Below are 114,513 nucleotides of genomic sequence, written 5' to 3' on the forward strand. Positions count from 1 at the left end.
GTGTACAGGGTCCAACTGCCACCACGAGGAAGGAAAGTCGCTCTGCATCGAGACAGGCTGGCCCCCTAGCGGGGCACATCCACCCCATCACCACAAGAGCCTGGGGCACGGGAACCCTGGACTCAGCCCAGACTACCCCAAACCCTTCCCAATGGGCCCAGCCTTTCGCCGCCCTTCACAGGCTCTTAGTGTCCCTGGCCCGCCTCCTTCCCGTCCCCTGCCCTTGGTCCCAGCGTCCCCTCAACCCCTTTTCCTTCTCCCCAGCGCCCGGCAGCCGCAGAGGAACCGCAGGCCCCTGACCACCTGAGAGACTTTGTTTGCCCCGAGGCGAGGGACTTTGTGGGGAGGGTAGTGTAACGGACTGAGGGAATGTTATGTTATAAATGTTATGTTCGGATGTAAGTGACGTCTCACGAGCTGGTAGCTGTGAGGCGTGTCTGTGATTGGACAGCGAGTGATGTTGTTGTGTGTGTGTTGTTGTGTTACGACTCGTTCGGAGCAGAGCTATGACCGGAGCAGACGTGAAGCTGGTTTGGAGGTTTTCACGGCGTTTTGCGGGGTTTTGGCGTAGGCTACGGCCAACAGTAGCTTGTTCTATGTTCTCTGAATAAACACCCTATAAGTCATCTACGTCTCGTAGCGTTCCTGACCCAGGGTCGCTACAATATGAACCCGCATAAATACGCCCCCGGGCGCCGTCATAACTATGCCAAACCTGTAGTCGGCAGTGTGCTTGAAGGATAAAGACATGCAAACCAATCAGAATTCTCAAGACTCGAGACATCCGAGGAGTATCCTCATGTCAAGGAGGAAATAACTCGGGCGCACCTGACAACGAAAATGAAGGCAGTCGTGACTGGACTTAGGAGCCAGTGTTGCCAGGTCCATGGTTTTCCCGGAATTGGGCTACTTTTGAAGTGTTGCCGCGGGTTGAATTTGTTGTCTGCTGGTTCGGGTAGACCTATTTTGCATGCAAATTACATGAATATCTTTAAATAAAAATCCATATTTTAAATGAAATAATTTATTTATACACAAATCCTACCAAACTGACTCCAGATCAGCGTACACACATGGACATTGGACACGTCCACATACACACACTTTAAAAGCAGTGTATATGGTTTGGCACGGGCATATTTTGAGTTCTGATATTGGGCTGGTACACACATACCTGGCAACCCTGGTAGGAGCGGCCAAACTAACTGTAAACATCGGACGCTCACATGACGTGAAGCATTTTTAGTCGCATACTGTGACGTTTGACAACCTAAAACTCCGTTTGACCTAGTTCACACGCAAACACAAAAACGGAGATTTCAGAAATCTCCACTTTGGCCGGAGTTTTTAGAAATGATCGTTTTCCGTGATAAAACCTCCGTTTTTGTGTAAATGAAAGGCCAAAACGCATGAAAATATATGCGTTTTCCCATCGTGTAAACGGAGCCTGAAAGAAGTGGTGTAGTGTTTTATTTTTAATGAAATAAAAAACAAGCTGCAATACATCGTCAAAGGAATAAAGTAGACTTATATTTCTTTAGAAGTAGTGGGCTACTGCTATTTAATTGGGTAAAATAAGAAAATAAGACCACATCACATTTTTTATCATTTCAATACAAGCTGTGGCGTTTGAATATATTTTCTGAACATTCAAATAATATATTCTTTTATGTTTTGGTATCTCAAACCAGTGGCGCAGCTGTCAGAACAACTGAACAGACTAAGAAAACTATAACATTATCTTATTATCATTTTGCTGTTGAAATAAAAAAAATTACAAAAATTGGTAAGAACACCAATAGTTTAAATTAATTGAGAACATTTGTAATGTTGTCCAGGAATTTGTAAACATGCGGGACTTTTATTTTAAAGTGCAGAATAGTTAACAGGATATTGCACAATCAAGAGTGTTACGATCTCAGACACTTAGGAAGTAGGACCCAATTGCACGACCCGGGAGACAGAGATAAAGTATTTGTAAGTACTTTATTTTTCGGTTCTGCAGTGAACAAAATGAAAGCGCTCACGTAGTGAGGGATCAAAAACTTTTCAAGAGCCCAACATAACCCGACCTGATCATGGCAAAAGACCAGACGAACTGACAAGGAACACTGGGAGACAGGGGAATTTAAGCACATGGTAACAAGACACAGGTGGGACCAATCATGGGCGGGGCTGACACTGATGAGCATAGGAGACAGGTGTGATGACAGGTGAAAACAATCAGGAAGCCTGGAATGAGAGAAAGCGAACATAAATGACATGAACCTCTCTAGCATATCTGTCGGTGCACAACAGTACCCCCCCCTCTAGGGCCAACTCCTGATGGCCCAGGCTGATTGTAAAAGTCGTGGATAAGAGTCTTGTCTACGATAAATGAAGCAGCTATCCAGCTTCTAGCCTCAGGACCGTAACCCTTCCAGTCTACCAGGAATTGCTTGCCCCTCGACCTATTACGGACCTCCAGTAGCTTACGGACGTTGTAAAGGACACGCCCTTCAAAGATCTGGGACGGTGGAGGGGGGTAGGAGGCGGGAAGAAGTGCTCTCACACACCGGCTTGATTTTACTAACGTGAAACGTTGGGTGCACTCTCAAGGTCCTGGGGAGTTGCAAGCGTACCGACGCCGGGTTGATGACTCTGGACACTGGAAACGGACCCACAAATCTCGGAGCCAGGTTCTTTGAGGCGACATGGAGTGGTAAGTCTTTGGTAGAGAGCCAAACCTTTTGGCCTGGACTGTAGGAGGGAGCGACCCTGCGATGAACGTCCGCAACAGCCTTCATCCGAGCTGAACTTCGGAGAAGAGACTGGCGAGCACCAGCCCAAACTCTGCGACAACGTCTGATCATGGCATGTGCCGATGAAACCATCACCTCTTCCTCGTTGTTAGGGAAAAGTGGAGGCTGGAAACCATTGACACAATGGAATGGAGAGAGACCCGTGGCCGCCGTAGGAAGGGTATTGTGGGCAACCTCGACCCATGTGAGGTAGTCACTCCAGGTGGTCTGGTTCTGGGAGACGAGACAACGTAGCGTAGTCTCTAGTTCTTGGTTCAGACGCTCCGACTGTCCATTTGACTGAGGGTGATATCCTGATGACAGGCTGACGGTGGCACCTATGAGTCGACAAAACTCTTTCCAGAAGGCGGAAATGAATTGTGGACCCCTGTCGGAAACAATGTCATTAGGGAATCCATGGATCCTGAATACGTGATTCATCATGACCTCTGCGGTGACTTTGGCAGAGGAAGCTTGGTCAATGGGATGAAGTGAGCCATCTTTGAAAATCGATCAACCACTGTTAGAACCGTAGTCTTGCCTCTGGATGAGGAAATCCTGTCACAAAATCCATCGAAATGTGTGACCAAGGACGATGGGGAATCGGCAGCGGCTGGAGCAAGCCCATCTTAACTTGAGATGAGGTCTTATTACACGCACACACGGACAAGCCGCTACATACTCGGCCACATTTTTCTTCATGGATGGCCACCAGAAACGTTGTTGAATCCTGAACATTGTTCTTGTTACTCCCGGATGGCACGAAAGCACAGATGAGTGAGCCCAGTGGATGACCTTGGGTGAAGAGCCTCAGGAACAAACAGCAGATTGTTGGGACACTCGCTAGGCGCTGGATTCATGACATTTGCCTCTTTAACGTCTGACTCCACTTGCCAGGAAAAGGCTCCGATCACCCGGTTAAGTGGAAGGATGGTCTTGGGCTCTACCGCAAGTGGTTCGGGATCGTAAAACGAGACAAAGCATCGGGTTTTTGATTCTGAGACTCGGGACGAAAAGAGAGTGTGAAGTTGAATCTACTAAAGAAAAGTGTCCACCTGGCCTGACGGGAGTTGAGACGCTTAGCCTTTCTTATATATTCTAGATTCTTGTGATCTGTCCAAACTAAAAACGGTTGCTCTGCACCCTCTAGCCAGTGTCTCCATTCCTCGAGGGCAGCTTTTACAGCTAACAATTCCTTGTTTCCCACGTCATAATTCCGCTCTGCCGTTGTCAACTTCGGCGACAGGTAAGCACATGGATGCATCTTGTTGTCTTCTGCAGAACGTTGAGACAGTACTCCTCCAATTCCCTCATTGGAAGCATCCACCTCGACCATAAACTGGCGCTGGGGATCTGGAATGGTGAGTATGGGAGCTGAGGTGAATCTATCTCTGAGAAGTTTGAAAGCAAGATCCGCCTGACGGGTCCACTTGAAGGAACCTTAGGAGAAGTCAGAACATGCAGAGGAGCAGCAACAGAACTGAAATTCCTAATAAACTTCCTATAGAAGTTAGCAAATCCTAGGAACTGCTGAACCTTTTTCCTGGAGTCTGGTGTGGGCCACTGGGATACTGCACTGACTTTCGCAGGATCCATTTGGATATGATTAGGTGAGACTATGTATCCTAAGAAAGACACCTCTTCTGTGTGGAACTCGCACTTCTCTGCCTTGACATATAGCTGATTATCCAGTAGTTTCTGCAAAACTTGGCGGACATGGTTAACATGAGATTTAGCGTCTGGGGAGAAAATCAGTATGTCATCCAGATACACAAACACTGAAATATTCAAGAATTCCCACAAAACCTCATTCACAAAAGCTTGAAAAACAGCCGGTGCATTGCACAGTCCAAAAGGCATTACCAAGTACTCATAGTGACCATTGGTAGTGTTGAATCCAGTCTTCCACTCATCCCCTTGTTTTATTCTAACCAAGTGATATGCATTTCTTAAATCCAACTTGGTGAATATCTTGGCCGTTTGAAGCAGTTCAAAAGCAGATGACATGAGTGGCAGAGGATAGCGGTTCTTCACCGTAATGTCATTTAGTGGACTGTAGTCTATGCAAGGTCTCAGAGACCCGTCTTTCTTTTCCACAAAGAATCCGCTCCGGCTGGAGACGATGAAGGACGGATAATCCCTGATTTGAGTGAAGAGGAGATGTATTCATCCATTGCTGTTCTCTCAGGTCTCGAAATCGAGTAAAGTCTCCCCTTGGGAATGGGGGCTCGGTAAGAGATCAATGGGACAGTCAAAATCTCGGTGAGGAGGTAGCGACAAGGCTTTAGACTTGTTAAACGCTTCTTTTAAATCATGGTAACAGGAAGGTACCTTGTGTAGATCAGGATAGTCAGGGTGATCTATAATGATCCTACTAGAGTCTGTTGGTGCATTAACAGGTTGCAGTTTACACCTGCCCTTACAATCCTCTCCCCATTCCTTAACTTTCCCTGACGGCCAGTCTATGTGAGGATTGTGGATCTTCAGCCAAGGAAACCCCAAAATAATCGGGTGCTGAGTCGACTCAAATATGAAATTGCATGCTCTCGGTATGGTCCTTATTTATAGTAATCCGTATGGGCTCAGTGCAATGGGTAACTGTGAACAACAAGCGGCCGTCTAAGGCACTGGCACTAACAGGATGAGATAGCGGGACAGTTTTTATTTTTAGCTGTTTGACTAGGCCCCAGTCTATAAGGCTTTCGTCAGCCCCTGAGTCTATTAACACACCCTGGTCAATGGTCTGATTGTTAATACAAATGTCTACCTGAGTAACAGGTCGAGGAGGGAAGTCTGCAGGAAACTTGCTCACCAGCGCCCTCCTTTTGACTGGTGAGCACGATCTTTTCCCGGGCATGAAGCGAGTTGATGACCCGGCTGGCCGCAGTAGAAACAGCAACCCTCCCGTGACGGGCGCTGCCTCTCCTCCAGAGAAAGCCTGGTTCTTCCAAGCTGCATGGGTTCACCGGAGTCATTCGGAAGTGTAGTCCTCTGATGGTCCGGTAACATGAGCTGAAAATCCTCCGCTGGCGGCGCGACCCTCCGAGGCGAATTCTGGAAGCTGGGAATAACATCTCGGTTGCGTCGACGCTCCTCTCTCTTTCGAAGACGGTTATCGATCCGGATGGCCAAAGCGATGAGGATTCCAGATCCCGGGTGTCTCCAGTGGAGCCAGCTGGTCCTTTATCGGTTCCGAAAGTCCTGTCATGAAGGCGTCACGAAGAGCCGGAACATTCCATCCGCTGTCCGCTGCTGCTGTACGAAACTCGATGGCATAGTCAACCACCTGACGGTTGAGCTGACGTATTTGAAACAGTCTTCTGCTGGCCTCCGTAGCAGGCGATGAGTGGCTTAAAATGCGCCTCATAGTCTCTATGAAATCGGCCAATGAGTAACATAGTTCGGTGTCTCTAGACCATTCTGCAGTAGCCCAGGCTGCAGCTCTTCCCGTTAAATGAGACACAATAAACGCCACTTTACCATGCTCAGATAAAAAGCTGCTGGGTTGTGTTGAAAATGCAGATCACACTGTACCAGAAAGGCTCTGCAATTCGAAGAGTCTCCGGAAAATCTCTCCGGAAGAGCCAGCCGTAACGGGAGGAAACAGCCTGACCTGGGTCGTCAGCTGGAGTATTGACAGGCAAATTCTCAGCTGTGGATGACGTCACCGGAGGAGCAGTCTGTTGATGAGTGAAAAAATTATTCATTTGGGCAACCAGTTGTTGCATCTGTGTAGATAATTCTTCCTGAACCCGCCTGGCGTCCTCTCAGCTCTTGTATTTTCCGGCTGACTTTGTCCAGTTTTTCCTCGTGATGAAAAATCGTCACGCCCTGTACCGACAGAGCGGCGTGATGCGTTCTTGGGTCGGCTGGGTCCATAATGTGGTCAGTTCGTTCTGTTACGATCTCAGACACTTAGGAAGTAGGACCCAATTGCACGACCCGGGAGACAGAGATAAAGTATTTGTAAGTACTTTATTTTTCGGTTCTGCAGTGAACAAAAATGAAAGCGCTCACGTAGTGAGGATCAAAACTTTCAAGAGCCCAACATAACCCGACCTGATCATGGCAAAAGACCAGACGAACTGACAAGGAACACTGGGAGACAGGGGAATTTAAGCACATGGTAACAAGACACAGGTGGGACCAATCAGGGGCGGGGCTGACACTGATGAGCATAGGAGACAGGTGTGATGACAGGTGAAAACAATCAGGAAGCCTGGAATGAGAGAAAGCGAACATAAATGACATGAACCTCTCTAGCATATCTGTCGGTGCACAACAAAGAGGTCCTCAACTGACCTTAGTTGATTGAAAATGTTTTAGATCTCTTAAATATTGATAAAGTAATTTATACTTTTCCACTTGATGTCAAGTTAACTTGCTAACAAGAACAAAAACTAAGATTATTTATTACATGTTTAATCGTTTAATAGTTTAAAGTTAAGGCAGGGTTGGCAATGATGAGAAATTAGCAAGAGTAAATTAGATTTTAAAAGTTATTTAACCCCAAAATACAATCTAGCAAAGAAGTCTCCAAGTCTTCGATCCTGACAAACACAGCGTTGCAGAGTTACAACACTGAATGAATGACAAAAATGTATAAATAATATGTAGTAGGCATGGACCACATCCAGAATTCTACATTCCATGGAACAGAATTGGGAGGAAGAGAGGAGAGGAGGCGGTGCGGGGACACCAGGAGGGCCATGGCAGGAGGCAGGGCCACGAAGGCAGGGTCACGGAAACAGGAGGCCGACCCATTAGCCAGCCAGGAGGCATTGCGAGAGAGGCTTTACCAATGAGGCCAGGCCCCTGAGGCAGGAGGCAGGGCCATTTGGAAGGAGACCAGGTCCAGGCCATTGTCTGGATTCAGGAAGCAGTTGAAAGGAGTCAGGACCCACACTGGGTATGATGTCACATGAGAATTTTCTCCAGGCACAATGGCTGTACAACAGAGGGGCCAGTCTGAGACAATTCACACCAGGAGAGAAGGTACGTGTATTGCGTTCTTCTTCCAGCTCAACTCCTTGACAAGGGGCAAGGGCTCTCTGTGGTCACACGGTGGAGGATGTCGACTATGAGGTAGTGCGTTCTGACAGCGGCGGAACTACACAGATCCACCACCTCAACCTTTCTTTACGACACTGGATTTACCCAAGGGCGACTGGCAGATTCCTCTGTCGCCAGAGTCCAGGGGAAAGACCTTTTCCACTCCGTATGGGTTATACCAATTCACCACACTTCCCTTTGGGTTATTCGAGGCCCCAACCACTTTTCTTTTTTTTTTACATTTATATTGCCCCAACCACTTTTCAACGCCTCATGAACTGGGTGCTGCGTCCGCAGGCTGCATATGCGGCTGACTACTTGGATGATATGATCATCCACAGCACCACATGTGCATCGAGTGGGCGCGGTGCTGGAGTCCCTGAGGCAGGCGTGGCTTACCACCAACCCAGAGAAGTGTGCAGTTGGACGGATGGAGGTACGGTATCTGGGCTACCACTTGGGCGCCGGACAGGTGGACAAGACCACCGATATCGCAGCCTGCCGGTGGCCCCAGACAAACAAAGAGGTGAGGCGTTTTTTGGAGCTGGCAGAATTCTACATTCAGGCGGTGGGGGTATGTGGTGGTGGAATGTGGTTAGGCTCAGCTACAGAGGGGAGTGGGGGAGTGTGCTCATCGAATGGTACCAGGTGGAAGCCTAATTGGCCTCAGCTGTGAGTAATTGTGTTTTGCTCCCCAATATTAATTGGGCCAATGTTCGTCTAGGGAACACAACCATGTCCATATTCCATGTCACAACAGGGACACTGTCCAACATTGTACCAGGCATCTTACCTAATACCTCATCAGGCACTGACATACAGGCCATGCCTTGCACCCCAGTAGTGTCTTATTCAATTTCTGTTTACCGACACTGAACACACACACACACGCACGCCATGACCTCTTTGAAACAGTTACCTTAAATCACCTCTACAGACACTAGTCTGTTCAATCTGATGATAGAATACAAAGATGTTGTGGCAGTGATTGAATACGTTTTATTTGTCGATGTAAGGAGACGTTTTCATGTATGGTCACATTGTTTATTTATTGAATATTTGAATGAACACATTTCTATGTGTATTACCAACTGTGTCCAGTAGGTGACAGTGGCGCGCTGTGGTTTCGACATGGTGAGCAGTGTCTCCTCGTCACTTGAGAAGACGCTGAATGGAGAAACCGAGCGGTTGCCTGTCTGATTTTTTCCTGTTTTCTCAGGTCAGTAAACTTGTAAAGTACACCCAAATATAACCTTTGAATTGTGTACCGGTTAACGGTTCACTCCAATCAGTAAAGTCTAAATCACGTATACACCACAGTGACTCGCAATAAATAGGCGCAACAAATAAGGGTTTAATGAATATTTTATTTCACAAAATCAGAAGCAACACTTGATTAAAATTGTTTAATTACTTAGTTTCAAATTATTCTTTTTTATATTGTGTGTGCATATGATGTATACTACTGCTGCATGTTCACAACATTGACGAAAGACTGGTTCATTTTGAAGTGAGAGATTACACAGGAGATGAACTTTAACCCTTGTGTTGCCTTTGGGTCATTTTGACCCGATTCAATGTTTCACCCTCCTGTTACCTTTATATTTACTAACATATTTTACCCTTTGGGTTCAATTTGACGCCAGCAATTAAAAGCTCCAGAAAATTATTAGAATTAATATTGTTTTCCAAGTTTAAGTGTGAGGCACTTTGTTTGTTTGTTGACTACCGAAAGAACACCGACATTAAACATTGAATGGGGTCAAATTAATCCTAGGGCGGGGGGAGGGTGTAATATTGATTCGGGTCAAAATGACCCTAAGGCAATACAAGGGTTAAAAAACATTTGTGGAACAAACCATCTGACAAAATGCAGCACAGACAAAAGACAGCATGAAGGCTCATCCTAACTTTAATAATATTCAAATGCACTTCTCACCCCTCACTTTAACTCTCACCCTTACAGCTCCAAAGGGAATTCGGGAACAACATGAAGGAGACAGACCACAACATATAGTACACACTTGCAGTGGGGAAGGATGAGCAGAACACCATGACAACTCCTGAAAATAACAAAAAAAATAGAAGTTAAGAGTAAAAACGCTGAAGAAATGACAAACTCCACAACAGCAGGTCTTGGCATTAAAAAAGCCCTTGTTACCAAAACTACCTACATTGCTAGATGGCTCTACCACATGCATCTATGCTCAATGATGTACCTGATATCTGATTTGCTGCAGCATTTCTAATATGGATTATACTGTCATATGCAATCATTACTCTTAGCTCTTGTCCCAGAGAGATGTGAATCCTACTGGATTAATTGTTTAATGGCTTTACCTCCAGCAAAGACTGCTTTCTTCCAGGCCTGGGACTCCAGTACTCTGTCATGGGGGTAGAAGTTCTGGCTGATCATAAAGGGGATCATGACCACTGCAATGATACGCAGCAAGGCCAGATTTCCCCCTGACAGCAGTGAGGCACTGGCCAGGATGGCTGAGGAGTAGACGCAGGGCAGTCCACGATACACGAATGGGATCCCTACGGACCCAACAAGAACACATCCTTAGTCGGTCCTTTAAATAATCAAACAGCATAAAGTAACTATACATTTTGGAACTTACCACTTGAAAAGAAACACAGACGGACAAACACAGACAGGATGTAACACACACATAGGATGTTGTCCAGCAGGTCAGATGTCCTTAGGAGCAATGCGGTGGCAATCCCAAAGGTCGTGAAGTCAGAAAAATCATCGAGCTTCGCACCTGGACATGAAAAAAGAAAAAAGAAAATACCAAATTTGGCTCAGATGAAGTGATTCTGGCCATGGCTGAAATTACACAGTTCAGGAACAACAATATTAGCAATTTCAGGTATGCAGAGAAGCCAAAGCAACGGGAGGAAATAGACAATGTGAGCGTGATCCTGTGGAATTAGGCTGTTCAATAAGAAAGTGATTTTTTATTTAACAAAACAACATCCACATGCAAAGTCATGCAGGACACAAACTCCCCTGAAATGTGCAGCTAACACACCAGCCAAATGTGACCTTTCACACTGGAAGCTTTTAAAACAGGTATTTGTGCCTCTCCGTTAAATATTTACATTGCTGTGATCTTTTGAAAACAAGCCACATCTTATGTTCTGTGTATCTGCATTGGATGACAATAGAAAAAACATGCCATTCACACTAGAAACCTGAAAATGGTGTAATGTGTGCAGTCCTTATAAATATTGGAAAAGCTAAAAAGATGCTATTTGACAAAGCTCAAATTAAATTATATTGGATATGTTACGGTTGGCGTTTTGCAGGACCCAAGGTGCAGACATGCTTAATGTTAAGGTCAAGGAATGGATTTTATTCAGAGTTCACTGGTGGTTTGGCAGAACCCGGGTGAACACAGGTGTAATGGCGTGAGCGGCGGCGGCTGGGCTGCAGTACAGGCACATACATCCTGGGCACAAGGAACTAAGATTAATCATAAATACAAGGTAAATCCCAAAAGTATTCTTTGTTGTCAAAAAGAACTGAGAGTGACCGAGAGTCACACTACCACTGAGCCGACAAAATAATCTGGCAAGGAGTGAGAAGAAAGCCGGTATTTCACTGGACGGGTCTGATGAACCGGATTGCAGGCAGGTGTTGGAGATGAGCCCAGGTGACTGTTGAAGAGAGCCACAACCACGCTACACGTACACACATACACACACACACACACACACACACACACAGAACATACAGGTAATACCAGTTTGTTTACATGCATTCGAATAACTGGCTTAGTCGGACTGAAATCGAATTATCCGTTTCATGTAAACACCTTTGTTCGACTATGTGCGGTCCGACTACGATCCGATTAACACCCCTGGATAACTCGATCCGATCCGGTTGATAAGATAGATAGATAGATATATACTTTATTAATCCCCAAGGGGAAATTTGTCGTCACAGTAGCAGCACCAATAAACTAAACACACGAGAATAAAATATAAAATATAAAAAACAGGGATGAAAGATAAAGATGTATACAAGTAAAATATAAAATACAAAATGAAGTATATATATATGTATATAAAATGAAACATATATGTATATACACACACACAAACAAATATAATACAATGACTGAGTATACAAAGTAAAATATAAAATAAAATAAAATATATATGTATATATATTAGGGCTGTCAGCGTTAACGCGTTAATCTATGCGATTAATTTGGCCGCGTTAACGCACTAAAATATTTTAACGCAATTAACGCATTTTTTTTTTAAAACCGCGGCAGTACGGTTTGACACTGTTTCCGTTTTTAAAACAATCATTTCTCCGCGAAAATAAGGAGCAGAAATCAGTTTAACTCGTGGATGAATCAGTCAGGTTTCCTCCTGCTCCTCCTTCCTCCCGTCTCCCCCTCTGATACACAGAGGAACGAAGGGGCGACGTGTCGGGTGACGCGGCGCGGAAAGAACGCGACACACGAAACCTTCAACGTGATTGGTCAAACCAATGAACACCAAGTAAATCACAAAGGACCTCCCACCTCACAGGTAAGGCTCATTTAGCAGCCTGTCAGTCAGACAACCAGAGGACACGGCGCGAGGACAATGAGGCTCATTTCAGAGCTGAGATTGTTCTGGAATGTTTGATGTATAACACGTGGGGGTGTGTCACATGCAAAAGACTTTAAACGGTGAATTTAATTTATTTTGTAAAATGTATAAAATGAGCCCAGCCTCCAGAGGGTTAACGTGACATATTTGAATGTCAGTCAGTCACCAAGGCCACTGGTTCTGCTGCTGTTCAGTGTTAAAGATGACAGGACCAATGGGGTCTCAATATATATTTTTTTTTTTACTAATCTGATGTTTCACTGAAGAAACAATTTATCATCCACGATATTAAATACCTCGCTGGCACTGTATATGTAGGAGCCTCTTTGAAAACACAGCTCTGTGTGAAGTTTTGTCTTTAAAAAGAAGGGAAACACTTTTAACCCTTATGTTGCCTTCGGGTCATTTTGACCCGATTAAATATTTAACCCTCCCCCGCCTTTGGGTCATTTTGACCCCATTCAATGTTTCACCCTCCTGTTACCTTTATATTTACTAACATATTTTACCCTTTGGGTTCAATTTGACGCCAGCAATTAAAACCTCCAGAAAATTATTAGAATTAATATTGTTTTCCAAGTTTAAGTGTGTGGCACTTTATGTTTGTTTGTTGACTACCGAAAGAACACCGACATTAAACATTGAATGGGGTCAAATTAACCCGAAGGCGGCAGGAGGGTGTAATATTGATTCGGGTCAAAATGACCCGAAGGCAACACAAGGGTTAAACGGTGTGAAGTTTTGTCTTTAAAAAGAATGAACTTTGAATTAATTAATCGCAATTTCAAAATGTGCGATTAATTAGTTAAATTTTTTTCATCGATTGACAGCCCTAATATATATACAACATATATGCATACACAATACAATACTAATGACTGCAGTGTAAAATTAAATTAAATATAAAAATATTACATATAGACAGAGTGTGCAAAATGCAAAGTGTGTATGTGTGTAGTGTAAATGAAATGTGTGTGTATGTGTGTAGTGTAAATAAATGAAATGTGTGAAGTGCAGATCAACAAAGTGTAAATATTAAGTTATTATTACAGTTATTGCACTAGGATCTGGCAAGAGGTGATCTGTTGTAGAGCCTCATAGCTGTCGGCAGGAATGTTCTCCTGTTTCTGTCCTTGTGGCAGCGGAGCGTGAGGAGACGTCTGGAGAAAGTCCTCCTCTGTCCCTGTAGGAGGTGGTGGAGAGGGTGGTCCGGGTTGTCCAATATGGACACCAGTTTCTTCAACGTCCTCCTCTCCACCACCTGTTCCAGGTGCTCCAGCTGGCAGCCGATGATGGAGCCAGCCTTCCTAACCAGTTTGTTAAGACGGCTGGTGTCACCGGCTCCGATGCTGCTCTCCCAGCAGACAATGGCAAAGTGCAGCACACTGGCCACAACCGACTGGTAGAATAACTCCAGCATCTTGCTGCACACGTTGAAGGATCCAAGCTTTCTCACGAAAAAGAGTCGACTCATCCCTTCTTGTACACAGCGTTGATGTTGGCCTTCCAGTTCAGTCGGCTGTCGATGGAGACGCCCAGGTACTTGTACTCCTCCACCATGTCCACGTCCACTCCCAGGACACTCAGAGGTGGAGGAGCTGTCGCTCCTCCTGAAGTCCACCACCATCTCTCTGGTCTTGGCCACGTTCAGCGAAGGTGATTTCATCGCCCACTTTACAAAGTCGCTCACCACTGCCCTGTACTCCTCCTCCCGTCCATCCCTAATACACCCGACCACTGCAGAGTCATCAGAGTACTTCTGCAGATGGCATGACTCCGTGTTGTACTGGAAGTCACTGGTGTACAGGGTGAAGAGGAAGGGAGACAGAACAGTTCCCTGTGGGGCTCCAACATCACTGACCTCCAGACAGCACACGGCCCATTCTGACAAACTGTGGTCTGCCTGTGAGGTAGTCAGTGATCCAGGAGATGGTGGACGCGTCCACACCGGCCACCCGCAGCTTCTCACTCAGCAGCAGTGGTTGGATGGTGTTGAATGCACTGGAGAAGTCAAAGAAAGTGACTCTCACAGAGACACCGGTTCCTTCCAGGTGCGACTGAGCACGTTGCAGCAGGTAGATGATGGCGGCGTCCACTCCCACATGAGGCTGGTAAGCAAGTATAATTCGACTATCGTGGCATGTAACGGTGAATTAGATTAGGAACTGGACTTTGCGTCTTTGCGCATGCTTGAGATCCCGCCGCCCTCCTCCCCCCCATGTCGTGACCTAGAAGTCGAAAGAGACGATAAGTTGTCACTGCCGGGAGCCTGGCCGGCAGAAAACAAACACACAACGCCAATAGCGCCATTTGCATTCGCTGTACTCCTAATTAACATCATGCAAGAATAGTAGAGGGATGTAGCTTCGCCTTGCTCTCTGTTCGCCATCTTTCTCGAAATGTTGATGTTGTTGCTGTTGGTTGTTGTGAAGAGGTCAAGCGGAAATGGCTGTATCACCACGAGTTGTAATAAAAACAGCGCCGCCTATCGTATCGGATATGACATGCTTCGCCAATGATTCGAATTACTCACTGCCATGTATATTGGGATAATAGCAGATGACCCAAAAGATAGCATAGTCCAACTAAAGCAAGATTAGAATTATACCATCATGTAAACGCATGATACATTGTAAGACTATCCAGAGTATTCAGTCTTTTCTTCTGCTGGTTCTTGTTGTTCGTGACTTTGAGCGGACTGATTGCAAAGTCCAGACAAAGGACTGTAAAGCGAGGCGTGCCAACACCTGAGTCAAGGTTAATGTTTGATAACAGCTCCTGACAACAACGCTGCACTAACCCAGTGCAGAGCAGGCACCGAGTAGCCTGGCAACGGCTCCATCTGCCGAATCCAGAAGGTAGCCAATCAGAACCAGCCAACAGGCAGCATGATGGTGCCTGAAGAAAAACAAATGGACTTTTGATGAAAAGGATTTTACTTCATGTTTCAAGGTCCCATTTTAGTAATAACAGTGGCAATGAGGGGCTAAAACATAATGGAAACAGAATCCTAAGAAATTAGTTTTTTACTCTCAGCAATGTTATTTTATCTAATCTCTTAAATACACTCTGTAAAATAAATATATATTATAAAATACGTATATATTTGTTGTGTTTTATGTATCGCTTGTTGGACCTGCGGGGCCACCCTAATAACCAAATGTTGTTTTAAAAACCCTAACTTAATTCTTAATTTGTATTAACAGTCTTTTTTTTGTTTGTTTCTTACTGAAAATATTTGTTCTTGTTCTTTGGTTATCCTGCAATTGAGGCTGACTAATATTTTTGATAGTAAAATCCAATAATGTAAACTCACCCATTTAGACTGCTCAGAATGGAGGATATGCCCATGACCATGTTAGCAACAGACAGAGCATTGGCTGCATTTTTACGTGCAAACTCCTTGATCTGGAGTCGCGTGGTGTCATCACGGAGACCTTAGACCACACAACAAAAGCAGTTAGTAATTGTCTGTGTGCTAAAGCTAAAAGCTAAATCCCTACTATCATCTGGTGACCACATGGTCTGACCTTTTCATGAAGGTGTCTAAGTTGGGGATAGTTAACATTTTAGATGTGGTATAAAGATATAGCGACAACCTCTCCTTGTTTTTAATAACACACAGTATATTCTACAATTCTACAGTTCTTAATGATATGGCTCCTCCCCCACTTGGTGAATTTATTAAACAAAACACAGAGTAGCAGACAAACCAGATCTGTGGAGAGGCGACTGCGTCATCCCATTTAGGAGGAGTTCTTTTCGTCAGTCTGCATTTTCAGTGAAAGCAGGACAGCTCTGGAATGCCCTGCCTCTGAATATACGCACGAGCAGAACTTTTTACTCTTTTAAACACGGCCTGAAGAACTGGCTTTTTACCAGTCAGATGTGTGAGCATGAATTGTGTCTCCCTCCTCAGTGATTGTGTAAATACTTAGTCTTTTTTTTAATGATTTTATGATGAGGCCAGTATTTTATTGTAACCTGTATGTTTATTGCTTTTTTATTATGTTACTGTGTTAACCTCTCTCTCCTTTAGTGAAGGTTGTAACATCTGGCCACAGGGACCACAGCTGAAATTTAGCGTTAGCTAACGTTAACACATTTACCCATGGGTTGATTAATGTGTCACAGTAAATATAATTAGGGAGGCACACATGACATGCAGCTCCATGTGCAAAGCCAGTGAGGTTGCAGCTCTCACTGCCAAGCGTTGCTCTAACCACTTAAGACTTGGTCACAAATAAAAAGGGGATAAAGGCCGAGACAGTCAAGTTCAAGCAAGTCTCCGATTCTGGATTGCTGCCTAATGACTGCAAAGCATGATGGGAAGGCCCTGGTTATGCAATTATTAGCTATGTTACAGTAACTGGTAAAAACTTAAAAAACTAAATGAAAACAAGGAAAACAATTCTGAGCGGGGAAAATCTGGCTTGAAATATAGACTGTTTACATTTTCACTGAGTTAACTGTGTTTTATGATAATGACATAAAGTCAAGGAGAAAAGACAATAATATTTTAATTAAGTGTAAATACTATACACCAGTCATTTAACATGTATTCCTGTACATTCTATTGGATGTGGCTTATGATTCTGTAATGTGATTCCACAGTATATATGTAAACGAGTGAATATCAACAATAAAACATGCTATCACTATAAACTATACTCAAACTGTGTGGACTATGTAATGTACCAGCATATATCTTTACTGTAAAGATTTGAACTACTAACATCAAGTGATGGTGTTAATGTCTATACCCCTACATCATGTATAATAATTACTAGGGCTGTCAGCGTTAACGCGTTAATCTATGCGATTAATTTGGCCGCGTTAACGCACTAAAATATTTTAACGCAATTAACGCAACTTTGTTTACTTCCGGTGTTCGTTGAAGTTTTTACACTCCTCTGAGTGTCAAATCGCGGCAGTGCGGTTTAACACTGTTTCCGTTTTTAAAACAATTATTTCTCCGCGAAAATAGGGAGCAGAAATCAGTTTAAACTCGTGGATGAATCAGTCGGGTTTCCTCCTGCTCCTCCTTCCTCCCGTCTGACACACAGAGGAACGGAGGGGCGACGTGTCGGGTGTCGGGTCACACGAAACCTTCACCGTGATTTGTCAATCCGTTTGTCTGTCAACATTTAGCAAAAAAAACAACCAATGAACACTCAGTAAATCACAAAGGACCTCCCACCTCACAGGTGCGGCTCATTAGCAACCTGTCAGTCAGAAGCCAGAGAACACGGCGGAGGACAATGTGCTTCATTATATATAGAGCTGAGATTGTTCTGGAATGGTTGATGTAGAACACGTGGGCATGTGTCACATGAAAACGCCTTTAAAAGGTTAATTTAAATTTGTTTGTAAAATGTATAAAATGCCCCCAGCCTCCAGAGGGTTAACGTGACATATGTGAATGTCAGTCAGTTACCAAGGCCACTGGTTCTGCTGCTGTTCAATGTTAAAGATGACAGGACCAATGGGGTCTCAAATATACTTCTTTTTTTTTTACTAATCTGGATGTTTCACTGAAGAAACAATTTATCATCCACAATATTAAATACCTCGCTGCACTTTATAAGTAGGAGCCTCTTTGAAAACACAGCTCTGTGTGAAGTTTTGTCTTTAAAAAGAAGAAAAACAACTTTTAATCGCGATTAATGAATTTCAAAATGTGCGATTAATTAGTTAATTTTTTTAAATCGATTGACAGCCCTAATAATTACACATAACTTCCTCATATATATACTTCATGCTAGATGTATTCGATGTTTTTGTTTTATTTGTTTTTACAAAAATGATATTTGGTCGAAGCATCTTTAAAGTTCCTTTAGCACATGTGTGGTTGTTGTCCTGCTTAATTAGATCTAGCAGACCTACATGTAGGCTTGACCTCCGTCACCCCTGTAAATAATAATCCAACTATGAGGGGAAATGTAGAAAACAGTACCTACCAGAGAAGGGAGACAGCAGGATCATGATTGTGTCTGGCTCACAGCTATAAAATAAATAATGAAAAAGGTGATTATTTATATTAGCATTATGACATTAAAGTATACATTGTTTAAGCATGATAGATACATTTACAGTATATGAACATACAACATGAAAACAAGGTACACAATCATGCCACAATAAGTCCCCAATAGGATTTTGGGTTATCATTGCCTATGCACTTGGCTATACCGTTACCAGTTGTACATCTTTATTATTTTCTCAATTGCATCCCATGAAGTTTATTAGCTGGACATAGGGCTAAATAATTCTAATTTTTTTTGCACTTCTGCTTTTATGACATTATTGCTTCATATAGAGCGTATTCACTCACGTGACCACAACAAACTCTGGCGGCCATGTTGGGGTCCCACCACGGCATTGGTTTGCTTGTTTGTATGCGCTCTTCCCTTATAAATGACCATTATATCCTGAAGGAGACACGATTTCAGTTCAAAGCGGTGTGCCTTGTGATTATGGTACTGTGCCTCATTGTTGGATGTGGGACTAATGATTCAGAATATGGGTTTATCAGCTCAACAAGACAGGCTATTACTTCAACTTGTCATGCATCTACTTCGGCTTCACTCGGTGTATGAGCGTTAGGACTATTCTGTTGCTACATCGGGTTGTGGGCACGTTTCCATTGACACACTCTCATGGTGCGTTCACACCGGACGCGTCGAAAAAATTCTCGACGCGTCTGACGCAGCAGGCTCGACGCGCGTCGAAAAAAGGGTGTTCACACCAGACGCGTCGGACGCGGAGTAATAAATGGATCGAGGAACGACAGGACCGCAGAGTACTTCCACTTTTTAGTGGACTGAGCTGCACTCCCACTGCGCTTCTCGCTGCTCTCTCTCTTCTTCTCTCTTTGATACGTGTCTCTTGAGACTTTTCCACCTACGGCGGCAGATCTCCTCTGCCATGAAACACATATGCCGGCGGTTGGTTGATAGTAAAGTACAACAAATAGCGAGAATAAAAGCAAATACATACATTCAAAATTTACCAGGTAGTCCCACGGCTTCTCCGACCTTGTTCCACGCTTTATCTTTATAGCTCCGGTTTCGGTAAGCATAAAGAGTTGTATCGTAAAGTTCGGGGTGCCCACAGACGGCGATAATAATCTTGTCCTCCATTTTTTCAACCGGCAGGACGATGACGAGCGGAGCTGCTCAACGCTGATTGGCTGACGCAACTATGACTCACGCGTCTTTGGTGCCAAAGTTGGGAAATTTGAACTCGCAGGTCAACGAGCTGCGTCTGTTCGCTGTGTTCGCTGAGTTCGCCCCGCGACAAACCCTCTGTTCGTGCTGCTTCAAACGCGTCTGACGCGCTGCTCGCTGGAAAATACGCAGCTACGCAGCTTCGACGCAGTTTTGCATTGATTTAACATGTAATCTCGACGCGCGTCAACATTTTGACGCGTCCAGTGTGAACACACCACACTCTCAAGTTTTGAAGACAGGCAAGCGTGAGATTTCCATTAGCACCCGATACAGCGTTGGGCGCGCCGGCATCGAGCCGAAAAGAGTTGTTGACGGGACGGGCGGGGGGGGGGGGGGGTGCTAGTGACTATTTCTACTCCGAGAAAAGTTGTTGCGTGAGACTTGAGAGCCCTGCACTCTCGTCAATAATCTCTTTTTGCTTTTTAGCGAAAATCAATGTCTTTCACTTTCGCAAAAGGAACTGTGGATGGAAACTTGGGAGGAAGCCATGAACATGGCAACTCCGTCGGGCCTAGTCTGCCTTTACTCTGATTCATTTCAAGGTAAAATAAAACACTGGCTCCATGGGAACAGCATCAGCACGGCCAGCCAAACAGTCACTGCTGGTCCTGAATGAGCGCTGGAAGCGGCTTCATCCAGACACTCGTCCTGGAGGCGGAGCTGTGCGACTACGGATCATATGAACCCAGACACGGGGCGCTTGATGTTCCGATATTTGTGGTATTTCCACAACAAGTATAACGCAGAAATAGTTGTTAATGTCCCATGGTCGATAGCGGAAATGAAAACTGTTTTACAGGAATGTGACCGGGCTATGTGCTGGTCACGAGGGGTAAACTAGCGAATTGACCACAAAGTGTTGGGCGAGTAAAATCAGGTAAAAAACGTTGCAAATATTCAATTCCAACCGCTGAAATCTTTCTTTGGTAATGCAGAAGGACATGAGGTTGCTGGGCTCTCGCATAATCAAACAGCGGACACGATAGCCAGGTCAACTTCTTCTGACATTTAATAAGTGGGATCCAAAGATGGCGCGATTGAGATTCTGACGTCACGTGAATACGCTCTATATTGTATATCCTTCTAGTTTGTATTGATGCCCAGTCAATCTTCCCTCAATATTAGTTAACGGTGAAGATATTTACAGCCGTCCAACCCCCCAGCATGATTAGGCTGGAGAGCGCCCGCAACTGCGTCACAATGAAGCGATCAACTCATGCAATGCAGTCTTATATGTTGTTGTAAAAATATCTATATAACCCTATTGATGATGGACATACAGGTATTAAATACACATGTTTATTGTATCATCTTACCTGAAAGGACCTCCAAAGAACACAAAGTGTAGATAACTCCAATGACGGAGACGTTAAACACACATACGCGTGTTGCCTTTCCTTTTCTCTGTCACACGGTTGATCTGTGTACATTCACTGTCTTTGGAATTGTGCTTTACTCTTGCAAGTATGGATGAGTTAAGGGTGTGGTTGGAGTTTTACGAGGATGGTAATCATTTATATCAGTCGTAACAAGACTGGCATTTTAGGAATTTCACCTAAACATGCGTGAGGGTTCCAAACCAGGGGTGCACAAATTCACACAGCACACAAGAGAGGCACCTGCACTAGACGACACCATGCCCACCCCCCTTAGGTCCAGCGGCTCCTACAAAAGCAGGGAACACAATTAACCAGGCCTAACTTAGTTTTGCGCACTTCTGCTTTCCCTGTCCCTCATAACAAAAGTGGCAAGGTGGGCCCTGATGTATCCTTGGCACGAGGCCCAGGAAATAACTGGAAGAACATGTCTGACTTGCTGGCAGGCAGACTTTGCTCTCTGATTTCAGCGCCGTAGTTATGGGTAAACGTTACAGTAAGAAAAGCAACATTGCTGCCAACAGTAAAGAAAGTACCTCAACTGAGTAAAACATAGACACCATGGTTTCAAATGTTCCGTCTGTCGACATGGCTGGTCTTTGTGAGGTGCCCACCTCTCTGGTATGTGCACAAATATGATCGAGGACTGGTCTGGTGGTTCACCAGGAGGGCCATGGCAGGAGGCAGTGCCACGGAGGCAGGAGGCCGGCCTACCTGTGGTGTTCCGCAAGCGTCGGTCCTCGGCACCCTCCTATTCATTATGTACATGCTTCCCCTCGGTTATGTAAACATATGATCTAGGACTGGTCTGGTGATTCACCCAACAAATTTGATTTCAGGCTATGCATGAAGTAAAATTCACTTAAACAGGAGGCCATCGTTGGTATTACACCTGTTTGTTTATTTTCTTTATTGGAGGCTGGAGTAATATTCAAATGTGATAATTCCCTGGTGCGCAGCTTAATTTTGCAGAGTGCAGAGTGCCATTTGTCCAAGATTTAAAAGCAGTTAATGCTTCGGTGCACGCACGAGGACCTCACATTTATAATCCACACTCATTCCTCCAGACACAACACATTTAAAGAAACCAGTCCGCACAGAGCCAAACAGCCATTATGACCCGTAAAGAAGAAAACTCACAAGATTAAAAATAGCACATGAATTTTGTTTTTAATTAAGAAACACCAAAGGAAGGGGGAGCGTCTTTTAAACATTGGAAATGGAGCAGTCAGGTCGTCCTGACAATATTTAATATGGTACACTTTCATTCAAGTTATCTTCTCTTTGCATTGAGCTTACAGTATATATATATATATATATATATATATATATATGAAATCCAGTTTAAGAGCAGATACATATTGAGAAAAAGGCCCCCAACACACCATCATTCTCTGCTTCAGTGTCCTCAACCTGGACCTGAACCGTTGCTCGATTCAATCCACATATTTATATCAGAACAAACATGATGACAACTTTCTGCGTGGATATATAATAAATTTGCTGCATTGGGAGGCTAAGACTTTTTTTCATTGAGTGAATAATAACAACTATTTAACATTTTGACCAGGCATTTCAAGGTTTTATATATCAACCTTTCATGGAACCTCTGGGGGGGCCGTATCAAACTCAAACATGAGGGGGAAACAGGGAGAAGTGGGAGGCATTACACAATAACCGGAGGAAAGAAAAATAGCAAGATGTGATTGCTCTAAAAACAGCAGAATCAAGCCTTGAAACAAAAGCGATGAAAAAGAGAAGAAAAGGAAAAAAACATAAAATAAATAAATACAAATGACTAAGAGAAAGAATAGTGCTCATTTTAATCGCATAAAAGATATTAATAGAACTATTTTAAACGATCGCGCTGATGTGGTATTGTGGTGTGGTTGAAACTAAAGGCAGGCGAGCATGCTTTATCCGAGCTACACTACTGGTCACAACACCTGCAGGAGACTTTCAATGCATTCCCCCCCCCCCCCCCCCCCACACACACTATCAAACACTATCCCAACTGTGTCCTTCTGCTGTTTGCTGCTGAGAAAACCACAGACCCTTCAGAGTTTTGTAGCTCATTGCATTGTTGCTAAAGCTACTAAACCTGAAAATTAAGAAACATATTGAGCCTGTTCTGAATTGACCCTTCTGAGGATATGGTTAATGGCTCTCGCACACGCCTCCCTATTGTGGCTTAAAGTAGAGTGACCTGTGAGAAATGGAAGGGGCTGAGGCATCCATAACCAGCAAAAGTACTATCTTTCACTCATATCTGTCTGGCAGATAGTTTTACACATAAAACAACATCTTCAACAATCACACATAAACAACTACACTCTTTTATGAGATCTACTCAATCAAATATGGCTGTAGAGGCAACAAATCATGCCATATTCTTATACAATCAACCTTGAATGCCATGCATAGCAACACACGTGACTCTGGTGTATACTGTTAGGTTTAACATTTCTTAATCCATGTAACAGACCGGCAACCATTTGACTGTGTGCTGTATAATAATGTCTGATATTAGCACCACGGTTTCTTTCTTTGTCGTAAAAAAAGAACAAATACAGACACGGAAGATTTGACAGCGCTGTGAATGACTAAGCAAAGCAAAAAAAAAATCAGAGTTAAAGCAGTAATTAACATTCGTGATTACTAATTTGTTTTGGACGACCTGAGTTGTGTACTGAAGCTGCATGTGACCATGTGCGCTCATCTCTCAATAATTTGTAAAAGACTGTAACTGCATGCTCGCGTGCGCAAAAAAAAGAAGTTCCTCTACAGAAGTGAAGAAAGAAGGCCTAAACATCTTCAAGTATTAGAAATAGTTAGGCCTATAAAAAGCCCTGGACACACAGTATGAGAGCCCAGAATAACTTCTAGGAAAGTTAAAGAGCAGTTATGGTTAGTTTGCATGTTTTCCCCCCACAAATATAATATATATGTTTATATATATATATATATATATATATATATATATTCATATGTATATAAATACAAATTCAGTGCTGTAAAAACATCTCCAACTTCATAGGATCTGACCCACCGTAGAAGGCCTAATATGTTTTACTCTTACTCTTTTCATGGCTAAAACTACTGCTGGAAGTTTGTAAACTGTACTGGTTCTCCGGTGTTAATAGTCCTTCATTGAGAATACAACGCTGAGGAAGAGAAGACTTGTTAATATTGTTTAATTTTTTTCTCTCTTTTTTGGTTTTACTGGACACAGAGAAACATATCCTGTTGTGTCGTCTTGGCATGTTTTGGTAGCAGCAAAGCACCAAGTGTCTCTGTGTGAGTCTGCTGTGTGAGTATGACATCACTCCATAGTCTCTGTATGTGTACGTGTTTGTTGGTGTGTGTGTGTGTGTGTTTTCATGTGTGCTGCATTCTATTTAGAGCACGGCAGCACGTTCATGCCGTGGGCTCCGTGGGTTTGCAGATCGATGGCCTGGGCTAGCTGCTGTCCCGGCCTGGCGTTCATCATTGCCAAGTTCCTCACGCAGCCCGTCATTCCAGACAAAAACTTCCCTCCTGTCATGGCAGCCATGTCTGGGGCGCCACCTGACACATGAGAAGACACAAGCATATGCATTAGGTTAGGAAGTTATTACTTGAGACATTAAACTCACCAAAGCACCTATTTTACACCTTGGTTGTTGACGAAGACGAGAGACAAAATGAAGATAATGTTATGAAAATAGAAAACGGTATCTGTTATCTACTTATTGTAAGTCGCTTTGATAAAAGCTTCTGCTATATGACATGTAATGTAATGTAATGTGACTAGCGTTAGCTCGCTAACTTTGTTAGTAATTCTACAGCAGTAGTTTTCATGATGAAAGCTAGCTTCACCAGTGTTTTCAGTTAAATACGCTTGCCGAAACATTTCTTTTTTTTACAAACTGTAAACTGAAAAGTATAAAGCGTTGTGTTTTTTAAATTTAAATTAAGTTTGCGCAGCCATCGACCACAGAGCCCAACATCGGGATTTTGTATCAAGAGTGCCAGATGTCTCAATGTTAACTAATTAATATAATCTATTACTATTCAACTTTTAATATAAACTAAAACACATTATCACAGCCTTTTAACACAATAAATGATTATTTTTGGGCTTCTATGCTTTCAGTTCACTCACCAAGGTATACACTGCCTTTGGTGTTGACCATGATGCTTCTGCCTTTAGACTGTCCATATAGCGCGGTTCCTCCATCAATCTGGATGTATCCATCTTTTCCAGTTCTGCAAAAAAGGAGAAAGATTAGGCGACAAATATGTCTCAATATAAGCACTGGCCATGCACAGACATATAAAAAAAATGTAAAAAGCAGTTGATAAATTAATAATGGCTGAAATAGTATATATCAAATATATATATATATATATATACAGTATATATATATATATAAGTATATATAAATATATATGTATATATATACATATACATGTATGTATATAAAAACTTACCTGACTGCTGTGACCTTATGCCATCTACCATCATTGATGGTCCTCCGGGACAAAATCTTTGCCTCTCCGCTGCCCAACTGGTAACTGGATATCATACCAATCATCAGCATTAGTACATTATGAAGCACTAATACTAATAAAAGTCATCGAAGTGTCAACAGCACTACAGGGTCACCTGAAAACAAGATGTCCATTCTGCAGACCGAGGCTAATGAAGTCCTTGCCTTTGCCATGTTCTCCAAGTTCCTGGAAATAAATGTGTTTTGTCAACAGAGGGAGAGAATGCTGTAGGATGGACGACTGTGAACCACTGAAGTGCTGCAGTAATTTCAGCAACAACTGTCGTAATAGCAAACATGAGGCAATGCAGACGGATTGCTCCCGACTGTATTTGTTGAAGTCTGACAGAAAATCCCTTTATGCAAAAAGCAAGAATAGTAAGGATCCTCTTGTTGTTTTAAATGTTTTATTCGAAATGACGGGATTCTCCAGTAGGATCTCAAAACTGTTATACACATTTGAATGTCAAGCACATGTTATGAAACATGCAACAACAACAAAAAAGGTGTGTCATGTGTTTGAGTGGATACCTTTTTACTAGCATGCACCTTTCGCAAATTGCGTGCGCCATTGGTCTCCTGAGGGAAATGGAGGGTGAGTTAGAGAAGCAACATGCATTTATTTAGTGGTGTGAGATAGAGCTTGGCCCGCAGTCAACATGCCCAACGATGTCACAGCCTCAGTGGGACAAGTATGCATTAAACTGTGAAATGAAAAAGAATGGAGTATTGTGCAAGAGATGTATTATTGTTGACACGCAAGTTAAACAATAATTATGAAATCTTTAATAATGAGGTAATGGTGATGATTAAGAGTGCTTAAGTAGAGTAGTACGGGTGAGGATTAAAATGTAAGAGGGAAGGTGTAAGTATCCGTTTTAAAATGTGGATTAAACCTTGCCTCAGTAAGATTAGAAAGTCTGAAGGCACGCCCAGGACTCACCACTCCCTGCCACAAGATCAGGCCCTCAGAGGAGCCTGTGTTGATCTCCAGTTCGATCGTCTCTGGCGAGTGTTGGCCGCTGAAACAGAAAAGAAAAATAACTATATTTTTTACCCATAATTGTTTCATCAACTCCTAATAATACATCAGATTAATCCTTCTTATATATCTTCTTATATACAGGCTTTGGGTTTAAAAATCTCAAACTTTTTTTAAAATAATGTATAATGTATTTGATCAGGCAGCATATCCGAAACCAGCCAAAACATCTTGAGAGAGGTTTCTTTGGGCAGTTGATGATTGCATTGGGAACATTTATATTGGATATAAAAAGTGATTTATCAAAGTGTTTTATGAAACTTATTTTCGTCTAAATATTCATGGAATCATGCATGACTGGTATTTCTTTTTGTATTATAAGTGTTATAACAGTAAATAAAATAATAAACTATAGTTACCTTCTTGGGAAAACAGATTTAGGAAGGGCAATGTATCCATCATCGCTGAAATGAGCCGCATACTGATAGGGTGAATCTAGAAAAAAATACAGTAAATACAAATCAAAATGATATTCAAATAATAGTAAAGCTGCTGTGGACTTTCATTCACAGTTATAGGGCCCTCCAGTGGCAAAAGCATGAAAGAAACCCAAAGGCTTGGTTACATACAACATTAAGACAAAGAAGAGGTATCCTGAAATCACAAAGACATTTATTGTATTTGTTTGTAGTGTTTCAAGCGAGACCATATAACAATTAAAATAAAGAAATAACACATTCGTTCTCTTGTTGTTGAATTCATAAGAAATAAAACAATAAAACCTTTATGCTTAGTAGCTTGGTGGCTTATGACATTACTGCATTTGTTGGCTTACTGTCACAATAGGTTCATTTCAAGAGATCATTTCAATAAACTTAGTTAGCCACCCTAAGCACATATCAAGTTGTAACAGCAAAACATCAGTGTATAAAGATGATACATTGCTTACAACTTTTCCATTGTAAGAACATCATGTGTTTTCTTCTCTCAAAGGCTACATTGCCAGGCACTTTATGTGCCCCAAATTCATATGCAAATACTGCAATTTCAAAAACAAAAATAACAAAAACCTTCAGCACGACCACACCAGGCTCAATGATGCAAACCGATGACAGTCCTCACCAACACATGGGCAAATCAGTTTCCATTCCTCACACCCTGCACCATCTCTGAGCTTTCAGAGAGCAAACTGAACTCACCACGGTCCATGCACCAATACCTACGTACGAAATGTATCGCACCCAAACCGCATCACACTGCTTTCAACAAACGTGGTCGAGTTGTTAGTCACAGCATAAATGTGTGGAAGAGATTTAATGTTCTGACAGACGGATTAAGTGAGAAGAACAAGTACTGTTGTTTTATTCTTGTACAGACGGGCATTCTTGAGGTGGACGGACAGGACACAACATGTAATGTTATGAGTAGCCATCTTACAGGCATTGACATGTCATTAAGGAAAAAGAAAAACAAGGGGAATTCCACATTTCCATCTGGGTCCAAAAACAGGCAGCATGATCCAGTTGATCCCCCAACAACAGTTTACCATCCTGTTACCTTTTATTACAGATGCAGAATTTCCCTCTCCCAACCTTACAGAAGGCATCAGAGCCTCAGTTGAGTGCAGGGGCATGTTTGGAATGCACGAACATGTGTTAGGCAATAGACAGTTTGGGTTGAGCTTGGAGGGGACGGGGGGCCCCTCGAGCTCAGATGGGCCCCTGTTAGTCACAGTCGTGTCAGGCAGACTGAATATTAAGATACTGTACCATTTGCCTCGCTACTTTCCAAATTCCTCAGGGCCTCGGGGAAGCTGGAGACCTGGCCTGTGTGTGCAGGATATATAGCTATGAGAGTGCAGGGGTAAGACATACGTGATTACTGAGGGTTAACCCTCCCAGCATGCAGTGCAATGCTGGGGGTGAGCTGTCTGATGTTAGAAGGGCTTCATACTGTGGAGAATGTGAGTCCTGTGTGCTCATTAGTAGTCGTTCTGCTTTGATGACGAATATTTGTGTCCATAGGTTGGAGGTGTAAGCAGTAATGTGATAACGGGACAAATGCTTTGAACATTTGGAGTTTTGTTTTTGAAAACTGCTTTTGCTACTGCATAAGAATAAATTGTGCTAATGCTATTAGTGGCTTTGGCTTGGATACAATATTTGGTACGGTTGCGTAGCTAGTCGATACTTACTTTCTCCACAGTTTAGACCTGTGTGGCCGGCCGCACACACACACTGGCCATTGACACAGCTGCCGCCATTTTGGCATTGAAGGTTGCTCTGGCACGCGTCTTTCACCACCTCACAGCGCTCACCTGTGGGGTCACACACCAGTTATGGGTAAGGAGTGAAAGGTCGGGAGTCAGGTTTACACCAAAGGCCGGGCGAGTTCATAGGCTCTGGAGAGAATACATTATAAATGCTAATTGTTTTTTGGGATTTATCCACTTAAAATATCCAGATATTTTTCAAGGAGCAGATCTGTTGAAATGTATTCATAGTTGGATTTTCTTGAAGCCAATGAGCATAGTTCATAGTTAAAGTCACCTTTGACAAAATACAGCTCGATAAAACATCTTCTATTTTTATATAATGAAGTAGAAAATTGTCAGAAAACACAAATGTGATGCAGGACTTCTGGGCAGATAAGATGCATGCTTGGCCTTTTCCAGTGTTAAGAAGACTGAGTGTGAACACTAACCTTCGAATCCGTCCTCACAGAGGCACTGGTACTCATATTCAACATTCGACATGCAGTGACCACCGTTCAGGCAGGGCCGGTGGTCACAGGGGCTGTTGTCCACACACTGGCGGATAGATCTGCTTTCTGTGAAGCTGTAGGACAGATCCACCTTTTTGTTGTTGATGGAAACCTAAGCACGCAGCGCAGACCAGTTTAAGCAACCAAATACAGAACAATATCAATTACATTTAATTCATTTTTTCATAACAGAGAGATCTCACCTCTCCGATACATCCCTCAAACAGTTCGCTGACATTGGCCGGCTTAGGCAGGATGTCCATGTTGGGAACTCCTCCCAGGTACATGGGGGTGTGGATATTAAGGCCCTGGGATTTTCCGGGAGACGTTTTCTTCACCACTGGGCCTTGATCAACCTTCAGGTGGCCGGCCTTCTTGTTTTGCTCGACCACAACTCTGTGCCACTGGCCCAGAGTGACTGGCTCTGGACTTAGAAGGATCGCTTGGCCTGAAAATCAAAAGAGGCCCAGATAGATCTTGAATGTCTTTACCTTTTTTTGAACTCTTTGCATCTCAATTTGAGTCTCTCTAACTACACAAAAAATGTTCCTAATGATAATTTACAAAAGCATTTAGGACAAATAAATCAATACCTGAATGAAAATACCAAAGATATGCGTTAAAACTTTACCTGTGCCCAGTTCATATCTGAACTCTACATGTCCCTCCACCATGGAGATGGCTACAAAGTCCTCCACCTGTATTTTCTTCCCTCCACAGAAGAACATGAGGCCATCTCTTTCCAGGGGCTTGAACTCCAGCTCAACACGCAGGTCATCATGAACATTGGTCAGGGGAGGATAGGCTATGTATGACTCCTCGCCATCAAACAGTGGAGTGGTCACCAATTCCCCTAGTGAAAGTGAACAAGAAGGAAAATACATAATAGAGAATTTCTTCTAGGAAAAATATCAATATCAATTTTGCATAATTCACTAAAATACGTGGGACATTTTTTGGGAGATGATAGTAACTCCCTGTTTTACCATCCATGCATTTGTTTCCAGACTTGCCAAGATGGCAGCGGCAGTCATAGCCCAGGCCATTTTGGCGGTTGATGCAAGTGGCGTCTGGTCCACAAGCCTCTGTTAGAATTTAGGTCACAGAGACATACAACTTGTTATTTCTTAAATATTGGTGCACACGGATAGAGTTGATAGAAACAAGCTATTTGTTTGTATGTTGGTGGTCGTGTGGAGCTTCTCATGTACCTGAGTGACAATGCAGGGATGAGTGGTGCTGGCAGTTGCTGCCTGTGAATCCTCTGGGGCAACCGCACTTATACAAGCTGGCTTCTGAGTCCTCACACCTCCCTCCATTCTGAATAATGACATGGAAGAAATAAACTGGATGCAATGGAATTAAACACAGCCAAAAAGCTACAAATACATCAAGTGGATGGATGTAACTGACCTGGCATGGGTGGTCTTTGCACGTGGGGCAGTTTGTGACCCCAGTAGAGCTGTGGTCGAGGTCTTTGAAAATGACCTCCTCACCCTGGATGACCAGCTGACGGATACAGCCTGCAGAGTAGCAACATTAAATAAGGACTTCACGCCAAGAGGACTTTTTCCTCCATAAAATGTTTCCTTTCATGGTGTAAACAGAGTGACGTCTTACCAACAAAACCAGTCTTAATCCCAGCTGTTTTGGCGAGGACTGTGTAGTTGGGATAACCACCCACATGCAACTCCTCATTCAGATCCAGGCCCTGGAACTTGCCCTGAGGACCGAATACATACATTTATGAAACATATCAACTTGAATGAATAAATCAAATGGTCATATGTGAAAGTGGGAGTTACATAAACATTGACAGAAGTACCTGTGAGCTGCCGTTGATGGGCTCCCCTCCATCTACTATGATATAGCCCAAAGTGTGGTTGCGATACAACTCAACTGTGTGAAATTCTCCCAGTTTGACAGGGTTGGTGTCGCGTATGCTGGCCATACCTGAGCCCACGTCAAACCTAAGACAGCATCAGAATCATTGTAACAAGGTCATCCTGCTGTCTTTCTGTCTATTAGCAGAATTTTTAAAATCAGTATAAAGTTTATAAACTGACCTGAACTCTAGACGGCCGCCCACAAGTCCCAGAGAGATAAAGTCTGCTCCCGTGGTCCTCCTCTGGCCATTGTAGAGGATCATACCTGCACCACAAAAAAAGAAAGAGTAAGAATAAGTACACACTTAATCCTAAATGTGTCCCCTACAATAATAGCAATCTAAATAGTTCAATAGATCTAGTTTTCTAATTCAAACAAGTGGAATCTTCCAGTTTGTTCAATAATTTTCTTGAGTCAGAGGTGGAACATTTCCGTGTTTCAGCTTTGTCTCAAGAGTCATTCATATGGAAGAGAAATTCTTTGAAAACTGGATGCTGGATGGTAAGCAGCATGCTACGGCGGGGCAAGTTTAAAGCCAACCAAAGCCAGGTTATAACCTGTCATCATATCTGGGCATCACTCGGCTGACAAGTGCAACTAGTCACATGATACTAGCAGTCCTCTTTTTTCTGTCAGCACATGCTGGGAACACATGCTTTATGTGAGCCACAGACGCTCACAGGGAAGTGGGAACATGCCCTTTCACACATCTATGTACTCTCTGAAAGTCCTGAAAATGAGTGATCAAGTCGAATGCATAAATGTGCAACACAAAGTTAATAGTTCAAGTGTTCACACATACATCAATATTCTGATGTTTGTAGCACACATTTATACATTTAAGGAGCAGAGCGTGTTCAAATAGCTTCCGCAATACATTTGTGGCCTGTTTGTTACCCGATGGGTGGGATGTGGTGAGACAGTAAAAATCCAAAGAGTGACACATTAGTTTAATCTATTCAGTCTAAAGAAGAACACATTTTCCTTTCATTTTTGAAAATTTTTCCTGTTGCTTTTATTCATTTTGCTGTCCTGTCCCCACACATCTTGCACCAACTGGGAATAGGATAAAAGAAGCCTTTTCTCTTTTTTTGCAAAGGCACTTTTATTGTTGCTGTCACTATTTTCAGAACTGTAGACATTTTTCAAACAAAGAACAACTCAAGAAGTGTGTATGTAGAGTTGCATTTAACAATTCTAGCATACAATAACTGTGTTTTAAGCAGCAGTGCTGCTCTGTAGGCAGTGTGGAAGCTGATAATGTTGACTGGGGTGTAAAAGTAGATTTGTAACAAAACTATTATGAAGCCTATGGAGTTTTATGAAAGCCAAAATGAAAACATGCACCAATCTCTTTCACAGCCCCAAAATCATCTCTGCGCTGTATGCATAATATGAGAGAAGGATGGAGCCAAAAGCAGTGCTGCCAACATCAGTCTGTAGTTCCTGTTGTTCTCAAGCCCTGAGACTCACCAGCGTACAATATGAGACCTTCCCACCACGTTGGTGAGGGGGAGAAGGAAGGGACAGAAGACGCATTGAAATTATACATGAAGAAATATGACAAACATAGTACACAACATAGGACAAAAAGCTGAAAACATTACCAAACTGAAAGATACAACAAGAGAAACGTCTAAATTGATAAACTATTACATTTAACTGGGAAGCAAATGTATGGTTGCATTTCCTTACCATCAACATTGTCAGGTCTAAAGTTGATCTTAATGCTGAAAGCCTTGTAGGCATGTTTGATGGTGGGCAGGGTGAGGTACGACAAAGGTTCCTGGGCAAAGTATGGTATCACTCTCTCTGGAAAAAAAAGCATATCATCTATTTTTAGAGACAGAAAACAATGCAGTTCATACTCAACATTTTTCCTTTTCATTTATTTATTGACATTCCTTCCCACGGTACTCTCTCTACACCCGGACTAACCGTGAACTTGAAGTGTAGTAAAGGCTTCCACTCTTCCTTGTTTGTTGGAGGCGGTGCAGACGTATATCCCAGAATCCTCATGGCTGACACGAGGAACCGTCAGCGCGTTGAGCTCCTGGAAACACTTAGGAGGAAGCTCTTCTTCCAACTAGATACAGAAACAGACACAATCAGCATTATAAATAATATTAGCGTCAACAAAAAGTCTATTCTACTGTATGGAGTCTATAGACATTATAGAGTATTTAAATGAGTTCAGAAACAATGACTCTTGAAATATGAAGCTGCCTGAATTAAAGAGGTATCTTGGTTACCTTGGACCATTTGATCTCAGGTGAAGGGTATCCTGAAGCCACACAGGGCAAGACCGCATCAGACCCCACGGTGACCTCCTTGGTTTCAGGCAGCGCAGCAATTTGAGGAATGGCTGTGCGAACAGTCAAAGGTTTTAATGAGTGGTGCCAGCGTAATGCATCAGTGTGTATGTGCAAGTGCATGAATTGAATGTGTGTCATGGAAGTAAAGAGAATGTGTTTAAGTTCATTTTCTCCTCTTGTGCACTCACACTGGACGTTAAGCACCACATGCGACTGGACCGAGCCTACGTCGTTGGTGGCCGTGCAGCGGTACTGCCCGGCGTCGGCCTCCGTCACCCTCTCGATCCTCAGCATGCCGTCCTTCACCATGATATGAGCAGGCAGAGACCCACCGACTTTACTCCACTTAACTGTGGGCTCTGGGTCGCCAACAGCCTGGCACTCAAACTCCACAGAGTTCCCTATCATCACAGTCTGCACCGAGGTGCGCACGTTGATCATGACCTTTGGCAGGGCTACGGAAAAGATAAGAACAGCAACAGGTTATGTTTTGATGCTACACGGTGTATACTCGTATATTGGCAGGGAATGTAGCAGACCTTGGATAGTCAACCTGGCCATGTCCTGGGCCTGACCGTACACACTGTTGGCTCTGCAGATATAAACGCCTTCGTTGCTCTGCTCCAGGTTCTCAATCCTGCAGAGAGAGATTAAATAACACACATTAAACACTTAACACAATATCTTAGGCCCCCTATTCTTAAAGACCGAAAGGAATTTAAATGTTTTGGCCCATTTAAGGATAAGCCTGGTGATATATGTGTTGCTTATTGTCAACAATACCCATGAAAATACCAAAGCCTGATATAGCTTATTCCTCTAGCAATTGTTGTCCAAAGCATTTTTAAAATCCTTAATGAGCCACACTATTGCACATGTTCCCTTATTAACCCTCCTGTTACCTTTCGGGTCAATCTGACCACATTCAATGTTTAATGTCGGTGTTCCTTGGGGTCACTTTGACCCCAGGCTGTTTTTCACTGTGTCAAACATATAAGAAATATCAACTTTTTTATATATTTAAAGGGCTATTTAGGTAGTCAACAAACAAACATAAAGTACCTCACACTTAAACTTGGGAAACAATATTAATTCTAATAATGTTCTGGAGGTTTTAATTGCTGGGGGGCAAATTGACCCCGAGGGTAAAATATGTTAGTAAATGTAAAGGTAACAGGAGGGTTAAGATGAATATTTGGTTGTGTAGTTTTATTTTGAGTCAATCCTAGATACAGTTCATCTTCCTGCTGCTTTAAATATTTGCTAGAGCACCAAATACAAGGCTTTTACTCCTGTTTAATATAGGTTTGTGACTCTTTTTTTATAGAAGCTTTACAGCTTCAGAAGGAACCAACAGGCTCAGTGCTGAAATCCACAGAGAGGCTTGGGAAGTATTATCCTTTAAGTACATATTATGTATAAATTGTACTTAATGTTGTTTCTTAATGGGGGAATCATGCAAAACTGGCAGATTGGTCATTCAACATCATACGTATTGATACACTCAGAGCTGGTTTAAACAAACAGACAGCGATATGAGTGGATGAGTCACCTGAGCACCCCATCCTTGACGTGGTGGTTCGGAGGCAGGGCTCCACCTTCCTTCAGCCACTCAATTTTGGTCTCTATACCACCCGCTGATGAACAGGTGAACTCCACAGCGCTGCCTTGGGCCTTTACTTCAACTTGGGGTGACACACGCACTGCCAAGGGGGCTGCAGATGGGAAGGAAAGAAATATGATTTAGTTATTGAGTTCTCTGTAGGAGAGATGTATATGTGGTGCACAATGTGTTGAGCAATTCACTATCTAAAACATGATAAAAACTTGTCAAATCATTATATTATCAATCAACTTACATCTGACTGTGACTTTAGCGATCACCTCGCTGTTGGCTACTTTGTTGGAGACCACGCACTTATAGCTCCCAGCATCCTCAGCGGTAGCCAGGTTGATCTGAAGATCTCCTCCGCTGACCTGGGCCCTCGGGGGCAGGTTTCCGTCCAGCTTGGTCCAAGTGTAGGTCAGGGGAGGAGTGCCATGCGCAAGGCACTGCAACCTGATCACCTCCCCGACCCGCACAGCCACATCGTCAGGCACAGAAGTGGCATAAGGAGGCGCTAGAGAGAAAAAAGGTTTACTAGGCCTCTATGTTTTCTCAAGAAATATACATTACACAATGAGACATTGTATACCCACTGTATATGCCACAACATGAATAAATGAATAATAAATGACAGCAAACAACCACTCACTCTCCACATCGAGCATGATGGTGACTTCACTGGTGCCCATGTTGTTGGTTGCAGAGCAGATGTATTCTCCGGAGTCTTGGCGGCCCACTGTGGGCAGCACCAGGCTATTGTTCTCCAGGTTGTGTCTCCAAGGTAGTGGAGACCGCAGCTTGGACCAGGTGATCGTCGGGGGTGGGAGACCTACAATAGCAGATTTCAGAGTCAAAACAGAAGTTATATGCTCTGCAATTTTGTTGTTGCGAAGAATTACATTTTTTTATTCTTATGGTATTCGTTACAATAAAAAAAGGTGGGGCAGGTATTTTGTTTTTAGACGTCTTTGGTTTTGGAGATGCAACATGAAAAGGTTCCACAGAAAGACAAGAGAAAAAGGCGTCAAGTGAATTCCAGCTGTATAAATGACCATCATTACCGTGGGCCTCACAGCGCAGCGTTGCAATCTGCCCTTCCACCACAACCATCAGCGGCTCAGGAACTGAAGCCCTGGGGACTGTGGGCACTTGGGAGCCTCCCTCTACAATGACCTCCACCTTGGTGTCAGTGGTGCCCTCGTTGTTGCGAGCTGTGCAAACATAAGTGCCCCTGTCTTCTGGACGTGCCACTAGTATCTGTACAAGCAAAAACGAGATATCTCACCAAACATAATTACACAAGTTCAGAACGTAAAGCTGATATCAAACATTGATTTGAAGCATTAAAGCTACTATGAGGGATTTAATTGTGTGTTGATTTTGGCGGTCCCTGTGGACTAAAGTGTTAGTACACCGGAGTCCCTTTAGAAAAGCTCTCATTTTACAGCAGCATCTGATTTGTCCGCACCTCCCTCACACCGCAGTGTGAGGAACCGATGAGAAACATAGAAAATAACTCAACTATATAGCTGGCCTTCTTGCACATGATGTCCGTCTACTTATGTAGGTCACATAGAGAAGGCATTAACGTGAGACTGTTTCATGAACACTTAAAAGTTCCTCATACTAACTTCAAATAGCAACACAGAAGTGTTGGATAACAAACAGTTTGTGTTGGATGCATCACCTGCATGACTGCATTGGACTCCATGGGCACGGGGCTGCTCAGCATGGTCTTGCGGTTGCTGTCCAGTCTGTGCCATGAGACTGAAGGGCGGGGCTCTCCTGATGCCTGGCATTCCAGGTTAATCGGTTCTCCCACCCTGACATGTATGGGTCCAACAGGGGTGACAGTGGCCACAGGAGACACTGAGGGCACAGATACAAAATAATGCAACTCTGTATCCGATCAGCCACTAGAGGGAACCCTTCACTGAGAGCTCTATGGGTGTGAGAAGACTGAACTCTGGCTTACCTTTGACAATCAAAGACACAATGGTGTGAGTGATGCCGAACGGGTTACTCGCCACACAACGGTAGGCACCATGATCCATAGGGCGGGCATTGGTAATGGTAATAACAGAACCATCAGGGCCAACTTTAACATTATCTGTAGAGCAGTGTAGCAAAACATTAAATATGCTATATAATATAATGTTAAATGGTACCTGACTCATTCTGAGCCTGATTCACAAATGTTCTTCAGTTGCACTTCGTGTGATCCACTGTTTTTATCTCTTTTCATTCCTCCAGTTGTATGGAAGAGCAAAACTATATCGCTGGAGTAGCCTGGACAGTAGTTCCCAATCTTGTGTCTAAATCACCCCTTGAAGATATTCAAAATTAGCAGAATAAAATGTCAGAAAAAACTAAGCTGCAGAAAGAAAGCATGTCATCAAATCTTACAGGGCTAAATAACATGCACTATTTTATTACTGGAAGAAATGTCAATGCAAGTCTACAGAAAAGGGATTTGAGAAAAAAAGAGTTCTGAATTATTCAATAAATGAAGTAACAGAGGAATAATTAATGGGTGGGTTGTATATGCAAATTGGTGGCAAAATAATAACATCATAAAATCAGAACTCATGAAGCAGGTTTACTCCTCAGTGTGTGTGGTTGTTACCTGGCAGCGGCTGGTTGTTGGCCAGTTTCCACTGCAGTCTGACAGGCTGGGCTCCGCTGTACACCCGACACCTGAAGCTGGCCGACTCCCCCACACGCACTGCAGAACTGTGGGGCTCTATGGCGATGATTGGACTCTGAAGACCTGCAGCAGAAAGCAGCGTTTTGGGCTCCCGACATTCTATTCGAACATTGCTGTTTACAATCACACTTCATAAATCACAGAAACCTGAAGTAACAAATAACTATTCTATGGTCTTCAACGGCAGCAGTGAAATAACTCAAACGTCACTGAAGTCCAAGGAGGAGTGGATGAGGATGAGATCATGGGACAGTAGTGAGGAAAATCACTCAGTGTGAGGTCACGCTGGGCTACACTGGAAAGTACATTCATGAAATGAGGCAGTGTAGTGTGACACCCTGCCATGTAATGCCCAGCCCTTTATGTATTATTCCCAGCCTCTAACTGATGCTGCCATCTGTAATTAACATTAAATGTATCCTAATCCCTGTCAAGGTTAATCAACAGGCTCTTTGTTTTTATTCCGTTGAAATACTAAATATTCCACCTGTACGAGGCCTGAAGTGTTGAGCAATTTACGTGAAGATGATGAAGTGACAGACACCGACACAGAGGCTTGTTGGACATGAGATCCTGGGTTTCCAGAGTTGCCCTTCACCCGACAGATATACTCCCCTGAGTCCTCTGGAGTGGCTGACAGGATACGCAGCTGACTGCCCAGAACCTGCAAACAGTAGACAAGGAATCAAGTCACTTCAGTTCAGCTTACAGGAAAACTCATCAATTTACTTCTGACAAATTAACACTACTACCACCTCTATTACTACTAGCACTACCACTACTACTACTACTACCACTACTACCACTACCACTACTACTGCCACTACTACTACTACCACTACTACCACTACCACTGCTACTACTACTGCTACTGCTACTGCTGCACCACTGCCACTGCTACCACTACCACTGCTACCACTGCTGCACTGCTACTACTGCCACTGCTACTGCTGCTACTACTGCACTACTACTGCTGCCACTGCTGCACTACCACTGCTACTACTGCACTCTGCTACTGCACCACTGCCACTACTACATGCTCACTACTGCTGCTACTACCACCTCTACTACTACTACCACCTCTACTACTACTACTACCACCTCTACTACTACTACTACTACTACTACTACTACTACTACCACCTCTACTACTACTACTACTACCACCTCTACTACTACTACTACTACTACCACCTCTACTACTACTACTACCTCTACTACTACTACCACCTCTACTACTACTACTACTACTTCTACTTCTACTACTACTACCACTATATAATACACATATTTCCTTTGTTGACAATACAACATTAATATGGCATTTAATGGGGGCACAATGATGCCTTTTTCCTTTTGCATTTTTGTGTGATTACCTGGTGGTTAGAGGAGAGTCGTCCACTGGCTTTGGTCCACAAGACTTGAGGGGGAGGATTTCCACGGGCAAAACAGTTGAGCTCCAGATTCTGACCCTCCTGGACATCAGCTATAGCTGGCTGGATGCTGACCACTGAGAGGCTATGGTCTCCTGCACAAACACAGGCGCTATTGACTGTTTATCTTTTCTTGGTTGTTCAAGTGGATGCAAGGGCTCGTGTTACATGTACTTGTATACCTTTCTGTTTTACATTCAATGTGCTTTGTAATTAGTATTGGTGAAAATGAGATGATTACAAGGAAACTACTATTTGTGTTCCTGTGTTTCTCCGAGGCTGTGTGTGTGTGTGTTTGGGGGGGGGGGCGGGGGGGCTTAGGGTGTTAGTATAGGATGAAAGGGTGGAGGGGGATGGTTATGGGTTTGGTTCTCTTTTCCTACCAGGTCAACTCACCTTTGAGCACAGACACTTTAATGGGAGCACTATTTGAGCCAATGCTGTTGCTACCAACACACATGTATGTGCCCGAGTCGGACATCTGGATGTTGGGGATGAGCAGAGTACCAATGTCGGTGCGGTCTATGCGAGCCTGGAGAAGACACACCAATATGTGACGAGATTAGACACCTATCTCAACTACACCATGATATACAGCACTGTGAATTACAATAATATGATTTTACGATTATTTACATCATTAAAAACATGTCATGTCAGATGCAAAGCAATCACTTACTTGTCTCATGTCGCTTTAAACAACACACATAGGACATTGCTGACATTACTAGCTAATAGCAACACAAAAGCACTACGAAGTCGATCTTTAAGACAAGACAAGAGCTGTTATTGCTACACTTAAGTCTCAGGAAATGGATCTTTGATTCAGGATTTATATGACACTATACTTTGAACATGAAACTGTGCACAAAGTACTGTTAATATTTCTACAATGATTGGTGGGGTATTAATTTGTTAAGAGGAGACCATCCAGGCAACTTTTTTGTATTTTTTCAGATAAGAAAAAAAACATACACAATACACATTTAGGGGGTTATTTTACTCCACTAATTGCATTTCAAGTTTAAATTGTATTTCAATATTTAAATTAGATCACGTGTCATTTGCATATTTCATCAAAACATCTAAAAAGACTTGTAATCAACTGGGGAAGATTCATGGTACTATCTATCAGGTAAATGTTTTACCTCCTTCACCTGGAGTGTCTCCACATTATAATCAGTGACAACACAATTTACTACACTAGTGTCAATATTCTAAAACTATATGATTGATTAATGACTGATGAAAAAGGTATGGAGAGTTAGAATTGACAATTTGTGAAACATTGATTTGAGACGGTGGTTACTTTATAAAGCAGTTAACTGAGAAATCTTAGAATAATCTCGAGCCAGTGCCTCGGTAATCAAAATATCCACCATCAAAATCGAGTCAGGACCAAAACTCTTCTTTAATTACAACACTCAAGTTTAAGGACTCTCCAGACTTTCTGGTTTACCAGCCATTGACAACTTGACTTGTTTGTACACTGCTCCACATGGCTGTCAGAGGTCCAGCAAGGCTGAAAATGAGCTTTCATGAAGTTTGGAAACAAGTGTGGAATCAGGAGGGGAGGGTCCAGGGAGGGATTACTGTATCCGGGGGGTGTTGGGGCATCCACGGATAAAGCTGCTTAGCTCCGGCTCATTCAACCGTGAGGGAGGCTAAACCGAGCAGTGGCTGAGGCGGGCCCACACTCAATGTGTGTCTGAACCCATTGAGGAGTTTTCAAAGCAAGCCGTTTGCTAGAGCATAGAGAATTTCTGCGTGGTCGCACGGCAGAGCCCGGCTCTCCCTGGGAAAGGCTGACACAACGCAGAGGCTCTCTGAGGCAGCACTAAACAGGCCCCGAAGCCCTCATCGGGACGAGGAGGGCTATGCAGAAACCAGACCAACACAATACCCCCTTGCGTTGGGGGGCAGCGGGATGCGTTTGGCACGGAGCAAAATATGTCTGAAATACCTACAAGTAGCTCCTGTATACTTAGTCCTGTTAATACACCCAATGGAATGATGATGGTCAACTGAGCGCTGAGAGCCAAAACAAGTCAGGGATGGGATGATGTGACAGCACAAAACAAAAAAGGACTATGAAACACTTTTGTTAATAAACATAACACGACATAAAAACATGTAGTGCATGCAAATACACTAACAAGTCAACCAGATGCAGCTGGTTGAGTTTAGTGTATTTGGAATTAGCTCTAAAGGGACTTAGTGAGCAGCTGTAGTACATTAGCAGGGCTACGAAGTGTGAATCAAGGACACATTTGATCATGCACTTGCACTTGACAAAGTGTGAGGACGAGGTCAGTAGAGGACAATGGCTTAGAACTATGAGACAGGACGGACATCGGACAGATGGACAGACCTGCAGCTCCTCAATACGTCTTTGTAACACATCGAGACTGTTGCTTTTAAATTGATGGAAACCAAGAGAGGGAATAGCCTGAGTAAACGTCAGAACAGGGTGGGATCAAAACAAAAAAGGGGGAGGAGACAAACAGAGGGAAAAAATCAGGGTAAATGGTCAAAATGCTGAAACAGTCATAACAACTGACAGTGTGATGAAAAAATACCATCGGCACAGGACACACCTCGAAGTGCAAGATAGCGATACAGCTCGGCAGAATGTAAATGCAGTAATTATTCCACGTTAAAATGATCATCAAGGCACTGAGACAGCAGGTGGTATCTCACCTGTGGAGGGATTTGCCCTCCATTTTTCAGCCAGGTGAGCTTCGGGGTGGGTACTCCTGTTGCTCTGCAGTACAACCTCAAGTTGTCTCCTTCATGAGCTTCGATATTTTGGGGACTGACTTGGACTTGAGGCTGGGTGCCGAGGCCAGTTGGGTTAGATTCTGACCAAAAAATGAATAATTAATCAAAAATGCAAAAAAATACCCACCACAGCCACCCCGCTTATTATGCGTGACAGTTCATTACGTTCAGTTGTTCTCAAAAGAGAGAAGGCTCCCCACTTTGTAAGTGTATAAACATGTGTAATAAACATGTAATAAACATTCACTCGAATACAAAGCATACTTTGGACAAAGAGGGAAGCCCGTGCTGTGTGCTCCCCGTGAGTGTTCAGGGCCTTGCAGGTGTACTCTCCCTCGTCAGCTGGGTCCACTGCTGTGAATGTTAGAACGCCACCTCGTACAACAGCTCTCGGGCTCATTCTGTTCCCCGGACCTCCTGCAACGTTCACACAGTTACACTCTGTCACTGAAGCCCGCAGGTCGAAGAAAATAAAATGGCCTTTCCACTCAATGGACTTTAAATATAGCTCGACAAGCTCTGCACCAAGCACTGCAAAAGTAGGGAACTAACTGGTCATACCGATCCATTCAATGGCTGCGGTTGGGTTCCCGCTCACTGTGCAGCGAAACTCTGCCCGCCGGCCCTGCTGGACAGTCAGCACGGAGGGAGTGACAGTGGCCACGGGCTGGGCTTCCTCTGAAGCGACAGGAGGAGAAACACTCGTCAAACACAGCGCAAACTGGAGAGTACAACTTTCCAGGGGTAGCTGGAGAAATAAAGCGAGATAATGTGAATCGCTCTACTGGTGTGAAGGGGAAGGGAGAATATGAAACCTTGTCAGGAGTCTACAACCATTGCGTGGGCATCCATCAAGCTGTGGGAATGCGTTTGATGATCATGACTTGATCAAACTCGGGCCCGTGCCCCCACCCTCGGCAGTCTAGAGCCTCAGAGCAGACCAAACGGATGGGAGGTGGCAGGCAGGCATTGGCATGGCCTCAGGGCTTTCTGCTGTCTGCACCAGTTTGCCTGGCTGCTAGACTTTGAATTAAATCCCGAATGATCCCAGGGCGACAGGGCAAAAGAAAGGTCTCTTTTAGTCGGGAGGGATGAGTACGAGGCCATCTAAGCAGGCTGAAAACCTCTGGGACTCTCTCACCTTGGTGACATCAATACTACAGGGCGCAGAGACGTGTCATTGTTCTCTGTGGGACACAGGGCAGACATGACTGCCTGAAGTCTACAATGAACAGACGAGTAACATGAGAATGAAAATGATTTGAATGTGGGTATACTAGTATTTGTAAACGGGTTTGGTTGCACGTTTTGTAAAGCTCTAGGATTAAATAAGTGCGTTGATTCAGTCTGGTTAAAAAAACACATCATTTCTCACTTCACCACCTCTAGTGCTCTCCATCGGACAGTTTTGTCCGGATAGAGCAGTCCAGATCTCGAGTTGTCGGTTTGGCTCCGCCCCAATAAAAGCGAGGTGGATGGAAATGTATTATTAAATATTACATTTAAACAAGAACATGAAGAGTTTGCAGCCGTCTAGCTGCTCTGTGAGGACGAACTAGACAGCACTACTGTGAGGGTAACGACAAAGCTTAGATACGGATGTTTAGCTGGTGTAATGTTTAGCATGTTCACCAGTTGGTTGAGCATGTTAGCAAAAAAATCTTGACCAGATGATGGCACTAAATGAAAAATATCACTAAATGGAATATTACTTTTAATTACGAAGGGGACATGAATGCGTGTTAATTACAAATATTGGGCTCGAGCAAATATCAGGGGATCCTCAAAATAAATTAGATTTAGCTTCTTGGGATCGCAAATGTATGTAGAAAAGATACTCCGAGATACTACTAGAGGTGAGGAATAAAAATATGATTTTATACTTTTAATTAATTCAATCTTTAACTTCTGAATTAAATATGCTGTATAGTTTGATTTACATCTATTAATATCACATTAACTGTGTTATTTTAAATCCACTTCCATCAGTGTGACGCACTGAAACCTCTCACACTGGACTCTGCTACCCACATTCAGCTATAATGCAATAAGGTTGGGATAGGATGTATTAAGCACAGTATGATGTTTGAAGCCAAGATAACGGCTAATTCCAGGTATAGCACGTTTCCTGAGGAGGAAAAGAAAAAAGCGAAGTGCGAAGAGAAAGAAGAAAAAGGGACTTATCTTGTCACTGAATGTGGAGACGTTGTAAGTAAGCGTCTAGCTTGTGATAATGTAATAACAGACAAATTACACTCCGAAAAAGACATTTGAGTCAAATGTCCTTTTTAGAGTTTAAACTTGCTGATTTATTGCAGTAAGCAATAAGTGATTTCTTCATTTTGCTTTCAAGATTTTTTAAATATATCATTAAAATTCCTAATAAATAAGATTCCTTATGTTTGATATTTTTTTTGTTCATTTTAGAGGGACATTGTCCAACATTATCCACAAGTTAAGATATCTCTTCAGGAATGTTACTGGTTTGTCATTCACACTACCAGCTTTAAAATGTATTTGGAAAAATATATTTTCTATGTTTTGGCCTATAATTACTGTAAAACACTGACAGTGATTGTTTTTTAAATGATGGCTACTTGACTTGACATTCATGAGGAGTTGCCCTTAGAATGCAGATGCACTTTTAGCTGAAGTAATGACCCTCGATGAACCCAGAGAGCAAGGTAGGAGCCAGTAATGCTCATGTACAATCCAAGCTTTGACTCTTTAACATGAAAGGAACTTAGAATATAATAATATATACTTATATACTGAAAACATATATCCATCTTTCGCTTGTAATTCAACTTAAGACGATTGCTAACAAACAGTATAAGACAGCACAGAGGCTCTGGCCACTCATGTTTGTTGAGAGTTTCTAAAGATGCTGCTTGGTGGATTGTACATGGGCGCTAACTGGCCACCAGTATATCCATGCTGAGGATGATGAGTGCATGCAAGACACAGAGAGGGAGAGGCCGGTCCCTCCAGGGAGCCCGGCAGAAAGGAAACCATGCCCATGCGGACTTACGCTTTCCATGTCCTTCAAACATTTCATAGGCTGTGTAAAACATCTGAGTCTGTGAGGCCTCTGGAGTTGTGGGAGGAAGGGAGGGGAGGAGGGGGGATGGACAGGTAAACTGATAGGTCAGGCTTCTGGGTTAACAGGAAATGTACCTCTCCCAGAGACACCTATCTCCAAATGTGGGCTGTGTCTGGTTTCGTCTAATTAGTTCCAAAAACAACACACACATCATGGAAAACATGCACAAAAAAAGAAATCGTGAAATTGAATTAAACTTCCACCAACTTGACATCAAGCACCAACGGTACTTTTACCATTTGGAATTGTTTTGATCATGACGGTGCCAATTAGTTTATTCAATGTGTAAACACTTACCCGGTGTATATTTATTGAGAAAATGAAGATCACCGTGAATTGAAGTATGTTGGTTAGAATGTCCATTTGCTTGTAACAAGTTCACGCTTATCTCACACTTTACACCAACCAAAGACAAAAATGCTCCAAAATGCTGTGAATTCAAAATCAAGATACACAAACACACACATAGAGGCACAAAGATCATGACTATGAGAACTGTGCAGCAGCACAAGGAGAGATGGAGTTATGCAGCGTGTAGCCACACATGAGACATGCAGGTTAGTAGCAAAAAGCAGTTTAAAACATTGGGACACTAGTTCTATTCCAGCTGTTAAAAAGCCAACAAACAGCCTGTGGTTATTCTGACTTGATCAAGGTAATATATGTAAGTGATACACATCCATGAATTGGCAAATCACTGAGATCAATTGTCATTATTTTAATCAATTTGCTCTTTTATACAAAATATTTTCACAGTTAAGATAAATACATTACAATGTGACATGTGTGCAGTACATCAGATGGGTATTCTTTAAAAAGAAATGTAAAAAAAAACTCTTTACAGAAGCACCTTTGGGTATATTACCAATCATATATCATTTGAATAATGAATGAACAAATGAAGCTAATGCAGTCATTGTAAAGTAATGAAGATCAAACGATGAAAAAAGATTTTAAATGTGACCTGTAAGTGTAAGATATTCTCAGAGATATACAGTTTATATAAAAATATGTTCTTATAAAAACACTTGAAATTGCTTAAATGTAAACACACATCATGCAAGGTAATTGCATTCACATAGCAAATTCTAACATTTCTGATGTATTTGATTTCATGGAAACATTTCAGGATAACACATTTCAGTCAATCAAAAAAAGAAAATGCGCCAGCAACATTGACTGGATGTAAATTGAAATACCATAATATACATTTGGAGATGATTTTTGACAAAATTAGGATTACAGAATTTCCTTTTTTCGATAAGAAATATTTTACGTACTAAATCTGCCAAGTAACAATCGATACAAACAAGACCGACTTGTGAAGAAACTAAAGGAATGAAGGAGTGATATTACAGCAGTATAACAGCATGAATCCAACCACAGGTTCAACCAACTGCATGGCTAATAGCACCATGTTGTTCATTCAGCATTTCCGGAAGGAATACTGCGTATTAAAGTAGAACAATACAAAGTAATCAGGGGTAGTGGGTTCTTCCTACTTCTCTTCCAGATACACTAAAGTCCTGTTTGAATGGCAGTCACCGAGTCACTATGCACCACTGGTGGCATCCACATTCCTCCTCATCACTATACACTCCAGCTCAGGCAGGGAGTGGCCCCAGGAGCCCAAAGTTTAAGACACCAGAATCCAGCACCCTGCTAGTGAAACCTCGAAGAGCAGAAACCAGCAATGGTACCAGTGACCACGGAGCAACCAAACCACCACCAATTCATTCAACCCATGTGAAAAAAAAGACAGAAAAAATCTGCAGTAGCCTTAGTAGAGTGTTGGAGGAAAGCATTACCCACAAATCACTGAGCTGAAAGAGTGCTCATTAAAATTAAGTGTAATGGATGTGTAATTATTTCGAGAGCCCATTAGTTGAATCTGAAACTGCATACTTGACCCCTTAAAATTGGTATACTACAGTTTAAGTGTTACCAAACCCACAAGCTGTATTTCTTCATATATACTGATCAGAGACATACAAAGCAGCAAGTTAAATAAAAGGCAGCAAGAATAGCTTGGCAGTATGATAATAAGACACAGCATTTATGTTGGTATCTGAGAGCAGAAGGCGAAAGCATTGGGAGTTAGAACGGCAAGCGTATTATGCTGTTAACCCAAAGCTGAGTGTTTGTAGTGCATGATGACAGATGCGGTAAAACAGAGACGCATGCACCATCGCAAGCCTGAGGGGAGTTTGGGAGTTTGAGGTGAGGGAAACGACGGGAGCCAGAGCTGGTAGGGTAGCTGGGGGGTGATGAGTAATGGAATGCGGTGCCGAGGATCACGAACCTGGCACGTAGAGGATGGCATTGCCCTCGTCCATGGCAAACATGTTGGAGCCGGTGCAAACGTACGCGCCTGCATCCTCGGACTGGACGTTTTGAATGGTCAGGATGCCGTTGAAGTCCATGGCCCGGTTGGGCAGCTTCCCGTTACCCATCCGTGTCCACACCAGGGTGTAGGCTGGGGACTGTGAAGGCGCGCGCAGCAAAACACACGAATCACAAGATGCGTGCGATCTCAAACATGGGACCGAACGCTCTTGTTGTTTTGCGAACTTTTTTAAAGAAAAGACTAAATGTTCTGTTGTATATGTGCTTACAGCGTGGTGGCCACATGTGCTTTTTATCATATATACACTGAAGTGAAATGAACCGCATTTATCGATTATTTTAATAATTTAAAATATAATAGATGAGTAAAATGTTAAAATAACAGTTTGACATTATATTTTTCCATTCGCTTTCTGGCTGAAAAGATGAAGAGAGTACCTCTCTCAAGTCTGTATGCTAAACATGAAGCTAGAGCCAGGAGACCGTTAGCTTACCAGCACCCACAACGCTCCTAATTAACTCCCTATGTCTTGTTTATTTGATTTGTACAAAAATAAAAGTGTAAACACAACAACTTGTGATTTTACAGGTAAGGTCATGGAGTCTTTTCTCACCACGAAGAAGCCGGGCAACCAGCAGTGGGTTTCAATGAAAGGCCTTTAACTAAGCTAAGCTAAGCAGCTGCCGGCTCCAGCTTCATATTTAACAGACAGATAGGAGTGTACGTGATGAATCTAACTCTCTGCAAGAAAGTAAATACGAGTATTTCCCAAAATGTTGAACTATTCCATACTACGATTATTATCCAGGGTTACCTTGCTCTTCGCAGTGCAGATAAAGTTGATGGTAGACCCAACCCTGACAGTCTGGGCTTTGGGCTCCTCGATTGTAACCTCAATGGCTTTGGATGGGACACCTGGTGAAATGCAAAAAGATAATTAGTTTATACTGAATGGTTATAAATACAATTAGTGTATTACAAAACACACAATAAAAGAAAACTGATCAACACCTCCAGGTGACCCTGTGAACATCTAAACTTATAATTACATCTTTGCACTTTTAGTTATTTCTGCTGCCTTTTCTTCATCGACTGCAGCCATTCTGTCCAAATGTAAAAATTAAGCTCCTAATCCAACCCAGTCTGCTCAGCATTAGATGCAAGTCATTTATCACAGTACCGTATTACAAGAAACAATTTCAAATTAACTAGAAAAGCAATAAGAAAAACCTTCTTTTGCCAGCTCTGTTACGCTCTTATACCAACGATCTTACACTAGCACCTTATAAACTTTAAATATGCAGCCTGCACCACAGTGCAGTCAACTAAAATAAAGAATGAGGTCTCACATAATCCGTGCATAAGCAAACCCATGTGTTGAACCACAGATGGTATGTATTAAGCGTGCTGCACTCAGCAACATGAGGGAAACATCTATTTGCTCGTGTTGCAGCGAGACCAAACACACTTGTGACAACGATCTCAGCGCGGCTCCTGTTGGTGCTGCGCTGGTCTCTGCAGGTACAGATATAGACTCCGGCATCTCTCGGCTGGACGTTGGGGAAGTACAGCTCCGCTCCTGCACACACAGATGATCCACAGGTTTTGTATTCAAACATACATTTGTCTATCAATAATAAAAAACATTATTTTAGATTAAAACCAAAATAAAGAGTGCATAAATCACACTTTAATGACATTTTTGGGATTTCTTGGCTCTACAGAAAATGCTTGTTTATCCATCCGGCGCTTGTTGTGGCCATGTGGTTGAAGTGTTTGCCCTACCTTGTCTGCGTCTGTCAGCAGTGCTGGAGATAGATCGGCCATCCTCTCTAGACCAGTAGAAATAGTGCGGGGGAGAGCCGGACACCTGACACCGGAGAGTGACAGAGCCACCATGGGACGACTGGACCTTCTCTGGGTAAACCTTCACCACTAGTGAGGCTGCAGCTGAAAAGTGCAAAGGTCATGACAAATTAATCAGGAATACTTTCTAAAACATCAGCTGAATGGCATAAAAGTGGGATTTCATAAAGCAAGCTTTGGCATTAAGCTAGACTTTTTATGTTGGTCTCACAAAGTAGAACTAGATGGAACCCATCTAATGACTTCTTCAGGTGTTTTCAGCCGAATCTGGTCAGGGGCAAGTTTAAAGGAATAGTACGCATGAATGAAAATATACACTTATTACTACTAAACTCTCTTATATCTATTTTTGTTTTCATTTAACTATGGTTAATATTTCAAGTTCTAATATTGTATTTTCACTTGGGAACATAAATACAATCTTGAATCTTTTTCCCACAGCGTTTAATGAGACTGTGGTGGTTGGACCTCTGACACAATAAGGAGGTCTGGGGGCGTGGTCTGGACGTCCCTATTAAGTTCGATCTGGTGCACTTTGAGAGCAGTTTGAATTGGGAACAGGGGGCTCCGTCTCTTCTCTGTCTTACTTCTACTTAAGTGAACTGTAGCCTTACCATCGTATGGACGACACTTTCGTCTCTCCTGAGGGTTGCCAACGTATCCAGGAGCACAACTGATGATGGTAAAAAAATATATCGAAAACAGCACTTGACTTCAGTGAACAATAATGTTTTATGCAGCTTAAGATTTGAAAGAAATACCCATTATGGGAAATTAGAGTTTAGAGTATTCAGAGTATTTACTCGGTAAATGCAATTTATCAAAACAAACTATATGAAATGATTTCAGTAACTGTTCTGACCCACATCAACACAACATGTAGGGTGATCTTACCGTTCACAGTACTGGCCAGTGTATCCAGGCTGACAGGCAGTACACTGGTAGCCTCCATTTCCAAGGCTCTCACAGGTGGGGGAGAACCTGTGACATGAGTTACACACAAGATGAACTGTTGAGCAGAAAGTCCGTAGGATAGAAAAAAAATTCAGAATCACAATTTCAGTCGGAAAATGAATATATAATATTTCTTGTTAGTTGGCAAGAACTAAGTCAATAATGGAAAAGCAACTCCAGAATTTACAAGACAGGAGAATTTGCTGTATAAACCAGAGCAAGTGAGCCGTACACAGAGTCTTGAGCTATTAATGGAGGTGGAATGTGAAGACTTGGTCGATGTACCAGTACTCACTGGTTGTCTGGGTCATTATGAGGGCATGCGCAGGGCTGGCAGTCCTCTGGAGTGCCAACAGTGGGGTCACCGAAGAAGCCAGACGCACACTGCTCACAGAGCTCACCCTGAGTGTTATGCAGGCAGCTCTGAAAAGGGAAATATACCTTGTGTATAGATCTGCCCATCTTGACAGGACGCTTTAATCTAACATGACAAATATCAGCCATGCGCTAATCTAGTGTGTCGTACCGCGCAGATGCCAGTTTCGGGGTGGCAGGAGTCAGAGTGGCCATTGCATTCACAGAGCTCACAATGGCCCAGGTATAAACCTCCTCCAGTGCGAGTGTACCCAGGTGCACAGTCCTTCAAGAAACATAATGTGTTTCAGACAATTAGACAACAATATGCATTTGAATGAAGGACAATGTTTCTGTATCGCTTATAGTGAAGTCAGCCATTCAGATTTTCACCTGGCAAGACAGTCCCTTGTATCCAGGTGGGCAGCGGCACTGCTCCACCTCCACGGCCTGAGCCAAGCCGCTGTAGTTAGGCACTGAGACTTCCATGCTGATATCAAAGATACTGGAGGACCGCATCTCAGTGGAGTAGGATGCTCGAATCAGGATGTCATCCAGATCCGCCAACACCATCATCAGGTGCTCTCGGGTGGCGGGCATGCCGTCAGGACGACGCCAGTTTTCCTGCGAGATAAAATGGAAGCCGTGGCTTTTCTCATGCAGTAAGAGCACATGTGTTATTTAATTGTATGTATTTTAATCCGAAATCAAAAACAGTCATTGTTGATTAAACAAAATAATGTGATGGAAGACGCCAAAAGGCATTTACAGACATGGATCACTTCAACAGGCCAGATGCTTGCCGATGTACAAGTATTGTGATGGGCCACTCACCTCTTTGAAGACAATCTCAAACTGGTTGATCTCCCTGCTGCCCAGCTGCCTTCTCTGCCAGGGCTGACGAGCTACCAGAGTGATGTCGTTACCCTACAGCAACAACACCGAGCGGTCAGTAAAAGCTGGACACGCTTGTAACCATGGGAGAAAACAGTGAATCAGCATGACGGCGTCTACTCACAATAATTTGGACGTCGCCATCATCAAGTAGTGTTCCTCTTGGACCGGCCACATAGGAGATGGAGTATTTAATCTTGCCGCCGTAAGAACCCACCTAGGACAAGGTTAGCAAGGGAGAGGCTTCAGATCTTTTGCCAGGTCAAACTATGCTGCAATTGCCTTGATGAAACAGAAACATCAAATGGAGCTCAAATGAATGCCAGGTGGCTTGTCAGAGCAACACCGATTGTACAGTAACGTCAAATCCGATGTCCTCGAAGGATGTGAAGGAGCAATCGTCTTTGGACATGTGAAAGTTGTGGTAACCGTCACGGGGCATATTATTCGGCCTATGAAAGTGATTGATTGTAAATGTCGGCCATGGCTCTGGAGGGGAGTTTATTTAATTCTTAGAAAAATGACCGTAATGATGTCATATTCATAGCAGCCTTAGATCCTCAGGTGGGGCCCTTCTGGCTGTTCCACAGTCCAGGCTGAAAACTAAAGGTGACGGTGGTTTTGCCGTCAGGGCCCCTCGGCTGTGGAACAACCGGCCTGACAAGATAAGGCTTGCAGAATCAGTCAACTCTTTTAAATCACTTCTTGGAACACATTTTTAGAGACTGGCTTTTATGTAATGTGGCAGGCTCTAATGAAATATGCTATCCAGGTGCACTATGGGAAGAGTAGAATTCAAGCTTTTTGGAGCTTGACCCATTCTAGAGACTCATGGTCAGGATATCCTGGCTTCTGCTGCTTCAACTTTAGCTGTTTCTTTTCTATTGTTCACTTCTGAGTCCCTCAACTTTATACAAGTGCAATACTAAATCACCGGAGTGTCCCGTTAAAGACACAGAAGACAATTATATAACTTCTAGTATTTGTATTTTTAACCCTACATTTAATACATGTTAAATTGAAGACAGGCAAGCAGGTGAAACCCAAGAGTAGTAAGGGATATTTTAAGTTTCTTTTTCTAATTGTATGTAAAACATGCAGTGTGAGTGGAGTATGAACAACCGTCATGGTAACATGGCACACGCCTCTCTAAGGCCCTGATCAACCTCTGTGAGCTGTTTGTAATTGTTTCAATGAGAGTGAGCGGCAACAGTTGAATAAAGTTCAACTCAGAACAGAAAAGCCCCCGGCGTCATCAGCAGTGTTTTCTCATTGTAGTGACTTTCTTGGATACTGCACTGTAATGTACTATGTCTTTTTTACGAAAGATATCCAAGTTTAAGTGCACTATTGACTATTTGGTAGGTTGCAGTTCATGGTTTGTGTTAGAACTCATTCAGTAGTTGCCCGTGCTGTTTGATCAGAGCCTTACTGTACTATAGTGGAGGAAGGTCGACTGGACATGTGAGCGACTGGATAGAAGGGAGTATGAGGATGGGGGCTGAAGGGCATGGGAAAGGCTGGAGGATACTACGGGTGCTGTTTTTTCTGTGACCTCTCGGGGTTGACCTATGGTCAAGACGGGATGTCCCCCAAAATTCTCACAGTTACCTTTTCCCCTGTGAATTGCTCTGGGAGCTGCCAGTAGAGCAGATCGTCCTGGTGTAAGCTGAAACCTTTGTAGACCAGAGAGTACTGAGAGGCAGAGGAGGAAGGAAAGGCAGAACAGAATAAGGCACAGAAGGAGAGAGTCAGGAAGACTCAAATAATAAGCAGACAGAGGAGTAGTACGAGCAAAGTAAAGAGCATGCTGAAGAGTAAAGCACGATAAGAATATTGGGACAAATATGTGAAATTCAGCTGAACTCTCAAGAACATGTTCTTAAGTATGCATGCTATTAAAGGCTCCACTGACAGTTTGATAACAGCATAAAAGTCACACTGTGCCTTCTATGACGACTGAAACACCTGTCAACGATTTGAAAATGAACCTGTGCCTCAGTAAGAGGCTGTTGTAACGCAGACATCCCATAATGACAGAGCCTTGTAAAACCAAAGATCTCCTCAAGTGGACAATTACAGTGACAGCACTGAGAGAGAGCTACGCGTTTTACAATGGAGAATACCACTGTTAAGTTGTAATAGTTTATTTTGATAACATCTGCAGAGGTCTTATGGTTTAAATTAATACATATAGAAAGATATTATAATAGACAATATTAAGGAGAATATTGTTATTAATGTATTATGAAGACATAGGTATGTTGTTTACTCTAAATGTAAATAAAAATAATGTATATGTGGTGTATGAGAGACTGTATGTTATATAGATTAGATTGACGGATTGGAATTTGATTTGAATTATTTACAACAAGACTTTTTTTTTTTTGACTTTGTGACTTGACGGGACTTTTCTTGACAAAAAGGAACCGGAAGTGAGAAGTCGAACCGACGCCAAGAGAGAGGATTATGCAACAGCGTGAGCTCGTTCTCTCTTCTCTCTTCTCTTGTAGCTCGGGGCTGTGCTGCTGCTGGGCTGGGGCCAAGAGGAGCCGCCGCCGCCGAGGAAGAGAGAGGAATGTTTGATTTCTTTTTTCTTTTCCATTAAATGTTGATAACTTAATCCATGCGTGTCCGGAAGCCTGTTTCTCCACCATCTGCGTAGTGCCCCAGTTTTGAGAATACCTTACAATTCCCAGCCAAGCACTGGAACTATACATGTAATACACGGTGTAAATTATACATTTTTTGGTAAACTAAATTCATATAATTTTTGTATTATATCTGTTGAGTGCTGTTGCGAGTTTTTGAGCTAAACATTAACTGCCTGGACAAACGGAGGACAGTTGGTTTACTTTGAAAAAGCTTTACTATCAGAGACAGCATTACAGAGACGAGACATGAAATCCATCACATGCCACGGTCTACCTTGTTGCTGCCCCCAGAAGCACGAGCAAAAGTTTTGCTCACTGAGTTCTTGCTCTGTTCGATCTACAGCAGGGCCAGCCACCCAAAGACAAATACCAGAAGTCAAGAATATTACCAAGATACAAAAAGACTGCGAAACATCTTGCAATCTCTGACAGTGTACCTGCAGATGGCGAGAGCGGCCTGGGGAGGGAGGCTGGGGTCTGGTTGGTCTAACTGAAGAGGACATACCATACGGAGAAGAAGGGGGGCTCAGGTTACGCAAAGACCACCGAGAGGAGGAGGAGGAGGAGGAAGTTGGGATCCGAGAGGAAGAAGAAGAAGAAGAAGAGGAAGAGGAGGAATATTTAGCGGAGGAGGGAAAGAATCGAGAGGAACCAGCTTGTCCATTGGAGAAGTTAGAGAAGAGCGCCCAGACCTCATCATCCAGCTGTCTGACACCACCCTGGAGAGGCGGAAAGTGGAGTACCGGACATACAGAAGATAAGTAACCACGGTAATAGCCAATACAACGGAGACAGGATTTAGAATTAAGCTCTCCCACCAGGTACATTTACATCGATCAATGTAAGAAATTAAAATCATGCTTTTTAGTCAATGATGTGCTTGACAAACATCATTTGGGCCCTGCTGAAGGAATAGTTCCAAACAGCCGAATCACACGGATGAAAACACACGAATCACCAACGTCTTGCACTGGAGTAACTTTCCTGAGACTTTGCATACCAGCTCAGACCTCTTTGAGTTTCACACACATGCGAATGCACTCATAGAGTCTGACAACATGCTCCTGCTCAGTGATCCCTCATGAAAACAAGGTGATGCGTCATGCTGCTACTACATCGATGTACGGAGGGGATTTATTTTTCATAGATGGCCACAAAGTCTCAGTGTGTTTAACAGAAACACTGTGCATCAGTTATTCCCATTAGACATGTGAGTGCCGCCTTCATTATCACATTCTATGGTGCAGTTCATACCAAATACCTGGCTAGCTATTTTGGCTTTGTGGATGCCATTCGGATCCAGATAAAAGCACTCTTCTTTCGTTCTCCTCTCGTGACTGAGTCACTCTATTGATGTGAATAAAGTAAGCTCTTTGATCACTTTCCTTATCACTGAGCTGATGGTATTTGGGAGTGTTATGGCAGTGTTATTCCAGCAAAGTTAATCAGTAGGAAGTTCTTTAATGGATCATTAATCATCAATCCGTTTACATTGCTCATGTGATGTAGAGCAGAACACAATTTCTGTGTGCAGTATGCACTGTGTTGTGAGTGGTCCAATCTAAAGGAGACACTTAGTGGTCACCTTCAGCTGCAAACTGCATACGTTGCTATAAAACACAATCCTTCTGATACGCTTCAATAAGCACAGGAGTGATTACATCCTCAAAATGAATATGCACCACATAAAAAGGACAATGTATGGCATTCAGTCTTTCACACAACATCAACAGTTATTTTTAAACATGCCAAACGTGTGTGCACTACTACAGTCACAACATGACAGCCAACGACTGACATTACTGTACCTGCTCTGCTCGCTTTGTGCGAGCAAAAGAGGAATGTTTCTAGAGAGAGTGCAGGGGCAAACACAAAGAAACCATTAAGTTAAAAAGATGAAACAAAATGTAGCAACAGAGGCAAAGCAGCTCCACAGAGACTGAAAAGGCAATCTGTTTGAAGAGAAGTTAGCTTGAAATGAAAGATTGGCTGAAGTTTTAGGAAAGAAGACGCCAGCAATAGAATAAGAGCGGTCTACAAGTTTCTGACGAGTGCTGCTCAGCCCCTTCTATCCAGCATTCAGGAGTTCATAGTCTGGTTTGGGCCACTGATTAAGCTGCTGTATGTGCTCTTTGATACTGACCTTGTCTCCCTGGTAGACCTCTGGAAACTGCCAATAATGAGGCTCCTGTCCCAGGTAATCAAAGTTGGTGTAGGACAGCTGAGTGACATCAGAGTAAACCTCCACCGTGAAACCAGTGGAGATTCGGTTGGTGCGTTGGCGGTTCACCAGAGCGAATCCCTGGAAGTTTCCTGGAGAAAAGACTAAGGACACCTGCAAGAGCGCATACGTACAGTTAGATGCAGTTAAAATAAAATACTATGAATAACAAGTGACGTTATAAGTTTCAGTATTTCTTGATACTCTATCTGTTGACTATACTGGTCGATCGCAGCACTTAAACTGTTTTGCTTCCCAACCCATCAAGCGGTCTTTTCTAGTTGCCTGTGTCTAAATGTGGCCTTATGTATTTCACATGTCAACATGAGACAACATGTCAAGATGTAGGCTATCCTTGCAGTTACTCAAGAGAGGCTAGATCTGCAGAAATAATCACGTAGTTGGGAGAAATCAGTCAACCTCTGTGGCAAACATCGCCAATGGATGTGATTTCACTGGTTTAGAGCCACTTAAAGATGGTGTGATGAGGGCAACTTTAAACCGACTTAATGAATTTAGATCACACACATATTTTCGCTATGAAATAAATATTTAACACACTTAATATGATCTTTGCTGCCGCTAGTTGCTTCATTCAGAACACACTGTATATTTAAGTTGGTTGTTCAGAGGTATACACCATTGCACTGTTGCCATGTCTTTGTGTGCCTTACCAGGTCTCTGTAGTAGGTAGAGCTGGAGCACTGCTGAGTGACGCCCATACAGAAACATGACAGGCAGCCGTCTTTGTCTTCCTGGCTGAGGTGGAAGGTTCCAGATTTGCAGCTGGAGCAAGACGGGCCCTCGACGTTCAACTGCAATACATTAATAAATAATGAGATACACGGGGAAATCAGTCCATTCTAGTCTGCGTTGGAGGTGGGAACAAAGATATAAATGATAATCGTTTGATCACCTTGCAGCGGCACGCACCACCATTGCAACCGTCACTTCCTTTTTGGTCACAGTTATAGCAGTGACCTGAACGGGACAGTAGACCAGGTGGTTACAATGTGTACATGTTCTTGATTGAAAGAAACATTGTTAAATACAGATGAATGAAATGAGTGTCCTATTTGTCACTTTTTTAAAAGATAAAGAACAATCCAGAAGATGGAACAACATCCGTCATGTTTCTGATTTAAAAGACAGTATGTACCGTTGACTTCATTGTTGCCAACACTACATCCCTGTCCAAGCAGTGGGTTGCCAGTGTATCCTGCTGCACATCTGAAACAAAAATAGAAAATGTTTTTGAGTAAATATTTCCAGACAGGTAGAATACAAGTCTCAACCCAACGAACAATGAGGCAGGAAGCTGGGAAGTCGGCAATAGGTGATACATTTGATGAATCGCGTCTTTGGGGGAGTCTTCTTGACCAAAGACAGACCTCAACCACCAACAAAGGAATGAGTCATTCAGACAAAGGACGTACAAACTATTCTGTTATTCCATCCACTAAGTACTCATACCTGCACTAAGCACGAGTTTTATAGACACACCCAGCTTTTGCACTGAACATAAACAGTTTTCCCAGAGATAAAGGTCATGAAATATTGCTTGGAGATGGATGAAGCACAGCCACAGCTAAAAAGTTCAACATGTCTCAGATGTTGATTCCATCTCTCATGAGAGTGATGCAGCTGAAACTAAGGAACACCTTTGTATAGGAACAGAAAACGTAAAAGAGAAAATATCACCACATTTCCAAAAAGCTTCACAACTATAGAACTGGTAACAGAACAAAGCAGAGGTGAGTACAGACAGCCTTGACATAAAGAGAGGTAGAAGAGGACGCTGAGCTGCTAATGAGTAAAGTTAATTCTGATATTGGGGCATAGCAAAGCAATATGCCTTCAATCCAAGCAAACAACGCCACTGCCACCAGAGCAAAGACTCATCCAACCCCAATCTGTGCACGTTGCCCTGAAAGCAGCTGCTGTCAGTCTTACCTCACCTGTCCTCTGGCAGGTCCGCCGGTCAACAGTCAACAAGAGGACTTCCATGCTATGAACTGGCTTTGGGAAACTATACAAACTAACTCGAAGACGGACAGTAGTTTCGAAGGAATGGTTAACCCAGTCCCTCCAGTCAGTCTTGTTTTATAGATTTAAAGATAAGGATTAATGTCATTATATTGGCGAATACAAAATACATAAAAATCGATATATTGTCATGGGAAAATGACATGTGTTCATCACTAAAGGCTATTGAGAACGGACATACAGCTCATGATAAATACAAAAATACAAACAATTTAGTTTAACATCACATGAAAAAAATATATATTTTTGTTTCAAACAATTTAAACTTTAATTCCCCCAAAAATGTGTCAAACGATCTTGAAAACGGTGTCTATTCATTCATTAAATTTCTCTCAATGCTGATGATATGGTTTTCAGCTATCCATGCTTTGGTCCCAACAACTGCTGGAAAGATAGCCACATATCATTTACTGTGGATGATAATGGTCCCCAGAAGATGAATCCAGTTGTTTTAACCCTTGTGTTGCCTTCGGGTCATTTTGACCCGATTCAATATTTAACCCTCCTGTCGCCTTCGGGTCAATTTGACCCGATTCAATGTTTAATGTCGGTGTTCTTTCGGGAGTCAACAAACAAACATAAAGTACCTCACACTTAAACTTGGAAAACAATATTAATTCTAATAATTTTCTGGAGATTTTAATAGCTGGGGTGATATTGACCTCAAGGGTAAAATATGTTAGTAAATATAAAGGTAACAGGAGGGTTAAACATTGAATCGGGTCATCTTGACCCGAAGGCGACAGGTGGGTGAAACATTTAATCGGGTCAAATTGACCCGAAGGCAACACAAGGGTTAAGGTGCCTTCCTCCTTTCTTCTAGTGCCACAATTGGGCAAAACTATCATCAGGTATATGAGGAATTTCGTATTGCTTTGGCTGAACCTATGGCCTTCAAAACTACAGCCCCCATCAGTTCATAATGTTGACTTTTCACCAAGATGCCTCATAATCTAACTGGCGTTGCGATGGTGAGCTGCTGTTTAATCCACCAGAAAGAGTCTACCGTCATGCTAGCAGCTCTGTGATGCTATTCGCCAGCACAGCTGTGCTAACATACTGACAATGCTAACATGCTGTTGTAAGCAGGTATATCGTTTGCCATATTTACCATTTAGAAAAAGTACAAAGTACAGCTGAGGCTGATGGGACATAGTTTTACCATTGAATTGGTCATAAGCCAAGTATTGATTGAATGCTCTTTGACCTGCTGGGCGTGCTAAGTGAAAAGCCAGGGAATCACCAAAACCATTGGAATTTGTCCTCTGGGGACCATACGTGTCTCTTAGAATTTGTTTGGGCAATGCATTAGTGGGGAAGGCCTCATTACTGCTCTATGAATGAATAACAAATACATATGTTTGGGTTGCTCCTCCAACCTTTTCAGAATTATGCATATTATTATTATTGCAGCATGTAACACCACCAGCTGGATGTTAGATTGTTAGTCTTTGTTTCTAATGTACTGGTTCTTTACCTTTGACATATTATATTTTAACCAATTTTCTGAAGAATTCCCTAAAAGTGAACTTGTTGGGGATCAGAGAGTGACATGGAGGTGGAAGGCTTTTTGGGGATATAAACAAATTAGAAACACCAATAAAACATACCCACAGGAATGCAGGAAACAAGATTGATGGGGACGGGGTGTAAAATGTGAGGTAGTCTGGCCATAACACAATGGACACATGTATACACAAAGAGGTACTACTGCTAAGCTAACTCTTCATAGCATAGCACAGCAACTGTTCTGATTGTAATAAAACACACCGTAAAAGTAATAAGTATAATCATTTCAGGATGGCATCAAATATTTAAAAAGTCTCTCTAAAACAAAACAATGGCGGACAATTAGTCCCTTCATTAAGTTACATTGACGTGTAATACATAAATACCAGGATCAGAGAATAGAGAGAAACACAAAAGACAAATTAAAATAAAAAAACTTTTTAAAAAACGATTCCCTAATCATCAGGGATAATTTTGATAGGAATGGCCAGCCTTCCCACAACAACATGAAGAGAACCGTCCAGATTCTTTTTCCGCTTTGCAGACTTGTGATCTCCTTGTAAGAGCCGCAGTAGCTCCAAAATACCAGATTGAGTAGTTCTCTGCTCTTTCTTCTGCTGTTTTTTTTTAGTTACTTTCTTCACAACAGACACCTTGGTTTTAGGGGGACTTGATTTTCTTTTCGCTGTTGTTTTAGACTTCTTCTTTGCAGTAGTAGCCTTGCGTCCAGCAGTAGTCGTTGTCCTTTTAGCTGTTGTTTTAGATTTCTTTGCAGTGGCAACCCTCGTAGGTTTTGTGGTTGAGACCGTGTTCTTCGCAGAATTCTTTTTTGACAAATTCTTTGAATTGCCTTCTGAAGGCTTTCCACTCTCCTGAACCTTCTTTGTAATTGGCGCGTCTGATCTAAACGCCTTCTTATGTCCAATGGCAGGTAAAGATTCCTTTTTATTGGCTTGGCCAGGCTTTGATGGCCTTAGTTTGTAAGATGGTGGCACCAGTTGAAATGTTGTAATTGTTTCTTCAACTTGCTTTAGTTTCTTTGGCTGAGAGACACGTTTCACTGTCCCAGCAGACGTCCTGCCTTCAGGCCTTTTTGTTTTAGGCTTCACTGTAGCTTTAGAATTAGATTTTGAAGTCGTCTTCGGTTTACTTAGGTTGGTCCTAAACTTCATTGTTGACCTTGTTGAGACTGGACTTTTGGATGTGTCTGTAGTCTTTACTGGTGTAGTGGTGGTTGCTAATTTGAGTTTTCTCGCTTTGCGAGACGCAGAAGTGGCTTTGTTTGCGAGGCCTGGGGCAGGTATGCTTCTGGGCACTGTGGCTCTGCTGGTGAATGGCATTTCTGTGGGTATAACTCTAGTGAGTGAGGGCAGAGCCCTCTTTTCTTGTGGCGAACGGGAGACGTGTCTCCCACGTTTCATTTTGTTCATCTCCTGAGCGAGGGCAGTGAAGCCGTCAATCAGGATCTCCAGCCTTCCCTCCAGTCTGCCTAGACGGGTGTCCATGTCTGTGTAGCTGTTCTCCAGCTCGCTAACCTTCTTGTTCTTCTCCCCAGCTGACTGGATAGTGATGAGCTCCTTCAGCTGGGAGCTGAGATGAATCTGTTGGTCCTCCATATTGTGCATGCTCTCCTTCATGTCTAGCGTGTTTCTTTCCAGCATGGTCAGGCGTTGGTTGAAGGTGTTCAGGTGAATCCGGAGGAGGTGCTGGAAGTTGGAGTTTCTGATCTCTGGGTTGGGGGTGAAGCGTGGTGGGAGTCTAGTCGCTGATCGGTTGGGGGTGACTGAAACACTGCCCACCACATGTGCTGTAGTGGAATGAGTGGTGCGATGGTGAGCTGCTGCAGACAATAAAGTCCAAGGAGGGAATATGGTTGTTGTTGTGGCCTCGTCATCAGCTCCACTGCCATACGATACCGTCTCTTTCTCCCAGCTGTAATTTAATACCGCTTCAACTCCACATACCACAGGTAGGAGGCCCTCTATATGCTTCTCCGGGAAGGGGTCCCCACAACTGTCTGCAGACGGCATCTCTTCTCTTAATGTCAAAACAGTAGAATCAGGTATGATGCAGTCAGAGACGTTCAAAGAGTAAATTATTTCTAAGTTGCATCTTACACCCAAGTCACCTCGTCATCTTTGCCCTCGGCGCAGCAAAGATTGATTAGCCAGATAGGAGTCCTCATAAATGCCACTTTTACATTTATGTCGTTGATTATATATTGTCTGTGCACAGACAGAAATCACTTGAGCCAACACCTTGAAATTTTCGTTACCAGCAAAGCGGAAAGCAGAAAGCCCCCTCGAGAATGGAGGTAAAGCAAAGAAAAGAAGAAAGAAAGAGAAGGCTCTAAAGTAGACTACAATTAAGGTTTCCTCAGCATATACATTCCTCTTTTGGAAAATGTCTTATCCACAAACACTAAAATATGAGTGGTGACATAATCAGTACCACCAAAAGCCCCATAACCTATAACAAAGATATATTATTCTACCACAGCAGGGATGACCTTACATTTTGCAAACCAGCAGATCTAGAAAAACAGCACACAGTACAAAACATCCTGAATGGGTGGCACCAATTTGTATCTCCCATCCCTGGACTGACACTCAATCACAACTGCTGGGGGAAAAAACAAAAAAAGAAACAAGAGAGATGCAAACCACACACATGCGTATATCCCTTTCCTGCAAATCAAACCACTGGGTGCTACTGCCTTGCTGCCTGCTGGCCCAGTAACCCAAAACACTGTCCAGACGACCGTGAGAGGAAGACAGATTGGAAAAGGAAAAGCAGAAAATGAAGGAGGGGGGCCTACCTTTCACAGCGTCTGCCAGAGTATCCGGGGGCACAGTTGTCACAGGTTGGCTTGCCATCAGACTCCAGATGACAGGTGGGGGAGAATCTGTGCCAACAGAGGGCCACGCATACCATGAAAATGCTCTTTTTGGCAGCATTCATGTTATTTCATTTACAGTGTGACCTATGTTTACGAAGGGGGCCTTTTCGTAGTTTCAGCACGGGCGTGGCACACTGGTTACTTTCCCTCCATCGTTCAACAGAATAATGAACAGTAATCTACACAGACTGAATGAACCTGACACAAGTACAGAAGACATGAACTCACTGGTTGTTGGAAGCCGTTCCAGGACAGGGGCAGGGCTGGCAGGCCTGAGCACCGTCCGTAACCGGGTTTCCATAGAAACCAGTCTGACAGCGCTCACACCTTGGCCCGGCGGTGTTGTGGAGACATTGCTATTGGTCAGGACACACACAAAAAAAGGTTAGATCCATGGAACAGTTCCAGAATATACAGAGCTCACGCCTCTCTCCACATGTTGGGATCAGCCAAGAAACCATGAATGCATTCCGCTGCAAAGATAAAAACCAACGTGGGCAAAGAACTGGCAGAGGAGAAGAAGAGTTGCATTAAACCTACCAGACACCTGCCGGTCTCCGTGTCACAGCCGCTGGCGTGACCATTGCAGTTGCACCGCTCGCAGGTGCCCAGGTAAAGGCCAGAGCTGGTCCGAGTGTAACCTTCATCACACTCCTGCAACGACATGGAAAAACACCTCAGGTGAGAGACAAGTGACGACAAAGAGGAATACGTCTTTGTTCCACTGCAGCTGGGAGACAGACTGCAATCATCATCAAAAACTGGAATGAAAAAAAGATGAAATTTGCTTTTATTAATAAATTTAGGCAAATCTGGGATTGCCTCAACTTTCTCTCTTTATTTTGCCTTCAACTAAATCTCAGTCTTCTCAACCTTAGATGTCATGCACTCCTCCCCTGCTTTTTGTATTTTTGTATTTTTAGTAGTACTTATTGTGTTTGTATGTTTTTTAGTGCTGTGAAAAATAACGCGTTAACTCAGTTAATCCAATTACAGGTTTAACTAGTTATTTTTTTTAAACGCATTTAACGCATGCGCAGAATGAGCTTCCAATCCGTCTGTTGTTGGTCGTTGGGACGAAAAAAAAGTCACTTGCAAAATGAGCTTCCAATACACCACTTCAATCTGAACTCTGTCCGCTCTCATGCAGACGGTCTGTTCATCGATAATGATCCTTCCGCAGGTTCACCTACGGAAACCTTGTTACGACTTTTACTTCCTGTAGATCAGGGTCTCAACACGTCGATCGCGACCTGCCAGTCGATCGCGGCGTAGTGTCGGTAGATCGCATGACATTAAAGAGATTGGCCCGCACCCTGACATGTTCTCTATAGCACGTCTTTGTTCTTTTATTAAACTAAACGTCTGTTGTTGATCGTATCTCCACAGCAGCATGTCATCTCTGTCTCTACGCGTTGCGTTAACACTTATCGATCTCCGTCTGGCGCGCCACAGAGCTCCGTGCGCGCGCATCGGGACCGAGCAAAAAAAAAGTCACTTGTCAATCTGTCCACCTTTAGATTGTATCATGGTGGAGATAATGGTTGACAAACAAGAGAAAAATGCTCTGTTTAACCCTAACCCTGTTACCTTTACATTTACTAACATATTTTACCCTCGGGGTCAATTTGACCCCAGCAATTAAAACCTCCAGAAAATTATTAGAATTAATATTGTTTCCCAAGTTTAAGTGTGAGGTACTTTATGTTTGTTTGTTGACTACCTAAATAGCCCTTTAAATAAATAAAAAAGTTGATATTTCTGATATGTTTGACACAGTGAAAAACAGCCTGGGGTCAAATTGACCCCAAAGAACACCGACATTAAACATTGAATGGGGTCAAATTGACCCGAAAGGTAACAGGAGGGTTAAACATTCTGTTTAGGATGAAGATTTATTAATGTTCCATATGGAAGAAAACTGCTAAATAACTGCTGAGTTGCAGCACCATTGTATAGAAGAATGTATAAATGTATATATCCGTCTTTTGTCATAAATCTCTATGTTCTCACAAAATATACCGAGAATATCGGTAATATGTGATTAATCATGATTAATCCACAAAAACCTGTGATTAACCCGATTAAAAATTTTAATCGTTTCACAGCCCTAATGTTTTTATGTTCACTGTATGCACCCATACACCAGAACAAATTCCAGGTAGGTGAAAACCTACTTGGCAATAAATACAATTCTGATTCTGATTCTGATGAGATGGCTTTTTAATTGTAATCCTACTATAAATAGATCACGTGATGAAAGAAAAGCCATCTCCATGACAACTGAGCAGACTCCTACTGCTGATGAAAACTGTGAGATTCAGTCAGATTAATGAAAGCTCTAAAAAAGCTAGAAAGTGAACCGTTGGTTGCGATTTCCTTTTAGTTTTTACTCAACTTCTTCTCTGAAATCTCCTTGTGTACCTGACAAGAAGGTCCTCTGTATCCCTGAGGGCAGGCGCACTCTTCCACCTCCAGAGCACGATCATGACCAGTAGAGTGAGGAACAGCGACGTCCATCTTGATGTTTGAGATACTATTTAACACCAAAAAGCATGCAATTATCAATACACGTAATGTTCCATGAAGGTGCATTTGTGCTTTTGGAATAATCTTGGGGAATGTGAATGAGCTGTGCCGTGACAGAGGACGCTCCACCCTTACCTGCTCTCAGCCATGTTGTCTGCATAGGTGGCCCTGATCATGAAAACAGTGACGTCAGCCAGGGCCATCAGGAGGTGCTCACGAGTACACGGCTGCCCATCAGAGCGACGCCATCCAGACTAGCATCCAGAAGGTTGGAGAAAAAAGAAAAGAGAAAGTTGAGTCCACTAAGGATTCACATTTATCGAAACGAAACTCCCCCGTGAACAATTAAACACACCTCCCTGAAGATCACTGTCACAGTTTGTGGGACCCGTGGAAGAGGCTTGGTCTGAGAGTGGTGCTCCAGGAAGATGCCGTTGCCTTGGAGAACCACATCTGGCTGGCCGTCAATCACCAGTGAGCGCTGAAACGGTTCAAAGCGCACCGTGTAGCGGAGCTCGCCGCCATAGGCCGTCACCTAGGAGCAACATGGTGAAAAGACAACATTGAATGGTGGAAAGGTATTTCACCCCGATGATACTGCGGGGGAGTCACAAGACATCCATGGTTGGCCTGGCTGTGAATTCAAGCCAGAGGTTCATAGGAGGCTTGCTGTGTGGATAAGTGCAGCCTTTTCACTTGAGAACATGTTGAGGCATGACTGAGTGGGACAGGAAGAGCAGACGAATCTAGCTTGCCTAACACTTGACAGTTTTTTTCCTCTCTTGATTGATATATTTATTTGTCGTTTTCCAGAGTACAGGTACAAAAGCATCGAAATTACAAGGCTTATCCCCTAGCCTGCTCTTTACTTTGTTGTTTTCCTCTCACCTTATCTCCTCGAAAGCTCTCAGGCAGGACCCAGTAGTAGATGTCATTGGGGACACCGGAGAATGAGCGGTAGACAACTTCAGAGGAGCCCCTCTGGGAGATGCCTTCAGAGATAGTTTTGGTGTTGGCACTGTTGGAGAGGGAGAAGCGCTGCCCGTTCACCCCTCCGCGCACCTGAGAACACAAACTTTTTGTCTGAGATGTGAACTGAGATTGACATGCGCTCGAACTCCTGCACAATCACTATTTGTTCATTGAATCTCACCGCTTAGCATCTGAAAGGATTTGATGATTCAGCGCCACTTGACAAACCGTGAGACCGAAACGATTCACGATGTAGATTGGAAGCTCACCTGATCTCTATTCCAGGTGGAGCTGGCGCACTGTTTAGTGACACCCATACAGAAACAACGTAGGCAGCCCTCGGGGTTGGTCTCTGATAGGTGGAAGAATCCGGTCTTACACTCATCACACACCGTGCCTGCCACGTTGTTCTGAAACACACACACACACACACATTTTTAATCCATCTACCAATTGGAGACTTGTCGAGATTGTTTTACTGGTTAGAATTCTTCTTCTGTCATGCAAATGTCTTTCTTCACAATTGACTGAAGAATACAACGAAACAGTAGGACACGTTAGCCTCCAATACATGACACATTTCATGGTTATAATATAATCCTAAAATATCACTTAGCAGTTTGTCATACTGCTTATGTACCTTGCAGCTGCATGGACCGCTGCGGGAGCTGATAGTCCCTCTGTTATCACAGCTTTCTGCAGGTAGAGAGCAATGGAAAGAGGATGACATAGTGTATGGAGTCAGTGGAAAGTGCACCTGGGAGTGTTCCAGCCACTGCATACCAAAGCTATGACCACATACTACAGCCTACTGTAACACCAGTGGGAGTAATCATTACACAGACCTCCTTGTGTCACTGGATGGTAAAAGAATCCAGGTGCAGCTTCTTTCAATGTCATGCCTTAAAATGAGAATTTTCGAAAATAATGTGTTGAACATATACTCACGGCTAGGTGTGGTAGGAGTACATCTTCCATTAGGCAGAAGAGGGTTACCCTGGTAACCAGGAGCACACCTGAAATAAAACAAAAAACATATGATGTACCTTTCCTATCTTAAAACCAAATTCTGTGGTAGGTTGTTTTATTAAAAGTTTTCATATGTTTCACAATCTTGTGAAAAAGTATATATGAGTTCATCTTTACTGCCAGTCATTAAAGAGGGATATTGTGTCATGTGAACCATATTACTGCCATCTACAAACTATTTAAATTGTAATTAAAAGGCACAGTTGATGATATTGGTTTCCTCACTTTTCACAGCGTCTTCCTGTGTAGCCGGGCCTACAGGCATCACATGTCGGCTGCTGGTCAACGTCCACGAAGCAGGTGTCAGAAAACCTACAAAGCCCAGAGAAAAAGCCATATATTAAAATCTACAACAGAGGGTTAATAAGTGGCATGTTGAATGAACCAGGGCCAAACTATGTGAATGAGCTCAGCTTTTGGAAATAAAGAAAAAACACGGGACATTCCCTCTGATGCCTCGTGCGTGGTGTGTGGGTGTGTATGTGTCGTCCCCTATTTGTACAGTCGATGTTTGTGTGAGTCTGAGTGGCTCCGCGACCTTACCGCCGTGAGGTCTCATAGTACGGGCACGGGCAGGGCTTGCAGTCATCTGGACGACCTCTGCTCGGGTCACCAAAGTAACCATGGCGACACTTGTCACACTGAGGGCCCTCTGTGTTGTGCTGGCAGCTCTGTGGCAGGAAGGACACAATGCTCATTCTCGTGCAGTGAAATAAGACGGAACAGTTTGACATTTGGGGAAACTCGTTAGCCTTCTTGCAGAGAATTAGAACCTACTTAGAGCGTACTCTACCTGGTTTCTCTAATGTTGTTAACCACAGCTTTAACCCTCCTGTTGCCTTAGGGTCATTTTGACCCGATTAAATATTACACCCTCCCCCCGCCTATGGGTCATTTTGACCCGATTCAATGTTTCACCCTCCTGTTACCTTTATATTTACTAACATATTTTACCCTTTGGGTTCAATTTGACGCCAGCAATTAAAACCTCCAGAAAATTATTAGAATTAATATTGTTTTCCAAGTTTAAGTGTGAGGCACTTTATGTTTGTTTGTTGACTACCGAAAGAACACAGACATTAAACATTGAATTAACCCTAAGGCGGCAGGAGGGTGTAATATTGATTCGGGTCAAATTGACCCTAAGGCAACACAAGGGTTAAGCAGACACACTTAAGTAATGCTCAACAAGTTAAACTCTTCAATGTTTACTTTTTCCAAAAAGGGAATTAGCATTACCAGACAATGTCCATTTATTGGATCACAGGCGCTGGCGTGTCCATTACAGTTACAACCAGCACAGGTGCCGAGATAGGAGCCACCGGGGACACGCTCGAAACCAGGGGAACACGTCTCACAGGACAGGCCGGAATATCCAGGAGGACATCTGGGAATGATAGATATGAGGATCATCATCCTTACGGTTTTCCAACTATGATGAGTCAAACTACAACACAATAAATTGATAACTTTTCTCAGGTTGGAATGAAGAAAGCATTGTGAGGCCCTTCTTACTCTTCGTATGTTCACGCTGGACACGTCCCAAAAAGTAGCTGTGAATGAAGGCTTGAGAGGATCTCCCATCTTACTTGACCCCACGGTATCATGCTTGAGGTGTTCTCTATCTTACCTGCACTCTTCGACATCCTTAGCATGACCCAGAATGCTGAACTCCACCGTGGTGGTATCCATGACAATGTCACTGAGCGCCACGCTGACCATGTGGTTGTCAAAGATAGTGCGGACGCTCAGGCTGTCCAGGTTGGCTAGCGTCATCATCAGCTCCTCACGGCTCACAGTGCGGCCGTTGGAGTGATGCCAATTATCCTAAAACAATAGCAAGCAGGTTTGCTGATGTATTTCATTATATTGATGGGGGATATTGATCCATTGATTTCTACGTTAAACGTAAATACGTCAAATTTGGTACGATTTTGTTATGTGAAATGTGTTGGGGTGTTTTTTTTATCCTTGTTTTTTTTTTTGTGGACAACATTTTTCTATCATAACAAATGTAACGCAAAAATGTGCAGAATTTGCACTTTCTTAACCACAACATACTTCAGTGAATTTGATCTCCCTCTGGTTGACCACTCGGGCCGGGGTAGGGTTGCCTCTGCGGTACACAAGCCTGCGTCCGTTTCCGACCAGCATTACATCCGGCTTCTCCACCGGCTCAGACAGACCGCGGGCCAATGTGTACCGCACCTTGAACTTCAGGGAACCTCCATAGGAGTCAATCTAAAAACAGTAGAAATAGATGTAATGCTTAAGCTTGACAATCAGGAAAGTATAATAAAGTCGGGAGAGAATTTGTACTCTTTACCTTGTTGCCCAGGAACCGCCGAGGCAGCGTCCAGAAAGAGTCAAGGTTGAGGAAACGGCGTGACAGGTCGACAAGCTGGAACTCTTCCATCTCTGGATTAATGAGAAGCTGAGTGGAGGAGAGAGGAGGAATTCCTGGCCTGGATGGGTAGGTGACATTAACTCCTGGAAGTAAGAATAACAGATTCACTCAGCCTGTGCTCTGCTCTAAATGCTACGACTGCACACACTTTTAAAGATAATTCAGTTGACAGTGTGACTGCTTTGTTAGCTTGTTATCAGTTTAATAAGAATAGCTTCAGTGCCTTGAAAGTCTTCCTCCTGGGTGAAACGCAGGCTGATGTGGTTGCGGTAGCGTCCCGTGCTCTTGCAGTTCTTGGAGATTCCAGCACAGAAGCAGGAGACACAGCGGTTCTCCACGCTGAAATGACCATCAGGACACTTGCCTAGAAGGAACAAGACAAAAAACAAGACAACAGACAAGACAATTTATTGACTTGTCGCTAGAATTCAATAAAGTAAAAACGGTAGTGATGTTGATAGTGAACCCACAGTAAAAGTGAGATGTCAGTACCTGAATTTGGATTAGATGTGAGAGTGAGCACGCCATCGGGGATGCCGAACACCAGGCCTTTGGCATTGATGGCCTCACAGGTGTACGCCCCCTGATCGGCCTCCTTCACATCACGAATGGTCAGGGTGCCATGGCCATTCTCGCTGGTCATGGAGATCCTGGGTGCATAGAAACAAATTATCTCTTTTACATTCATAATCTCGGTGGAGAGCGCCTGTCAGCTTTGGCGTCGGCCATAAAGGGAACCCAACCCTTCTGTTAATGACTCTGGAACAGTCTGCAGGAATATTGTTTGAGAAAAATCTACGAAATGCAAGAGTAATTGCTTAACCACACACACAGCAGACTTAAATCATCATGGTCTGCTGCAGATGAATTAAGTATGAATGGCTTTCACCAGATGTTTGGTTTTTAGACAGCTTGTCCAATCAGTACAACACATGCTTTTCAGAAAGTTTCAGCATCAACCGGAAAAAAATGTTCAACATGATTTTGACAGCATTTTCCATTAACTCTGACAAATCTGTAATGTAGCACTTTATAGAAGTACCCACCTGCCACTGACAGGAATGTGGCCCCAGTTGAGTCTCCAAGTGATGATGGGTGTTGGCACTCCAACAGCCTGACATTTGAACGTCACCGTTGCCCCCCGCGCTGCCTGGATGGACTCTTCCGGCGGGCTTGTCACAGAGGGAGGGGCTGCAAAGTGTCAAGAAGAGTAAAAGCTGTATCAACCACGAAATAAATGCACGTGTACAACAAAAAGGCTGACATGTGAGTGGAATGTGGCGATCGAGTGAAGCTCATAAATGCCTAAAACTCAGAGGAAAAATAATTCCCCGCTATGGACAATTCCCTTTCAGTTCTCAGGAATGGATGTTTCACAAAAAGCTCTGTGTCTCAGTCGCCACATGTGTGAAAAGATTCTGGTTCACAGCAAATTAGTCACAGCATACAAAGGAACTCAGAGGGTGACTGTCGAGGAGAGCCAAAGAAGCATATGGAGAGTGCCAAAATGAAGACAGAAAAGAGTGTAATGCGCATGAGAGAAAAAAAGAAAGCAGAGCGCCGTCGGTTTGAGACTTACTGCAGTCGTACTCGTCTGAGCGGTCAGGACAGTCTGGCTCGTCATCACACTGGTAACTCGCTGGGATGCAGGTGCGATCGCCCAGGCATTCAAACTGCTCAGGAGCACACCTGTCGCCAGGACTCTTGGTGGCTGTAGTTATAACAAAATGGAGATTTAAAACAACGTTCAATCACAACAGTAGTCCTTCGGCTAGAAAATGAATAATGCGTATGAACCTATTTTTTCAAGGCAGACCTTTCAGGACTCAAAAAAGAAATGGAGACTTACGGCAGTCCGTTTCATCCGAGTTATCCTCACAGTCATTGTCTCCGTCACAACGCCATAGCTTGAGGGCACAGCGGCCATTTCTACATTTGAACTCATTGGGTTCACAGGGAGATGGGGTACCTGTTCAAAGAAAGAGGATGAGTAGAGCACATGTTGTTGTCTGAGAGTGTGCACATGCACAAGTCTGTGTTGCGTACCGCATCTGAACTCGTCGCTGCCGTCCGAGCAGTCCCTCTCTCCGTCACAGACGTAGTCACGGGGGATACACTCGCCGCTCTGGCATGTGGCTTGATCCGCCCTGCAGGGTCCAGGTGGGCTGGGGGGCCGCGGGGGCTTCTTGACGGTGGTGGTTATGGTGGCAGGTGTGGTGGAGGCTGCAGGGGTCGGCCGTTTGGATTCTAAAACAAATCTCTGATTAAACTTAGCATATGTTCAAAGTAGTTACTGAGCGCAGATGGCGGTAGGGAAGGTGTCTCACGTCAAGCCATTATTCCGTGCTACAGCCGACCGTGTTACAACTTCTTTGCCAGTCAAGCGGAAGCAACTCACCACAATTGGTCTCATCACTCAAGTCTCTGCAGTCTGGTCTGTTGTCACACAGGTATTCAGCCAGGATACATGTCCCGTCACCACACCTGTGCTCATCTGACATGCAGGGTCTGATGACGGCGTTTACTATGAGAGATGCAGAGGCTACAGTACGGCCAACACACTACACCAATGTCACATCACAGCGGAAATAGAACAAAGCGAGGGCAAAAACAAAAGCGTCCTGTGCCTCTCGGCCATCAGATTACTACAGCGAGTGTAAATTGAGTGGCATGTTGGAAAGACTGTCGCTAGGGGTGTGATTCAAGGATGTTACAAAACCTTTGTAAATTTACATCAAGTTTTCTGTAACCTCGTACTTGATTGATAGATAGATAGATAGATAGATAGAGTTGAGTAGACACATCCTAGACAAGACACACAGACTGAATGGACCAGAATCGTCAAACAAGACCTGATTGGACACACAGACTAGACTAGACAGACGAGACTAGACAGACTAGACTACACTAGAATACACAGACTAGAATACAATACACAGACTAGAATAGACCCAAAGACTAGATTAGACTAGACTAGACTGGACGGACACACAGGTAGATGAATGGGAACCCTATCTAAAGGTGACCATTGTTCTCTATCAGTTGCCATGCCTGTGTACAGAGTTGGAGGAAGTTGTGTGAATCAACAAGCTGTTTGGACTGCAGTGAACAGCAATCAAACTCATGCCATGCAAAGGTCTTTCTTATTCACCGGGAAGTCTACTTTATTTTGGTGCTTCCATGCAAAACATTCCTCAGCCCACATGACCACTGCTTGTCCATGTCAAGGTCAAGATCATAATGTGGTTTTAACACACAAAAGAAAGGATTTTCTCGACTGTTCTGTTTCTAAAAGGCACTACAGTCATCCACCCTACAGCTTCTACAGCCCAGTCGGCTCAGTCACCATGCAGAGGGCATGGCACAGTACAAACCTGGCACTGCTATAGGCTCCACTGGAGGCAGAGGTTGAACTAGAAGCCAGAGGGAAATGTTAAGGGCACTGACTGCCGCTCTGGTGGACCTTAACTGGCTGTAAACATACAGCAAACTCTCGTGTAACAGAGTCTCTTCACGCGGTGTCCCTCTTTGTTGAGGTCTTACCTTCCCCAAGCCGTCTGAACTGAAAGCCCTGGACTGATGTGACGTAGGAAGCAATGGATCCCTCCTTCACTACGTTGTACAGCACGCTGCGTATCTGTTCTTCATTGCTGTTGTAGTCAGAACCCACATCCATCTCCACAAAGATGTCCACGCCGTCCTCTCTTATCATCTTCCTGCAGAGAGCAAGAAAAGCCGTGAGTCTGTGGCGCTACACAAGGTTTAACGAGAAGGCTCTTTCGAGGAAAAGTTGCTCTTTAGCGTCCCCTTAGAGGAAATACTCACTGCGGTTGAATTACTGACTACAGGCCGACCACCGTCGGCCTTGTGCAGTTTGGAAAAGGGAAAATAAATATCACCTGGCCAGAGTGAGACACCCTGGCAGCACGGCAGCAGCATACAGCTGCAGGGTAACTAATTAGTATGTCACAAGGCATGATTTAAAAGATTGGTGTTCTTACTTAATGAGGACCACATTGACTGTCTGGACACCTGGAATCCTGTTGTAGTCCGACTCCAGCTGTGAAAGGAAATCCAGACTCGGTTGAGATGAAATGAACAAGCCCGGGCCTTGTTTTCTCCGACACAAGATCACACATCCTTAAATCATAAATAACATGCCTGAACCTTCTAAGGTAGCCCTAGCGGCGTACTGTACAGGTCTGCTATTCAGTTGACTTCATGTTGTTAGAATGGGACGTACCGTGTCCACCACTGCTTCCGAGATCTCATTATAGGCTGAAGAGAAGATGTCGTCGAGCTCGGGGCCGTAAACCAGGGAGTCAGTGAAGTTGACAAGAGCTCTGTAATAAACTAGAAACACAGATATTCCGTCAGCGAAACCACACAACGAGCACAGGCTCAGCATTCATGTTCATCTGTTGCATAGTTTAGAGAATGTATGAGCCAGATCCAAGATTAAGGGGTTAAGTTTATCAAAGACGATGTGATACGGGGATACGGTTTAGGAATTGTTTTCCCTTAGGGAAGGCTTTGCTTAAACCTTTCAGAAAGTCAAAACTGAAGAGCGTGACCGAGCTAAATGAGAGCCACATACAAATTATGGCCTTTATTTCTATATCTGACTTGTGGTCCGGTTCTGCGATAAAAACCGACATCGGCCGCAATAGGAGGCACATGCTGACACAGGTCACTCTGCTCCCAAATACTCCGATATATCCATGACATTAAAGTTTCAAGGCCGGTCTTCTTCTCGTGTCTTTTTGTGGGACATGGAGACACATAGTATACCCACAAAAAGTTGCAGACAGGTTCCATAAAGTCCCTTTATTGCACAGGCGGAAGGGAACATGCTGTCTGGAGCCTCTTCAATGCAAACATTCAAACACACAGTATGTGGGGAGCATGGCCACGAGTTTGCACCGGATCTCCTGATTGAACGCAGATGATGTCAGAGAGTTGGAAGGTATTTGTGAGTTTGAGTGAGTGTTACTACTGTGCCAGCAGCTGCCCAGGAAGAAGACAAACATCCTCTGTGAATAAATATCAAAGGGGGCCTCAACATTTATTTTAAAGTAATTTCTTTTGAATTTTTGTATTTCTTTGTGGCAGTTGTTTTTTTAACAGTGGCTTCTTATCACACACAAAAAGATCACCATCTACCACATGTCACCCGGCCACATAAGATGTTTTATGCAATGTATCATGAAGTCTTGCAGATTTGTTATTAAAATGCACCGGTAAGCAGCCAGGTGTGTAAAATACCACCTTTATACATATTAGGACTAATAACACTTTCTATCGCACACATCTTATCACATTTCAATCCCACGTCTCAAAAGCTTGACATGTTATAGGTTCAACTCTTTCCAAAGTTGTGTTGATATTTGAGCATTAATATTTTAAAATCCCAAAAGATTAATTAAATCAATAATTAATCGTCACCCCAGTTAACTGCTTTTAAAAAAACATGTCTTGTTGAGCTGTTTTATGAGCAACAACAATGTGGGCTGTGTTATTATAATTCCAATGTCATGAAACTTTAAAAAGCCGAGGCCCACAGGGTGCCCGGCTTTCACATGCCTGCCAACGCTTAGGACGGCCCAGCCAGCCTCTGATTTCAGACTTGCAGTGGGTTTAGGGAGGAAGTCAATATTTGAGCGGTTTCTTGCAGTCAGATGCTACTTGCCATGCCAAAAACAGAGAGTCATGTTCAAAGTAGGCATCTCCTGAGCCTCGAGTACAAACATACGTGCAGCCCAACTAACAACAAATATGCACACAGCATGCAGAGAACATACCAATACTCTCGGTGTATATGCTTGCATTTCCTTTCTTGGATAATCACTTGACATCAGACGTTTATTATGCTTCCCGGGAGCGACAGAATTAAAAGTCAAAGCGTGTGTGTCTCACAGTCAGGCAGTGCGTTATTCATTTGTCTCGGAGTGCTACAATCTCTGTACATAGACATCCCCCCTGCAAAAACCTCACATCGGACCAAAAAAAACCTGGAGAGAGCAACAGAGGAGGATCTCTCTAGGATGGACAGATGCATTCCACGATGGAGACCTCCGATCCATCAGGCAGATGGCGGTGGGGAGGAGGAGTGGGCGGGTCTCAACAGACAGTGCGTGGTCATCAGCAGCAGGAATTCCCACACCCATCAGATCCATCAGGAGGATGATATGCCTATGCATAGGGGTCCGTCCGACCCCCCCAGGAAGTCAAAAGAGAACTTCGGGAGAAAGAGAAAGCAGAGTTAGTGATTTGATTGAGAGATGAAAGAGAGAGAAAAAAAAGAGATAAAGACTCAGTGCATCTGCATCCTAAAACCCGGCGCCAGCAAGCCTATAGCAGCATATCAAGGGGGCTGACCTGATTCCTGGGCTAGCCCTAACTATAAATCAAGAGGAAGAAGGAGGTCTTAAGTTAACTCTTAAAAGTTGGTGTGTGTGTCTGCCTCCTCTGACTGAAATGGTTCCAAAAAGGATAAAAAGAGATAAAAAAGGCTCCTCACTATTCTTTTTTTAAGACTTTAACTACTACAAGAAGTCCGTAGTTTAGCATTAGTAGTAGCGTAGCTCTAGTGTGGCAAAGCTGGTTAGAAGATATGATTAAGATATGAAAATATGGTAAAATTTAGAAAAAGAAGAGGTTTTAAGAGTGATTTTTTGAGAGCATTTGCCAGAGGAGTGTGGCCAGTGCAGGTAGTTTTAGTGAGAACACTAGCTGCATTTAGTGAGAAATTCTGAGGAGGCATTTCTGGATCTGGAATTTATTAGAGCAAGTTGATTTAGAGTAGCAGCTCTCCAGTTGCAGTAATCCAGTCTCGAAAATGTTTTACGAACGTGAACATTTTTTCTGCTTTTTGATTACGTAGATGAGAAATGCAGTCTTGAGATTTGCTTTTCGTGGAGTTAAAGGGACAAGTCCCATCAAAGATAACGCAAGATGCCAGGGCAATGCAGTCTACAGATCCACATCTCTGAGGTGCTCAGGGCGATTAAAATTACTTGTTTTGTCTGAGTTTTAACATCAAGTTGTCTGCATAACAATGAAAGTTTATGGGTGTTTCTGATAATTGCCCAAAGGAAGCATGTATAAGGTAAAAAAACGTGATTAACGTTGGTGGTTATCGAGCGTCCATCGCCATAAATAAATAGGATTAAACCAACTTAGTGCCGTGCCTGAAAATGCCAATCGACTGCTCAGTCTGTAAACAGGATGTCATGGTCATGGTGTCGTGATGCAGCACTAAGGTCCAAGAGACCAGGAGAGAGGAGAGTCCTTTATCTGCTGCCATTAGAGGTCATTTTTTTTTTTCAGTGCGTCCGCGCCTCCTGGTGCTGTGTTTCTTATCCTGATTGAAATTTCTCAAATAAACTATTATTAATCTGCATTAAAGGCCTGTGGAGAATCCTTTTGCTCCACTGCTTGAGCTTTGTCCTCTCTAACTGCTGCTGAATTCTCTTCCCTTAGACACGCCATTGACACTACAAGACATCCCATTCCTGCTGAGGAAAAGCCACATTCATGACAAAGTAAACGGAGCAATGCCTATGAAAACACCCAGTAAGGTGAACATGTAACAACAGAACGGCTTTCGCTCTGCCTGGCAGGGTGCCTGGGTGCTTGCTTTGCAGCCTGTTGTCAGACTAATAGGATTAATGGTTCGGCCTGAATATGGACCCAGAAGACAGGCAACATCAAAGTTAGTCATCAAAGCGCCTCATTTGACCCGCATATAATCTAACCCCTTGAGTGGGTATTCACCGCGAGGTCAACGGCAGCTCGTTTGCCCCAACTCTCTCTGAGCTCGCCGCTTTGACGGCACAGACTGGCGAGTGTGGAACCGCCGCCGCCCGAGATCCTTTGATCCGAGCGCCGCGTCGTGCCCTGCTGCTAACGAGTGGCTCTTTTCCTCTGAGACCCATTCTCTTGTGCATCACTCGCAGTTTCCATCGGGGGAGTCCCCTCGTCAAGCACCGCCACCATCAAAAGTGATGAAACTGTCAGAGTGCAGACGTGACGGGTGGGATGAAAAAAGAAATATGAGTGGAAAAATAGCCTTTCATACTCTTAATTCACAAACTTATTTAGCTATTAAAGCTGTTCAGTAGAACTGTGGCGGCTTTGTGCAATGGGCCCCTCTGAACACATACAGGCCTTTGCAGAAGACAAAGACTTGATTGAGCAGGGAGCCCAGCCGCTTTGGACCTGACCTTCAACCCCCAAAGGCTGCGCCCCCGGCATCGGCCCGGCACCACCAGAGGCATTTACAGAGAATCTACAAGAGAAAGGCCTCAACCACATCCTCAGATTTCTAATAAAGAAAATTGATAATGTTATCACCTTCCATGAAGTTTTCCTCTGTGTCTCTTTAATCTCCATTTATTTCTAAATAAGTATCTTTCCCTTCGTGTAATACATTCATATGCCGGCTGCCTCTGTCTCAGTTTAACTGTTGACAACAACCCCTGTTACTTAACCCGTTTGCTGGTGGGCAGCCAAGTAACTCTGTCTCCAAGTCTCCACTCATTGCCCTCTGGGGAGCTTTTGGGAACAACTTCTGGAATCACTATTAAGCTTGCCCCGTTGTGCTCTCCCACGGCTTGCAATGTAAGCACACACAAAAAAAGAAGACGATTGTGTACAACAAAGCACGTTTTCATACACTGTTGTAGTGATTCTCAGAGACAGCCGGTTTGCATTATTGGGCCATCTGCATGAGGTTGAAATTACAAAAAGCACTTTCATAATTAAATTGTTGGAACACATTGTAGAAAGTGTTATGTAGGACCTACATATCTTTATAAAGATGTTCTCGCCTGGAGAAACAAAGTGTTGTTACTCGAGGGTGATGAACTCTTATTACTCAGTGGAACTATTCATACACTCTGTCATACTCATTGAATGTGTTGTAACTCTGTAATGATTCCTTCTGTAAACATGACATCTATTGCACCTGTCCATCCGGGGAGAGGGATCCTCCTCTGTTGCTCTCCTGTAAGTTTATTCCCTTTTTTTCCCATAAAAGTTTTTTTTCTATTTCTTGGGAGTTTTTCCTGATCCGATGTGAGGTCTTGGGACAGGGATGTCGTATAGGTACAGATTGTAAAGCCCTCTGAGGGAAATTTGTAATTTGTGATGATGGGCTATACAAAATAAACTGAATTGAATTAAACTGAATTGAACAACTATCATTTTCCACTGGCATCAGAATCGTCTGCAAGACACTTGGAAAAACAGACTTACTGGACTCAAACACTGTGTCCTCAAGCTGAGTCTTCCTTGGAATGTGATCTTGAGAGTGTGTTTAGAAATGAGAGTGCATAACTGAGCGGAGCAGGTGACAGACGAGTGTGCCAAAGACAAAAGAGGGGAGGACCCAAAGCATAACAAGTGCTTGAGGACTTACTGTAGTCTGGTTCTACTGGGCTCTGTATGTTCCCCACATATGAAGAATCCGACCTGCGTGCTATGACAGGGAATGAGGGGCGAGGAGAAAAGAGCAAGACACAAGGGGCCAAGAGCCAAAGGTCAAGGATCGAATATGGAAAGCGACACAAAGACCAGGGAGAAGGATCAAGTCAGCCGTGCGGGTACAAAGAGGTTAACGCCAGGAAAGTTAGAAAGGAAATGATTGGAAGCAAGGAGAGAAAACAAAAAGTGACAATCAGAAAGTGAATTGCGAGAATAGAAAAATCACTGAGGTGGTCATAGTTAAACTACGAATAGTTGGCACAAGACTGCTACTGGAGTAAACTGATCTGCAAGAAATTATGTGAAATACACAAAATAAAAAAAACCAGGACAACAGCAGGAGGAGAATATAAAGTTGTCACCATAGTTATATGAGAAGCTAGTGATGTCAGTAGCTGTTTCTTGCTATAAACTGTCCCACTAATCATTATCATCCACATGTTGTGGCTCATGGGGCTCAAGGGGATAATGGATCCTGTGGTTTAGGTTGACTAATGAGTTCAACCACCGTCTGTATGGAAACACACGCCTGCTTGCATGAGAGCGTCAAGGAGAAGAGATCAGAGGGCATCTCTTTCGAAGTGACTCCTCTTCGGTCCAACAGAACAAAGAGGATATCCTGCGAACCAAACACCCGCTTCCATGCTCCGATCTTTACCCATCTGCGGTCAGCTTTACACACACACACACACACACACACACACACACACACACACACACACACACACACACACACACACACACACACACACACACACACACACACACACACACACACACACACACACACACACACACACACACACACACACACACACACACACACACACACACACACTTTGCAGAGATGCAAGGAGGCGCTGCTTCCTGTTTTCCCTCCCAAATGGAAAGAACTGATACACCATTATGAACGATTTTTTAACCAAAAGTTTAGCCCTCTGCACTGGCATGGGCAACAAGGACCATGTTCTGTTTTGTGGTGACTCATTCATTCTTCCACCCCTGTGGATGCAGTTACACCGTGGGACATGCTCTGAAATGTCAGCTGAGAAGGCCTCTCAGTCGCTCTGAAACAAGGGTTGGCTTTAGGAGAGGCAGTCAGGTGCAAAGTCTTTTGCGTGTCTGTTGACTGTCTTTAAAAATAAAAGGGGGTCGATGCATATCTTGTGGATGAATACAGATTCAACAACATGTTACTCTTTATACTGGCACTGTGCTGACAGATATTCACACTCCGATCCAGACTCTGTGTGCGTCCACTCCTTACACCTCGACAGACAGCAGAAACAACTGCTCCTTCATAATCAAGTGGGTGTGCTGGATCCAGCTGTTTTACAGCTGTACACATGGCTCATTACTGTAGCTGTGGCATGTCTTTCAGAGGAGAGAAGATTGAGAAAAAGTTGTTGTCAACTTTTGCTTTTCGATTCATGGCATCTGCTGCTGCCTGGCGCTACAGACAGGGAAACTGAACGCTGTCAGCGAGGAAAAACAATGGACAGTCTGCAAAGTCCAAAAAGATGACAGTTGAAAGAAAACTTAGCCAAACCCAAACAATCTGAGGCCTCCCCCCCAAGAATAGAGACCCTGACTATCAAAGCTAATGAAATATCTGCCACATTAAAGGCTGCTGATATGTTGTGATCCTTGTCAGAGTCAGAATGGGAGTGAGCACCTAGCAGAAGGGGGTAACAACTCCATTATTACTCTCTTTTATGACGATCACTGACTGAAACGAGGCATTCACTGTATGAGAGCATGAGCACATAGGAACCCTCAAATATTCCCCTCGAAGTGATTTATTGAGTCAGTAAGCACATGTACTGAATGTCTCATCGTGCGGAAAAAAAGGAGTTAACAGTGTTACAAATCCCAGGAGAGCTTTTTATTTGGAATGGATATTCTCTAGTGTGCAACCAGGAAGCCGCAGATCAACTGTGGAGCTTTCTCCAAATAAGCTCTCAAATCTGGGAAAACTACAGGACAACTGGAAACCCTGCCAATAACCACATGTTCCAATTCAGCGTTTGTTTTATGACCAAACAAACCAATTTGTGTTCTCCAATTGGAGGTATTCTCTTCTGCTGCGGCATAGATCATCATCAAGGTCAACAAAATAAACAGATGTGTCAGCCACAAGCCGGTCCTTGAGGAAAGAGTCCTGCACACAGCTGCACACTGTCTCTTTCAATGTAACCCTCAACATCTCTTTCCTAAAGAGGAGCAGTGCAGGCGAGTTCTCCAAGGCAACACATTTGTTATTGGCACAACAGAGGGAAGCGTCACGGGGCAAGGTGCAGTAATAAGGCTCAAGTCCAATCAGCAGCGGCCTCTCATAACAATGCACATTAAACACAGTCACGCTCACAATTAACTGTTTGCGAATGGCTTTTATCAGTGGCAGACAACTCAGATAAAAGTTAAACCAAACGCGTCCTTCAACAACACAGCCGACGTGTTTTGTCTGCCGTCCGATCATGATGTGAAACAAGTTTCTGCCGCACTGCTGGGTCAGTTTGTGACCACCTTGAAGGCCCCCTGCAGTGCAACAACAAAGCCCTCACCAAAATAGCTGCAGCTGCCAGCACTCGTCCCCCTGTGTAACTGCCCAGGAGTCTCAGGGGCAGTGCCAGTGAGACCAAACATCTCACAAACTGCCCACGGAGGAAGACTGAGTGGGTGGCCACAGCCGGTCCACTGCGCAGGCCAAAGGGACAGACAGCGGACATTACCCTGATGCATTGTCCACTTATGCTGGAACATCTGTTATCCTCTAGAGATAGCAGAAGAATATGATGCGGTATGTATTTTGGGGGGTAATTAAATAAATAAATAGTGTATATGACAAAACCGCATGGGAAAATCTCTGTGAGAATTAAATACACAACAAATGAAAATATTTAATTAATTAAGAATTAAAGTTAAAAATGAACACATATATAGAGGCCTCATATATAGATATCAAACAAACAAAAGGGTCAGCATATGTATTATGAGTTTTTTTAAAGCAGATAGATGCCATCTACAGGACAGCCGGCAGACATTACAGTAAGGCCCGAAATCATCTACACATACAGTAGAACATCTTGGTCTGAATGGTGTCCATCAGCCATTAGCTCAGTGGATATTATGTCCCTGGTTATAATATAACATATATATAATATAATAATACAAAAAGGTGTGCTGTAAAAAAATGTGAGGCCTCCTTTGTTTATATTTCTTGTCATTGCAATGTAGTATGATAGCTTAAAACATGTATATACACTAATTGGTTTATCTGTGTTATCAGAATCACGCAAGAAACATTAGTAAAAGACATAACACGATAGACAATATATCGTTATATTGCCCAGCCCAAAAATGAACTTGAACTGGAAGTGTCCTGTGGTAATTCATGTAGAACCAGCTGAGGCGACACAATAATATTTAACCTGTTAAAAATAACTGTATATACAGTATATATAGACATCTTAACATCCTGTTTAATGTTGTATTTACTGTTGTTATATTTGATCCTACTATATCTTGTGTGCACTTTACCCCTTTGCTGCTTTAATGCTGTAAATGTCCCCACTGCGGGACTAGTAAAGGATTATCTTATCTTATCTTATCCAGTATGTGTATCCATTTCTTTGCTCTATTTTTATTGTTTACAAATATCTTTTATTCATAATTTTACTGTTTTACATATATATTTCTATTATTTTCTATGTCTATTCTTTACCGTGTTTCTTGCGTTGTTGTTCCTGTCTCCAGCTGTTATACATTTTTATATGTAAGTACATACAGAAACTCAAAGTACCACAAATCTCTGTGCTCAGCCTCCCCTTGAATCAACTGACAACTTAAAGCTGCACCTTCTCAAATCACAGAGAACTGCGTAAATCTAGTTGGTTTTACTACTAGAAATACATTTAATATTCTTTTCTCTCCTCCATGTGATCACAATTTCAACATTTATTCTAACTCGTGTTGCGACCAATTTAATTGTTCTGTGAAAAGGAAAGTTTCAGACATAAATTACCAAGGGTATTGTCACATTGTTACCTGGAGCAGAACTGTATATTTGACTGTGAATTTGGGACTATTCGGTGGATATGAATTTAATCAAAAATCAGCAGAGGGAATCATTTAACCAAAGCAGACATTCACCAACCACCATCCCCAATACTAAGTGGACATGGGAACATTTGTTTCTTTGGTTTCTCAACAAAGTGGCCAGCATTCTTGGTGAAATAGGAATGTTTGGAATGGAACCTGCGAAACAAGGGAATGTTTTGATGAGATAAGTTGTATTTTATCTCCCAGAAATCTCTCAAAAGATCTGAGTGTGTAGGTCAAAACGAGAGGTTGGGGGAACACGGGACGCAACCTTCGTATCTCTGGAGAAGATTCCAGACTATGATTAGGTGGCGATAAAGAAAAATGATAAAGAGGTTAAAAAAATTACCTCATCTCAACAACAGTTTAGGCTCCAGGTGTTTTTTATAGCTTCACTTCACGAAGCTAAGACAGCGGGAACATGGGAATTCATTAGCCATTGGCAAATAGTGGCAGGAAATAAGCCATAATGGAGGCAACTGTGGCAAATATGTCTCCCACTTCAAAGTCGGGGAGGGGAAGGAAGGCCGAGGCGTGGGTGAACGGTCTGGACAGCCGACCGGAGGGAGAGACTGTACTCAGCAGTTTGCACAGGAAACCAAATTTCCTTCGCATTGCTGTTGTGCTCCAAACTATATCTGGAAATAGCCGGTCACCCCTCATCAGAGCACCGTGATCATAATGCAGAATGCAAATGTCTTGCCACCTTTGACATCATATAACATATTAAAGAAAGTAACTGCTTAATCTCAGCTTTCCATTTAATTGCCACATTAAAGCAACACTGACCTTTATGTGGTTTCAAAAGCCGTGACGTTTATGGAAACAGATGCAATAAACCAAAGTAATGGGCAATGTTTGCAGGTGAGCACATTAACAGGAAATCTATCCCCATCGTACGCTGTCACCAGAGCACAAACGGGCTTTTTGATTCTGTGCCTTTCATATCGTTTTTGTACATTTGTATGGTCCAAACTGACAGGAGGATTAGAGGACTCAACAGGAGAGACACACACTTCAAAAACAAGCTCAAGTTTGATGCAGGAGGTTGAAATAAAACATTCTATTACTGAAATGATCTGTGGAGCCGTGTTTACAACTACTCAATCAATTTCTCTCAATATTATTAAATATGCTCTTCATGACAGCGCTGCTAAAACCTTAACCCTAACCGTCAATTACTAGCCTAAACTGTCACAATCACATGCTTTTAACACCATACAAATGAATTTAAAGTGTGTTAAAACCTCCTCTGGCTTCTTTAAACACCCAAATTCAGCGAGGCCTCACAGCGGTGCTATTTCTGTGAACGAGGCACGTGATGCTAGGCGCCTCGGCGATGATATCATCTCGCAATGCTGCCACCAGAACAGTTACTCTGCCATGATGTCATCAGCTCCGCTAACCTGTCGAGTGCCAGTGTCTGGCACCAAGGACAACATGAGAGGCAGCAGCTATTACCATGTCTCTGTTTTCAAGAGGAATATGATCTGAACATGTATCTGCTTTGATAAAGGAATTTCTTGCCGGGAAATGATACTATAATAATATACAGTAAATGCTGAGACTTGCTCAGAAATAATTGGCTTGAAAACCCATAGTCTCGATAGATTCACCAATTAAAAGTAGAACTTTGTTGAATATGTTGCCACGGGGGATACAGTTCAGCAATAATAGAGGGGAGGAGTGAATGGACAGCAACAAAAAACTAAAAGTAAAATATGGAATAGAAATATGGGGCAGGAACCGAAGAGTACCACGCAGCAGCAAAGCACAGGTGTGATTATAGAGTTCGACCTGCCGTGCAAAGATATATACGCATTTAAAAAATAACTTCCCTGTTACTGTGCAATGTGATACAGTGGGGTACCCGCATAGCAATATAAAAGTTTTTTTTTAAATGAAAGGGGTGCGAACAGCGAAGAAGTTTGAGGTTGAGGCAAACAGAGGTGCTCTGCTGCAACTTTTATTGTTCGTGGCGCTTTCATGTTTCTCTGCTGCTGGTGAAAAAGATGAAAGAGAAGAGGGGATGTTTTCGTCTCAAACACAAAGCTGAACGCGTGTGTTGTGACCAGACTCTGGCAAGCTGGCAGAGACGAGGGGGGGAGGGGTTTGGGGGCAGAGTGCAGCAGGATGTGAAGGCAGCGTCATTCAGGCACCGACAGACATCCCACGTAAACTCGCACGCATATACACACACACACACAGACACACTGCGTGCAGACGCTGCAGTTGGAGTCACGGATAGGGAGAGGAAAGGAAAGGATGGAGAGCTGAGTGATCTCCCACAGAAGACTGATTGCTGGATTCACTGGATGTTCTGGTGCCTTACTTGTGACCACAGGGACTGAACTCCACGGTGTGCTTCCATCATCCTCTCCACTGGGCAGCTCTTTGGAGACAGAGACGGGAAAAGGTCAATGCGGTGGTTCAAAGTGAGGAAACACATTTCAAAAACTAACAATATCTGCTTGGGCTTGAAATTATTCTTTTTTTGTGCTCACTATGTAAGTATAACAGAAAATAAATAGAAGTGTGACATAGAATTTGCTCTAAAGCCTGCACGCCAGTGTTCATATGAAGGATTAAATAATCAAGGTAAATATTTCATTACAAATCTCTACGCTATGTTCCCTCTTTTTCTGTTTTGGGACTGGTTAACAGTCTAAGGAATGCGTAGTGCAAAACATCTCCTATGAATTAAGGGCAGCGGTTGCTGTGGTTTGTGGTCATCCAGCCCTCATCAAGCCCCCCCATCAAGCCCACCTCCTGAAGCTTCATCAGCAGCAAAGTCCTCGTCGTCGTCCAGTAGGCTCTGAGATGCCTGGACGGCTTTCTCCGCCTCCAAGTCCTCTGGCAGAGGCACCTCTCCCCACACCTTGGAGGCCTGGCTCACCTGCAGCAAACACAGAGAGATGTACAGGGGTTGAAGTCTCCTCAGAGAAAAGGTTACACCCAGTGCTATCATGGACCCTGGAAGGGTGGAGGGGAAACCAAGCTGAGACAGGAAACAGGGCTTGTGATGTGTTTACTTTGACCATTTATTATCTCCGAGAGGCCTTCTCAAGAGGTCCCATGCAAATAACCCTGGTATGAACCCAGCTCACGGATTGAAGTTGTCTTACCACACAAAGACATGATCAATGTGCTGTTGTATGTATTATTACTGTATTATTACTATATTTTGAATATGAACGGTGGAAGCTGATAACAGATGTTCCCAGCTGACTGCCGTGACCCACGTATAAATAAACACACATGTGCAAGGAAACAATCACACATGAACCCACACACACCACTGTGAAAGCCAAGGAAGGCAGCTGAGGTTGAGATCAGAATGAATGACATCAATCTGTTGAAGTATGTCTTAAACTCTCCCTAGTTTATAAAAAAATTGTCCAGCTCCTTGCTCTGGAATTAGGAAGGCGTATATGAGGTCACCTCCAGCAGCAGAAAAACACTGGAAATAAATGCAACACCTCAGAAGACAGATTCCTTCAAAATCTGTGATCATCATGTCCTGAGGCGTGTTTTATGAATGGAACAATAGCTGTGGAGGAGCATACGCGGCGCTGGGGCAGGAAATCAAATCCCATGATGTATTCTCTGATCAGCCAGTTTCTGGTTTAATTTAGATATTTGAAAGTTATATTTGGACTGCTTTTGCACATCTGCTGGTTTTTAGACAAATATGTAGATACGTGTCTTCTTTTGAAAGAGAAAACAGGCTCTACAGTACAGCCATGTGAAGCTGTACTTCATCACAGCGCTGCTCGTGCGGTTAATAAATAAAAACACATTTAAATGCAGAGAACAAAAAGAAAAGTGTTGTTTTAGTAACAAAGTACTATTTCTAAAAATGATTATTTTTGTATATATTTCACTCACAAATAAAATAACCTCCACTTGTAGTCCTCCTGATAGACACAGACACACGCTCAATGAGGAAACGCAGAGCTTGGATCGCCACTCTCATATCTGATCATCTTGATAATGTTCTCTGTGCCAGCCCAAGTGGAGCAGCACTGTGTGGGTGTATTATCTCTGCTCTCACCATCTCAGCATCCTGTCTGCCCAAACTCCGGCTATAAGTTTGGATACGGCCCTGGCAGGATGCCAACCGTGGCACTTCAAGTTGTCATGGTTGTTTCCCCCCCATTTAAATGGCTCCAGCTAATAAATAACAAGTTATATCCACCCCAAATCCTCTCTCCCCTGACTGAACACCCTTACAACAACAATCCTTGGCCATTTTCAAAAGAAAACCGCTGACTAGCCACATTCTTTTCAGTGGTGCCGACCAGCCAACCATCAGTGTGATCATCTCCTGCTTCCCACTCCCTTGGGGGGGGGGGGGAGTTATCATCTGGACACGTTGGATGCCATCTCGGCAACAACAAAATTCAAGCGTTCATCCTTTGCTGAGTCCACATATGCACCTGATCTTAAAGCCATCGTGTTATTAAGCCACACTTGTTAGAGAATGCCCACCTGGCCTCATCTTCGGGACTACATATTGCTTTCCTGCATTCCAGTTCAAAAAGCCGCTGGAACCTTTACTCTCAGTCTTGGCGTTAAGACGTGTCTGTTGTGAAAAATGATAACGGTCTTGACTGACTTTGTAGTTCTCTGAACTCCATCCCACCCAGAGGACACGGGCCTCAACAACTGCTCTAGTAGATGGTTGCATTTCCTGAGAGGCAGATGGCCATCAGGTAGCTTGCTCTGAATACACATGAACATGCACACACACACACACAGCATACACCCATGTGACGAGCACACACATTCCAGGCAAAAGGAATTCCACTGTTTACTCATGAAATACCCACAATGCACAATGTTTGCTTTGCGGGACAAAGTAGCTCTAGCAAAATGGAATGACAGACCCCATGCATAATGACAGGTGAGGCTGTACAGAAGCCTGAGGACGGCATTAAGTTCATCCAGCTGTTAGCGGGGCCGAGGGGAAAAAATTGCATTTCGATCTGTGAACAAATGATAATCAATGGGAAAGAATCAGTACTGCCTGGGAACAAAACTAGTGAATGTTAATGCCAAGATTCTTTCTTCCATCAGCTGTTGTTAAATCTTGCAGCTGGAGACCTTCTGTCATCTCGACAGCTGAACGAATGCTGGCTCCCCAACTTGCACATTTGTACTGCATTCCCATTTATTTAATCTCACAGTCACTGGCCAATAACAGCAAAACAACTTGGATGCTTCTTTGTTTCCTGAAATGGAAACAAAAAAATGAACTGATAACAGCCATACAAAGATTGACAATCCTCCACAGAACACGTCTCATAAATGAGTCCAAGGAATAGCCGTGTCCATCATCCATTTTGATTTTATCGGACCTGGTGTAATAAAAGTGAAGTGAGAAGTGAAATGTTTCATCGTGGTACTTTATCATAACATCAATACTGGGATAATGGTGTAGTAGCAAATTCACTTCAATATAACTGTTCCATATTACCACAGCTGCTTTGCTTTAACACTCCCTAACTGGTGCTTACTTTCAACCGACTGTGTGTTGAGTTACTGTTGAGATAACATGCACAACATTAGAGCAGGTCATTTGAGAATTACTGAATTACAAAAGATGGTTATGGCACTGAAGGATAAGCGATATTAGGCACCACTTGCTAGTCAAAGCTACTCACTGTTGGTTTTAGTCTTTTCATGGGACGTATATTTTAAGCCCTCTGGAATAGCATTCACATGCAACTTCTTCAGAAAATTAAACCCATAACACAATAAATGAGCATGCATGGGCTTCTTGCTATTCCACTGCCAACTTTTCTCAGATATTAGAGAATCTTAAAGCCCCACTATGTAACTTTTGGACCTTAAAATAACAGCTTGAAAAAAATTGTGCCGCTAGAATGACTTTTAATATGACGATTTGCGTCTCCGCTATTGCCATCGGGGGTGTGTGGGGAAATAACTCCGCTATGTAAGATTCTGGAGCCGCCCGGTACATCCGGCGGATGTACTCGACCTGCTTTCTGGCAGTGATTACGCAATGTCATAAAGTGCCACTCCACGCTCGCAGCTCCAGTATAAGGGTAGCTTTTTATGTAGCTTTTTGGTGTTGTCAACAATATTGTATTCGATCACACGTACTCCACATTTGCAGTCCCCCAAAACAAAAGGAAATGACTGCACGCGCACCCCCCCCCCCCAAAAAAAGCCGGCAAACGGCAAACAGCTGATCGACCAGGCAGAGACGTGGCAGGCGCCGCGTTCAATCCCCGCGCTACTTCACCCTAGTCCGGTCGGTGCTGGGCCAGTTCACAGTGTTCCTGCGCAGTCTTCTATTAGTGATCCCGCCCGTTGGTATGAATCCAAAATAGAAACAGTCGCCGGATTGTTGCCGTTCTGAGTCCGCCGCCTGTCAGCGCGCTCCAAACAAAAAAACCCTCGCGTCACCTTTTATAACCCGTGACACGTACAAATAATAATAATAATAATAATATTATAATACAGGACAACACATGATCCCAACTCAATACAAGTGTATGCGAGGCTGCATCTATCGTCACTGGGTATTTACGACACTGAAATCGATACCTAAATACCTAAAAACCTGAAGGGGGCGCCAAAAGTGAAAAACTACATGGTGGGGCTTTAACATACCTGCAAGTTAAATATTTCCCTGTCATGCTTCAACAAACACATGACCATGTAAATGACAGTAACATTGACAACCCACAACAGTGACTTCATGTGTACTGTGATGGATATACCTGTTGTGAGTTACTCAAACCAAGTGGACTTTAAGTGAACTTGAACACTAATAGTAAGATTACCGCCTCGCAGTAGTATGCCTCAACCAACCAGTCAAGTTGCAGTTTACATCCGTGTCTGTCCAAAATGTCATCACTTCATAATGTTTATCCGATAAGATACTTGTGGAAAATGGTCATAATTACCATATGAATTCATGACTTATGGTCACAGTGACCTTTTGCTCACCAAATTATAATCATCTCAGCCTTGAGTCAAATTGGACGTGTATGCCAAAATTGAAGAAATGTTCTCCAGGTCTACCAAAGATATCACGTTCACAACAATGAACAACGTACGTACAGACAGGCAGACAGAAAACCTGAAAATAATGCCTACAGCCGCGGATGTTGCCGGTACGGGCTCATAAAAGTGTCCAGAAGCAATGTTATTAAGACAAAAAATGGACAGAAAAACATACAAACCACTGGAAAGGCCCTTCAAATGTACAAAAATGAAAGTGTCCCCACACACACACACACACACACACACACACACACACACACACACACACACACACACACACACACACACACACACACACACACACACACACACTGGCATATGGCAGTGCATGCAAACACACAACCACAGTCTCATGCACACAGCATTATAAACCCACACTCCTGCATTCCCATCCTGGTTACATCTCTGTGACAGCCAAAGCCTGTCGGAGGCAGTGTGAGAAGAACTCTTCACGGGACTCGATTCGCCCACTCGGCTAACAAACCCACGGCTGCAGCTGCAGGACAGACTGTGAGAAACATCTCTGCAGACATAACCAATATGTTACAGAAAACATGAAGCGGCTGATACGAGACAAGAGTCCCACAGAGACGTGACGCTCCCACATGAAAATAGGTAATGCCGTTTTCTGATAGAAGCAGCAACGGTTGAGCATTTTAAAGCATCTTGTGAGCTCACATCATGTTTCTGCTTTTGTTTGTGATCGGCAAACAGAAAGGTGAACGCTGAAAGAGGCAGCATGGCGCATTTCTCATTCCTATCAATCGATTTGAACACCGAGTCGTGACCTTTCAAGGAAGCAGTGCGCTGGCACTCACAGAAAACCTTCACGAGATGAATTCCCCACCTCTCCGAGCATCTCCGCTCTCTTCTACCCTCTCCCTCTTAAAGACAAACAATACCTGCTTAGACTTGAAGTTGCGGCGTGTACGAAACAGGAATGGAATTTAATTACTGAGAGCATTAAGTGGATGAATATGATTTTCTCTTTGGGTAAAGTAGGCTGAAAAGAAGGAGCTCGCCAAGCACCACCAGGCACCGACGAGGACTGAGCAGCAGAAGCCCAGCACTCCCTTCACTTGACCCGCTGCTATCGGTGGAGTAGCTGCAGAAGTATGAGCAGGGTCGCATTAAATCAGATCCATTACAGCACCGTGATAGTGAACAAATACCTTCTGTGTGCATGTTGTTTGTGATGTCCTCGGCGTTGTGTTTTGAAAGGGCGACGCAAGATAAGCAGGCAAAAGGATAAGCCCTGGAGAAATGTTTCTTTTCCACACACTTGCAGGAACAGGACATGCAGATGTCTCAAGGTTTTAAACAACAGGGGTGCTTTGTCTATGTTTGTCTCTGTTTTTGTGAGAGAAAGAGCTCCTGTGTGTTTAACTCTTTCTTGGAGTGCTGGTGAATTGACAAACTGCCACCTCTGACACTTAACCCCTGCATGGGCCCCTGCAGCATAAAGAGCCCGATGAGTGAGGCCCTTCTGCTCTCTGCAGCTATTTGACATTTCCACAGGGTTTAATCCAAAGTGATTGGAAGGGGAGGAAGTGGAAGGAGGCTCTTCATTCAACAGACACACACTGTTTGACAAGGTGCAGGGATTGTCAAAGCGGTCCATGACTAACACTGTGGGTGCAACAAACACCTCCGATTTTCTCAGAAAAGGGGGATTGTGGGGAGGATTGAAGGGGCCAGGGAGCAAAAAGTGAAGGAGAAGTCTGCATTTTGAAACACATGCTTGGAGTGCCTGCCTAGCATTCCCTCAGGTCATTCATTCTCTCTCCCACACAACAGCCATGCCACGCATTGTACAATAAGCTTGGTCTCCCACGGGGAATAGACAGGAGGACCTGCACTTTCTGGACACGCGTGAGGCCTTATAAAGATATATTCTGGTATTGTGAAGCGATGCAGCAGAGTAATTTGACGGCCCACAGTTCAGTCGGAGATTCAGATATGTTATGCTCTTAATGACTTGTGTTGCCTCAAACAGAGATGAGGGGGCAGAGGTCGGCTCCCTTCACTGGTTACCGGTGGCTGCCCGCATCCGCTTCAAAACAGTGGTTCTTGCGTACCGTTGTCCGAACGGTTCGGACCCCGTCCGTACATCCGGGATATGATCAAGCCCTACACCCCAGCACGTTCACTGCGCTCGGCCACAGCAAATCGAGCTTATCACTCGACACAATCACGACTGTTTGCTGTCCTGGCTCCTCAGTGGTGGAACGAGCTCCCCACTGACACCAGGACAGCAGGAAATCTCTGCATCTTCCGCCGGAAACTAAAAACACATCTTCCGACTATATCCTGAATAAAAACAGATTAGCACTTCAGTGGCATTTGAATGGCACTTACTTACGGTACTTTTGTAGTTTGACTTTCTTGAAGAAATGTACTTGTACTCATGGTTGAATGCACTTATTGTCGCTTTGGATAAAAGCGTCTGCTAAATGACATGTAATAATGTCATGTAATGTAATGATAAGCTAACTCCTTTCTAATTCCACCAAAATCAGAAAAGTTCCCCTTTAAATGGTAACGCTAAAACCAAGGAGATGCATTGATCACTAAATATGCATCACATGGAAAAGCATACCCATTCCACCTTGATGTGATCAAACACATTCTACAAAAGCTATAGATAGTCTGTTGTGTCTGCCCCCCCCCCCCCCCCCCCCCGAGGGACAACAATCCTCTGTGGTAAAGCAAGCAGTGCCTCCAGCATGTCAGCATCTGCTACACAACCACACACACTCCTCACCCTTTAGACCAACTGTTTGGGGAGGCATGTCAAAATAACCATCCAGCCTGTGCAGACTTGTGGATAAGGTGCAGTTACATGGGGCGAGAAAGTATGTCTGGAGAGCAACAATCGAATTAAAAGAAAAAAATATGTCGAGCTTTTTCTTTCCTGCTCTGCTGCCGGGATCAAAGGAGCAGGAGGATGAGCCGATAAACCCCTCCTATGAACGCATGTGCACAGCTGTAATTACTTGAAAAACCAATGTGAGTTAATACCACACCTAATAATAACAAGCCTGAGCTTTTACTTTTGCATGATCGGTGTATCAAATGTTGAGTATTTTCCATACAATTATATTTCCAACAAGTTGGAACTGTCACAGAAAAGCATTTGCAAGTCAAATGAATACATTTCTGTGACTAGCTTGTCAGATATCCCACATAAATTAAAACAATGGCTGACAGTCATATAATATGTACTTTACTTTATGCATGTCATCTCTTGTCCTCGTCGGAGTCAGCCACAAATGGAACAATTTTCAAACTGGAGATGAGTCACCATGATGTATATTAGGCCAAAGGTCACAGCCTGGCGACACAGCGACCAGACAGAGAGCAGAGGTCGTAAGCAGGCGGTGAAAGCAGACACCCAGCATAAAACTAACCGAAACACTATCTCTGATGGGCTTTTTTAAGCCTCAGTGATACCAGAATCACAAGACAAGGGATATTTTTAAACAGCTGTAGAGTAAAACCTCATGAGTCTTTTCAGAATAATTTGGTAATCTTAGATGTCTGAAAGAAAGACACTGTTAAACGGCCAAAAGTTTGCTTTTTCCCCGCTGAGAATGTTTTTTTCCCAAACAAATGTCCTTCTGGCTTCTTTACAGGTAGCTGAAAGTGTTTTTAAAAGCTTTACTGTATTACTTTTCCACTGTGGGTGGCAAAATAGAGTGTGACTACATTCCACCCAAACGTCTCTGGGCGTGAAGGTCCAGTTGACACCTTCAGAAACCCCATCTTTTCAATTATCGCCCCAGCAGGGGCCCTAGCAGGACCCTGCGTCAACAGACCACCTGGAACCGTGGCCACAGACCACCAAGGCCCCCATCATCATTGAACAAAAGCCCTGAGCCCAACCCCCTATTTAGATATGCAGGTATTAAGAAAGGCACACACGAAAGGCTGCACACCTGAACACACACACACACACACACACACACACACACCGGAAACACACATTGTTTACGGGCACACAGTTATCAGCCAGGAATAAGGCTATTCAGTTTTAATGGGGCTCTGTGGTTTGTGGGAAAGGCCAATTTATTGGATTTGAGGTTTAGCTCTTAAAACTACTGGTTCTCTTACTGTGAGAAAGATATCCTCAATGAATGAAAATAGAAGAGAAAAAAAGATTGGAAGAAGGAGACTGGAAAAAAACGATCAAATCCTGTGCCACCTGAACTGCGTGTCACATCGAACATAAACACCATGAGAGTAATTCGTAGGTCTATAAATAGTGAATGCGTTTCCGGTAGTGTCCCCGGGAGGAGGGGACCGAGGGGCCTGCTCCAGTTCCCCCAGACGACAGCTGCCAGGCGAGGTGCGGAGACTGGTGGCAGCTCGGAGGGGAAGAGCAGCTCCGGCGTGGCTGGCCCAGGCCTGTTTATTTATAACAGAAAGGGACCCTTTGAATAAGCTCATGTGTCACTTCAGATGCCTGTTTTTATTCCCACTGGAGAACTCAGAGGGATCGGGGAACTGTGAGGTGCCCTAACTTTAAAGAGGGACTTCGGTATTTTTTAACCTGGACTCTATTTTCCTGTGTTTAAGTGACTAATGCCGACTACCATTTCTGAAAGTGGGTCACTATATCGCACAGAGTACCTCCTCAACATCAATACACTTCCATTAAAAGTGCTTGTTTTTCCCACCAACAGGCTTGGATTGTTACAATGTGTTAAATTGTCTGAACACATTGTGGAAAGGACCCAAAGAAGAGATGAAATGTGTTTCTTTCCCTTTAGGTTTCAGTTTGTTATTTTGTCGTCATGTGACTTGGCGCTGAGAGACAACTGTAGAAACGTGAGAGAGTCAGAGAGCAGAGCTGCTGCTGTATTCACACCATGTGTCAGGATGTCAAAGTCAGAGAGATTGGACCCAAATGCCAACAACATTTCCACAGAAGATTAATTCCTTTACAGAAAACATGTCAAACAAATACATGAACTAAACCGTACAACCCAACACTGGGGAAAGCGACAAACAGGGTTTAAATACACAGGGAAGGTGGAGGTGATTGGATACCGGGGAACGAGACACAGGTGGACACAATGAGGGCGGGGCTAGCAATCACACAGGTGGAAACAATCAGCAACAGGGCAGGGACAGGAAATGCAGGGAAACAGTGGACATGAGAGACAGTAGACACAAAACAAGACACAGAAACTCCGGATCACGACACCATGAGCGACACGGCAACATGCTACGAGTCATTCTCAATGGAAGCCGCTGAGATGAAGCTACAAGCTGACGGCCAACAGCGTGACGCAACACAAATAAAAAATGTAGCTGGTCTCTTTTTATTTTCAGGGCTCCGATGATGCAATAAAGTAGTAACAGGACAGAGCGTCGATGAAAACCCTTCATGCTCAATTGTACTGGAATGTTTCCAAATATTCTAACGAAATGAAAGCACGTTTTTGCCCATGCAATGACATCATCTTCAAACATATCACAGAAGTATCAGAACGCTCGTCCAGAACTGTTCTGTACTAACGACAGTATATTTGAAATGAATGTGATCGAAAATACAATAACATTTTAGCCACATTGTAACAAGACTAAATCAGACGAGTGACACAGGTTGTGCTTTGGCACAAACGTAAGTTATTATGAATCTGTCTAACAGTTATTGAGATATGTTTGTCTGGAAAGAAGAGCTGGACCAACAGACTGAGAGCCAGGATGCTAAAGCAGCGTGGCTGAAATATAATGTGCAACTGAAATGCAACGTACCAATGTCTTTCAACACAGTGACAGCAGCCACTGTGTGATGGCTCTTTGATTAAGCTCTGGTTGCACTACATTACCGGCTGCGGCATTGTTAGATTTAGCTTCCCCTCTTTCTCCGTTGCTCATTCTCGCCTCAGGATCAACTAATCTGACACCACCTGTTGATTTGGCCACACAAACATTGTCCCAAATTATCACAAACCAGAGCAAGCTCAATCTGTCAACCCCCCTAACACCAACACACACACACACACACACACACACACACACACACACACACACACACACACACACACACACACACACACACACACACACACACACACACACACACACACGTATGTGTATCATACTCGATTAGTTCATGGTTACACTGTGTGGGAAAAGCAGGATAAGCGGGCAAAATCGTTCTAAGTACGCAAGCTTATGCGACCGTTTCTGGAACAAATTGTATCCTTGGACTACTGACGAATAAAAAGTTGCATACTAGCTTTGTGAGGTGCAGAAATTAACAATTAGCCTTTTTACAATAATAGATTTATCACGACGAGTTGACTTTGTGAGAACAGAAATGAATCCAGGCTTTTGGGCCGGGGAGAGAATACTCTCCAGGCGTCCTGTCCGGAGGGAATGATTTCATGTTGGTAAAGCCACTTTCCCCCGGTTCCCAAGGTCATACTACTTGGGATGGCGATCTCGTAATTAACTGGGATTTGGCCGGGTACCATGGTGAAGCTTTTGGAACGCAAAGCAGCTCCAACATGTTGAGCATCTCAACCCATGAGTTTTTAACAGTCTTTGTTTGGTAACCCAAGACACACTTTGAGCTTATAACATCACCACAAAACCTGCTGTTAACGGAACAAAGGTCTTTGATGGGCACCACCTGCACATCAAAGTCCTTAATTATTTTTTAACCCACAACACTTTGTTATTTTCAATAATACTCTTTGTTAGCTCTGAGGCCACTGAAGTGATGGACTGTGAGAACAAAAATATTTGTTCTCAGCTGTTTATGCCATTAATATAAACATAATCGGTCTGTAGCAGAAAAGATGGCTGTGCTCCTCTCCAGATGTTCTGCTTTGCAGAGCAAACAATAGACTGCAGTCTCATATTGACAACATCATCAAAGGGAGGAAGCAGAGATAGTATTCTGAGGTTATCCTCATTTTTTTAAGAATCCCCATCCATCCATTGGAAGTAACTTGACAGCTGTTTTTGCCACCATGCATCATGGGAAAGCCGAAAGTGGGAGTAGACAATAGAACAGAGAAATGACCTCACTTGAACAACAGCACAGAATAGGAGAACGAAGAAAAGGTCAGCTTTCATCACGGCCCACACGGACAAATATGAAATATGAAAAGGATTCTCTTAACTTCAACATCAAATCTGAGATTTAAAAAGTCACACACATATATATATATATATATATATATATATATATATATATAATGCTGCTGTAGTTCAATAAAGCTTTGGAGGGAGCTCCTCCTTTCCGATTGTCTCTAAAGTCACTAAAAGTTACATTAATATGGAATCTGATCTGTTAGATCAAAGAGTCGAGTAAATTATTCTTTCTATTAAATGTCCGCATCAGTTTACATCCAACATTTTATGGCATACAATGTCAATTCAACAGCAACAAACAGATACATGTATGTTTACCCTTTGGATCTATGCATTAAACACACACAAACAGAATCCTTCAAAGTTATTGCCTTTTATTAAACTGACAGACGTGTGTTGCGGCATTTCAGCCTAGACCGGAGAAGAGTCTGGCTGAGGCCTCCCAGACTCCCTTGGGGGGCCTCCAGAGGCTGCGTCACATAATGCGTGGAGACATCAACCCTTAACAAGCTGTTTATGGAGAGAGGGCCCGCAAATGTGAGTGTGAGAGACATCTAAACTCGCGCACACAGAGGGCCGAGGAGAGGAGCCGCCGGGCGCAGACAGAGAGCGCTGGTGGTGACGACGGCAGCAGCCCCGACAACGTGCTGCAGGCTTTTGACCCGCACCGAGTCCAACTATGATTTTATGTGGCAAAAAGTCAACAAGAGTGGAGGAGTGAGGCCGACAACGTACACCGGCTAAGTTCCCTCACTTTTTAGCCAGGAGGTCTTTGAGGAGAACAGAGGTGGAATTCCAGGGGGAGATAAAAATACCTCAGGTGTTATTACACCCGCCGGTAGAGGCCCTGCAGCCAGGGTGGGTGCAGGACAGGGCTGAGGTCCGGTAAGGAGACGTCAGTAGACGTCTCTGCCATTTCAGAAAAGTTGTTTACTAATGCCTTACAATTTAGAAATTGCATCAACATGTGTAACATATTACCCAAAAAACAATCAGTGTTTAAACGACGTCCAGGGGTTGCTGCTAGTCACTGCACATTCCCAGGAAACTTCTAGCTATTACAGTAGCAGTCAAAGATACTTTTGTGGAAGTCTCTACTCAATGCAAAACTCCACACAAGTATTTTCCAGATCGTCAGAGAGGTTCAGTACAGTAGGCCGTCTGCTGCTGTGGTTGGCAACCCCCTTCAACTCCCCGGTTGAGGTTAGGCCTGGACAAGAAGCAATAAACACTGAAGAAAGCCATGTTTCAGAGTGGTGGTAGGCAGTAGGCACAGCCAACTGTTGCTAAGCATACCGGCACACCCCCACATCTGCACAGCACACGACTCAAGACTCCTCGGACTGGTAAGCTCCTCACAGTAATAGTGTGCATCTCGGTTCGACGTCATTACACACAGCAACGTTTTCTGTTTATACTTCATTTAACTGTATCTTTATCTTCTTCCAGCATGGAATGATTAATCGAAAGATCTTGTTTTGACAGCATCCATTTTTTTTATGACCAAAAATAGACATGTTTAGAAGCAAATGTGCCCACACTCTTGCTAGCAGAGCCGTGACCTGAAGCTTCACCCTAACAAGGCACTTTCCTGCATGCTGTCCTCTGTTTGGTGAAGGAAGTTATTTATTTCCTCAAACCCAAGCATCAAGTCAAATCTTAACCACCCTCCAAAAAGACAGTGAGCTTTTCTTCTTTAACGATACCCTACAGCAGATAAATGTGAACATTCCTGGAGCCAATTATTAGGTTCGGCATGTGAGAGGGGATCAGGTGCCCACTTTGCTGGGATAAAATGCCTTCATTCTGATTGGCTCTCACTTTCTCCATGCACATTTTTAAACCCTCGGTTCAAACTCCCTCTGACACCCCCTGACAAAGGATCAAGGGACAGGACACTTGCAAAGAACCAGATTGTGTTCTGGAGGCTGGGTCAAGGAGAAGGCTCTGGGGAATCCCAGTAATGTGAAGTTTGGCTTTCTCCAGGTGTAAAGCGCATTTGTTTCAGTAGGCCAGAAAGCCCCAAATCCTATATATAGGATTAGTTTATCTGTTTTACTTCTGCAGACTCACGTTTCATGTTCATCTTTTCCGTATTCTACAACTTCTACATCAGACAGAAGCAGTAGGTCACTGCTTTGACAACAGGAAGCACTCGTGAGAAAAATCACGTGGCTAAAACTTTTAAAGACATTTTGGCAACTGTTGTTATAACAATTCCTTTAACTTTAGAAACAAAAAGGGAAATATAAGCCAGCCAAAACCCAAGTCAGTCTTAGAGCAGACTTTGGATAAGCAAACTGAGAGTGCAGGATGAAGATATGGTTATGAGCAAGGGCCAGGGGGAAAGCTGTTGGATGGAAGATAAACTTAAGTCCTGTCATTGCTGTTGTCCAAGGTCAACAATGGGCTCAACAAGAGCCTCTTGAGAAGTCTCCAACTTTTCCTGCATTAATTAAAGTATTGCAGGCCTGACGTTTAGCACAGTGTCTTCACATACACAGTAAAACATGCTTCAATATTTTATTATCATTTAAAATGTTACACCTTTATCAATATTTTCCCATCAAACCCATTGCTGAAAGAGTAAATATTGTACACGGTCATTGCTTTTAATGTATTTTCCTATCACTCCTTATCCTGTTTAACTACAGATAAAACCCTCAATATGAGTCATGCCTAAAACCGATGACCTTTTGTTTTTAGTTACCAAATGTATCACCAAAACCTAAAAGTATAGTCTGTAAATCTTCCTGTCTAGACTGTTTCCCTGCAGGGGATCATTCATCACTCTATCACACACACTCAGTAGCAGGCTGTGGACTTTCTTCAGCTATAATGATTCACAGATTGATCGAAAATTTTATGATTTTCACCGAAACAACCAGATCCATAAAATAAGTCAATAAATATCAGCATTAGATAAAGCTTATCTAGTCATATGCATATCTGGGTAATATGTGTGATAAAGAGCCTTTCAGTATGCCTGAAAGCAGCCTTGATGAAGTCTGGGGAAGGAATTCTCCCAGACAGGACCACGCCTGCCGGATCTTACGCTTTGTGATAAAATCCCCAAGCTAAATCAAACACTTCCTTTACTCTACATGCCCTTCCTCAAACAAGATAGTCCCAAGAATAAAATGCCTGCATGTCCAGAGCAGAACAATACCAACATAAAAAGCCTTTGCTGAAAGGTAAACAAGACAACAACAAAAACTGGAACTCAATGAATGAATGTGAGTTTACAGCATGTCAGCAAATATGATACATCTCTGAATATTACAGAATGAAACAAAAGGATATGTAACTTTAAGTCGAATAAAGAACACGTAATGCCAAAAGTCAAACTCAAATGTCCCCTTATGGGGACAAAATAAATACACAGCATTTCTCTGTCAAGTGCACATCTACATTGCAACCCATCGTCATAACTACACACGGGGCGGTTCTATTAAATGGGCTGCAGTTGCAATAAGGACCATCATTTACTATTTAATTTACATGCTGCAGGGGAAACAAAACCGTACTAGATAATTCCCTTTAATAACACTCTACATTAAAGTGAACCCTGACATCTGACAAGTAAAAACAAAGTCAGGGACTATCTTCCTCTTAACAGTTGACAGACAAATTTCACCTGTCCTCATATTTCAACAACAGGCCTTAATTTGAAGGTGTACTCACACCTACAAAGACATCTGTTTGCCAGAAGTTTATGCAATGATACAAGAAAGCAGGAGGTCTATCCTGGCCATTCATTGGAAGCAGATGTGAGGGATCCATCTCCTACTATAATAAGAGGTAATTATAGGCAAGGGGCCCCCCGTGTGATCGTGTGAAAATACGACGAGCTCCGGTGGCGAATCAGCAGAGCAAACCAGTCAGGTACATGAGAGCCAGCAGTGACACTAACTGCAGTCCCCTCTCTAGGTGTGACTCATCACAGTGCTAATGGACAAGCCAGCACAAGCCAGTTCATGACCTTTCAAGGGGAAAAGAGAGCAGAAAGGGGATAATTTAAGACTGAGCTTTCACCAGGGAGGGTACATCACTCACTCTGCGGACAGTTCTTCACAGTAAAAAGTGTTCTGTCTTAGACAATAAACGTAAATGCAAATGTTTTTTTTCTTTTCCACATGAATATAACAGAAATTTAAAAAAAATATTATGATTTGTTTTACTTTCAGCCAACACTCATTCCTCCTGAACATAAGTCCAGGTATTCCTCCCGAGAGGGCTGTATGGGAGCAGGATGAGCCATCACATAATTTTTTTGAATGTATCTACCAGGACTACCTTTGACCTAAAAAGAGAAAGAGCAGGTCTTCAGTAGGACATTTACAGTAGTTAAATTTATGTTTGTATGTATGAGGCCTACATTGTGGGTTTATGATGACATGATAAGGACAAGCTCCACCTCTGGGTTGCAGCAATAGTGCTGACTTGCCCTCTGCGACAAAGCACCCAGGGCTGATCAGACCTGAATCTCTGCCTGTCTGGTTCTGTCCATTCTAAAAAAACAAATGGGCATAAAAAAACATATTTCCTCTCATTCTTCTATAATCTCCCTAACATCTTGTTTTGCATTATTCCTGCACCCAGCAAGCCCCAGTAAAACAACAGACAGAGGTTAATCACGTGCCCACAGGCAAAACTGATGTCTGGGTCAGAGAATACGACTGCAGTCTAGTGTTGTGCCACGTGTGTGTGTGGGTGTGTGTGTGTGTGTGTGTGTGTGTGTTTGACCCCATCTACACCCCTTGTACCCATGACAGGGTCATATAATGTTGCCTCAGCAGGTGGAGCCTGGTAGGGAAGACAGGCCTCTTCGTGATGGCACAGCTGAAAGAGACTCCTCTATGTGCTCATCGTCCACATAAATCACAGGCTCTCAGTTCAGAGGTGGAACCATATAATTACCACTTTTAAAGCAATAATAGCCTGGCTGGAGGTTGTGCCTGCATGAAGAAACAGAAAGGTGAGGCCTTCACTGACTGATGATCACAGAAAAACATTAAGGGCAACAGAAATCTGTAATTGAGATGGGCAAATTAAATATATGTACCTCACATGGTTATAAAATGAGATCAAGAAAAGATATTTGAAGTGGAGTTCTGACGGTCAAAATGTAACACGTACGCAACTGTGCATTGGTGTAAAAGAAAAAATACAAATAAAAAGTAAAACAGCTGCTACTCCCAGAACTCTCTTGAGTGATGTAGTGCTGTTCAGCCATTGTTGTTGGTCACCACCTACTAAAATGTGCATCTCAAATGAGAAAACAGGCTTAAGTTAAATAGTGTTACATCCGATACATAACACATGCATAGTGATGAATCAAAAATTAAACTTTCAGTAGCATATAAACAAGCCTTAAAGATGAGTATTTATATGGCTCCTCCTTGCACTGGATCACCAGATGGTTCGGGTGGAGAGAAAATTATATACAGCCACTTCAGTCTAAAACCACAGAAATTCCCATTGCCTTACCAACTATGCTACGAGGCCAACCTCCAGCTTCACTCGGCCTGCCAGGTACTGAGTAGACTTGTCAAGCCTCTGGGCACATGATGGATGCTAAGCTACTTTAGTCAGCGTGGTGGTTGAGGAATCTCTGTATTTCTTTGTATTTCGTTGGCATTGCTCAACATGAATAAAGATAGGATCTGAAATCCTTCTCTCAGCTTCTCCTTGATGGTTATCTGGAACGGCTTCAAGAGAATTCTATTTTAAAATTATCAGAAGGTTTAATTTTGATAGTTTCCAGCAGCATACAAGAAGCTGTGATTTCTACCTAGTGAAATGCTCAACCAGCGGCCGGGTCCGCATTTGCTTCTTATCAGTGGCTTTCATTCCTACGTCTCACAAATAACTGTCTTGGGCTGTATATTGCTATTACACCTCTCTGTTTCACAAAGAACATGCATCTCTGTGGCGAGTCATGAAGACTCGCCACTCATCCAGTCTTGACAGCTTTGTAGCCTATACTCGGTCATACAACCGTGGAGTTCGCACTAGCCTGATGTCTTCAAAGATCCTAAACGTGGTGTTCAGTTGAGAAGATTATCTTGTTGGAATAAACGTGTAAGTATCATAAACATTTGTTTGCACAAAGAGCTTATTTTCTCCAATAATCCAAAATCCACTCGAAAAACAAAATCCCCATGCCGCACTATTGAATGGAAATGCTTGACAGCCAATGAAGGGGGCGGGGCTTATCAAAACGATTAAACATATCATTATATTTGTAGATTTAATCAAATAAGCGATAAGGATGCATTGTCATATCACTCATAATACAGCCAAATATGTGCATTTGGGATTTATTGAGCAATAATTTTCATAAAAAATATTGTAGGGGTGTGTGTGTGTATCAAAGACTTTCCATTACAACCCAGTAAGGCTTACGGCATTGAACACGCATCTTCAAGAAGCGGCAAACGTAAATGGAAAATATTTCCAGTCGAGAAGCTAAAAAACACGATGAAGGAAATTCTAATTTCACATCCTCGCTGAGAGAGACAATACAAACAACAAGGGCTTGTACTTCTGCGTAATTAGGTCCACAGGAATTCATTACAGCTTTAGTACCACACACCAGCTGACAGGCCCTTCAAATGAAGTAGATCTCGCTGAGCAAGAAATAAAAACCGGTGGTAAATGCTTTTTTATCTTTCCCGCATGAAAGAAAGCCTGACGACGCGGGGGAGATGTTTAAATAAACCTTGCTTGTTGAGATATGAATGCATAAAAATGAGAATGACTACAGATTATGGGGATTTGTAAATATAAACATACTTCAGAGAAAAAAGATTTAAGTAAAATGGGGGTTGAACCAATACACCGGGTTGTTTCTTTCAGCATATATAGAGCAGCATGTCTGACATGCACACAGGAAAGCCTGAATAAACTTTGCTTAAGGGGAAGTGGGGTCCTCTTGTCCTGTAGATTATTCCAGGTTTCATTTCCCCAACAGGATGGTGACTCAGCAAGAGACAAATGGTTCAGATCATCACAAGCCACTGCACCAAAACAAAGGATTACCGGCTACCTCTTAACCACAAACCCATTTGCTTTTCAGCTCGACAGATATCTCATCATGGAGCATATCACTGAAACTAAAAATTAGTTTTCTTACAGCAACTATGAAATAATAAATAGTATAGTGTACTGCTGGTTTACAAAGTGCAAGGATTCACAGAGTGTACAAACTACTGTGAGCAGAAGAGACAGAGGGTGAAAACGACAGACGGCAATTCCTATGGGAACACGAAGTGTGTGGATGTGTGTACAACAAAGAGAAAGAATTGTTATGTCTCGTGGGGCGGCCCTGGACAGACTGGTGCGGCTCTCCTCCTATCTCTGCTGAGGGAACGGACTCTTCTATCAGATGCTTCGAAGGCATTTTCAAGACAATTTATTGCAATTTGCATGTTGCTATGCTATTGGCCATGTCTGTCCCGGTCACAAGGACTTTTTAATGTTTCCCGGTTTTAAAACAGGTGTCTGCATTTACTTTTCACTCAGCCGATACACCTTGAAGCCTGCAAAGTTCTCCTCGCCGAACTCCCTTTGTGAGCATCAACTGTTTAACAAGAGCTTGGGTGAATCTTCTTACGGTTACATTAAAGTCTTGGAAAGATGTCAGCCTTTGTGTTTCCGCAGGTCGAGACTTGTCGTACAGTAATAGGACGTGGAGGCGGGGGTGCTGCTGGTCTCAGGGAGCGAGACATCATCAGCTCAGATAAGACACCAGAGTGGGATTTTTTATAAACACTTCACAGGATGTCGGGATCATACCTGGTTTTAAGAGACAATGGAGGAAGAAAAAAAAGAATGATAGCATTCCTTTAAAGTTAAGTACCCTGAAGAAAGAAAACCACTTTGTTCACAACACAGAAAAATGTGAAACAGGCACCAACCCCCATCAGAGGAGCTGTATACGTTGGGAGGAACCATCCAAGACAATGCAGCAGCTCCCTTGAGGAAAAAGGATAATGCCCATGTGACTTAACATCAATGCCCAAAGACAATGGCAGATCCAGTAGGGCATCGACAACTATAGTGCACCTTCAAAGGGAAGGTGCACTACAGTTAACTTAGCATTTCAATGGAACTCTAATACGTAGTGGCCTGGGTTCAGCCTGGGAAGAAGCCTGGTGAGACGATGTGAAAAGATTTAAGAAGGCAGTTAAAGATGGGGAAAAGAGTCTCTAGCAATCTATTACAGTCTTTTGTTGTTCTTATCAAACTTGTGTTAGATAGATAGAAAGATAGATAGATAGATAGAGAGATAGAGAGATAGGTAAATAAATTAAATATTCGCTAATTCACTAATTCCAGAGGAGCAGAGTGACCACGGTTATTAAAAGAAGCATTAAACCACTAATTTAGCAAAACATTGTGAATTTCAACCAGTTTTTCAAACTGAAAAAATAAATCTTTTTTTTAATTCTCAGAATATTATTAAAATCCCAATAATCTTCATTACGACTGAAAAAGTGAAGGAGAAAGAGAACTGTGCCACTGTGATGTTCTCTACCACAAATAGTTTCTGACCATTAGCTGTCTTTTTATTGCGTGTGGCGTAGACTGTGCTGCGTGCCCTCAAGACATCCTGTGACCTCAACGTGAATTCTGTTGGCTTTATTGCACTTGTGGCTTCAAAACACAGGCGTGAAAAGCGATATATACTTTCAGCATATTGTACTTTATTTATTTTTTAAAAGTATGTTTGCCCCATCGGGCTAGTACATCTAGCAGATCACTATCACGATTAAGACTTCTTCTTTTTCTGCAGCTGATAATGGATGTAGAAACATATGATCCACAAAAATATGCGTCGGGGAGAAAATGTAAATGTGCGAAGAGGTGAGAATGGAAAGAGTGGGACTCTAGTTACAACAAGCGGTACTCAAGAGTATGTGCACTCATGTCAGCACACGCACAGCGTTGCTGCTGTACCAGCTGAGGTGCAGCTGTGTTTGGAGTCGGCTCTTCTGTCCGACACGATCGCGACTCTGGGCATGAAAGCCCCACGCTGCTGCAGCCACAGGGCGCTGCGTATTGTGCGGAGACAGTAGTTTATATGTGTGCGAATGTGTGTGTGTGTGTGAGGGTGTGTCCAAGGCGAGGGTGGGGTAAATATATTTGATCCAAATTAGGCTTTTAGGTCATCTCTACCTTCGTGTTTTCTAATTTGCATCACAGCACGATCACACGGATCTCTGAGGTTAAAGAAGAAGTATTGTTCTAATTAATGCCTGCATTGGTTGTCTTACGAGTCAAATTCAATTCAGCTACGTTAATTTGAATGGGAATGTTAGTTATATGCCCATTTTATTTCTATGGTCTGTACTCGGAGTGCCCATCTAGTTAGTAACCCTCGGCTACATTCCTTTAAGTTGGGCACAGAGGGTGTGCTCCTCTACCTTTACCGAGCGACAGGTTGCATCTACCAACCACTTCCCTATAGGGGGGCTAAAAACTACAAACTAAAATGGAATATTTCCAGCGTCTGTATCCAATGAAGCTATTGTAACAGTAGAAGACTACACGCAGAAAGAACACACACAGAAAATGTCTGACGAATCAAATGCTGAAAAAATGATGATCTTGAAGCATAGCAAACCCATCGTATTGACTTGAGTGACTCAAATCCAATGGTGAGCAACGTGACGTGTGCAACTGCATACACAAATTATAAGGGAAAAGTTGCCGAGCAGTGGAAGTCAATCATGGCTGTGAAACAATCTTGAGGAACCCCCCCAGCCACACACCCACCCACCCCGCTGAACTGAGAAACAGTCAGGTTCAGAGTCCTAACCTCGCTGACCTCTGTACCGGCCCAAGTAACACCTCACTGCGGAATCAACAAACGACAGCCTGCTGGCCTGCACACTCCACATGTGCCAATGTGCTTGAGGAGGGGGCGAGCCACTTCAGTGCAGCACCGTCCAATCAGCCAAGATGGCCTCTCCCCTGGGGCTATAATTCAACAATGCAATGTTTATTGAACCCAGTCTTCAAGCAATTATGTGAATGGGTCTGAGGGGACCGACCGTCCCTTCCGTTTAAACTGTGGAGTGGAGTTGGTGTTTGCACTGCTGAGCTTTGCAACTCCATAGAGGCGTCGTTGACTCTCTTTGGGGAATTAAAGGTAGTAGTAATTACCAGGTAGCAGGGTCTGAAACAAAAAGGCGGCGCACAGAAAGACCAACCAGCTCGCCTGGTCGATACGTTACCCAGTAAAGACTAAAGAAGTCATCAGTTCTGCCCCTGCCTCACATTTAGCAGCAAAGGAAGGGGTTGAGTTGCACACAGGAGAGAAAGATGACAATTTACGCCAACGACACACGCTCTGCGGACTTTATAGTCATAGGAATCCAGGCCGCCCTTCCCCCAACCCCAGTCCAACCCCCAATGAAGTCAAGGGACACTTGTGACAGTCTATACTGGGAGGGATCTCTGAGCCAAAGTTGTCAGAAGTGGTGCTCACAGTTTGGCTGATGTCATACATCAGAAAACAAAGTAACACTTTTTTAATATGAAGTAACACCAGAGGCAAAGACCACTGGCCTCATCAATCCATTGCCATTTGTAAAACTCTTTTATGAGTGAAAACAGATTTGGGAGTCGCTGATTTTACAGTTTTTTTTCTTTTTTATAGAATATTAAGCTGTAAAAATACTCTACACCCCGGCACTGCTCGTGTTTCACAGCAGGATAAAAGCACTCATTTGTGAACTCGTACCCAAAGAGAGTTTTTATTGACTTTGATTGTTTGAGTTGATGCGCATGACCCTGACATTCCAGTGTGAAGAAAGGAAGGCCCGTCGTAACACCAGTGTGTGTGCGCCTAATTGAATCAAGTGGCAGTCCGCCTGCTGTAGTTCAAAGTCATAATGCAAGAAACAGATGCTTGTGGTTCCAGATAATTCAATTAGGATGGTATTGTTGACCTCGTAGTCAATCAAGGCGGTGGTAACAGCGTTAAGGCCATCTCGTATTACCTTCCAGTGCCAGGACACAACAGATGATGATGGCCCTCTGGGGGACTGGATAGCTTCTGGATCGATGGTATTAAAAGATACAGAACGTGTGCTGCCTTTGAGAATGTAGGTAATGCACCTTCTGTGTCCGCTCGCAAAGTGATGGATCATGTCCATTCACGGGAAAGGCTCGATAGCATCTCACAGTTGGATGTTAGATATACCTCGAAGTCGTCGACACTTTAGCTTTCGAGATTACTGCTCATACACTCTATATGTAGCAGGAGAAAGTCTGCTGGTCACCGCAACTCTGTCCCATCATTCAAACAGGTGTTCCTTCATATCAAATCAACACAGAGCAGTCACAGATATCTCAACCGTGACAGCTCTGTTTATTAGAGGGAATAAATGTGAGAGACCAGACAGTATTTCTATAGCGGGTGGTATTCTCAGCAGCAAAGCAATAGTCCTCCTCGATATGATTCATACCACAGATACAGCAGAGCACAACATCTTATTTCAGACTGACATATTAATAACGGAGTCATCGTTTAAGTCATTTATCAAGCAAAAGTGCAAAAACATTCTGTCTCCAGGCTCTCTCAAAAGTGAGGATTTACTGATGTTCTCCGTTGTTAAAAATTGTAAATGAAATATTTGGGTTTTGAGCTATAATGGTGTGAGAAATTGGAGGAATACAAGCAGAGGTTGGTGGGGAATTCCCAATGTGGTGTATTCTCCCAAATGTAGTAGATCTTGGACGGAGGAGAATGATACCTGAGAAGTGGATTCATGTTTGTCTTTTTGTTTTCACAGCCCAAAATCCATGTATCTGCGAATGAACCCCAACATATTTTCTGAAAAAAATTCTAACGATGACAAGAGAGTAAATCGATAATAAGGACATATAAGACACAGTCATACCATTGAACATGGTCATGTATATTTTGCTCACAATGTCAAAATATAAAGCCAACTCCAAATGTGATTTTAAACATGCAGTGAAAGCAGTGCCAAGTGTAGCCCGGCTAAGTTTGAGAAGGTTTAGAAGTTGGGGGGGGGGGGAATATGAATAGCTTGTTTCTATGGACAAACTTAGCCCAGCTTTACGCAGCAGCAGCTTCTAGTACTCATATTATATCAATTTTTTGTGAAAGCCCCTTTACTGTACATGCTGGTATGACTGTGTGGCGTGGACCGGAATCTGCTCTCCAGCCCACTTGCGTCCGAGCAGCCCTGCGCCACTATTTACCGAACACAAATAGTAACACCAACACATGCCTGGTACTTTTGTTGTTGTTGTAGCCTTTAATAGGACTTTGACTTGACCTCTGGGGACATGCAATATATTATACAAGTTAATTATGTGGATGAATGAAACATAAAAAATCCACAGAGTGCAGAAGTGAAAAGTATAAAGTGTGTGGTGCACTTACAGTAACCAGCTGGCACGTGAGAATCAGAGACAGGATAAGTCCACAGATCGAGGTTGTCGGGGTGCCCATTTTCCAGCAACCCAGCACAAGCTGCAAATGCCGGGGGAAAGAAAAGCCGTAGTCCCTCACTCCTCCTGGCCGCTGGAGCGGTGTGTCGCCTGCACCTTTTGCGCACTCCTCTTCTCTGTGAAGAAACCCGACTGCTCCTCTGCGCCCCGCACCCGGTGGGACTTCATCAACAGGTAAAAGCGATCCTCTATCGCGGAAGTTGCTGTTGTTGTTGTTGTGTTTGTTGTTGGGGGTGGGGGGTGGGGGGGCGTAAAATATCGATGCGGGGGAAGCTCCACAAATTGCACTCCGAAACTTGGGACTTGTAGTGTGCGGCTAAATGCAGTCTTGCAAAGTACTATGGTGGAAAAAGAGAGAGAGAGAGAGAGGGAGAGAGGGAGAGAGAGCTGCCGAAAAAGTAAAAGGCGGAATGGAATTCGGGGAGTGCTGAAAGAGAAGACAGCTAATCCCAGTGTGGGGAGACGCCGCCGAGCAGACCCGTGTTAGTTGTTCACGTGACCGCACACACTCCTCGCGTGTGTCGGCTTCTGAGGGGAACGCGCGGATTTAAAGGCTATACGTGCACCAAATATTGAGTTTATGACAGTGGTGATTTTGTAATGATTGCTACTCTGTTACAAGTAAAACGTCGGCATTCAAACTCTTACTTAAGTAAAAGTAAGTGTTATTAAGAAAATGTACTTTAAGTATGAAGGTGCATAGCAGAGAGGTGATCCGTGGTCTTTAACCTTCATTATATATAGTGGAGTATTATTGTTGATGCAGTAATATGCAATATGCAGTTGCTGGCAACAGCTACTTATTATGTATAATGATCGGTGGTGTAATTCACTTTCTAACAATGCTCGCCATATATATGTTTTCATTCTCAATTTGGAATAGCCTAAGGGTATAACATAAATCTGGCGATATGTAATATTGTGCATTGAATTGTTGAGGAGTTCAGGTATCAGGCAGCATATTGAAATACTCTCATACAAGTGACACACAATACTTGAAGAATAATTGACTAATCCTCAGAGATCTTTCTTTTTTCTTCGATTGGGCAATGAACCTGCTCAACACGTGCAGTCGACTTTTCATGCCCTCAAGACATATATTTGTCAGTCCTTCCTGGCATTTCTGAAACTAAGTTCCACTGTGCTCGATGTTTTTATTAATAGTTAAATGATGAATAAACGTGTTTATGGAAAGCTCACGGTCCGGGAAAGACTGAAATTCCTTTATTGTGGGAGAAAATAGAACGCTGTTGCAGATTAATGATAGCTGTGCACAGTAAACTTGAGCATGAAGCGCCCCCTACTGGTGGTAGAAGGGCATGACACCAAATACTCCTCCATACAGTGGATACAAAGAACCAACTCGAGCATCAAGTAGAAATAGAGACTAAATGAACTCTCATTTGTTGCTGTCCCATCAGAGGCATGTCCTAAATATAAGCCACACTCAGAAATACGTGGTAAAGTACTTGTCATGACTGACAACAGGAGCAGTATGTAGGACTGTGTGTGTCCATTAGTGTAACGGGTGTAAAGAGCACAGCTGTTGCTAATTAAAAGCTGAACCCTGAATGGAATTGGCAAGGCCCTGTTCTCATATGCGTACCGAAATAGGCTAAAAGGGAGATGAACAGGATGGGTTTATGGAGTTGGTTTGGTATGTTATGAATGTTCCACTTGTGAGATTATATTTGTACAATCTAATTGGAATACTTTTTTACAGATATATAAAATGACAACGCTTTGAATGACAACTGTGTCCGATGTGTTCGAAATTCTTAAAACTACAGTTACTCCTTCTGCCTCATTGAGAAATCCGGAATCTATGAAAATTCTAATATCTTTTGTTCAGAAAAAAGTTTCTCAGTCTCTATGTGGGCTATGTGCAATATGGCGGCAACCTCCGGTGATTAAAAGTGAAATATGCGTAAAGTGCATTTAACCTGCATTCTTTCTAAAGGCCATCAGGGGGCGACTCCTCTGGTTACAAGAAGTAGTCTGATTGTATAGAAGTTTATGAGAAAATAAAAGTGCTAGTGTGAATAATATATATATATATCTATATAAATTCTCATTTTGAATACATTTGTACCAGAATTGCCATCCAAACTAGTGATGTCACACCAAAATATTATTAGCTAGGTGGATGGAATCTGTAACATTGGGGTACATGAGGAAGACGTGCAAAATTCAGACTCTGCCAAGACATGAAGAGTTAAAGCCAAATGGAATATTTAATATCTTAATTTTTAGCTTCTTCGGCGATACAACATTGACGACCGACCTAAAGAACCAACACTCTTCATCTCAGATGAATCACAAAGTAAACAGGAGGCCTCACAGCAAACATGTATTCCTGTGCCCTCTAGATTCTTGTTGAATACACAAGAGAGATCATTTCTAGTCTCTGACTGTGAATGCTTGCTCGAAGGATCTCACTGACCACAGTGGTTTGATTTAGGGACTCCTCCCTTGCCTCCTGTCCGCAGAAAGGCAGTGGAAAAGTTGTGTCAAACATCTTTAGTCAAAACTGTCTCAACCCATTATTACAGGTCCCAAAACCAAGGTACCATTAAAGGAAATGTTAAGGATACATCAGCTTCTCCGACTCCAGGCCCCGGTGACTCACAAACCCCATCTTTTTGTGTTCAGAGGTGAGAGTCTATTAAAAGTAGCGGTATCTACTACCCAGAGGATCCTAATTAACAGTAAAAACAACATCATTAATCCAAAGTGTTATTTCTGTTTTTATCTGGCTTTCAGATCGGCTGAAGCAATAACACAGCTGATGATCTGGGATTTATGTTGGGGGTAGGGAGCTGAGTAAACTACAGAAGCAAGCAACCAAATCCACATATTAAAGTTGAGCTTATCAAACAGCTTTATCTCACCACCGACAGACAACTGTATCCACTGGGACAGTCCTTATCCAAACGTTTAGGAGTGGTCTGCAAGCTCAAGTCAAATCTGATTGACAGTTTGGTTGCTGTGCTTGTACTCACTTATACAGTCTTAGATTTAAACATGAGGTATGATGGTGAAGAACACCGACCAGCCCTGTGTGTTACATTAGAGTGTCTGCAGCGCACTGTGACTTTGTGACTTGTCCACTGGAGCTGCAGCTGTACGAAACAGCTGCGACAATGAGCGCCAGATCAGCCAAAGAATATAAAATGTTTCCGCTCCCAGTGCGTCTACGCCCTTGGACTGTGATACATATTGAGATATATTGGAAGAAGACACACATAATTCTTTTCCCCCTCTTCCTTTCATTTAGCTCTATAAAGGTCAATTGCACTTTGGTGAGTTATTTGTCACAAATGAGGGTATTTGTGACAAATAACTCACCAAAGTCTCATTTCTGTAAATAGAGCAGTGCAGCAATTTAAAATATGCATCAGCAAAGGATTTTTCTTTCAAATCACTGAGCATTAGCAGAACAACATTAAGATTGTGTTGATAATCTACTACTTAAAATTGACGGTGACTATGTGTCGCACTGCAAGAAAATAAAAAACTAACCTGAACCAAATTTTAACACATTTAAGATGACACCTGCCCTTAAAAGTTAATCTAAAAAAGTAACCAATGTATAATCACCCAGAGTACCACAGAGACTAGGGAGTGAAAATAGCAAAGAGAAAAAAGGTAAAGTTGCATAGTAAGATGCACAAAATTAAAGAAGCGATGGATCCGCCCCCATCCTGCTGACATCATTTCTATTTTTTTACTTTGTGATCTCAGAGCCACAGCTTCTAAATTCACGGCACACATGACTCAACGGTGTAGACTTGGTCTTTACTGCTTTAACTTAAAAAAAGACTGTTGACTGAAACATTTGTGTTGTATTTGAAATAAAAATGCAATGTTTCTGCATATTTCCTATGATTACTAACTTCTTCAGGTGGCTCAACTGATACACCTCAGGTAGTGCAACCAGACACAATATTAATTTAAAGCAATATATAATAGGTTAAAAGGATGTTGTTGTAGCTGAATATGATTTGAAGAACTATTTTATTGAATGTATTTATTTCTATATTTGTAAATATGTATGTATAATTGTAAATATTAAAGATGTATTATTTAACCCTTGTGTTGCCTTCGGGTCATTTTGACCCGATTCAATGTTTAAAAGAATATGTGGTTGCACCACCTGAAGATTTAAGTTAGTTAAAGTTAAACACTATGAAAAGTAAGGTAACAGCTTAGACTTGCTTAACCACATTGTTCCAGACTCAAAAATATGCAATACATACATTTTGAAAATATTTTGTAAAATTACCTTTTTAGAAGCCTTATTTGACCCTAAACATAAGTCATGACCTATGGCATCGAAAGTAACTTGTTCCCTGAAAGTGAAGCCGAGTACTGTAACACTAATCTCTGCCCCTATGGTGTAGGCTTGAATATGTATAGAGGTCAAAGGTGTCTAG

General features: G+C 43.2%; 2 protein-coding genes across 21 annotated transcripts; both read right to left on the bottom strand.

The window, feature by feature from the left end:
* Positions 1–9,179: 9,179 nt before the first annotated feature.
* Positions 9,180–21,084, bottom strand: LOC130199536 (transmembrane protein 269-like). Of its 6 annotated transcripts, none has more exons than XM_056423117.1 (8): positions 20,995–21,011; positions 18,407–18,450; positions 16,160–16,260; positions 15,763–15,883; positions 15,247–15,344; positions 10,457–10,600; positions 10,173–10,373; positions 9,180–9,895 (listed from the first exon to the last, which is right to left on the bottom strand). In XM_056423117.1, the coding sequence occupies exons 3-8, from the start codon at positions 16,185–16,187 to the stop codon at positions 9,780–9,782; spliced, it is 708 nt and encodes a 235-aa protein (XP_056279092.1). In that variant the 5' UTR covers positions 16,188–16,260; positions 18,407–18,450; positions 20,995–21,011; the 3' UTR covers positions 9,180–9,779. The 6 variants fall into 6 exon arrangements, with proteins under 6 accessions (XP_056279092.1, XP_056279091.1, XP_056279090.1 ...); XM_056423116.1 differs by lacking the exon at positions 20,995–21,011 and adding an exon at positions 19,446–19,605; XM_056423115.1 differs by lacking the exon at positions 20,995–21,011 and adding an exon at positions 19,446–19,605 and having other exon boundaries at positions 16,160–17,583.
* Positions 21,085–21,933: 849 nt separating this feature from the next.
* Positions 21,934–110,328, bottom strand: hspg2 (heparan sulfate proteoglycan 2). 15 transcript variants are annotated; one of them, XM_056424246.1, is made up of 88 exons: positions 110,010–110,328; positions 86,198–86,327; positions 85,764–85,823; positions 74,088–74,197; positions 73,846–73,904; positions 73,388–73,560; positions 73,219–73,257; positions 72,243–72,368; positions 71,891–72,091; positions 71,694–71,813; positions 71,424–71,555; positions 70,891–71,035; positions 70,337–70,494; positions 70,068–70,208; positions 69,764–69,927; positions 69,499–69,678; positions 69,068–69,264; positions 68,677–68,824; positions 67,981–68,108; positions 67,663–67,749; positions 67,357–67,424; positions 67,049–67,104; positions 66,678–66,818; positions 66,325–66,498; positions 65,792–65,971; positions 65,572–65,690; positions 65,332–65,443; positions 63,448–63,561; positions 63,136–63,263; positions 62,827–62,913; positions 57,613–57,683; positions 57,370–57,434; positions 57,128–57,268; positions 56,376–56,567; positions 56,041–56,079; positions 54,670–54,951; positions 54,507–54,569; positions 53,190–53,273; positions 51,703–51,795; positions 51,519–51,611; positions 51,078–51,308; positions 50,857–50,970; positions 50,626–50,753; positions 50,271–50,357; positions 49,991–50,049; positions 49,296–49,460; positions 48,979–49,089; positions 48,325–48,425; positions 47,466–47,646; positions 45,092–45,151; positions 42,622–42,738; positions 42,325–42,477; positions 41,980–42,140; positions 41,651–41,728; positions 39,676–39,811; positions 39,223–39,374; positions 38,366–38,510; positions 37,766–37,909; positions 37,115–37,249; positions 36,827–37,008; positions 36,201–36,396; positions 35,789–35,968; positions 35,393–35,653; positions 35,086–35,248; positions 34,073–34,170; positions 33,722–33,988; positions 33,471–33,583; positions 33,157–33,304; positions 32,914–33,030; positions 32,692–32,709; positions 31,398–31,482; positions 31,157–31,301; positions 30,952–31,054; positions 30,745–30,854; positions 30,543–30,651; positions 30,318–30,416; positions 29,963–30,184; positions 29,535–29,779; positions 29,272–29,443; positions 28,763–28,885; positions 28,338–28,415; positions 26,988–27,063; positions 26,530–26,608; positions 26,118–26,165; positions 25,703–25,773; positions 25,528–25,611; positions 25,199–25,302; positions 21,934–24,621 (listed from the first exon to the last, which is right to left on the bottom strand). In XM_056424246.1, the coding sequence occupies exons 1-88, from the start codon at positions 110,076–110,078 to the stop codon at positions 24,449–24,451; spliced, it is 11,196 nt and encodes a 3,731-aa protein (XP_056280221.1). In that variant the 5' UTR covers positions 110,079–110,328; the 3' UTR covers positions 21,934–24,448. The 15 variants fall into 15 exon arrangements, with proteins under 15 accessions (XP_056280221.1, XP_056280223.1, XP_056280222.1 ...); XM_056424248.1 differs by having other exon boundaries at positions 28,338–28,394; positions 110,010–110,327; XM_056424247.1 differs by lacking the exon at positions 32,692–32,709.
* Positions 110,329–114,513: the final 4,185 nt, after the last annotated feature.

The sequence above is a fragment of the Pseudoliparis swirei genome, chromosome 9, assembly GCF_029220125.1.
Source record: "Pseudoliparis swirei isolate HS2019 ecotype Mariana Trench chromosome 9, NWPU_hadal_v1, whole genome shotgun sequence".
In the NCBI taxonomy this organism is placed as follows: domain Eukaryota; kingdom Metazoa; phylum Chordata; class Actinopteri; order Perciformes; family Liparidae; genus Pseudoliparis; species Pseudoliparis swirei.

Bases quoted from the DNA above. Each gene is read 5' to 3' on its own strand.
- LOC130199536 (XM_056423117.1), bottom strand. From the start codon at position 16,187: ATGACGCAGTCGCCTCTCCACAGATCTG. The intron at 10,601-15,246 runs GTTAGTGCAGCG...TTTCATGTCCAG, and splicing joins CGGTGCCTGCTCTGCACTGG to GTGCGAAGCTCGATGATTTT. The intron at 10,374-10,456 runs GTAAGTTCCAAA...TTGGGTCCGTAG, and splicing joins TCTGTGTTTCTTTTCAAGTG to GGATCCCATTCGTGTATCGT.
- hspg2 (XM_056424246.1), bottom strand. From the start codon at position 110,078: ATGGGCACCCCGACAACCTCGATCTGTGGACTTATCCTGTCTCTGATT. The intron at 71,556-71,693 runs GTAAGTCTCCAT...TTATAACTACAG, and splicing joins CTCGGATGAAACGGACTGCC to CCACCAAGAGTCCTGGCGAC. The intron at 51,612-51,702 runs GTGAGTAGACGC...TTGTTGCTGTAG, and splicing joins ATGGCGACGTCCAAATTATT to GGTAACGACATCACTCTGGT.